General features: G+C 39.3%; 1 protein-coding gene and 1 long non-coding RNA gene across 4 annotated transcripts; both read left to right on the top strand.

The window, feature by feature from the left end:
* The first annotated feature begins 39,183 nt into the window (after positions 1-39,183).
* On the top strand, positions 39,184-106,837 carry LOC107823590 (UPF0481 protein At3g47200-like). Of its 3 annotated transcripts, none has more exons than XR_012706725.1 (7): positions 39,184-39,324; positions 39,406-39,470; positions 60,911-61,002; positions 101,693-101,806; positions 102,739-104,176; positions 105,789-105,918; positions 106,389-106,837. XR_012706725.1 is itself a non-coding variant. In XM_075248263.1 (6 exons), the coding sequence occupies exons 3-6, from the start codon at positions 60,931-60,933 to the stop codon at positions 106,409-106,411; spliced, it is 1,647 nt and encodes a 548-aa protein (XP_075104364.1). In that variant the 5' UTR covers positions 39,184-39,324; positions 39,406-39,470; positions 60,911-60,930; the 3' UTR covers positions 106,412-106,837. The 3 variants fall into 3 exon arrangements, 1 of the variants encoding a protein (XP_075104364.1); XR_012706726.1 differs by having other exon boundaries at positions 106,470-106,837; XM_075248263.1 differs by lacking the exon at positions 105,789-105,918.
* Positions 106,838-108,767: 1,930 nt separating this feature from the next.
* On the top strand, positions 108,768-114,739 carry LOC107823588 (uncharacterized). Its single transcript, XR_001656682.2, has 3 exons — positions 108,768-108,981; positions 109,129-111,564; positions 114,289-114,739. It is a non-coding gene; the product is annotated as an uncharacterized LOC107823588 (long non-coding RNA).
* Positions 114,740-129,560: the final 14,821 nt, after the last annotated feature.

Raw genomic sequence — 129,560 nt, forward strand, 5'->3', positions numbered from 1 at the left:
ATCAATCCAGCCTGAGCTAAGGTGCTGAACATGCTCAGAAACTGGGCTAGGGTCTCCTCGAGAGTTGGTGAAGCAATAGGTGCCTCAGGTGTCTACCCTCCAATTGGAGCTACTGGGGGCTCCTCTATAGCAGCTCGTGCGAGTGCTCTGGCTGCACCGCGTGGACATCCTCTGCCTCTACCCCTGTCCCAACCTCTCGCGGCTCTAGCAGGGAGCACGGGTGCCTGGTCATCAGATCTACATGTACGTGTCCTCACCATCTGTGAGAGAATAGGATAAAGAAGTTTTTGAATTTCAAAGTCAACAATTTCGCACGACAAGGAATCAAATAAGTATAATCTTTCCTAACAGTTCCATAGCCTTCCTAAGATAAATACAGACGTCTCTGTACCGTTCCACAAGACTCTACTAAACTTTCTTATGACTCACAAAACCTATGAACCTAGTGCTCTGATACCAACTTGTCACGACCCAATTATCCCTCCGTAAGATGTCGTGACAGCACCTAGTCTCTACGACTAGGTAAGCCTAACAAATATTCGAAAATAACAAAAATGGAAACAAAACTTAACAACTAATTGTAACAAATAACTAAATAACTGATAACAATGTTGTTTGGCATTTACAACAACAAACACTCTAATAATATACAGTATTCCCAAAACCAAGAATAACATAAGTCACAAGCTACATGAGGAAACTAGTATCTCTATACACCAGAGTCTAATAAAAATAATAAGGAAGGTAAATGACATATGAGGGAATAGAGGAGGACTCTGAGGCCTTCGAACGCGGCAGATATACCTTGATGTCTCCGTACAGCAGCAAACACTCTCAGCTAGTAGTGAGGCGCTGATAAGAAGTACCTTGATCTGCACACAAAATATGTGCATAAGAGTAGCATGAGTACATTACAACGGCACCCAATAAGTGCCAAGCCTAACCTTGGTAGAGTAGTGGTGCAGCCAGAGCAGTCGCAAGAGCTGCTACAGAGGAGCCACCAGTAGCTCCAATCAGAGCACAGACACCTGAGATGCATGTTACTATACCAGCTCTCCAGGGGACTCTAGCCTAGTTTCTGAGCATGTTCAGCACCTTGGCTTGGGTAGGATTGATACCTTTTGGTCCTACCACATCTCAGGACGGGGGAGGAGCACAAACTCCTGTCACCGATACCCCAAAGCAGCGAGTTCATGTAGATCAGGATCTAAAGATCATACAGATATAGCCGGTAGCTTCAGTTCAACCCAAGGTTAGGGCAGCAGTTTCTGAGGTGGAGCATCTCAGTCTTGAGAGGTACAAGCAGTACCACCCTCCTACCTTCAGTGGATTGGCATTACAGGATGTCCAGGGTTTTCTTGAGGAGTTTCATCGTATCCTCCATACTATGGGGGTAGCGGAGTCGAGTGAGGTTTCTTTTACTACATTGCAGCTTAGAGGAGCAGCCTATACGTGGTGGAGTGCTTATGAATTGGGTAGTCCGGTTGAGGTAGCTTCACTTACATGGACTCAATTCTTGAATATGTTCTTGAGGGAGTATGTTCCCAAGAGTCTCATAGATGTATGGCGCGCCAAGTTTGAGCAATTACGCCAAAGTGCCATGAGCATGTCAGAGTATGCGGTTCACTTTAGTAATTTGTCTAGGCATGCTCCAGCCTTGGTTGCTACAGTTCGGGAGAGGGTCTGTCGGTTTATCGAAGGGCTCCACCCCAGTATCAGGCTTAGCTTGGCACGGGAGTTAGAGATGGATATTTAATACCAGCAGGTAGTGAGTATTGCTAAGAGATTAGAGGGTATGCTTTCTTCGGAGAAAGAGGAGAGAGAGGCCAAGATATCTCGAGAGTTTGGCACTAATAGTGGTACTTGTGCCCCAGCGACAGCTCGTCATGGTAGGGTCTATGTGAGTCTCCCTGTTCATTCAGCACTTCTAGCCCTTAGTGGTATTCTGGCCCTTTCTAGGCCCCAAGAACCTTATTATGCGCCGCCAGTATCTAGTGCACCTCCTGCATGGAATGCTTTCAGCAGTCAGTCCAGCAGACCTGGCCCGATCCAGCTACAGCAGCCACACCCTCAGAGAGCTTGTTTTGAGTGTTGTGACACTCTCCATATAGTAAGGAATTGCCCCAGACTTAGTAGGGGTGCACCTCCACAGATTTTTCAGGCACCGCGTGCTCCACCATTCCTCAGGCTATGGTTAGAGCAGCAGCTACCACTCCACCTACTCAGCCAGCTCGAGGTGGAGGTTGGGGAGGTAGAGGTCGCCCTAGAGGGGGAGGTCAGGCTAGATATTATGCTCTTCCTGCTCATACAGAGGCAGTTTCTTCATACTCTGTCATTACAGGTATTGTTCTAGTCTGTCATAGATATGCGTTAGATATATTTGATCCAGGCGCCACTTATTCCTATGTGTCATCTTATTTTTCTTCATATTTTGGCATATCCCGTGATTCTATCAGTTCTCTTATTTATGTGTCTAAACCTGTTGGAGATTCTATTATTGTTGACCATGTGTATCGTTCGTGTTTGGTTGTTCTTAGTGGTTTTGAGACTAGAGTTGATTTATTATTGCTCAGTATGGTAGACTTTGATATTATTTTGGACATGGATTGGTTGTCGCCCCATTATGCTATTCTTAATTGTCACGTTAAGACCGTGACACTGGCTGTGATAGGATTACCATGGTTAGAGTGGAGAGGTACCTTAAATTATACTTCCAGCAAAGTTATTTCAATTCTTAAAGGTCATCGAATGGTTGAGAATGGGTGTAACGTGTATCTAAGTTATGTGAGAAATGTCAGTATTGACAACCCTACAGTTGAGTCAGTTCCAGTAGTGAGGAATTTTTCCGGTGTATTTCCAGCGGATCTTCCGGGCATACGGATCGACTTTGGTAATGATTTGTTGTCGGGCACTCAGCCCATATCTATTCCTCCATATCATATGGCTCCTCCTGAGTTGAAGGAGTTGAAGGAATAGTTACATGAATTGCTTGATAAGGGATTCATTCTGTCCAGTGTGTTACCTTGGGGTGCTCCAGTCTTGTTTGTGAAGAAGCAGGATGGTTCTATGCGTATGTGCATTGATTATCGCTAGTTGAACAAAGTTATAATGAAGAATAGGTATCCTTTGCCTCGTATTGATGACCTATTTGATCAGTTACAGGGTGCCAGAGTGTTTTCCAAGATTGACTTACATTCAGGCTATCATCAGTTGAAGATTTGGGAGCCAGATATCCCGAAGACTGGTTTCAGGACTCGGTATGGTCACTACGAGTTCCTTGTGATGTCTTTTGGGCTAACCAATGCCCCAGTGACATTTATGCATTAGATGCACAATGTATTCTATCCTTATCTTGACTCATCCGTTATTGTTTTTATTGACGATATTTTGGTGTACTCCTGGAGTCGGGAGGAGCATGAGCAGCACCCGAGGATTGTACTTCAGACCTTGAGAGAAAAGAAGTTATATGCAAAATTCTCAAAGTGTGAGTTCTGGTTAGATTCAGTGGCATTTTTGGGTGACGTAATGTCGAGTGAGGGGATCAAGGTGGATCCAAAGAAGGTGGAAGCAGTGCAGAGTTGGCCCAGACTGTCCTTAGCTATGGAGATCCAGAGTTTCCTTGATTTGGTAGGGTATTACCCTCGATTTGTAAAAGGTTTCTCTTCTATTGTAGCACCTATGACCAGGTTGACCCAGAAGGGTGCTCTGTTCATATGGACAGAGGAGTGTGAGGAGAGCTTTCAAAGCTCAAGATAGCTTTGACTATGGCCCAGTATTGGTATTGCCTATAGGTCCAAGGTTTTATACTGTATATTGTGATGCATCACAGGTTGGTCTCGGTACGGTGTTGATGCAGGACCATAAGGTGATTGCCTACGCATCCAGACAGCTGAAGGTGCATGAAAAGAATTATCTTGTCCACGACCTTGAGTTAGCAGCTATTTTTCATGCCTTAAGATTTGGCGGCACTATTTGTACGGTGTCCCTTATGAGATCTACAGCGGTCACCAGAGTTTGCAGCATCTATTCAAGTAGAAGGATCTTAACTTGCATCAGCGGAGGTGGTTAGAGCTTCTTAAGGATTATAATATCACTATTCTATGCCATCTTGGGAAGGCCCATGTGGTGGCTGATGCCTTGAGTCACAGGGCGGAGAGTTTGGGGAGCTTAGCATATTTACCAGCTACAGAGAGTCCATTAGCATTGGATGTTCAGGCCTTGGACAACCACTTTGTTATATTGGATATTTCTGAGCTGAGTCGAGTTTCGGCTTGTGTGGACTCCCAGTCTTCTCTTTATGATCGTCTCAGGGAGCGTTAGTATGATGACCCATATCTGCTTGTCCTTAGGGATACGGTTTAGCACAGTGATGTTAAGGAGGTCACTATTGGAGATGATGGTGCATTGAGAATGCAGGGCAGGCTATGCGTGCCCAATGTAGATGGTTTGCGTGACTTGATTCTCCAGGAGGCACACAGTTCGCGGTACTCCATTCATTTGGGTGCCGCGAAGATATATCGGGACTTGAGAAAACACTATTGGTGGAGACGGATGAAGAAGGACATAGTGGAATATGTAGCTCGGTGTCTAAATTGTCAGCAGGTGAAATATGAGTATCAGCGACCAGGTGGGTTGCTTCAGAAGTTAGAGATTCCAGAGTGCAAATGAGAGCGGTTCACTATGGATTTTTTTGTTGGCCTTCCCCGAACTCAGCGAAAGTTTGATGTAGTTTGGGTTATTGTGGATAGGTTGACCAAGTCAGCTCATTTCATTCCTGCGATGACTACCAATTCTTTCGAGTAGCTGGCTCGAATTTATATCAACGAGATTGTCAGACTTCATGGTGTGCCGGTATCTATTATCTCTGATCGGGGTACGCAGTTTACATCACGGTTCTGGAGAGCCGTACAGCATGAGTTAGGTACTCGGGTTTAGTTAAGTACAACATTTCACCATCAAACGAACGGACAGTCTGAGCACACTATTTAGATACTAGAGGATATGCTCTGTGCATGTGTGATGGAGTTTGGACGTTCTTAGGATAAGTTCTTGCCACTTGAAGATTTTGCCTACAATAACAGTTATCAGTCTAGCATTCAGATAGCACCGTATGAGGCTCTATATGGTAGGTGGTGTCGGTCTCCAGTGGGTTGGTTCGTTCTGGGTGAGGCTAGGTTATTGGGTACAGACTTGGTTCAGGATGCTTTGGAGAAGGTAGAGGTGATTCGGGATCGACTTCGCACAGTCCAGTCCAGACATAAGAGTTATGTGGATCGGAAGGTTTGCGATGTTGCATTCATGGTTGGAGAGAGGGTCATGCTCCGAGTGTCAGCCATTAAGGGTGTTATGAGGTTTGCAAAGAAGGGCAAGTTGAGCCCAAGGTTTATTGGCCCATTTGAGGTGTTGCGATGTGTCAGGGAGGTTGCTTATAAGCTTGCTTTGCCTCCCAGCCTAGTAGGAGTCCATCTGGTATTTCACGTTTCTATTCTCCGAAAGTATCACGACGATTTGTCTCAGGTGTTGGATTTCACCTCAGTCCAGTTGGACAAGGATCTCTCTTATGTTAAGGAGCCTGTGGCTATTTTGGACAGACATGTTTGAAAGTTGAGGTCAAAGAACATTGCTTCAGTGAAGGTTCAGTGGAGGGGTCAGCCGGTCGAGGAGGCAACTTGGGAGACCGAGCAAGATATGCATAGTCATTATCCTCCTATTTTCACCACTTCAGGTATGTCTCTATGCTCGTTCGAGGACGAACGATTATTTTAAGAGGGGAAGGATGTAACGACCTGGCTGGTCATTTTGGGAGTAATAGACACGATCCTCTATTTACTGCTTTTCCCGTATCTTTTTCTGCTTATGTGACTTACCGGGAGGTTTTGTTTGTGGTTATGGATAATTTGGGATACTTAGTCCCTAAAATGGAAGCTTAAGTTTTAGGATTTTGACCGTAATTGGAACTGTGTGAAACCGACACCATAATGGAGTTTCGTCAGTTGCGTTAGCTCCATTGGGTGATTTTTGACTGAGGAGCATGTCTGGATTGTGTTTTTGAGGTTTATAGATGAATTAGGCTTACAATGGAGAAAGTTGAATTTTTGGGAAGTTTGACTGGAAGTGGACCTTTTGATATCTAGACCGATTCCAATTCTGGAAGTTGGAGTAGGTTCGTAATGTCAATTATGACTTGTGTGCAAATTTTGAGGTCAATCGGACGTGATTTGATAAGTTTTGGCATCAGTTGTAGAAGTTTGAAGTTTTAAGTTTCAAGTTTCAAGTTCATTAAGTTTGATTTGGAGAGTAGCTCGTGTTTTTGTTGTTGTTGGATATGATTTTAGGGATCTACTAAGTTCGTATGATGTTTTAGAACTTGTTGGTATGTTTGGTTGAGGTACCTGGGGACCTCGAGTTGATTTCGGGTGGTTAACGGATCATTTGGAAATGTGTTGGATTGGTTGAAGTTGGTGCACCTGGTATAATCGCACATACGCACTTTGGGTCGCAGGTGCGGCACCGCAGATGTGGCCATCGAGCCACAAAAGCGCTTATGGGACTGCCCAGCTGGACCGCAGAAGCGGCCAGAGTCTCGCAGAAGCAGACTCGCATGAGTGGTGAAAGGAACGCAGAAGCGGGCGCGCAGATGCGTCCACCTCATCACAGAAGAGGACCCAACCCTCTTAAGTCAATAATACGCCTGCGATGAAATTTCTGCAGGTGCGACTAAAGGTTAGTAGGTGAGAGATCGTTGGGAAGAAAAGGCTAAGTTCGGGGGTTTTATCCCATTTTTCACTTCCGGACTTTGACAGCTCGGATTTGGGCGATAATTTGGGGGATTTTCACAGGAAGCTTTTGGGTAATGATTCTTAACTCATTTATGGTTATATTCCACTAATCTATAGTTGATTTTATCATTTAATTAAGGAATTTGGTTGAGAAATTTGAGGAAAAGTTGGAAAGTTCTTCAACTAAGTTTTTGAGTTTTGATTCGGATTTTGATATCGAATGTGGATAATTTTGATACAAGTGAACTCGTGGGTGAATGGGTGTTCATAATTTATGACTTTTACCTTATTTCAAGACGTGGGTCTGGGTAAATGTTTTTTGACGATTTTCTAATTTCTTTCTTAGGCTTTGATTTCATTAACTAGAGTAGTTTCTTATAGCTATATTTAAGGCATGTAATTGCTATTGGCTAGATTTGGGGCATTCGGAGTCGGAAAATCATAAAAAAGGCATTCTTACTGATTGATTGAACTTGGTTCGAAGTAATTGGCTTGCCTAACCTTGTGTGGGGGAAATACCCTTAGGATTTGGTATTGTTGTGATATTTCTGTGATATGTGAGCATCGTGTACGCGAGGTGACGAGTTCGTACACGGGCTAATTGTTGGAAAATCCGGCTTTCACTGAGTAATAACATGTTTCATCTCAATTGAGTTATACTAGCATGTGTAGTTAACATGTTAGCCTAATATCGCATGTCTACATGTCTTAAATGCTTATTTGAGTTCTGTGCAGCATGCTTAGTTGATTTCCTATTTTTTTCCCTTTATCTGTGTCAGTCTTAATTATGAGGCGGTACCTCGGGAGATCCCCATGCATATTTACTTTTGAGTCTACGAGGAGATACCTCGAAAGATCTTCCTACACATTTACTTTTGAGACTACGAGGCGGTACCTCGGGAGATCTCCTTGCATATTTACTTTTGGGACAACAAGACAATATCTCGGGAGATCCCCTGCTGTTTTATCCATGTGTGTTGTACTGTTAAGTTGTTGTGGTTTCCTCTTTGTTAAATTCCATTCTTTTGTTACATTGCAATATTTCTATGCCTTAATTATTTTATATATACCAGTAGGGACCTGACCTGACCTCGTCACTACTCGACCAAGGTTAAGCTTGGCACTTACTAGGTACCGTTGTGGTATACTCATGCTACTCTTCTGCACATGTTTTATGTGCAGATCCAGGTACTTCTTATCAGCCTTGTAATCAGTGAGCAGCGAGATATTTTGGAGACTTCAAGGTATATCTATCACGTCCACAGACCTCGGAGTCCCCCTCAATTCCCTCATATGTCGTTTACCTTCCGTACTTCTTTTCTTAGACTCTGGTGTATAGAGATACTAGTCTCCTTTTGTAGCTTGTGACTTATGATGATTCGGGTTTTGGGAATACAATGTATACTCGAGTGTTGGTTATTGTACATGTCGAACGACATTTTTATAAGTTATTTAATTATCTGTTGCAGGTAGCTGTTGAAGTTTTGCTTTCATTTTCTTTATTCAGCAAATGTTAGGCTTACCTAGTCATAGAGACTAGGTACTGTCACGACATATTACGGAGGGAGAATTCGGTCGTGACAAAAAGCACGAAGGGTAGTGTCGTACCATTTTTATATTTCAGCTACCTATTTTTGTTGTTGATGAATTATTTGGTTTTTACATGACACTTCTCCTATTGGAATTATTACATCTTTCCCCTTCGCATGTTCCCTCCCAAATTTGTAAATTGTTAATTACTGTATTCATTATTGCTTCGTATATGTATATACTTGTACAGGTTGTTCACGTATGTGTCTTGTCATAGCCTCGTCACTACTTCGTCGATGTTAGTATCAACACTTACAGAGTATATGGGATCGGTTGTACTCATATTATACTCTGCACTTCTTGTGCAGATTTTGGAGTTGGTCCTAGCGGCGTAGACTTGCTCAGATACAGCTTCCCAGAGGAGACTTAAGGTACAACTACACAGCGTCCGTAGTTTTAAAGTCCTCTTCTATATTATCTTAGTTGTTTATTCTCTTTGAGACAGCTTTACTTTCATTCAGACCTTTATTTGTATTATTCTAGTAGCTCGTGCACTTGTGACACCAAATTCGGGGATGTATTTAGATTATTCGGTTGTTATGATTTTCTGCACTTTATATCAATAATTGACATCCGTTTAATTTGAATTATGTAAAAATGGTTAAGATTATTCTAACGTTGTCTTATCTAGCAAGTGAAATGTTAGGCCCCATCACGGTCCCGAATGTGAGAATTGCGGGTCGTGACATCAAATATGGAATTATAAATCATGGAAGAATCCAATGATTTTGCCTAATTCAAAGAATGCATAAATGAAGCAATGGCTACAAGGAAGATTGAGGAACAATCTTCGAAAATCTCTTCGGTTATGAAAAAGCCTAATCACAAGAAAGAATATAAATAGCAGCGTTAAGAAACAAGAACGTACGCAGCCTTCTATACAATTGTCTACCAAACTACAAGTTCTTTATTCTACTCTTAACAATATTGTAATTCACTTTTAGTAGATTTACTGTGTACACAAGAGATTAAAGAGAGACAAAAAATATTGGAGAGAAAGTGTGTCCTTAGAGATTGTGTCATTATTTGTTTTTATGGTGAGAGAGTGAAAACCAAAGAGTCGTTATTGGTGAGCGAGTGAAAAATAACCTTTTGCATTGTTGGTGAGCGTGTTAAAACCAGCCCTTGTTCGTTATTGGTGAGCGAGTGAAAACCAACATTGTAAACCTTGGTGTTGAACGCTGAAAATCACACAAGTTGTACTCAACTCATATTACAAAGAGCTAAAGAGATAATCTTCTTGCAACCCAAGGGAACTGGAGTATGATACCACATTGGTTCCGAACCAGTATAAAATTTCTAGTGTCACTTACCTTACTATTTTCATATTTTATTATAAGCAATTGTTGTTTAATGAGATTAGTATTTGATTGAATCGAAGTACTAACAGTATTGTGCAGGTTGTCTCTGTATTAGTCGACTAAGTCTGAGGAATCGTCGACTGAAATTTAAAAAGGCTACAATTCACCCCCCCTCTCTTGAACTTTCAAATGTCACTGAAGGGGCATTCCTACTACAAGATCAGCCCCAAGTACTTTGGCTCATTCCCAATTCTCAAGAGAGTTGGTCATGTTGCTTATCAATTGCAGCTACCTACCTCTACAAAAATTCACTCTATATTTCATGTTTCTCAACTCAAGAAACACATTGGTGATGCTCCAGTAGTGTCAGACTTTCCAGTTACTTTGTCTTCTCATGGACATGTTATCTTGGAACCAGAGGAGATTTTGGAGACCAGGAAGATCATGAAACACAACATGCAGATCACCTAGTTGTTAATCAAGTAGTTTAATTGTCCCAATGAGGATAGTACTTGGTTAGATGCTCATTCTTTTAAACATCAGTTTCCTTCTTTTGTCCTTGAGGACAGGGACTTTTGAGCGATCTTGTTATGTACCAATATGATAGGGGGATACAATAGTCAATTGTATAGGGATAGTAAGGGCAGTTCAGCCATTACACCCTAAAGTTAATTATACTGTTGGGATCCGTTAGAGAAGTTATTAGTCGGTTAGTAACTGAGGATTAGTGGAAGATTAAAAGGGGAATCAATTGTAAAGGAGAATATAGTTTTTGATTGATAATAAACTCTTCTCTCTTCAAATTTTATACTCTAATTTTCATAGCTATAGCATCGTTCAGGAACTATCCTTCTCATTTTAGTTCTTAGTGTGAGCACCTAATTTTTGACCATTTTTAAATTTTTATCACTTTCTACTATGTAAGTAGTTTTAAGGGTTTAATCTATAATTTTTAGCTTTTTCACCTTTTTTGTATGGTAACAAATTTAAAAATATTTTTTTTAAAAAGGTCAATTATTACTATTATTTTTATTTTTATTTTTATCTTTATTTTAAAATAAAATAAAAACCAAAAAATATATATTTTTACAATTTTCTAATGGGGATAAAAAAATAGGAAAAATGGGAAGTATGGAATAAAAAAATAAAAGTAAAAGAAGGTGGAAATTGTTTAAAAAAAGTAAAAGAAAGTGAAAAATTAAAAAAATAAAAGTAAAGGAATGTGAAAATTTTAAAAAATGAAAAGTAAAATAAATTTGAAATTAAAAAATAAAAGTAAAGGTAGGTGAAATTTGTTTTAAAAAAAAATTAAAAGAAAGTGAAACTTTAAAAAAAAAAGGTAAAATAAGTAGAAAATAAAAACAATAAAAGTAAAAAAAGGTGGGAATATAATTATAATAAAAGTAAAAAAGGTGGAAAATTAAAAAATAAAAGTAAATGAAAGTGGAGAATTTATTGTTTTTAAAAAGAAGGAAAATGATAAGTGGAAATTATTTAATTAAATAATAATTAAATAATAAACAAAATTTGAAAAGAAAACTGAAATTTTTTCTATAAATAGAAGAGAAAAATGTGAGAAGAGAAGGAGAAGAAAGGAGAGAAAAGGGATGAGGGAATTAACAGAAATTATTTTTCTTCTACGCTAAGGGAATTTCTACTCGTGTCATTCTTTCTTCCTATTTCTTTCAAAAACTCCAGCAATTCTCACTCTGTTTAAGACCTAAAAACACCTCAAAACAGGAGCAAAATCACCCCAAAAACCAAATCCAAAAGCTTCAAACTCAATTTAAAGATAGCCCCAAATACTAGCCCGAAGAGGTCGAAGTCGAGTTCGGTTCGATAGGGTTTCCGTTTGTCGCCTCTAGGTGTGGTTCGTTTGCACATTGAATCTGAAGGTTTTTTGCTCCATATGTATTGAAGAAGATCTTCATCTATAAATGGTTCATTCTTTTCTTAACCACTGTTGCCGTTAATTTTCTTTGACCATGTTTTCTTTCGATTTGTATATCTTATTTTGGTTGTCTACTTCCAGTGATTCATTGTTCTGGGTTTTTGTTTATTTGATTTGAGTGAGTATCGGCCGATGATTAATTAATCAGTCCATTTTGGCTCATGAAATTTGGAAAGTTGACCGAATAAATATGTTAGTGTAGATGATTTCAATATATTTTGTTAAATTAATGTCTAATTTGATGAGTTTGGCGTTGAGCTTTAGTAAAGTGCAAGTTTAATTATTAATGGGTTGTTATTGTTGTTTGAGAATTAGATGTGGATAATACGATTGAACTTTGACTAGCCCAACATGATGAAATCCACAAGTTGACCCATTCTTCTTTGACCACCATTAGTAGATATTGCCAAAAGTTTAATTACATCATTTCTCCCATAAAATTCCCTATTCATAAATTCATGGCACCCACAATAATCCCGAATTTTAGGAAGATAAACAACTCATGGACATCGTTTTTCGCTTTAGGAGTGATTAATAAATTATTGTGATTATGGGTATAGTTCTCATGTCATAGTCATGATACGTAACACCAAACTCGAGTTCATTTTCGCGTAACTCGACCATAACTTCAAATAATAATTAAAATAAATATGTTGTGAATCACGGATGTGTTTCACGCGGCGTGATTTGCAATGTGTACCGAAATGACAAGCGTACGATATCGTAACTTGATTAATTATTTAAGTAAAAGCGGTTAGAAGGTAAAAATGCACATAAGTCTTAAAACATGTAATAAATCAGATAATTAAGCCAAGTATTAATTGTTAAGCGATCGTGCTAAAACCACGAAACTTGGGAGTGCATCACACATTCTCCCAGGTTAACAGAATTTCTTACCCGGTCTTCTGTGTTCGCGGACCATAAATAGAGCCAATTTCCTCGATTTGGGATTTTAAAATATACCGGTGACTTAGGACACCATAATAATTATTCTAAGTGGCGACTCTAATTAAATAAATAATTTCATTTCGAATAATGTCACTTCCGAAACAAGAGGTGTGACACTTAGGGCTATAGTATTTTGCTAAATTGATTTAGCACATACCAATTTGATATCAGAGCCACCTTACCTTGTCCGGAAACCATGTCGGACACGACAAGAAATGGGGAACTCCCTCGAGAGGTGGAAGAAATTGGGGAACAAGTTCGAATCTTAGGCGAGCGGCATGATAACGCACATACCAAAGCTCTCCCTACCAAGGATTTTTCCATATGTCTTCACGTGCTTTGTTATCATTAAACCGTAGTTGATTAATGCACATTATCAGCAACAACAACAAATCTAGTGTAGTTCTAAGTGGGGTGTGGGGAGAATATTGTGTATGCTGATTTTATCCCTATCTTGTGGAGGTAGAGAGACTCTTTTGGATAGACACTCAAAGTAACTTTTCAAAGATTTCAATATGTACGTAGGGCCAACAAATTTATGCTGACTTTATGTTGAACACACCAACATAAAGTCAGAATTTCCTTAGAGATTTCAATATGTGCGTAGGATACGAACTCCATCAGCATTTCACTATCCCTTTGTTTTACTTTGAAAAGGTTTGATTTCCTCGTTGCCATCTTTATGGCACCGGCGTGTGCCCTTACAAACGAATTCGCTAACATGGCAAATGAATCGATAGAATTTGGTGGCAGTTTATGATACCAAATCATCGCCCCATTCGAGAGGGTCTCTCCGAATTGTTTCAACAACACATACTCGATTTCATCGTCTTCCAAATCATTACCCTTGATGGCACATGTATAAGAGGTATTGTGTTCGTTAAGATCGAACGTACCGTTATATTTGGGGATTTTGGACATATAGAATTTTTTGGGGATTGGTTTTGGGGATGCGCTCGAAGGAAAAGGCTTTTGTACGAATTTCTTGGAATCCAACCCTTTTATCATGAGAGGAGCTCCTGGGATTTGATCGACCCTAGAATTATATGTTTCTACTTTATTATCGTTGGCTTCGATTCTGTTTGTGAGCTCCTCATGTATTTTAGTAATTTCTGGGGTAGTCCCTGACTCTTTCTCGTTTGACCTCACTACGTCTGGCTCTGTTCTGTGGGCAATTTCTCGAGGTGGACTGGACTCTGGTCTGCTTGGTAGCTGGGTTTGGCTCTGCAACTGAGCTATCGCTACCTGCTGGGCTTGCAACATTTCAAAAATCATATGCAAGTTAACTCCATTTTCCTCCATGTTATGGGAGTCTCGAGCTGCAGATCGAGTACTGCCATGAATGCTATTTTCATGCTCGGAACGTTGGTTTGCCTCAAAGGCCACATGTGAGTTGACATCTAGCGGTACTTCATCTTGAGCTTCAGGTACTTCGACTCGAGCTTCAATGACATCGATAAGCTGCCTTCCGACCCTGGGCATCAAGTTATTGGTTTCGTCTTGAAGACCGGATTCATTGTCGGTGGGTAAACCCATTAATTGAGGATTTGCCATTGCTAGTTCGAGTCAGAGACACTCCCAAAAGACGAGCGTAAATTGGTATGTGTTGCAAATTTGTATCAAATAAACATTATTATCCTTAGACCCACGGTGGGCGCCAAATTGTTTACCCAAAACATTGGATTGAGTTAAATTTATGTATGGTTCTAAGGATACGTTATATAACTTGGTACAAATCGTTTAGTGAAATAGAAATATATATATTCTTGACAAATTGAATGAGATATAAGGCAGAGAAAAAAGAAGTATTGACGAACAAGGCAAAGTAATTGAGCTCAAAGGTATTAATCTCTCTAAAGTTGTCTTTGTTACAATGTGTGTCTACCCCATATGCTTACAAGGATTTCCCTCTTTATAGTAGAGGGATCGTACTTTATCTATAATAAAAAAATATATAGTGAAGAACCCATGATGATTTTTTTTCCTCGATTACCGCCAAGATTCTCTCCCTTAGTGCGGTTGTAACGGCTCTTGTCTATGAGCTCGATACTGGCTTGAGCTTGGTATTAGATCGAGCCCTCGACCTCGGTTCGAGCTCGATTCTGACTAGGAGTCTCGATATTCGGGGTGAGTGTTGGTCGGTCTATGCATCTTCGATAATCTTCTCTTTGCCTTGTAGTTCAATTTGGATATAAGCTCGATAATGATACTGAGCTTGTCATTGAACGGTCTTAGAGCTCGAAGCTTGACGCCCTTACTTCGGACCTCGACCTGTTGTCACGCAAATACCCTTTGATCGAAGTATTATTATCTCAACCGGTCCGTACGACTGACTTAATCGGTTTCGACCGTACACAGATAGTCCCCTCATTTCTCGGAAAGGATGTAACGAGAAACGATATAATTTTCCACCGGTACGGTTAGACGTACACTGACGTATGTATCGAGTTCGATCGTGACGTATGTGATAGTGGTCCCATCGGTTCCATTTACTGAGGTATTTAATGCCTATCAGGCGATGGTCAGCCATTACCGAGACTGAACCGCCACCGCTTAACCTATAAGTATCCTTTTTTTCTACCATTAATCACCTTTACATTCTCTGATCAAAAGTTTTCTAAGAAACTTCCCATATTTTCTAAATTTGTTTGTGTGAAATTTTCCTTCTGTGTTTTTCACTAAAAAAAAATCTTCCTTTGAAATATCATACCCTCTTTATTCCTTTCTTCTAAGTTCAAGAAAAATGGTGAAAACATCAAAGACCGTTCCTCAAAAAGGAGAGGCCTCTTCTTCGCAGCCTGTCACCGATAAAACACCGGCGGAACCACGACCAGATGAGTGTGTTCCCAAAACATACCTTCTCACCTCTGATTTCAAGCTCGACAAAGGCACGCTGGTTCCCGGTCGATGCGAACCGGTATCGAGATATTTATGCTAGATAACCAAAAAGCAACTTGAACAGTTGAAGGGAGATTGTAACTAGGGCAATAAGGAAGTGGTGATCCCGACCTTCGACAAAGATATTACCACCCATGTGGAAGGGTTCTTAAGTATGTATACCTACCCGTTTACATTAGGACCTTTCGACCATGTTATCATCGACTTTTGTCGGCAATACCAAATAACTCTAGGCCAGATTCATCCTTCCATTTGGCGGATCATTATTCTGATCCGTTTCTTTACAAACATGATCGAGGGGATTCCTTTCACCCTCGATCATCTTATTAGACTGTATAGTCCCCGCCTCTTTCGATGCGGATTGATAAAACTACAACACCGGGCTACCAAGGTATTGTTCTCGAGTATAGACGAGGATAAGGATCGAGGTTGGATGGGCAGGTTTGTTCGAGTGAAGACGTCGGACCTGATCCCTTCCGAAAAGATATCATTCCCCGAAGAATGGAATATGAATCTTGAGTGTACTTTACTGTTTTATTCCATATTGCGTTGTTTCTTTGTTTGTTTTCTTGCCGATAACATTTTTGTGATGCAACGGTTCCTTGGATGCCTGGTTCCATTCCTGGCCTTAAGAGCTGGGTACTGGCTCTAGCTTCGAACTCCCCTTACGCCGAGCGTTCGTGGCGTGATCTGCCAAAGGGCCGATGGGAGGCGAATAATCATGGCAAGCATATCTCTCATGTTTTAGGAGTTCGAACGAAACATTCTCCTTATACTTAACCAATTTTCTCGTATATAGGACTGCGCAGAGACGCAGTTTTATAGCCCCTGCTCGGCGAGGAAGAGACCTCGGTCCCAATTTCCAAACTGCTGAAGTGAAATAAGAGGAAAAGGTCCTTTACTTCCGAGAATCCAAAACCGAAGGCAATGTCTACTCGTAAGTCGAAGAAGAATACCATCCCTTTGACTTCAATGTCAGTTTAGTGCCTAAGAGATGAAGATGAGGAGTTCGTGTTGATGGCCCGAACAAAGAAACCCACCGATGCTCCATAGGCAGGTGGATCGATGGTGGTTTATACAGCTCCGGCTCAAACCAAGGGTATATCAGAGAAGGATTCGGGCAGAGTTCCTGATTCGTTGCAGATCAAGGATGTTTCCAATCGAAGCCAACAGATTGGGAATATATCTGAAGGGGTTGTTCCCAAATCTCTTCGAACCGAAGGGAACGCCCCAAGTGACTCACTTGGGGCAGCAGTAATCGAAGACTCGCCCATATTTCCTACTTTTTCTGAATGGGTGATTTGGGAAGCCCAAGCTTTTGGGGGCTCAAACTACATAGGCCTCATGAGGAGGATGATCCCTTATGTGGTCGTTTTACCAGCGTTGAGGATGTTGCCGGTAGCAGTGAGGCATCAGATTTTTTCCATGGAGTGCAGCAAGCTTTGAATCAGGTAAACCTTAATTTATTTTGTTAGTATTATCTCTCATGTTTATTTTCTTTTTTCACTTCGTTTCTTCTCCCCTCGTCGGTTGCGGCAACTTATCGAAAAGCATGTTCTCGATCCCGAGCCGAGCTGCATCGATATGAGGTCGATCTCCAACGGGTTACAGAGGAGAGGAATGTCCATAAAGTCCTCTTAGGGCAAAAAGGGGAGGAAATCAAGGATCTCCGAGCTGAGTTGACTAAAGCTCACCAAGATCAGACCGATCTGTCTGAGTAGGTAATGATACTATTAAAAGCCTATGGGCTTGATACTGGAATGATGGCTAATCTTTCAGTCTCACAGCTGCAGCAGAAGCTTGAGTTGATCGGAAAACTCCGCGAGGAGGTTGATGAGATAAAAGTGGAGTCCTTAAAATTGAAAGAAAGCATGGACCGCCTTGTTGTAGAGAGAGAGACTGATCGAGCCCAGTTGTCATCGATTGAAAGTCAACTTCAGAGCCTGAAGGAGAAAAGCTTGGCTCAAGCAAGGGAAAAGGAGGAGCTCGAGGCTCGGTTGTCCTCTGAACTTGCCAAGACAGAAAAAATAAAGGCTGATGCAGACGCAATGGTGGTTGTTTACCGGGCTGATGCCGAAGCTGCTCAGTTCCATGCGAGAGAGGTTACCGATACCTCTCAAACTTGAGCACGTTGGATCGTCGAATTTGCCAAATGCCAAACTTGGAGGGAAACCCTCGAGGAGATCCATGCTCGGGGCTTCGATCTTTCTAAAGAGATAACAAAGGCAAGAGAGCTTGAAGATGAAGCTGGGGCCTTGGCCTCCAATGATGATGACGATAATAATGAAAACGATGATGACGATGACGGGAGCAAAAGCGGGTCTCGGAGTGGGGAGGAGCCCGATGTAGAAAAAACTGCTCTCGTAGATGATTAGGTTCCTTCGTAAGGCCCTAATCGGTCATTTTGTAAATATCATTGTGTATATAAAGTCTCTTTCTATTTCCCAGCTTGTCTTTGTTCACATTCTTCTGCTTAGTGAGGATTTTGTTTACTTGTGTTTTATGAAAATGTTCATCCCTTAGGCTTCAGGCAATTTTCTTGAACTCGAGGTAGCATAACCCTTAGGCTTAATAGTCGAGTGAGGGATTGCTCGAACTCAAAGTATTTGTAGCCCGTAGGCTTTTTATGGTCGAGTGATTTGTTCGAACTTGAAATAAGATATCCCTTAGGCTTAATAATTGAGTGAGTGATTTCTTCGAACTCGAACTCAAAGTATCGTTGCCCGTAGGCTTTTTATGATCGAGTGAGTGATTACTCGAACTCGAAGTAAGATAGCCCTTAGGCTTAATAATTGAGTGAGTGATTGCTTCGAAATCGAACACAAAGTATCGTAGCCCGTAGGCCTTTTGTGACCGAGTCATTTACTCGAACTCGAAGTAAGATAGCCCTTAGGCTAAATAATTGAGTGAGTGATTACTTCGAACTCGAACTCAAAGTATCGTAGCCCGTAGGCTTTTTATAGTCGAGTGATTTGTTCGAACTCGAAGTAAGATAGCCCTTAGGCTTAATAATTGAGTGAGTGACTGCTTCGAACTTGAACTCAAAGTATCGTAGCTCGTAGGCTTTTTATGATCGAGTGAGTAATTTCTCAAACTCGAAGTAAGATAGCCCTTAGGCTTAATAATTAAGTGAGTGATTGCTTCGAACTCGAACTCAATCGTAGCACGTAGTCCTTTTGTGACCGAGTGATTTGCTCGAACTCGAAGTAAGATATCCCTTAGGCTTAATAATTGAATGGGCGATTTCTTCAAACTCAAACTCAAAGTATTTGTAGCCCGTAGGCGTTTTTGATCGCTCGTATCAAAATTCTTTTGATGGTGGTTGGCCTTTAAGCTTGTTTGAATCATGAAGTAGGAAGATATCTGAAAAAGAAGAAGTTTTCCTTTATAAGTCAATATACATGTGTTTGTATCTTGTGCCAGGGTTCGAGCAAAACTACGTGGGCATGGTTCGTTTTGAACCATTTGGCCCTTACACTTTTCTCTATCGAGACCCTGTCCGACATGAATTTGATATGAAACAATTTTCTTATGAAAAACTTGATTTATTTGATGGTAGCCCCCCAGTATTTGAGGTTCATTATGAAGGAGCCTCAGATACTATTGAATTGCCCTCAGGTAGAACATAGTTGTTGCCTCATTAAAAACTTTGCCAGAAAGTCCATTTGCGATAAAATTCGAATTAAGAGAAAAAGAGTACAATGCGTGCTTTAAAACCAGTGGTCTTGATGTCTTTTGTCGAATTCCGGTAATGAGTTAGTGTCGAATATATATATATATAGACGCTAGAGAGGAGAAAATCATACCTTAACAATAATATCGTTTGAGAAGCGATATGTTCCAATTGTTTGGTAATGGTTTTCCCAGCCATTGTTCCAAGTTTATAAGACCCTTTTCCCGACTATATCGAGGACTTGATAGGGTCCTTCCCAATTTGGGCCGAGCTTCCCTTCATTAGGATTTCGAGTGTTAATGGTGACCTTCCTTAGGACTAGGTCCCCGACCTTGAAATGGCGAAGGTTGGTTCTTCTATTATAGTGTAGATGATTTCAATATATTTTGTTAAATTAATGTCTAATTTGATGAGTTTGGCGTTGAGCTTTAGTAAAGTGCAAGTTTAATTATTAATGGGTTGTTATTGTTGTTTGAGAATTAGATGTGGATAATACGATTGAACTTTGACTAGCCCAACATGATGAAATCCACAAGTTGACCCATTCTTCTTTGACCACCATTAGTAGATATTGCCAAAAGTTTAATTACATCATTTCTCCCATAAAATTCCCTATTCATAAATTCATGGCACCCACAATAATCCCGAATTTTAGGAAGATAAACAACTCATGGACATCATTTTTCGCTTTAGGAGTGATTAATAAATTATTGTGACTATGGGTATAGTTCTCATGTCATAGTCATGATACGTAACACCAAACTCGAGTTCATTTTCGCGTAACTCGACCATAACTTCAAATAATAATTAAAATAAATATGTTGTGAATCACGGATGTGTTTCACGCGGCGTGATTTGCAATGTGTACCGAAATGACAAGCGTACGATATCGTAACTTGATTAATTATTTAAGTAAAAGCGGTTAGAAGGTAAAAATGCACATAAGTCTTAAAACATGTAATAAATCAGATAATTAAGCCAAGTATTAATTGTTAAGCGATCGTGCTAAAACCACGAAACTTGGGAGTGCATCACACATTCTCCCAGGTTAACAGAATTTCTTACCCGGTCTTCTGTGTTCGCGGACCATAAATAGAGCCAATTTCCTCGATTTGGGATTTTAAAATATACCGGTGACTTAGGACACCATAATAATTATTCTAAGTGGCGACTCTAATTAAATAAATAATTTCATTTCGAATAATGTCACTTCCGAAACAAGAGGTGTGACACTTAGGGCTATAGTATTTTGCTAAATTGATTTAGCACATACCAATTTGATATCAGAGCCACCTTACCTTGTCCGGAAACCATGTCGGACACGACAAGAAATGGGGAACTCCCTCGAGAGGTGGAAGAAATTGGGGAACAAGTTCGAATCTTAGGCGAGCGGCATGATAACGCACATACCAAAGCTCTCCCTACCAAGGATTTTTCCATATGTCTTCACGTGCTTTGTTATCATTAAACCGTAGTTGATTAATGCACATTATCAGCAACAACAACAAATCTAGTGTAGTTCTAAGTGGGGTGTGGGGAGAATATTGTGTATGCTGATTTTATCCCTATCTTGTGGAGGTAGAGAGACTCTTTTGGATAGACACTCAAAGTAACTTTTCAAAGATTTCAATATGTACGTAGGGCCAACAAATTTATGCTGACTTTATGTTGAACACACCAACATAAAGTCAGAATTTCCTTAGAGATTTCAATATGTGCGTAGGATACGAACTCCATCAGCATTTCACTATCCCTTTGTTTTACTTTGAAAAGGTTTGATTTCCTCGTTGCCATCTTTATGGCACCGGCGTGTGCCCTTACAAACGAATTCGCTAACATGGCAAATGAATCGATAGAATTTGGTGGCAGTTTATGATACCAAATCATCGCCCCATTCGAGAGGGTCTCTCCGAATTGTTTCAACAACACATACTCGATTTCATCGTCTTCCAAATCATTACCCTTGATGGCACATGTATAAGAGGTATTGTGTTCGTTAAGATCGAACGTACCGTTATATTTGGGGATTTTGGGCATATAGAATTTTTTGGGGATTGGTTTTGGGGATGCGCTCGAAGGAAAAGGCTTTTGTACGAATTTCTTGGAATCCAACCCTTTTATCATGAGAGGAGCTCCTGGGATTTGATCGACCCTAGAATTATATGTTTCTACTTTATTATCGTTGGCTTCGATTCTGTTTGTGAGCTCCTCATGTATTTTAGTAATTTCTGGGGTAGTCCCTGACTCTTTCTCGTTTGACCTCACTACGTCTGGCTCTGTTCTGTGGGCAATTTCTCGAGGTGGACTGGACTCTGGTCTGCTTGGTAGCTGGGTTTGGCTCTGCAACTGAGCTATCGCTACCTGCTGGGCTTGCAACATTTCAAAAATCATATGCAAGTTAACTCCATTTTCCTCCATGTTATGGGAGTCTCGAGCTGCAGATCGAGTACTGCCATGAATGCTATTTTCATGCTCGGAACGTTGGTTTGCCTCAAAGGCCACATGTGAGTTGACATCTAGCGGTACTTCATCTTGAGCTTCAGGTACTTCGACTCGAGCTTCAATGACATCGATAAGCTGCCTTCCGACCCTGGGCATCAAGTTATTGGTTTCGTCTTGAAGACCGGATTCATTGTCGGTGGGTAAACCCATTAATTGAGGATTTGCCATTGCTAGTTCGAGTCAGAGACACTCCCAAAAGACGAGCGTAAATTGGTATGTGTTGCAAATTTGTATCAAATAAACATTGTTATCCTTAGACCCACGGTGGGCGCCAAATTGTTTACCCAAAACATTGGATTGAGTTAAATTTATGTATGGTTCTAAGGATACGTTATATAACTTGGTACAAATCGTTTAGTGAAATAGAAATATATATATTCTTGACAAATTGAATGAGATATAAGGCAGAGAAAAAAGAAGTATTGACGAACAAGGCAAAGTAATTGAGCTCAAAGGTATTAATCTCTCTAAAGTTGTCTTTGTTACAATGTGTGTCTACCCCATATGCTTACAAGGATTTCCCTCTTTATAGTAGAGGGATCGTACTTTATCTATAATAAAAAAATATATAGTGAAGAACCCATGATGATTTTTTTTCCTCGATTACCGCCAAGATTCTCTCCCTTAGTGCGGTTGTAACGGCTCTTGTCTATGAGCTCGATACTGGCTTGAGCTTGGTATTAGATCGAGCCCTCGACCTCGGTTCGAGCTCGATTCTGACTAGGAGTCTCGATATTCGGGGTGAGTGTTGGTCGGTCTATGCATCTTCGATAATCTTCTCTTTGCCTTGTAGTTCAATTTGGATATAAGCTCGATAATGATACTGAGCTTGTCATTGAACGGTCTTAGAGCTCGAAGCTTGACGCCCTTACTTCGGACCTCGACCTGTTGTCACGCAAATACCCTTTGATCGAAGTATTATTATCTCAACCGGTCCGTACGACTGACTTAATCGGTTTCGACCGTACACAGATAGTCCCCTCATTTCTCGGAAAGGATGTAACGAGAAACGATATAATTTTCCACCGGTACGGTTAGACGTACACTGACGTATGTATCGAGTTCGATCGTGACGTATGTGATAGTGGTCCCATCGGTTCCATTTACTGAGGTATTTAATGCCTATCAGGCGATGGTCAGCCATTACCGAGACTGAACCGCCACCGCTTAACCTATAAGTATCCTTTTTTTCTACCATTAATCACCTTTACATTCTCTGATCAAAAGTTTTCTAAGAAACTTCCCATATTTTCTAAATTTGTTTGTGTGAAATTTTCCTTCTGTGTTTTTCACTAAAAAAAAATCTTCCTTTGAAATATCATACCCTCTTTATTCCTTTCTTCTAAGTTCAAGAAAAATGGTGAAAACATCAAAGACCGTTCCTCAAAAAGGAGAGGCCTCTTCTTCGCAGCCTGTCACCGATAAAACACCGGCGGAACCACGACCAGATGAGTGTGTTCCCAAAACATACCTTCTCACCTCTGATTTCAAGCTCGACAAAGGCACGCTGGTTCCCGGTCGATGCGAACCGGTATCGAGATATTTATGCTAGATAACCAAAAAGCAACTTGAACAGTTGAAGGGAGATTGTAACTAGGGCAATAAGGAAGTGGTGATCCCGACCTTCGACAAAGATATTACCACCCATGTGGAAGGGTTCTTAAGTATGTATACCTACCCGTTTACATTAGGACCTTTCGACCATGTTATCATCGACTTTTGTCGGCAATACCAAATAACTCTAGGCCAGATTCATCCTTCCATTTGGCGGATCATTATTCTGATCCGTTTCTTTACAAACATGATCGAGGGGATTCCTTTCACCCTCGATCATCTTATTAGACTGTATAGTCCCCGCCTCTTTCGATGCGGATTGATAAAACTACAACACCGGGCTACCAAGGTATTGTTCTCGAGTATAGACGAGGATAAGGATCGAGGTTGGATGGGCAGGTTTGTTCGAGTGAAGACGTCGGACCTGATCCCTTCCGAAAAGATATCATTCCCCGAAGAATGGAATATGAATCTTGAGTGTACTTTACTGTTTTATTCCATATTGCGTTGTTTCTTTGTTTGTTTTCTTGCCGATAACATTTTTGTGATGCAACGGTTCCTTGGATGCCTGGTTCCATTCCTGGCCTTAAGAGCTGGGTACTGGCTCTAGCTTCGAACTCCCCTTACGCCGAGCGTTCGTGGCGTGATCTGCCAAAGGGCCGATGGGAGGCGAATAATCATGGCAAGCATATCTCTCATGTTTTAGGAGTTCGAACGAAACATTCTCCTTATACTTAACCAATTTTCTCGTATATAGGACTGCGCAGAGACGCAGTTTTATAGCCCCTGCTCGGCGAGGAAGAGACCTCGGTCCCAATTTCCAAACTGCTGAAGTGAAATAAGAGGAAAAGGTCCTTTACTTCCGAGAATCCAAAACCGAAGGCAATGTCTACTCGTAAGTCGAAGAAGAATACCATCCCTTTGACTTCAATGTCAGTTTAGTGCCTAAGAGATGAAGATGAGGAGTTCGTGTTGATGGCCCGAACAAAGAAACCCACCGATGCTCCATAGGCAGGTGGATCGATGGTGGTTTATACAGCTCCGGCTCAAACCAAGGGTATATCAGAGAAGGATTCGGGCAGAGTTCCTGATTCGTTGCAGATCAAGGATGTTTCCAATCGAAGCCAACAGATTGGGAATATATCTGAAGGGGTTGTTCCCAAATCTCTTCGAACCGAAGGGAACGCCCCAAGTGACTCACTTGGGGCAGCAGTAATCGAAGACTCGCCCATATTTCCTACTTTTTCTGAATGGGTGATTTGGGAAGCCCAAGCTTTTGGGGGCTCAAACTACATAGGCCTCATGAGGAGGATGATCCCTTATGTGGTCGTTTTACCAGCGTTGAGGATGTTGCCGGTAGCAGTGAGGCATCAGATTTTTTCCATGGAGTGCAGCAAGCTTTGAATCAGGTAAACCTTAATTTATTTTGTTAGTATTATCTCTCATGTTTATTTTCTTTTTTCACTTCGTTTCTTCTCCCCTCGTCGGTTGCGGCAACTTATCGAAAAGCATGTTCTCGATCCCGAGCCGAGCTGCATCGATATGAGGTCGATCTCCAACGGGTTACAGAGGAGAGGAATGTCCATAAAGTCCTCTTAGGGCAAAAAGGGGAGGAAATCAAGGATCTCCGAGCTGAGTTGACTAAAGCTCACCAAGATCAGACCGATCTGTCTGAGTAGGTAATGATACTATTAAAAGCCTATGGGCTTGATACTGGAATGATGGCTAATCTTTCAGTCTCACAGCTGCAGCAGAAGCTTGAGTTGATCGGAAAACTCCGCGAGGAGGTTGATGAGATAAAAGTGGAGTCCTTAAAATTGAAAGAAAGCATGGACCGCCTTGTTGTAGAGAGAGAGACTGATCGAGCCCAGTTGTCATCGATTGAAAGTCAACTTCAGAGCCTGAAGGAGAAAAGCTTGGCTCAAGCAAGGGAAAAGGAGGAGCTCGAGGCTCGGTTGTCCTCTGAACTTGCCAAGACAGAAAAAATAAAGGCTGATGCAGACGCAATGGTGGTTGTTTACCGGGCTGATGCCGAAGCTGCTCAGTTCCATGCGAGAGAGGTTACCGATACCTCTCAAACTTGAGCACGTTGGATCGTCGAATTTGCCAAATGCCAAACTTGGAGGGAAACCCTCGAGGAGATCCATGCTCGGGGCTTCGATCTTTCTAAAGAGATAACAAAGGCAAGAGAGCTTGAAGATGAAGCTGGGGCCTTGGCCTCCAATGATGATGACGATAATAATGAAAACGATGATGACGATGACGGGAGCAAAAGCGGGTCTCGGAGTGGGGAGGAGCCCGATGTAGAAAAAACTGCTCTCGTAGATGATTAGGTTCCTTCGTAAGGCCCTAATCGGTCATTTTGTAAATATCATTGTGTATATAAAGTCTCTTTCTATTTCCCAGCTTGTCTTTGTTCACATTCTTCTGCTTAGTGAGGATTTTGTTTACTTGTGTTTTATGAAAATGTTCATCCCTTAGGCTTCAGGCAATTTTCTTGAACTCGAGGTAGCATAACCCTTAGGCTTAATAGTCGAGTGAGGGATTGCTCGAACTCAAAGTATTTGTAGCCCGTAGGCTTTTTATGGTCGAGTGATTTGTTCGAACTTGAAATAAGATATCCCTTAGGCTTAATAATTGAGTGAGTGATTTCTTCGAACTCGAACTCAAAGTATCGTTGCCCGTAGGCTTTTTATGATCGAGTGAGTGATTACTCGAACTCGAAGTAAGATAGCCCTTAGGCTTAATAATTGAGTGAGTGATTGCTTCGAAATCGAACACAAAGTATCGTAGCCCGTAGGCCTTTTGTGACCGAGTCATTTACTCGAACTCGAAGTAAGATAGCCCTTAGGCTAAATAATTGAGTGAGTGATTACTTCGAACTCGAACTCAAAGTATCGTAGCCCGTAGGCTTTTTATAGTCGAGTGATTTGTTCGAACTCGAAGTAAGATAGCCCTTAGGCTTAATAATTGAGTGAGTGACTGCTTCGAACTTGAACTCAAAGTATCGTAGCTCGTAGGCTTTTTATGATCGAGTGAGTAATTTCTCAAACTCGAAGTAAGATAGCCCTTAGGCTTAATAATTAAGTGAGTGATTGCTTCGAACTCGAACTCAATCGTAGCACGTAGTCCTTTTGTGACCGAGTGATTTGCTCGAACTCGAAGTAAGATATCCCTTAGGCTTAATAATTGAATGGGCGATTTCTTCAAACTCAAACTCAAAGTATTTGTAGCCCGTAGGCGTTTTTGATCGCTCGTATCAAAATTCTTTTGATGGTGGTTGGCCTTTAAGCTTGTTTGAATCATGAAGTAGGAAGATATCTGAAAAAGAAGAAGTTTTCCTTTATAAGTCAATATACATGTGTTTGTATCTTGTGCCAGGGTTCGAGCAAAACTACGTGGGCATGGTTCGTTTTGAACCATTTGGCCCTTACACTTTTCTCTATCGAGACCCTGTCCGACATGAATTTGATATGAAACAATTTTCTTATGAAAAACTTGATTTATTTGATGGTAGCCCCCCAGTATTTGAGGTTCATTATGAAGGAGCCTCAGATACTATTGAATTGCCCTCAGGTAGAACATAGTTGTTGCCTCATTAAAAACTTTGCCAGAAAGTCCATTTGCGATAAAAGTCGAATTAAGAGAAAAAGAGTACAATGCGTGCTTTAAAACCAGTGGTCTTGATGTCTTTTGTCGAATTCCGGTAATGAGTTAGTGTCGAATATATATATATATAGACGCTAGAGAGGAGAAAATCATACCTTAACAATAATATCGTTTGAGAAGCGATATGTTCCAATTGTTTGGTAATGGTTTTCCCAGCCATTGTTCCAAGTTTATAAGACCCTTTTCCCGACTATATCGAGGACTTGATAGGGTCCTTCCCAATTTGGGCCGAGCTTCCCTTCATTAGGATTTCGAGTGTTAATGGTGACCTTCCTTAGGACTAGGTCCCCGACCTTGAAATGGCGAAGGTTGGTTCTTCTATTATAGTATCTTTTGATTCGTTGATTTTGTGCAGCCATTCGAACTAGTGCCGCTTCTCGTTTTTCATCTAATAATTCGAGGCTAGTATTCATAGCCTCATAGTTCGACTCTTCCAATGTATGTCGGAACCTTGCGCTCGATTCTCCAACTTCAACTGGAATTAAAGCTTCGGAGCCATACACTAAGGAAAAAGGAATCGCTCCCGTACTGGATTTAGATGTTGTCCGATATGCCCAAAGGACTTCGGGCAAAATTTCTCTCCACTTTCCTTTAGCTTCGTTCAATCTTTTCTTCATGTTTTGGATGATAGTCTTGTTCGTTAATTCGGCATGTCCATTCCCACTAGGATGATATGGTGTTGACAGTATCCTTTTTATTTTATGGTCTTTGAGGAATTTTTTCACTTTACCACCGATAAATTGCTTACCATTGCCGCATGTTATTTTTGCTGGTATCCCAAATCGACCATGATATGACCCCAGATGAAATCTATAACCTCTTTCTCTCTCACATTCTCAAACGCCTGTGCTTCAACCCATTTAGAGAAATAGTCAGTCGTAAATAAAATTAATTTAGCTTTAGCTGGGGCCGATGGTAGAGGGTCGACGATATCCATTCCCCATTTTATGAATGGTCATGGGGAAATGACTTAATGAAGCTGCTCTCCGGGTTGATGGATCAGTGGTGCAAACCTTTGATATTTATCACATTTTCGAACAAACTCCTTAGTGTACTTCTCCATGCTATCCCAGTAGTATCCTGCTCTGATGATTTTGCGAATTAGTGGTTTGACGTCGGTAGTGGTTTCCACAAGTGCCCTCGTGGACCTCTCGTAAAAAATAATCGGTGACACCTGGCCCCAAGCATACTGCTAGTGGTCCATCGAACGTACTTCTGTATAATGTTCCATCTTCAACCAACGTGAATCGAGCAGCCTTGGTTCGTAGAACCCTCGATTCTTTAGGGTTCGATGTGAGTTTTCCGTTCGTTAAGTACTCAATATACTTATTCCTCCAATCCCAAGTTAAGCTCGTGGAATTCATCTCGGCATGTCCCTCCTTGATTATAGATCTTGAGAGTTGAACGACAGTCCCCAAATCAATCTTATCTTCCTCGACCGATGATCCTAGATTTGCGAGTGTGTCGACCTCACTGTTCTGCTCTCGAGGCACATCACTACTAGAAATTCGGTAAAAACCGACCAACGTTGGTCGGCAATGGCCAAAAACCGACCAAAACGCGACCATTTACGTGTGGACGGTATTTTTGTGGTCGGAAAGGAATACCGATCAAAGTTGGTCGGAAATTACCGACCAACTTTAGTTGGTCAATTAAATTCAAAAAAAAATATTGCAAAAAAAACCGACCAAAGTTGGTCGGTTTTTTCCGACCAAAGTTGGTCGGTATTTTAATTATGTAAAAAAAAATTCACCATCTGGGAATCGAACCGGGGTCTATACTGTGGCAGGATACTATTCTACCACTAGACCATTTGTATATTTTATTTTAAGACTGTCTTTTATTTGATTTATACTCTTTAATTATATTTTCGCACGAAAATAACCGACCAAAGTTGGTCGGTTTTATTAAAAAGTAAAATTACCGACCAAAGTTGGTCGGTTTTTTTAAATGACCCGCCGAATTAACCGACCAATTTTGGTCGGTTTTTTTAATATTAATTTTTATTTATATTTAATTGAAAAACAGACCAAAGTTGGTCGGTTTCTTGAAATATAAATTTCGCGGGACTCAAAAATAGTTTCCCGCATTTTTGCGCCAAAGAAAACCGACCAAAGTTGGTCGGTTTCGTAAAAAAAAAAATTGAGGATATTGAAAATTTGACCAAAGTTGGTCGGTCGACCTTGGTCGATTTTTGCCGACAAAGTTGGTCGGTCGACCTTGGTCGGTTTTTGCCGAATTTCTAGTAGTGCATGTTGTAGGGTCTATTCTTTGAAACGGTGCAGAGTTACCTGTAATTTGTCCAAATATCTTTGCATCCTATCTTCGCGAACCTCGAAAGTTTTGTTTACTTGGTTCACCATTAGTAAAGAGTCACATTTGGCTTCAATGACTTCTACTCCCAAGCTTTTAGCTAGCTCGAGACCTGCAATCATGGCCTCGTACTCGGCCTCATTGTTAGCTAATCTAGTAGTTTTGATGGATTGCCTAATAATTCCACCTGTGGGAGGTTTCAATATGATGCCAAGCCCGGACCCCTTCACATTTGAAGCACCATCTGTGTAGAGGGTCCAAACCTCCGACGACGTACCCAATTTTAAGAAGAGTTCTTTTTCAACTCCGGGTACGAGAGTTGGCATGAAATCGACCACGAAGTCCGCTAAGATATGGGACTTGATGGCCTTACGGGGTTGATATTCGATATCGTACCCGCTGAGTTCGACGGCTTATTTGGCCAATTGGCCCGATAGTTTGGGTTTGTGCAAAATATTACGAAGTGGGTAAGTGGTTAAAACGCATATGGGGTGACTTTGAAAGCAGGGTCTTAACTTTCTAGAGGCACTTATTAATGCGAGTGCCAATTTCTCTAAGTGTGGGTATCTAGTCTCTGCTTCTCCTAAGGTCCGACTTACATAATAAACATGAAATTGCGTACATTGCTCTTCTCGAACTAGGACGCCATTTACCGCGATTTCAGACACCGCCAAGTATATGTAAAGCTTCTCCTCTGTCTTCAGAGTGTGAAGCAGTAGTGAGCTCGATAGGTACCGCTTCAATTATTCTAGTGTCTGTTGGCATTCCACGGTCCAAGCGAAATCGTTCTTCTTCATGAGTAGAGAGAAGAACTTGTGGCTTCGATCTGATGATCTTGAAATGAATCGGCCTAAGGAAACTATCCGTTCGGTCAGCCTTTGCACTGCTTTCACATTGTCCCGACAGTGATGTCTTCGATGGCCTTGATTTTGTCGGGGTTGATATCGATCCCCCGATTCGATACCATGAAGCCAAGGAACTTTCCCGACCCAACCCCGAAAGCACATTTCTCGGGTTCAGCTTCATGTTGTATTTCCTTAAAATTTTGAACTTTTCCTGCAAATGAGTCAAATGGTCCTCTCCGCACAGGGACTTAACTAGCATGTGATCAATGTAAACTTCCATCGACTTACCTATCTGTTCATCGAACATTTTATTCACTAGGCGTTGGTAAGTAGCTCCTGCATTTTTTAGCCCGAATTGCATTACATTATAACAATAGGTTCCATACTTAGTGATAAATAAAAAACTTTATTGGTCCTCCGAGTTCATTCGAATTTGATTGTACCCGGAATAGGTGTCGAGAAAAGTAAGGATCTTATGGCCGGCTGTGGCATCGATCATGCAATCGATGCTAGGCAGTGGAAAAGAATCTTTGGAGCATGCTTTGTTTAGATCTTTATAATCTACACACATTCTAAGTTTGTTCCCCTTTTTAGGGACTACAACTACATTGGCTAATCATTCAGGATATTTCACTTCCCGAATTGACCCTCTTTTGAGACATTTAGTTACCTCATCCTTTACAAATACGTGCTTTACCTCAGACTGAGGTCTTCTTTTTTGCTTCACCGGTTTGAACCTATGGTCCAAGCTCAGCTGGTGCGTTGTTATCGACGGTGGGATCCCTGCCATGTCTAAATGGGATCAAGCAAAACAATCTATGTTATCAATAAGGAATTGAATAAGTTTTTTCCTGAGTTCCGGGGTCAATCCCATTCCCAGGTATACCTTACTCTTAGGTAGATATTCGATTAATATAACTTGCTCGAGTTCTTCGATCATCGATTTGGTCGCGGCAGAGTCGTCGGGGACGATAAAAGTTTGAGGCGTCAGAAAATTTTCCTCGTCATCTTTTATTTCTCGCTTCACCGATTCGGCCGAGACCGGTGGCTGTAATTGTTATTTGTCCTCTCGTCTATCTTTTATGATCGACCTTTCCGAGGCCGATAACATTAGTATCGGTGTTACATCATCGACCAAAAATATTTACTTCGCAGCATGCTGCTCCCTGTATATTATTTTCACGTCGTCCGATGTAGGGAATTTCATTACTTGGTGGAGAGTCGAAGGCACTGCCCTTATATTGTGGATCCATGGCCTTCCGAGTAGGACGTTGTACATCATGTCGCCTGTGATTATGTGGAACTTGATATTTTGGATGGTTCCAGCCACATTCACGTGTAGAATAATTTCCCCTTTAGTCATTTCACTGGCCATATTGAAGTCGTTTAAGACCCGAGCTGCGGGCACAACTTGATTCTGCAAACCGAGCTTCTCCACCACCCAAGATCGGATTATATTCGCAGAGCTACCTAGATCCACTAAAACACACTTAACTTGAACCTTATTTAATAGGATAGAAATTACCAGAGCGTCGTTGTGAGGCTGAGAAATGCCTTCTGTTTCTTCAATTTCAAATAATAAAGTGCCATCGGGTACATAACCTCGAGTTCGTTTTTCCCCTTTGGCTGATACCTTGCCGCGTTTGAGTACTGGTCCATGTGGAGTGTCGACCCCACCGATGATCATATGAATGATATGTTGAGGTTCCTCTTGTTTATCGTTACTGAGGAATTCTCAAAGGTGTCCCTTATTGAATAGAAGGGCTACCTCTTCTCTTAATTGTATGCAATCCTCGGTGATATAGCCATGCGTACCATGATACTTGCACATCGAATTCGAGTTCCTTTGGGAAGGGTCGGTTTTCATGGGCCTGGGTCACCTAGTATCTTTGATTCTTTCGATCGCCGATACAATACCCGATGCATCGACGCTGAAATTGTACTCTGATAGCCAAGGTGCCTCTACAGGATCGGCATATTTATCAAAGCCACTCTTGCTCATAAGCCCTCGAAAATTTTGTCCTCGATCACTCCTTCGATTGTTCCGGGCGATATTGTGTGTCGCACCATTGTTCGTTCGATCTTCAACGTATGGTTGATATCAGTCTCTGTTCGACCTCTGTTCTCTGTCGATGTCCCTCTGGTTTTTAATAGCTGATCTATTCTGATGCATGGATCCAAAAGGAGCTCCTAATTGCTCGTCTTCGACCCTTATTTTTAACTGGTATCGATTGTGCACATCTGCCCAAGTTATTGCCGGGTACTCGATCAAATATTTCTTCAGCCAACGTGACGCTATTGAACTTTGCCCGTTCAACCCTTGAGTGAAAGCTTGGACGGCCCAGTCGTCTGTGACCGGTGGCAATTCCATACGTTTCATTTAAAATCGGGACACGAACTCCCTCAGCATTTCATTATCCCTTTGTTTTACTTTGAAAAGGTCTGATTTCCTCATTGTAACCTTTATGGCACCGGCGTGTGCCCTTATAAACGAATCCGCTAATATAGCAAATGAATCAATGGAATTTGGTGGCAGGTTATGATACCAAATCATCGCCCCATTCGAGAGGGTCTCTCCGAATTGTTTCAACAACACGGACTCGATTTCATCATCTTCCAAATTGTTACCCTTGATGGCACACATATAAGAGGTAACGTGTTCGTTAGGATCGGTCGTACTGTTATGTTTGGGGATTTCGGGCATACGGAAGTTTTTGGGATTGGTTTTGGGGATGCACTCGAAGGAAAAGGCTTTTGACCTCACTGGGGGTAGTCCCTGACTCTTGCTCGTTTGACCTCACTATGGCTGGCTCCATTCGGTGGGCAATTTCTTGAGGTGGACTGGGCTCCGGTCTGCTTGGTAGATGGGTTTGGATCTCCAACTGAGCTATCGCTACCTGCTGGGCTTGCAACATTTCAAAAAACATACGCAAGCTGACTCCGTTTTCCTCCATGTTATGGGAGTCTCGGGCGGCTGATCGAGTAAATCCATGAATTCTATTTTCATGCTCGGAACGTTGGTTTGCCTCAAAGGCCACATGTGAGTTGACATCTAGCGGTACTTCATCTTGAGCTTCAGGTACTTCGACTCGAGCTTCAATGACATCGATAAGCGGCCTTCCAGCCCTGGGCATCAAGTTATTATTTCGTTTTGAAGGCCGGCTTCGTTGTCGGTGGGTAAAGCCATTAATTGAGTGTTTGCCATTGCTAGTTCGAGTTAGAGACACTCTCAAAATACGAGCGTAAATTGGTGTGTGTTGCAGATTTGTATCAAACAAACATTGTTATCCTTAGCCCCATGGTGGGCGCAAAACTATTTACCCAAAAAATTGGATAGAGTTAAATTTATGTATGGTTCTAAGGGTGGGCGCCAAATTGTTTACCCAAAACATTGGATTGAGTTAAATTTATGTATGGTTCTAAGGATACGTTATATAACTTGGTACAAATCGTTTAGTGAAATAGAAATATATATATTCTTGACAAATTGAATGAGATATAAGGCAGAGAAAAAAGAAGTATTGACGAACAAGGCAAAGTAATTGAGCTCAAAGGTATTAATCTCTCTAAAGTTGTCTTTGTTACAATGTGTGTCTACCCCATATGCTTACAAGGATTTCCCTCTTTATAGTAGAGGGATCGTACTTTATCTATAATAAAAAATATATAGTGAAGAACCCATGATGAATTGTCTTTTCTTTGATTTCCGTCAAGATTCTCTCCCTTAGTGCGGTTGCGGCGGCTCTTGTCTGTGAGCTCGATACTGGCTCGAGCTTGGTATTGGATTGAGCCCTCGGCCTCGGTTCGAGCTCGATTCTGACTTGGAGTCTTGATATTCAGGGTGAGTGTTTGTCGGTCTATGCATCTTCGATAGTCTTCGCTTTGCCTCGTAGTTCGATTTGGATATAAGCTCGATAATGATACCAAGCTTGTCATTGATCGGTCTTAGAGCTCGAAGCTTGACGCCCTTACTTCGGAGTATTATCATCTCGACCAGTCCATATGACTGACTTAATCAGTTTCGACCGTACACAACTATAAAAGTTGAGTTTTTCTTGGAACCTATTATTATATTATATTATAATATATGTCCTCTATAACAACACTTCGCTATAGCAGCCAAAATATTTCGGAACAAACAAATTAAAGTTATTATAGAAAGGTTTCACTATACTCCTATTCAAGGATGTCGAGAGGCAAAACTCAAACTTATCTTCTACAACTAATTGCAAGTACTTCTGTGATGGTTTCTTCACGTTCTCACTTACTTGCTTTGTCACTAGAGAAGGCAATTTTCACATAAGAAACAAAGAGCGAAGACATGCAATATGAGGCAAAGTCAAAATTTGAAATTTATGGGTTTGGGAAGCTAGTACGTTTAGATTACTGGGTTATAAATTAATAATTTGTACATATTCAATTGATTTCTTAAGACTAATATAGGATTTGAATTAAAGTTATTAGGTTTGGACAAACCCATAACTTGTATTCTAGCTCTGTCCCTCCCTACAATTGGACATGTTGTTGTTGATAAGTAACATTGAGAAGCCTAACAATATGCCACTCGGATATATTATAGTGTTACGGGAACATAATGCACTTTGGAGGTCCTTTTCTTTGGTTTGGGGGGGGGGGTAAGCTAGCTTTCTGTGCATAATGTATAAATTCTAGCCTATTTTGTTTTCGGAAAGGGCCAAAAATGTCCCTAACCTATTGAAACTGTCTCAAAATCGTCCTCTGTTAATCTTTAGGACCAGAAATACCCTCTACGTATTTTTATGCTCGTCTTTCCATGAGATTCAACAGACCAGTCATGGTCAAATTTACTCTTTAAATTTTCACGTGGCACGTTATAAGTGTGCCACGTGTATTAAACAGTAAACAAAATTAAAATCCATCTTTAAAAAGATACCGAACCAACCCGCTACCCATAATACATATAACCAACCTTAAAACGAGCTGTAATTCATACTATTAAACACAACCCCCCCCCCCCCCCCCCCCCCCGCCAAACCAAATTACTTCTTCCTTATTTATGCTTCTTTAATAGTGTAAATTTTCTTCTTCTTCTTTCTTCCAATTTTATTTATTACAATCTTTCGTTATCTTTGTATAAAAATTTATTCTTTTCAGATAGAATGTCCAAGAATTTTGTTTCCTCTCAAAACACAACCCAATCGAGTAGATGTAATTGCGGATAGGTTACGAACCAATTTACGGTCAAAAATTCTATTAATTTATGCATTAAGTAATATTTTTGCCGAGAAACTTGTAAGTTTGTATTTTAATGTTTCAGATGATTTAGCTGAAATTTTATTTTGATAAGGTTGCGTCTTGTGGCTATTGGAAATGGTGCGACGAAGAATTTTCACCCCATGTGGCATTGGGGATCAATAATTTGAGAGTTTCATTGGATGTTGTTCGCCATGAAAGAAATAATTTGAAGAAAACGGTGACTGAAATGTGGTGAAAATGTATATATTGGGGAAGAAAGTGTAGAGAATGAAGATTTTCTGCTATTTTCGTGGTGTATATTTATTGGTTTTGTAGCTACTAACGTGATGTAATGGTGATTAATAGCTATGTAATATCCAGATTTAAAGCTATGTAAAACTGCAGATTTAAAGTAATAATTTTTATATAATACTGCAGATTTGAAGCTAAGTACTCCATGCGTTTTAATTTATGTGAACCTATTTCTTTTTTAGTCCGCACCAAAAAGAATGATCAATTTTCTTATTTGTAAATAATTTACCTTTATGCAATGATTTATAGTTACACAAAATATATATGACTAATTTTACACCACAAGTTCAAAAGTCTTTTTTCTTTTCTTAAATTCCGTGAGCCCAATCAAATGAGTTCACGTAAATTGAAACGGAAGAAGTAGTTAGTATGTTAATGGATGTATCTTAAAATACAAGAGGACTATATCCATTTGTTTTTTACCAAGTTGTTTTGGTATGGAATAGACATTTTTGTGCAATGTAAAACTACAAAATAGTTGTGCAACTATTCTCAACTATCTCAAACTATAAATATATTTTTGTTTAGAATCAGTTAAACCACTAGCATAATTGATTCATCACAAAAATAACAAAAGATAATCAGTTTATATGTCTATTGATATTACATAACATCATGCAAAATAATTGAACTTCTAATTGTCCTAAAGCATAGCCCTTTTAGCTGTCAGTTTGGCCCTGTAACTAATAATTGTTTCACCTCACTAAACCCTAGCTCTTCCTTATATTCTTGACGGGTGAAAATCATCCTCCAACTCAAACACATCCTCCACTATTGAGCAATTATCATTTTCATCTTTCTACCTCATCCTCCGGCGATTGACCGATAATTTTGAAATTGTTGACCGATCATTAAAAGGGTTAATATATAATTTCAGTTATATTCTCAATTAATAAACACCCCAATTAATCTTATACATTAATTTACCCTATTTTTGTGAATTAGAGCTCGAATCTAGCCAAAACAAATTTCAATATACTCAATACAAGTTATAGGAATCAATTGAGGATTTGGAGGTCGAATTGATGTCACAATAAAAATCCGAAAAGTCAACTCAAAAGTCAACGTGGGGCCCGCATCTCAAAATTTACAAAAGTTACGAAATCTGAACCCTCATTCAATGAGAAATCCAACCATACCAATTTTACCAAATTTCGACATCAACCTGACCTCCAAATCCTCAATTCAAGGTCTAGAAATTTTCTACCACTTTCAACTCAATTCACTTATTTAAGTATAAAAACAATAATAGATTCGGGTAATTTAACAAAATTGAGTTAGGAATTCTTATCCCAATATTTTTCTTGAAAATCTCCCGAAAATTACCTCTCCCCGAGCTCTAAATCGCAAAAATAGGATAAATTGATGTATAAGATTAATTAGGGTATTTATTAATTGAGAATATAACTGAAATTGCATATTAACCCTTTTAATGATATGTCAATAATTCTAAAGTTGCCGGTCAATCGTCGAAAGATAGATAGGCGGATGAAAATGATAATTGACCAATAGTGGAGAATGTGTTTGATTTTCAAGGGCAGTCGGAAGACTAAAATAATTTTCACCCTCTTCTTGACAGATATTAATATATGACAGTAAGTCTGCATAACACTTTTTCTACATGTGTATTAGTTTTTTAATATAGACCAATTGAAGTTCTCGGAGCCAAATACCCCCATAATAAAAAATCAAGTCCACGTTTTCTTGCATTCTTCGGAGCACATGCAAGCCCAAAAAGAAAGTAAATACGGACCACATATACTCCTCCTTAAACTTATTTGATTGGACACGAAATTTAAAAAAATAGAGAAGATTTTTGAACTTGTGATTTAAAATGAGTCACATAAATTTTGTGTGGCTTTAAGTTATTGTATAAAGGTAAATTGTTTTCAAATAAGAAAAGATATTATTCTTTTTTATATTGACTAAAAATGAAATATGTTCATATAAATTGAAATGTAGGGAGTACTAAATACTCCTACCTAATAAAAAAGCAAAACAAAGAAAACGACAAAGCCTCGAAAATAATTGAGGGAAATATCATTGCCTTTTCTCATTCTCTATCATCGGAGACCATTGACGCAAACAAGGAAAGTAACCATTGACTTGGAGCCAACGGATTTCTCATTATCTTCTCTCATTGGCCAACACATATCAGATATTTTTGATTATCTGTATTACTATAGTATAATATTTGATCTGATTCCTCTTATAAATTTGCAGAAACAGTCATACCAAAAAGGTCATTAAAAGCCTATAGTTTAGAAGGACAAGGTTGTAGATACCCCAATCCAATAGTTAAATAACCCTAAATTTCTGACAAGACAATCGACAAGGGATCACAAGTGAACAAAAATGAGTAAATAACGCCATTAAAAGCTTCAACCAACATAAATAAAGTAAAAAAAATGCATTAGAAGGACAAGGTTTTAATTTTGTTTACTGTTTAATACACATTGCACATTTATAACGTGCTCCTGAAAATTTAAAGTGTAAATTTGACCATGGCTGGTCTGTTAAATCTCATGGTCATACTTGAGCCTTAAAACAACGTTGTGATATTTTCGGTCCCAAAAATTAAGAGAGGATATGTTTGAGTCATTTTCAATAACTTAGGGGTATTTTTGGCCATTTTTCCTTTTATTTATTTTTGAGCTAATAGGAATTTTTAGTTGGATGATTTTTAAGTGATAAAATTAGAATAGTGATTTTTGTGTGATGATAAATGGATCTTGGACCTAACTCAACCCCAAAAATTAGCTCAAGAGGTGAAAATTGCTCAATTCCATATAAGGAGACCACCCATTCCCTTCATTGTCGACGTGGGACTCAACACCCCCTCTCACACAAAGGACTAGACATCTGGAGCGTCGACAATTATGGGGGCCCAACATCGGAAAATCGGGATGTGTCCTGCTCTGATACCATGATAAATGGATCTTGGGTCTAACTCAACCTCAAAAACTAGCTCAATAGGTGAGGATTGCAAGTCCATATAACGAGACCACCTAACCCCTTCATTGTCGATGTGGGACTCAACATGTGATAAACCTTTACTCGGATGATAACAAAATGAATTTTTCCCCACTTTTTTTGTATACTATGAGTGTAACTTCTTGTACTATTTCTGCTATTAATATTTTTCTTTTCTTTAGTATTTTCATCTTAGGTTTTTTTTTCTTTTATATTTTTTTAAATTTCTTATGAAAACGTTTTTCTTGAGCAAAGGTTCTATCAGAAACATCTCTATCTCACACAAGGTAGGAATAAGACTGCGTATATCATATCCTTCCTAGAGTCGATTTGTAGGATCACGTTGTGTATGTAATGGTGTGTGTGTGTATATATATATAACATACATTCGGTATGTTATATATAAAAATTATACAAATTTTATACACTTTTTTGATTACCAAATATAAATAATTTCTGACGTGAGTTAAAAATGATAACACCCCGTAATAATATGTAATTATGTTATAAGTAATATGATACTAGGAAAGGATTAGAGAGCGTTATACTTTCAATGCGACACTCTTTTGCGAATTCAAATTTTGTGAGTTCCAATGCGGATATTAAATACTCCTACCTAATAAAAAGCAAAACAAAGAAAACGACAAAGAAAATTTCTCAATTATTAAATACTCCTACCTAATAAGTGCTCACTCTCTATCAGCTTCTTTCATTGGACAACACAAATCGAAAATAATTGAGATATTTCTCATTATCTTCTCTCATTGGCCAACAATATTTTGTGTTGAAAGGCCAAAACAAGGTCACATATATATCTGATATTTTCAATTATCTGTATTATATAATATGAATATTTGATTTGACTCCTCTTATAAATTTGCAGGCCAGCTCTCATCATTCAGGAGAAGCAAGAGAACCAACGAAAGAATAATCAGCTAAACCAAAAAGGTTTTTTTCTTTTTCTTTTTTTTGCAATTTTCTCATTATATGCTAAACATAGATAGATATATTGTTTGGTCAAATTTTCTAAAGGCCAAAAGCAATTATTTATTAATTTAAAAAAAACATTTACTTTAGAGAATGAAAGCGTTTGGCCAAGTTTATGGCGAATAAATAAGTATTTTTAAGTAGCAACAAATTGTTTATAGTTTTGAAGCAGAAGCGAAAATAGCTTCTCCAAAATAAGTGTTTTTGATTTATTTTGTGAACAAGATTACCCATATGAAAAATTTAACATTACTAAATTAATTAGTAGTAGTAACTTCCTTTTTCATAATTTCGGGCTGCATGCCCTTTTCCTTTTCATAATTTGACGATTAAAATTATTTTTTGAAAATATTGGCCAAATACATACTACTAATGAAAGTATTTCTAAAACAATTTATCCAAATACAAGCTACTACTCTCAAATCACTTTTTTGACAAGCAATTTTGAATAAAAATATTTTTCAAAATAAGTCGATTGGCTTAGCCAAACAAGCCACTGATGGATATATTTCGTCTAATAATTTTATTTTGGATTCGAGACTCTTATTCATCGTTCGATTTGAGACTTCATGATTTTTTATATTTTATAGAACAATTAAGGGGCCGTTTGTCCATAAGAAAATTTTTATTTTTTCGATTTTTTTTTTGTACTTTTTTCAGAATTAATTAGTGTTTGGCCATAAAAATTTCACATTTCATTTGAAGTTATTTCGGAATTTTTCGAAAATTTAAAAAATTCCAAAATTATTTTTTAAAATTTTCACTTCAAATCACTCACAAAATTTCAAAAACAACTCCAAATTGTATTCATGTCCAAACACAATTCTAATTTTCAAATACTATTTTGAAAAATAATTTTACTTTTTTCCGAAATTTTACAATTCTTATGTCCAAATGCCCACATAGTTCTTTCAATCCAAAAATTAAAATTTCTAACATGTTATGGCTAGACATGTTTTTTTTAGCAAATTCACTGGGCAATGTGCCTAAGGCTAGTTTTTGTATATAACTAAAATAAAAGACACAATGTCAAAAAGTCTTACAGTGTATACGAAATAAATTTTTGCAAAAAACACATAATCCCTATTATCACAGTTGAGAGTAAAATCCAGAAGTGATAGTACAAAATGTAATCTAATGAAGAGAAAATAAGATATAAAATTGGCCATTATACTCCATGTCATTTGACGCCCATCTTAACTGTCCGATCTTTGCACAATTGGTTGACATAATTTTGCAAATTTAGTCACACTTGTTGTTTTATGTCCTTGTCCTTGTTTCCCATATTTCCATGAATTGCTCGCCCTTTAAGTTGTAATTGTATGATCCACAGCTCCATTCTTGTTCCAAATGACCTTATGATGTGCTTCCTTAACTAATTGACAACCTGTATCCCTATGGCAAGACACGTAGGACGAGAGTTGATGGTTTTTTTTTCCTTTTTCTTTTGGGCTTTCCAAATCGAATTCTGCAATGAATTGGATTTAACAATAATAGCCATCTATGACTAGATATTAAAAGAATTTGATACCAGACCATTTTAACCCGATTTGTCATATGTAGGAATTGGGGCTTTTGCATCTATACACAGTTTTTGGGTCACCATAGAACCTAAACGTACTTTGCAAAAAAATTATAAACCTACCCGCTTTACGATTAACTTCAGATTTATCGGGTCTGAAGTTACAAAAAAGATTAGTGTAAAGTGCAATGCACTTAAGGCCAATTAAGTTTAAAGTATAAATATTACACTTAAGATGCACTTAAGGCCAAATAAGTCTGAAGTACAATAAATATTTTCATGCACTCAAGGTAAGAGAGGTCTGAAGTGAAAAAATTACACTTCAAATGTACTTAAACCCAAATAGGTCTGAGGTGCAACCAATGATTTTATGCACTTAAGGCCAAATAGGTATGAAGTGCAACCAGTGGTTTTATGTACTTAAGGCCAAACACTATTAGAAATCCGGGAAAAACCATCCACAAAAACTGACCAAAGTAGGTCGGTAATGGCCAATAACCGTCCAAAATGCGACCATTAACGTGCGATCGGTATTTTGAAGGTCGGAAGAGCATACCGACCAAAGTTTGTCGGAAATTACCGACCAACATTGGTGGGTATGCTTTACACGACCATCTGACAATTTAATTGACTTGTCGACCAACATTGGTCGGAATGTTATTTTAATAATTTAATTTTATTGACCAAACTTGGTCGGTGTTTAAAATTTATTAATTTTGCTTACCCACCGAAATGAAAAATATTTTTTTAATAAATAATTCAAATTTAAAAATACTGACCAACGTTGGTCGGTAAACTGGACAGGGCAGACAACTTATCGACCAACTTTGGGCGGTAATGTTGAATTTCTGGAAATTCAATATACATTAACTGACCAACATTAGTCGATAATTTATAATTTAATTTATTTTTATTAGTTACCGACCAAGATTGATCGGTTTTCTGGGATTATGTTTGGTAGAAAATGCATGTTTTGGTAGCTACACTACCTGCCAAATAAAAACAGCATATCAATACCCCCAATTCACATCTAATAACCACCAATTCACCACATACAACCCCTAATTCACCACAAATCCAATCAAACATCCAACAACAACAACAACAACCAAACATCCAATTAATACTTTAAAACTAAAAAATTAAAGTTCAATTAGACATCACAATCCAAAACCAAGAAAAAACTAAGTAATTACAACAAGTTCAAAATTGTTCAATCTAATTCAAAACTAGTTCTATTAGTCTAGTTCAAAGTATATCAAAGTATTGGTCAAGGGGTGTTTTCTACAACATCATCACCATCTGATGAACTTTCATCTATATGACGGTATAAAGAATGGTCTTGTGGAGGATGGGAAGAACCATCACGGAGAGGACGGGAGGAACGATCATGTGGAGGTCGAGCTTCAGACTCACGAGACCGGGGCAACAAAATAGCTCCAGTAGAAAGGAGAGTTCTGATCTGAGCCTGCCTACCAAGGAATTGAGCATCTCTAAGCCTTTCTCTTTCCTTGGCCGCTTCTAGCTCGGATGTAAGCTTTGTCGCTGTCTCCCGCATAGCCGAGAAGCTCTCCCTATTAAGTTCCTTGCCCTGTGAGGAAGTCCCTATTCCTTGCATTCCACACTTATAGCGATGGAAGTTTTTCGCAGGAAGCCCATATACCTTCCCTCTTTTTGGACCGCCAACAACCTCCAACAATATTCTTTAAGTATCCTCGCCCGAAGGTTGGATTGGTTCGCCCGATTCACCAGTTGGCTGACTACGAATGAATTCCTCCACGTCACTTTGGTAGCGACCCTATATTATTTTAAATTAAATTAGTATTTAAAAATTCTTATAAAAGTAAATTATAACACTTAAAGAAAATTAAAAGCTTACATATGCAGTCTCTGACCGGTCCTCGACCCACCTATCTCCATCCCCCTCTTTCTTCTTCTTTAAAATATGTGTCTCCTTGAATTGCTCATCATGGCTCATTCGGCGCCCATACTTCTTTTCTTGAAAACAAATTAATTTAGTTACTAAATAGAATTGATATACTTAGAAAAGTAAAATACTTTAAGCAATTACCAATCTTCTTCTTATTGTCCCAATGCTGATAGCACCCCAAGTGTGCAAGGAGCCTCCCTTCTCGGATGAGCGAGTTTTCTTTCCCTTTTTGCTCCTCTGTAAGAAATCCTCGGTCTGCCATTGCCTTAACAAATCATCCCATAAATGTTGCATATACCAGTTAGGCCTCTTGTTCTTCTTTCTACCATCCAAGAAATGATCTGACAATCTCTTGTGGGCTTTATGATGAAAATTTGCAGCCACTTCATCACTATAGCAGTCTTTCCATACACACTTGCTTTGAATTTCAAAAGTTAAATATTATATGGAAACATCATAAATATAAATTATTAAACTGCTTATAAGAACATTTATACCATGAACTGATTGAAAATTTTCTCCTTCAGCGAGTATGGAAAATTAGTCCAAGTCACATAAGGGCCATCATAAATATTTTTGATTGCATTGGTGATTATCTTCATAGTATGCTTATCCGACATGAACTTGCAATTTAACAATAAAAATACATGAATATATTAGTAAAAATATTATAAAACAATAAACGCAAAAATAACAAATAACTCTTTACCCGTCACCCTCAAGGACTATGATGATCATGCCATAGCGATCATAATGCACTACCTCTGGATCATCATTATCAACATGTGTATCAGAGGCATGTGTAGGCGGTTTAGGGGGCTCAGACCTACGGTCTCACAGGAGAAGTCCTGAAATAGATGGAGTCAATGATGAAGATAACTGCGATCCATGTGACTGCGACATAGCTAGATGCGATCCATGTGGCTGTGATACTGATGGTTGTGACTCGAGTGACTGTGATATGGATGGATGCGATCCATGTGGCTGTGATATATAGGGATGCGATCCACATAGTTGTGATGTAGATGATTGCGATCCACGTGGCTGTAATGCAGATGGTTGCGATCCACGTGGCTGTGAAGCAGTTGGGCTGTATGTCGGACGTATAGTCCTATGGCCCTGTGATGGAAGACCTGGTGTCTGGATGAAGGTGTAGGCCTCGTGATGCTGTGGCAGCTCAGCATAGCCATGTGGTGGAAGATAAGACATAGGCATCTCTGAAGAGGGTGGAAAAGATGGAGTATTATTATCCCCAAATTCTACCCTCCTCTTTTCATTCCTAGCCTTTTCTCAACCAAGAGAACTAGTAGGGTAATTGTTACCTTGACCCTTCCCTGCCATCTGCAGAATATAATATATATTTATATTGAAATATATAAAAAACTAGTTATAAAATGAGAGTGCTTTTAAAAAACCAACTTTTTAATCCTCGTCGACATATTGTTCCTCGTTCGAGAATTCCTCGTCCTCACTTGTTTGAATTTTATCAGTTGATTCTTCGTCCTCATTTTCTATAACTGTTACATAATTTATATGAACTTCTTCCAATATGCGTTTAGGATGTTCCAAATTATTTTCTAACTTATCGTCCACTATTTGGTGAATACTGAAAATATCATTTTAATATGCAACATCTAACACATTCTCGACTTTCACCCTACCTACAGACTTAGTTTTGATTACAAACCACCAAACGGACTTATTCCGCCACAATGGATAAGGAGCATAATACACTTGCCTAACATTATGTGCAATTATGAAAGGATCCTAGTGATTATACTCCATCTTATGATTAACCTCAATTATGTTGTATTGGTGGTGTACTCTTGTACCTCTTGTTGGATTTGGGTCAAACCACTTGCATCTAAAGAGTATCAATTTCTTATTTGGCCAACCTGTATATTCTAGTTGTAAAAGTTCAATTCATATCCTAAAAGTTTAACTCATACCCTAAACAATTCAATTAATACACTAAACAATTTAATTAACCTCACACAACATAAGCTCTATCCGAAAAGTTCAACACTTACCCCTGAAAATTCAATTTATACCCTAAAAGTTCAATTCACAAGAACAAATTCTAAAAAAACAATTCAATTCAAAGTTAAACTTCAATTCCTAACAAAACTACTCAGGTCAATACAAACTGAAACATTGAATTTACACCCTAGATAATCAATTTAATTCAATTCAATTTTAACATGACCTAAACCCTAGATTTCAATAAAACTCAAATTTAAACAATCAATTTTAACAATAATTAACTAATTCATAACGAAATAACAAAATATTAAAATTATACAAACAATGTAAGTTCAAATCGAAACCTGAAATTTTTAGGAGGTGGAAGGGGAGCGGCAGTGGCGGCAGTGGAGGTCGTAGCAACTGGAAGCGACGACGGGCAGTGGCGACATGGGGTGGGGAATGGGAATTGTGTGAGGAAAATAGAGAAGGAGGGGAGAAAGGGTGTTGTGTGTGTGAGGGAGAAGAGAGTGGTGAGTTAGAAATTTTTGAGAAGAGAGTAAAAGAAATAAGGGGGAAATCCCGTATTTGGGATCTGGAATTAGAATCACCGACCAACGTTGGTCGGTAAAGTTGGTCGGTACACTAAGTGACCGGGCGTTGACTGTGTTTGACCATTAACCGACCAACTTTGGTTTGTTATTTAAAAAAAAACAAAAATATTTTTTTTTTTGTTTTTATTTCTTAAAATATTATAAACTATAAAAAATAACTATAAGCATTTATTTTATTCACATATATATTTACTATAAATAATTATAAAGTATAAGCATAATCTTTATAAACAATTATATTAACTAATTACTTTTAATAAACTATAAGCATAATCTTTAATTTGTGATCCATATATACATGTCAAAGATGTTTAGTATTAATTCTTCTATATTTCATTCATTCTTCACTAATAATCCATGACATAGATTCATCGATATAGGTCGAGACGTTTTATTTTTAATATTCATCGATATAGGTCGAAACGTTTTGTTTTTAATATTCATCAATGCATCTAAGTAAATTATAAGTCGATGAATTAATTTAAAAATAGATATATTTGATGATGATTAATTATATATACTAATTAAATTATTGCTTCTTCACGAGTCTATCCCCAAAAGAACCCTATATATATATATATATATATATATATATATATATACATACACACATACACACACTTCGTTGTACTACTTTAACTATATATAGCTTGTTATAGTATATGTTAGTGTATTTATTATTTGTATTACAAAATAAAGTGTTAACGGATTACATTTATATTATATAGATAGTAAATATTAATGTGATTCAAAATGTCACGACCCAAAAACGACTGTCGTGATGGCTCCTATCGTGGAACTAGGCAAGCCACAACTCAACAACTTTAACATAGTAAAACACTCTTTTAGAAATAACAGTGGAACAATTTATATTAAAGAAAAGCCATTTTAAAATAGAATTTAACCAAAATACGGTACAATCCATCCCAAAATAAGGGTGTCACTAAGTACATGAGCGTCTAAAACCTCAATACAGTCCACAACAATATCTAGAGAATAAAACGGAAAGTGCATATAGAATAAGGAAGGGAAATCAAGGCCCGCGAATGCCTTGCAACTACCTCGATAGTCCTCTAACTCTGATGCCACAATTAGCAGCCGCTGTCGTGACCAGGAACGCCTGGATCTGAACACAAGGTGAATGCACTACCGTGAGTACATCCAACTCAGTAAGTAATAAGTCTAAACTTTGGACTGAAAAGTAGTGACGAACTCAGGTGGTACATATAAAATGGAAATAACTATGCAGAAACGTAGGCATGCTCTCAAATCACATAGGCAACTCGAACAATAAAGTAAAGCAGATACGAACAGTGTAATGAATATAACTCTGTTATCTGTACATGCCAATGCTCATACTGTAATTGATGCACCATGCTGACATCCTCAAGTGCTCACACTCTCAATATCTCAACCACTTGGTATTGTATATGGCCCACACGGCCCAGGGAAGATCCATCCCAAAACATATACAACACTAACCATAGGTCACCCAGTACCGAGGAAAGGCCAACCCAACCCTGTGGAGAAGATCCATCTCCAGGCATCAAGTACTTCGGAGAAGATCCATATCCAGGGAAGATCCATCCCTCAATAATATCGACCGCGCTCACTAGGGGTGTGTTACAGACTCCGGAGGGACTCCTACAACCCAAGCGCTATCATAAAAATTAGTATAACCGATGCGGCGTGCAGCCTGATCCCATAACTTTCACTCATAATTAGGCTCTTAGCCTCACTCAATCATCAATCTCCCCAGTATCACTCTCGGGCTCACAATATCATGAAAACTAATCGGAAATAATGATATGATATATCAATAATTAACAGCTGAGACTGAGATATGATATGAAATACATGAACATGACTGAGTACATAATATCAAAGAAATCAGTGAGATGACAGCAAGAAACGACCACTAGGGTCCCAACAATAACGACATAAAGCCTAAACATGATAACATGATTGACAGCTAAATTTCTTTATCATAAGATGAAAACACAGATATCAATAAAATAGAGTCACTATACAGTGCCATGGAATCAACCAGGCCACAATTCTCATGGTGCACGCTCACACGCCCATCACTTGGTATGCGCATCACCTCAATACCAATCGTAAAGCACATAGTTCGGGGTTTCGAACCCTCAGAGCCAAGTTTGAAAGCGTTACTTACCTCAACTGCGCAAAATCCTACTCTGAAATGCCTTTGCCGCTCGAATCAGTCTTCAAATGCCCCGAATCTAGCCACAAGCAGTACGAGATAATTAGTATAGGCTAAAGGGATCAATTCTACAAGAAAACTACTAAATTATAGCCCAAAATCCGAAATCGACTCAACCCGGCCCTCGAGCCCACGCATTGAAATCCGACAAAAGTCACAAAACCCGAAATTCCATTCACTCATGAGTCTAACCATACCAAATTTATCAAAATCCGACACCATTTGGTCATCCAAATCCCCAAAATCCACTCTCCAATTCTCAAGCCCTAAACCCCCAAATTTCACTTCAAAATCTCACTAATTAGGTGGGGAAATCAGTGAGGAAACAAGTTTTATGATCCAAAACGAGTACAGGAAGCTTACCTCAATAATCACCTCAAAAGGATTCTCCAAAATCGCACAAGTCCGTGTCCAAAATGTTGAAATAAGACTAAAATCACGAACCCTTGCTTTTAAACCTTCTGCCCAAACTTTTCGCACTTGCGGCCATTTATCCGCTCTTGCGGGGCCACTTTTGAGGAAACATTCCCACTCCTACGGAAGTCATTTATCCTCTACCTCCACTTCTGCGATCAAAGGACCGCATATGCGCCTATCGCAGGTGAGGGTAACCCATCGCACCTGCGGCTCGATCTCGCTCCTGCGCCCACTTGCCCGCTTCTGCGGCCATCGCATATGCGGGAAAATCTTGGCACATGTGACCTCTGCTCAACTCATCTTTTGCCGCTTCTGCGGGCTTGCACCTGCGGTGCCCACCCCACAAGTGCAGTCACACCAGTAGCAGCAACACTTCAGCTGCTTTATCAACTCAAAATCAAGTCTGTTAACCACCCGAAATCAACCCGAGGCCCCCGGGACATCAACCAAACATACCAACTAGTCATATAACCCAATGCGAACTTAGTCGAAGCTTCAAATTCCTAAAACAACATCAAAATACATATTACACCTGGATTCATGCCTAAAGAACTTCTAAACTTCCAAATTCTACAAACGATGTCGAACCATACCAAACCACGTCCGATTGACCTCAAAATTTGAACACAAGTCATCTTCAACATTACGGAGCTACCCAAACTTCCGGAATCAGAATCCGACCCCGATATCAAAAGGTCAACCCCCAGTCAAAATTTCCAAAATTTCGACTTTCGCTATTTCAAGCCTAAATTAGCTACAAACCTCAAATTCACAGTCTGGACATGCTCCTAAGTTCAAAATCACCCAATGGAGCTAATGAAACCGAGGAAACTCCATTCCGGAGTCGTCTTCACACAATTCTAACTACGATTAAAACTCCTAAGACTTAAGCTTCCATTTTAGGGACTAAGTGTCCCAAAACACTCCGAAACCAAAAACAAGACCTCCCGGCAAGTCACATAAGTAGAAATAGATACGGGGAAAGCAGTAAATAGGGGATCGGGGCTAATACACTCAAAACGACCAACCGAATTGTTACACAAAAGTTTGACCATGTTTGACCTATGAACTGACCGAAGTTGGTCGGTTATTTTCCAGAAATTACATCAACCGACCAAAGTTGGTCGGTAAAATCTTTCCCTGCAATAACCGACCGACTTTGGACGGTAAATTTAACTATAAATTTTATAAAATATTTTAAATAATAATATAATTATTAAAATTTAAAAATATGGGTCCAACAATCAAAAAGGTGCTTTGACTAAGCAAGTCTGACCACTGCGGTCAAATGTTTGACCAATATACCGACCCATTTCCATTCATTTTGGACGGTTTTATGGTCATTTTTATTGACCGACTAACATTGGTCGGTATCGTTTGGTCGTTTTTTTCCGGATTTCTAGTAGTGAAAAACTTGCACTTCAAACTTAAGGCCAAATAGGTCAGAAGTGCAACCAATAGTTTCATACACTTAAAGATCAATAAGTGTGAAATGAAAAAATCTTCCTCCGTAAGATGTCATGACAGCACCTAACCTCTAAGACTAGGTAAGCCTAATAGTTACAGAATAACTGAAATAATAAGAGAAATAACGGCTAAACATTAACAACAACAAATAATATATATATATATATATATATATATATATATATATATATATATATATATATATATATATATATATATATATATAAGATGGAAAACTGTTACTCGACATGTACAAGTAAAACCAATATCTACGAGTAGAAACAACTCCCAAAGATCCGGTAGTTACAAGTCACAAGCTCTAAGAAATTGTTCTAACTGTCTCTATACTTCAATAACTAGGAAAAATAAAGGAGAAACGGCATAAAAGGATAAAGAGTACTCCGAGGTCTGCGGACGCTGGAAGATATACCTTGAAGTCTCTGTAGCAGCAACAAACACTCTCAACTAATAGCGGGGCTGGTAGGAGGTGCCTAGGTCTACACACAAAATATGTACAGAAGAGTAGCATGAGTACACCACAACGGTACCTAGTAAGTGCTAAACCTAACCTGGGTAGAGTAGTGACGAGGTCAGGTCAAGGACCTACTGGAATATAATAATTTAAGGCAGAAGGTATAGCAGTTATAATGAAAGGCTGAAAATATAAAAAGAAGAAATCACAGAAAGGTAACAACACAGCACATAGGGATAAACAACATGGGGCGCTCCCGAGATACTGTATCGTAGTCCCAAAAGTAAATATACAACGGGAATCTCCCGAGGTACCGTCTCATAGTTCCAAAAGTAAATATGCAGTGAGGATATCCCGAGGTACCTCCTCGTAGTCCCAAAAGTAAATATGCAATGGGGATTTCCCGAGGTACCGCCTCGTAGTCCCAAAAGTAAATATGTAGCGGGGATCTCCCGATGTACCGCCTCATACTAACAAAAGTAAATATGTAGCGGGGATCTCTCGAGGTACCTTCTCGTAGTCCCAAAAGTAAACACACAGCTCGAAATCGATGGAAATAACAACTAACAGAAAAGAAATCCTGCAATTTAAGACTAAGTACAAATCAAGGAAAAATAGGAATCCAACTAAGCATGTTGCACAGATAAGCATTTAAGACAAATAGACATACGGTATTAGGCTAAACATGATAACTACACTTCCTCGGGATAACTCATTTAAGATATAAGAGGTTACTATTCAGTAAAAATCAGATTTTTCAACAATTAGCCAGTGTACGCACTCATCACCTCGCGTACACGACACTCATATATCACATAAGTGTCACAATAGTACCAAATCCTAAGGAAAATTTACACCCACAAAGTTCGGCAAGCCACTTACCTCGAACCAAGTTCACTCAGTCAATAAGAATGCCTTTTCCTCGACTTTCCGACTCCGAATGGACCAAATCTAGCCAAAAGTAATTACATACCATAAATATAACTATAAGAAACTAATATAATTAATGAAATCAAGACTTTAAAAAACAAAAAAAAAGAAATTTGCCCTAAAAGGTCGATATGGGCCCACGTCCCGGAATCGGATAAAAGTCACAAAATACGAACACCCATTCAACCACGAGTCCATATGTAATGACCCGACCGGTCATTTTGAACTCTAGCGCGTTGTTTTGCGGTTTGAGGCCTTGAGTAGTTTCACTTCAGGTATTATGACTTGTACGTGTATAATTTTGGGAAATCCAGAGTTGATTTAGAAACAAAATTCTCATTTCGGAAGCTTTAAGTTGGAAGAATTTACTAAGGTGTTATTTTGAGTAAACGACCTCGGAATCAGGATTTGAAGGTTCCTACAGGTTCGTATGATGATTTTGGACTTGGGCGCATGTCCAGATCAGGTTTTGGATGATCCATGAGTGTTTCAACGCCTATTGTGGAAAGTTGGCATTTTGGAAGGATTTCATAAATTTGGGTTGAAATGCATTTCAATGTTATCGATATTCGATTGGGATTCTGAGTCTGGGAATAGCTCCGTATGATGATTCCGGTCTTAGGAGCATGTCCAGAAGTGGATTTGGAGGTCCGTAGGTCATTTTGGGGTCATTTGGGCGAAAGTTGGAAATTTGGATAATTTTAAGAAGTTTGACCGGGAGTGAAATTTTTGATATTCAAATCGGATTCCAATTCCGGAAGTTGGAGTAGGTCTGTAATGTCAAATGTGACTTGTGTGCAAAATTTGAGGTTAATCGGACGTGATTTGATAGGTTTCGGCATCAAATATAGAAGTTTGAAGTTCTAAAGTTTATTAAGCTTGAATTGGGGCGCAATTCATGATTTTGATGTTGTTTGATGTGATTTGAAGCCCCGAACAAGTCCGTGTTATGTTATTGGACTGGTTGGTGTGATTGGATAGGGTCCCGGGAGCCTCGGGTGAGTTTCAGATGCTTAATAGATCGATTTTTGGACTAAGGAAAATGCTAAGGCAGCTGGTATCTGGTTTAACTGCACCTGCGAGGTTTTGGCCGCAGGTGCGGAGCCGCAAAAGCGGCCAGGAGGGTCCGTAGGTCTTGGAGCACAGAAGCGGAGTGGAGAGCAGGAGCAAGGCGCATTTGCGCACCTGCGATGTCGCAGGAGCGGGACATTGTCCGCAGGTGTGAAGGGACGGCCTCCAGTATTTTCCGCAGAAGCGGTCTTGGTTCCACATAAGCGTCCCTTGGCTTCGCAGGTGCGAAAGTCACCTGGGCAGAATGTATAAGTTTGCCAAATTGAGTTTTGGCTCATTTCACCTCTTTTCTCTCGTTGGAGTTGGCCTTGGGTGCGATTCTGAAGTGCCATTTTGTCATCCTTCATGAGGCAAGTAATTTACACATATTGTGAGTTAAATACATGGTTTATATATGGATTTAAAAATAAAAATTAGTAGAAATTTGGGATTTGGAAGAAAAACCTAGAAATTGTTATTTTTGGATTTTGACCACGAAATTGGAAATAGAATTTGAAATAAATTATATATTTGAGTTCGTGGTGTTATGGGTAAAGTTTATGATCAAAAAGTTTTGGAATCCGGGCACGTGGGCCCGAGGGTGGTTTTTATCGACTTTTTGAGCGGAGTTGGAAATTGTCGTAAATTGAATTATTATGAGTATTAGAGTATATATTTATGGATTTGCACCTTTATTGACTAGTTTTGGAGTGATGGACATTGATTTGAGTTGTTGGAAAGGCTTTGAAGTCGGTTATGGAATTTCGGAGCGAGGTAAGTCTCCTTTCTAACCTTGCAAGAGGGAATTAACTCCATAGGTGAACCAAATCATTATGTGTTTCTACTTGTGGGGGCTACGTACGCACGAGGTGACGAGAGTCCGTGCATAGGTACTATTATGCTTATGTCCGAGTAGTCTAGGACCCATATCATATTGTACTTACGGTGTTTGTGCCCTACTTGTTAATTTAATTATTTAAAACATTTAGAAACCCGATAAAGGAATTGTAAAAAGGTTAAACTTCATTTACTTGACCGTTAAATGAGAATTTGAAATTTCTTAGAATATTTTTCCCTTGATAAATCTTGAATTGGTTATTTAATGTGTTTCCTCTTTTGTGGAGCGGGCCGAACGTCTCGGTAGCAGATAGATGCATCTATGGTTGCCGTTCGACACTCGGCAGTACACAGTTTAAATATTTATGTTGGATCGGTCCGTACGACCTCAGCATGATTTGCGCATGATATCTTTGGAATTAATAATAATTGATATTGCTTTAATTGGCCCCGAGATACAAAAATGTTAAATGACAAAAATAAATTTGGAAAGTTCCTATTAACAAAAGAATTGTTTACTTACTTCATGTTATTGAGTTTACATATGTTCTACACAATCCACGCTTAATTATAATACCAGTATTTTATTGTTAGCCCTTAGTAAGTGTCGGAATCGACCCCTCGTCACTACTTCTTCGAGATTAGGCGGGATACTTTGTCACGACCCAAACTAACCCTGTCGTGATGGCGCCTATCGTGGAACTAGGAAAGCTGACTCATTTCCATAACAAACCGATATTTTTATTTCAAAGAAAAATTCAAGGCTATTTAACATAAAAACCTTCGTAAAGGAGTTCAAATCAAAACACAAGTGCGGAAAAGAAAAGCCCGACATCGGGGTGTCACCAGTCATGAGCATCTACTATAATTTTTCTGACAATATCGAAACTAACATAGTTTGGAAAATAGCTAAATACAACAAAAGGAAGATAAGAGGGAGAAGAGCAGGGTTGCGATCGCCAAGCAGCTACCTTGCTATCCCCGAGAAAATCTGCAACCGGAATAGTCAACAGCCGCTACCTTGTCCAGCTACACCTGGATCTGCACACAAGATGCAGGGAGTAACGTGAGTATGCCAACTCAGTAAGTAACAACAATAAATAAACATTGAGTAGTAGTGACGAGCAATAAAGCATATAAAATTTAATTTCTTGAAATCTCACTAAAATACCACATGCTTTTAAAATCAGGGATTGAATCAAAACATCTCTTTTAAATCCAATTCCAGTAAAATCATTTAAATATATTTTTCAGCAGTTTTCAAGCAGAGACTTAATGCAAAGGTGAGCAAAAATGATGAAATCATAAACAGCCCCTCGGGAAAAACATCACTCATATGCATCCCCTCGGGCAAACCTCACATTCACTCGTATACAACCCCTCGGACATACCTAACAATCACTCGTGAACAACCCCTCGGGCATACCTCACCATCACGCATGCCTCCCATTCACTCAGCAATCGGCACTCGTACTCAGTAGGTACCTGCGCTTACTGGGGGGAGGGGGGGTATGTACAGACTCCGCAGGGCTCCTTCAGCCCAAGCGCTATATCAAGCCAAATCATGGCATAAATCACTCAGGCCATCGGCCTATATCAAATATGCTACGGCATGCAACCCGATCCCACAAATATCCTCAAAAATCAGGACCTTGGCCTCACTCAATCATAAACCTCTCAAGCCACTCGAGCTCGCAGTAAAAATAGGGTACTTAGCCCAAAACAACATTTATATGCATCAAAACAGAGTAATAAAACTGAGCTATGCAATAAGCAGGTATAACCATGGCTGAGTATAGATTTTCAATCGAAAGTAGTGAGAGGATAGTAAGAAAAAGGCCCCTAAGGGTCCAAACAGCACTGGCACAAGGCCCAAATATGGCATTCCACCCGGTTTACGGAAACTCATTTCTAAAACTCAGAAGTATCATATAGTTTCAACAAAATATGCAACTTTACAGTTGCTACGGGACGAACCAAGTCACAATCCCCAATGGTGCACGCCCACATGCCCGTCACCTAGCATGTACGTCACCTCAAAATAGTAGAAGGATGAGAAATCTGGGGTTTCATACCCTCAGGACAAGATTAACAATTGTTACTTACCTCAAACCGGTCAAATCTCTACCCCGCAATGCTCTTGCCTCTTGACTCGGCCTCCAAATGCTCAGAATCTATTCACAATCAGTGCAACACCATCAATTTATGCTAAAGGAATGAATTCCACAAGAAAACTACCAATTTAGACAAAAAATGCAAAACTAACTCAAACCCGGCCCCCGGGCCCACGTCTCGAAATCGGACAAAATTTACAAAACTAGAAAGCACATTCACTCACGAGTGTAACCATACCAAATTCATCAAAATCCGACCTCATTTGGTCCCTCAAATCCTTAAATCAAACTCTCCTAAATCCCAAGCCCTAACCCCTAACCCTTCCTTTTCACCCCTAATTTCCACTAATTATATGTTTAAACAGCGAAAAATCACCATATATACGAGTATTAGGGCTCAAGCAACTTACATCACTGATATCTCCTTGAATCCCTCTTCAAAATCACTCCCAAAAACTTCAAAATCGACTGAAAATGGTGAGAAATGGACCCAAAATCCGCGAAGTCTCCTTTTTATATTTTCTTCCAAAGCCTTTCGCACTTGCGGAACAATTCTTGCTCCTGCTCCACCGCACCTGCGAAAAATGCATCGCAGGTTCGAAACTCACTTAGGATCCCAGGTTCCGCATCAGCGGACGAACCTCGCACCTGCGCACTCACACTCCCTTTCTGCGGAGACTGGCCAACTCCGCCCTTTCGCATATGTGCCCCAGGTCTCGCACCTGCGGGCTCGCAAATGCGACCTCCAACTCACACCTCCGCATCCTACCTAGCCCAGCAATGCCCGCACCTGCGAACTCCCCACCTGCACCAGCTACCTCGCACATGCGGTTCTCCTCTCCGCAGGTGCGGAAATATTAGTAGCAGCAGCTTCAACTGCATTTTCCAATTTCAAACAATCTGTTAACACCCGGAATCACCCTGAGGCCCTCGGGACCTCAACCAAAAATACCAACAAGTTATATATCAACATACAAACTTAGTCGAACCTTCGAATCACTCAAAATAATATCAAATCACCAAATTACCCTCGGATTCAAGCCTAAGAACTTCTAAACTTCCAAATTCGACAACCGATGCCGAATGACCTCAAATTTTACACACACATCATAAATGACACCACAAACCTACTCCAACTTCTGAAAATCCATTCCGACTCCGATATCCAATTTTCCACTGCCGACCGAAATCGCCAAATTTCCAACTTTCGCCAATTCAAGCCTAATTCCACTACGTACCTCCAAATCACATTCCGGACGCACTCTGAAGTCCAAAATCACCTAACGGAGCTAACAGAACCATAAAAATTCAAATACGAGATCGTTTACACATAGGTCAACATCCGATTGACCTTTCCAACTTACACTTCTAATTAGGAGACTAAGTGTCTCAATCCACTCCGAAATCACTCTAGACCCGAACCAACTAACCCGGTATAACATAATACACTAGGTACACGTTGATTTGCGTACTTATACTACACTTGCTACACATTTTTGTGGAGGCACATATATGTCTAGTGACCTTGTGGGCGCAGAGGTGCGGTTATGGCAGGGACTTAGGCGAGCTGCATTCTATACTACGATACGCAACTAGCAGAGTCTCCTTCAGAGTATTTATATTTCTCTTGTCCAAATTTGTATTCCAGAAATATGTTGTATTTTATTTTACATTCCTAGTTGAGGCTCGTGCACTTGTGCAACGGGTTTTGGGGGTGATTATGGGTTATCCTGTATTAAAATTGTTAAAAATATTATTATTTACTCTATAAATTCCATCATTTAATATTTAATTGAAGGAAATATGATTTCAAAAATATTAAAATGAGAACCAAATTAAGTATTTATTTTTGGCTTTTTTGATAGCGGTGTCCGGCGCCATCACGACCTTTAATGGATTTTGGGTCGTGACACCACCCATACAAAAATTACTCAAATCCGATACCAAAATCTCAATCAAAATCCCAAAATTCAGTTGACGAACTTTTCAACTTTTTCCCCAAATTTCTCAACCCAAAACCTTAATTAAATGATGAAATTAATGGTAGATTAATGGAATATAACCAAAAGCTTGTCAAGAATCATTACCCAATTGCTTCCTCTGAAAAACCCTAGAATTTTATCCTCAATCTGAGCTCTCTAGGTCCCAAAATAAAAATAGGATAAAAACCCTCGATTTTGAAATTTAAAGTCTGCCCAGGTAATTCCTTCTTCGTGAACGCGGAATGAAGCACAAAATTCTCCGCTGCTAGATTTCTCCTTCGCGAACGCAACACCTCATATGCGAACATGGAGAACAATTTCCTTCACCTTCACGACCGCGTGGCCAACTTCGTGAATGCGAAGAACAAACTCCGCTAGCCACCAAGATACCCTAAGCGAATGCGAGACCTTTCTCGCGAACGCGATGAAGGAAACCATCAACAAAATATTAGTGTTTTTGCAATTCCAACAAGTCCAATTCTAGTTAGTTAACCACCCAGAATCCACCTGAGGCCCCCGGGACCTCAAGCAAACACACCAACAAGTCCTAAAACATCATACGAACTTAGTTGAGATTTCAAATCACCTCAAATTCAAGCTTAATAAACTTTGAAACTTCAAACTTCTTCAACCGATGCCGAAACCAATGAAATCACGTCTGATTGACCTCAAATTTTGCACACATGTCACATTTGACATTACAGACCTACTCTAACTTTCGGAATTGGAATTCGAACCCAGTATCAAAAAGTCTACTCCTGGTCAACTTCCAAAAAATTTAACTTTTGCCATTTCAAGCTTAATTCAACTACAGACCTCCAAATCACAATCCGGACATGCTCCTAAGTCCAAAATCACCCAACGGAGCTAACACAACCGATAAAACTCCATTCCGGAGTCGTCTTCATGCAATTCCAACGTGCAAATAATCTCAAAACGACCGTCCGGATCGTTATAAAAGTCTTTGACCTTACGTGCAAATTGCCCAAAAATAAAAATTTGTTCTTCGAATTTTAACAATCAAATACATGATTTAACATCTAAATCAACTCCAAATGAGAAAAATAAAATGCCACAACAGCTCACCACTGCAAAACATCATAAATTACCTTAAAATATATTCACAAAATACCATATAAAATCACTGTAGAAGAAAAAGAAGAAGAAGAAGAAGAAGAAGAAGAAGAAGAAGAAGAAGAAGAAAGAGGAGAAAAAGGCCTGAAGTTGTTTAAACTTTGAGTACTACTAAAAACATTTTTAAAAATTGGTATAGATAAAATGTGGGGGAGCAAATAAGACGTCTCGTGCAATTTTTACGTAGGAACTACAGGTCAACAAAGTTAAGTAAGAGGAATGGCACACTCTATTGAGATTACCCTAATAAATCACAGAACTCCACTGCTTCATCAAACGACAGAACATGGGGTCTCTCTCTCCCTCCAACACTCTCTCTCTTTCTCACTTTCTCTCCCTCCCTAACTCTCTCTCTCTAACTTTATCTCCCTCTCTCTCCCTCAACACGTACAAGCAATGCCTTTTCATTTTACTTTATATTTGTGAAGGGGAAACTTGAAGCAATTGTAAAGTTGTCTCTATATAATATATCACGGGTTCGAGCTGTGGAAGAAACCACTAAGACTAGCATTAGGGTAGGCTGTCTACATCGTACTCCTTAGGGTGTGACCATGTTTTGCACCTGCATGAGCACAGAATAATTTGTGCACGGGGCTATCCTTTTTGTTTTTGTCTGTATCAACATGAAACAAAGGTAGGAAGTGTTTAGGAATTTGATTTTTTATTTTTGATTTGGTTTATAGATATTGCAAACAGACATAATATGTTTGGTTTGATAAATGAAAAAACTTAACCAAACCGACCTATGTACATCCTCTTCTGTCTTATTGTTATCATGAAGTTTTGCTTATACTTTCGTTTCAAGCAATTTGATAGCATGTTTGGCCAAGCTGCAAAAATCAGCTTATTTTAATACGTGATTTTCTCAAAAGTACTTTTGGTGAGAAGCAGTTGGTGTTTGGCTAATTAATTTGAAAAGAACTTCTGAGCAGCCATTAGTGTTTGCCCAAACTTTTAAAAACTGCTTTTAAGTGTATTTTTCTCAAAATTACTTTTCAAAAAAATACTTTTAGAGAGAAATTACTTTTTCTGCTTCTTCAAAACTGCTTCTACTTCTCCTCAAAAGTATTTTTTCTTCCAAAAGCATGACCAAACACTTCAACTTTGAAAAAAAAATACTTTTAAAAAAATAAGTGCTTCTAGGGTTAAATAAGCTTGGCCAAACAGGCTACCAACCTCAAACTTTTGTAATTTAGCTTGAAACTCCTATTACAAAAAATTATGACGCTTTTTCACTAATTACAGATAGAAGAAGGGAGGAATGTGGACAATTAATCGAGACAAATCAAATTCTTGATGAAATATATTTAGATTTGTACCATTCATCTACCAAATCCTATAACATATTTAGAGTAAGTGTGGGGCTAACTAAATCGAATCCAGATGCTTATAAGCCAATATTTGTTCTATTGGTCCTTACCATAAGAATTCACAACTACGCTCGATGGAGAATTATATATTGTGATATGTAGAGTGGTTTCTCAGGAGTGAAAACTTGCATTTGTGAATTGGAGAAATTGAAAGATGAGGCACTAAAGTGTTATGATGATATAGAGGATATTTATAGTGACAACAATACTGGTCAAGTCCACGCTATCATCATAAATTCGTGAGCCAATCAAAAACGACATAACAAACAATAGTGATTGTTCCTTATTTTTTGACGTTTTAGAGCCATAAAACAGGAATTCAGGATGATTTTCAATTTTTTGTGTGCTAAATCAACACCATCAACATGAATTCGAGCGACGAGCTCCGAATCGCCTAAAATTTTGTGGCCAATAGAAAAAAATATTATTATCCCCTACGGTTGCATAGATGGTCTTTGTTATTACTAGAAAACCAACTTACTTTCTTTGTCCTCGCTAAGCTTCACGATATGACTATGGCCAATTGGTGAAGGTTACCTTTAATTCTTCTTTCTTGAAGATAAGTCCTGCATCCTTTCTTGATACTGTAAGTGATGCCAAAAACATCAAACATTTACTTCAACTAGTACACATGTCATGTCACCCTTTGGAGAAGAAAACTAGCCTTACTCATGAGAATCCTAGTTTGGAAATGGAACATTTTAGGAAAAGCTTATATTGGAATCCTTTAAAAATGGTTAGGTTGAAAAATATGCCAAATGATAAGGACCACCAAACATGGGATGCTAACATGCCAAATGCAACAGAGCTTCGCTTCGCGAAGCTGGAGTTATATTTTCAAAAGTTGGAAAAAGTTATAGAAGATTGGAGGAAGATCACAACCTTGGAGATAAAACAAGTTTATTTGACATTAAATTTGAGAATGGGGTGATGACAATTCCTTGTTTTGAAGCCTTTGACTGTACGAAGACCATCCTGAGAAATTAAATCTTATAGCATATGAGCAACAATCATTTGATGTATATCCTAGATATTTCAGTGATTTTTTTATTTTTATGGATTATCTTATCGACTCAGACAAAATTGGGAAAGGGGTTGCGATTTCATATGACTTCTAGTACAAAAAGAAGAATACATGATGTTAGTTCAACTGCAATTACGTACGTTAAAATCCCAAGATAACTAGAATCAGCTATATAAATCGTCACTATTTATTATGACATTTCAATCCTTTGTGTTTCCATTTCTTAAAATGTATTGTATTTTCTTTTTTTATTTTCTGGCAAAAGAGTTGAAGTTAATACAACTGCAGTTTTAATCACTTTGGGTTGATACAATAAAGTCTTAACCCATCTCCCTGTCTCTCTCTGTTGTAGGAATTGCAATTTCAAGAAGAATGGCACATCATATTGAGATTACCCAAATGGATCATCAAATTCCACTTCTTGATCAAACTTCTGTAAATGAGGTCGCTCTCTCACACACTCAAAAAAATAAAAATAAATGAAGTCATATATTGTGTCCTTCACTTTATGCTATCCTTTAAAAGTAAGTAATATAACCCAAAAATAAATTCATCTTTATTACTTTTGGGTAACGATATCAACTGTTTTTCTTTTCTTTTAGTTTTTGACTTCGATATAACTTAATCTAAGTGAAAAGTTAAGAAAATAAAAAACTAAAATTTTATATGCGTGTAGACTTCTGGAACTCACCCACGCACTGTTTCTTTATTTAAGCATTACTAATTATTAGAATAAGTAAAAAAGAAAAAGAGTAGTAAAAGATGTTTATAAATTTAATTAAACAAAAGAGAATATTAGTAATAGTCAAGCTATAATTATTTATATTAATGATAAATGGGTTAAAAATATAGAAAAATCAAAGTGAGAGAGGTAATCGAAATATCGTAAAATACAGGGGAGGTTAGTGTAATAAAGCAAAATGTGAGGAGAAATCTGTCACGACCCAAATCTCACCTATCGTGATGGCGCCTATCGCAATATTAGGAAAGCCGACAACCACAATAAACCACGCCAATCTTTAAGTTTGAAAACATAACAAATAAGTTTAAGAGAAAAATATCATAAATACCGACACACAAAATAGTGAAATCTCGGTACAACATTTTCCAAAATCCGGGTGTCACTGAGTACATGAGCATCTATATAATAATATGGTCTGACACACTGTCTAGGAAGATAGAACAATATAATGAAAACTATAAGATAAAGGAGGAGAATCAAGGTCTGCGGTACCCAAAGCAGCTACCTCGAGAATCTCCGAACTGATAAAGCTCCAAAATAAGTAACCGATATGTCCGGAAGTACCTGGATCTGCACCCGAAATGCAGAGTGTAGTATGAGTACAACCAACTCAATAAGTAACAAGTCTAATCTTTGGGCTAAAAGTAGTGAGTAGCTCAACAGGTACAATCCAAATATAGAAATAACAGTATAGAAATGTAGACATGCTTTCAAGTTCAATAATTAATGCTCAAACAGGAAAAATAGACCAAGTCTCAATAATATGAGGAATATGATATCTATATATCTACATGCCAATGTACATGTCATGACCCAAAATCCAACTAGTCGTGATGACACCTAACTTAACCCGCTAGGTAAGCCAATTAACAATTATCTAATTCCAATGAAGTTTATAAAGACAAATAAGTAAAAGCAATTATCTGAATCTCATACACTTCCCAAGGACTGGTAGTACAAATCATGAACTTCTAAAATTAGAATTTACAAAGCTAGTATGAAATAATTACATCATCTGTTCGAAATGTACATAAATAAATTTCTATAATATTAAGGCTACCATGAACAAGAGGCAGCTATAACCGGAACGCAGGTACATCTTCAAATCCAGCTCCCGTCGATCACAGCATTGTCAGCAGCCAACATCTGCATGCAAGGTGCAGAAGTGTAGTATGAGTACAACTAAATCCATGTATTCAATAAGTAACAAACATAATCTTAGGTTGAAAGTAGTGACGAGCTGGAACATAGGTCGGAGTTCAACACCAATGGCCAACAACAGTTTATAACAACATAATGAAAGTAATAAAAGAAGTAACTCTAAAATAAAATGTTCAGCTCGTTCACAATTCCAGAAAATAGGTATGCTTTTCAAGTATATATGTGAAAACCAAATCTTTTACCGAAATTGCCAAAAATGTGAGTAAGTTTGAAAACTATAATTTTTCCCAAAAGCTTTCAACAGGAAAATGTTTTATTTTCAAATGGCATGAGGAAAATACACCTCTATACCTAGATGTTAATATGTGTCACGACCCAAATCCTAACCTGTTGTGATGGCGCCTATCGTGGTACTAGGCAAGCCGACATTTCCATAATATTCCAAAAACTTAACAGAAAATGATTCAAAGTAGTTTTGAATAACAAAAAGTTTTCATAACGGGGTAAAAACCCAAAACACAAATGCGAAAAAACTCCCAAATCATGGTGTTACTGAGCCCATGAGTATCTATACATCACCAGTCTAGAAAAGAAATGTATATGAAAGTCTAGAACTATATACAATAAAAGAACAGATAAATAAGGAGAAACAAGGACTGCGAATGCCGGACAACTACCTCGAAGTCTCCAACGATCAATTGTGCGATATATCAATACCCACCGTGTCCAGAAACACCTGGATTTGCACATGAAGTACATGGTGTAGAGTGAGTACAACCAACTCTGTAAGTAACAACACTAAATAAAGAATTGAAGAATGTGGCTAGCTACACAGTTATAATTCATTTTCAGTAGTCTCAACAAGGAAAAGTAGGCATGCTTTCACATCCGACAATTTAGGTTAAATCAGTTTATACATGCCAAGTTCAAGTAAATATCGGATATAATATCTCTCAGAAGTTTCACAACAGTGATATATGGCAGCTATGTGTAACAACAATGATATCAAATTCAGCCTCTCAGAGCAACAGTCACTCAGTTCTCCCATTCACTCCAACCACACAATCATCCATTCCTCACAGTCACTCAATCAATCCTCACAGTCACTCATTTTTCTCAATCGCTTGGCACTCGACACTCGTACTTAGTAGGTACCTGCGCTCACTGGGGGTGTGTACAGACTCCAGAGGGGCTCCTTCAGCCCAAGCGCTATATTAAGCCAATCATAGCATAAATTGATAAAACATGTTACGATGTGTAGCCCGATCCCATAAATATCCTCACAATCAGGCCTTCGGCCTCACTCAGTCATCAATCTCTCCGGTCTCTCGAGCTCTCATAAATCATGAAAATCATCCCAAACTGCAATGATATGATGTATCAACAAGGATATAATAGAGACAGAGATATTATATGCGAGTAAAAACTGAGACTGAGTACAAATAACATTTAGCAGGTAATTTAACATGTAACCCGACCTCTGTGGGTCCCAACAATACCGACGCATAGCTTAAACATGATTTCTAACATGATTTACAGTCAAATTGCTATAAAAAATGGAGAGCATATAGCTAACAACAAATCATTCAACTTTACAGTTTCACGCAATGCACCAAGTCACAATTCCTTCGGTGCACGCCCACACGCCTATCACCTAGCATGTGCGTCACCTCCAAACCAATTACATTACACATAATTCGGGGTTTCCCAGATTTAGAAGTGTTATTTACCTCAATCCGAGAAAAAACTCTACTCCAATACGCCTTTGCCTCGCAAATCAGCCTCCAAATGTCCCGAATCTAGACTCAAGCAACACAATACAATCAATATGGGCTAAAGGAATCAATTCCACACAAAAATACGAAATTATGAATCAAAATCCAAAATCTGCTTCAAGTCGGCCCCCGGGCCCATGTCTCGAAATCCAACAAAAGTCACAAAACCCAAAATCCCATTCAACTACTAGTCTAACCATATAAAATTCATCAACATTTGACACCAATTCGACACTTAAATCCCTAAAATCAACTCTCCAAATCCCTAGCCTCAAATCCCCAATTTACACCTCAAAAACACACCAACTAGATGGGGAAATCAATGTGAAAATATAGTTATTGAAGAAATTTAACCACAAGTGACTACCTCAAGAATCCCTTCGAATTCGCTCTCAGAAATCGCCCAATTCTGAGTTCAAAATGTTAAAATGAAGCCAAAATCGCAAACCCTAGCATTTATATGTTTTGGCTAGTCAAACCGCATCTGCGGTCCAACAATCCGCTTCTGTGGTCCCTCTTTTGCGGTGAAAACAAGGCTTCTGCGGAAGTCAGTTAATTCCCCATCTACTGCACCTGCACATACATATTCACTTCTGCACAACACGTCCGCATCTGCGGCCTCGCAGGTGCGGAAAGAACCTCGCACCTGCGAACTCTGCCATTGCCTTCCTGGACCGCTTCTGCGGCTACCTTCCCGTTTCTGCGGGCTCACACCTGTGGTGCCCACTCTGCAGGTGCGATTACACCAGTAGTCCTCAAACTTCAGCAGCTCTCCAACTTCAAACCTTGATCCGTTAAACACCCGAAATCAACTCGAGGCCCCCGGAACCTCAACCAAACATACCAACAACTCTTAAAACATCATACGAACTTAGTTGAACCCTTAAACCACCTCAAACAACCTCAAAAACACGAACACACCTAAATTCAAGCCTAATGAACTTTGAATTTTTTAAATTCTACAAACGACGCCGAAACCTATCAAATCACGTCTGATTGACCTCAAATTTTGCATACAAGTCACAAATGACCCCACGAACCTACTCCAACACCCGAAATCTCAATCCGACCCCGATATCAGAAATTCCACTCCTGGTCAAACTTCCCAAAAACTCAACTTTCGCCATTTCAAGCCTAATTCCACTACGGACCTCCAAATCATAATCCGGACACGCTCTTAAGTCCAAAATCACCCAACGGACCTAACGACACCATCAAAATTCAATTCCAGGGTCCTTTTCACATAAGTCAATATCCGGTCAACGTTTCAACTCAAGATTTCAATTATGAGACTAAGTGTCGCAATTCATTCTGAAATCCTTCCGGACCCGAACTAACTAACCCGGTAAGTGTCACGACCCAAACTAACCCTGTCGTGATGGTGCCTATCGTGGAACTAGGCAAGCCGACTCATTTTCCAAAACAAACCGATATTTTTATTTCAAAGATAATCTCAAGGCTATTTAACATAAAAACCTTCGTAAATGAGTTCAAATCAAAACAAAACTGTGGAAAAGAAAAGCCCGACATCGGGGTGTCACTAGTCATGAGCATCTACTATAATTTGTCTGACAATATCGAGAATAACATAGTCTAGAAAATAGGTAAATACAACTAAAGGAAAATAAGAAGGAGAAGAGTAGGGCTGCGATTGCCAAGCAGCTACCTTACTATCCCCGATAAAATATGCAACCGGGATAGTCAACAACAGCTACCGTGTCCAACTACACCTGGATCTACACACGAGGTGCAGGGAGTAATGTGAGTACGCCAACTCAGTAAGTAACAACAGTAAATAAAGACTGAGCAGTAGTGACGAGCAACAAGGCATATAAAGTTCGTATCATGAAATCTCGGTAAAAATACAACATGCTTAAAAGCAAATCAGCGTTTGAATCAAATAATCTCTTTTAAAACCCAATTCCAGTAAACATCATTTAAAGATATTTTTCAATAGTTTCAAACAGAGGCTCAATGCAAAGGTGAGAAAAAATGATGAAATCATGAACAACCCCACGGGCAAAACATCACTCACATACAGCTCCTCGGGCAAACCTCACAATCACTCATGCCTCTCGGGCATACCTCACAATCACTCATGCCACTCGGGCATACCTCACAATCACTCATGCCTCCCAGTCATTCAGCACTCGGCACTCACACTCAATAGGTACTTGCGCTCACTGGGGGTGTGTACAAACTCCGAAGGGGCTCCTTCAGCCCAAGCGCTATATCAAGCCAAATCATGGAATAAAGCACTCAGGCCTTTGGCCTATATCAAACATGCTACGGCGTGCAACCCAATCCCATAAATATCCTCACAAATCTGGCCCTCGACCTCATTCAGTCATAAACCTATCAAGCCACTCGGGCTCTCAGTAAAAACTGGGTACTCAGCCCAAAACAACATTTATACGCATCAAAACAGAGTAACAAAACTAAGTTATGCAGTAAACACGTATAACCATGACTGAGTATACATTTTCAATCGAATATAGTGAGACGATGGTAAGAAAAAGCCCCGTAAGGGTCCAGACAGCACTGGCACAAGGCCCAAAACATGACATTCAGCCCAATTTACAGAAACTCTTTCTAAAACATATAAGCATCATATAGTTTCAACAAAATATGCAAGTTTACAATTGCCATGAGACGGACGAAGTCACAATCCCCAACAGTGCACTCCCACACGCCCGTCACCTAGCATGTGCGTCACCTAAAAATAGTAAATGATAGGGAATCTGGGGTTTCATACCCTCAGGACAAATCCCTGATCCGCGATGCTCTTGCCCCTCGATTCGGCCTCCAAATGCTCTGAATCTATTCACAATCAGTACAATACCATCAATATATGCTAATGGAATGAATTCCACAAGAAAAACTATCAAATTAGACCAAAACCTGAAATTGGCTCAAACTCGGCCCTTGGGCCCACATCTCGAAATCCAAGAATATTTAGAAAACTAGAAAGATCATCTAATCACGAGTCTAACTATACAAAATTCATCAAAATCCGACATTGTTTGGTCCTTCAAATCCTTAAATTACTCTCCAAAATTTCCAAGCCCTAACCCCTCATTTCACCTCAAATATCCTACTAATTAATGATGAACAAAGCCATAGATTCACGAAATTTATACCATTATGGGTTAGAATCACTTACCCCAACGTTGCCCCTTGAAAACCTTCGAAACATCGCCCCTCTCCCGAGTTCCTCAAGCACAAAATTGAAAATGAAAGACAAAACCACGAGCTCGAGGTTTTCTGCCCAACACTATCGCACCTGCGGCCTCTTTTTCCGCTTCTGCGATGCCGCACCTGCGGATATTTCCACCGCAAGTGCGGAACTCACTAAAGAACCCAGATTCCGCATCTGTGGCCCAAATCGCGCGCCCGCGCTTGCGCACCTGCGGGTAACACTTTGCATCTGCGAAGCCATCCCAAAATCCTCCTCTCCGCATCTTCGCCCCATGCCTCGCACCTGTGGGCTCGCAGATGCGACCTCACTTACGCACCAGCAGATCCAGCCTACCTCGACATTGACCACACCTGCAAACTCCCACGTGCACCAGCGACCTCGATATCAAACTTTCCACCACCGACCAAAAATCTCCAAATTTTCAACTTTCGCCAATTCAAGCATAATTCTACTACGGACTTCCAAATCACATTCCGGACGCACTGCTAAGTCCAAAATCACCTAACAAAGTTAATAGAACCATATGAATTCAAATCCGAGATCCTTTACACATAGGTCAACATTTAGTTGACTTTTTCCAACTTAAGCTTCTACTTTAGAGACTAAGTGTCTCATTCCACTCCAAAACTACTCCGGACCCGAACCAACTAACCCGGTATATTATAATATAGCTTAAAAGCATAAATGAAGAAGAAATGGGGGAAACGGGGCAATAACTCTCAAAATAACCGATTGGGTCATTATATCCTCCCCATCTTAAACAACCGTTCGTCCTCGAACGGGTCTAGAAACATACCTGGAGTCTCGAATAAGAGTGGATATCTGCTCCGCATCTCTCGCTTGGTCTCCCAGGTGGACTCCTACACAGGCTGCCCTCTCCACTGCACCTTCACCGAAGCTATGTCCTTTGACCTCAACCTTCGAACCCGCCGATCCAAAATAGCCACCGGCTTCACATCATAAGTCATATCACCCTCCAACTGCACCGTGCTGAAATCCAAAACGTGAGACAGATCTCCAATATACTTCCGGAGCTTGGAAACATGAAATACTGGGTGCACACACGACAAGCTGGGTGGCAAGGCAAGCTTATAAGCCACCTTCCCTATCCTCTGAAGCACCTCAAAAGGCCTAATGAACCGGGGGCTCAACTTGCCCCTCTTCCCAAACCTCATAATACCCTTCATTGGTGATACCTTCAGCAAACCTTCTCCTTAACCATGAAACATCACTAACCTTCCTGTCTGCATAGCTCTTCTGCCTAGATTGCGCTATGCGAAGCCGCTCCTGAATCAATTTCACTTTATCTAATGCATCCTGGACCAAGTCTGTACCCAAGAGCCTAGCCTCACCCGGCTCAAACCATCCAACCGGAGATCTACATCTCCTCCCATATAAAGCCTCGTACGGAGCCATCTGAATACTCGACGGATAACTATTGTTATATGCAAACTCCGCGAGTGGCAGAAACTGGTCCCATGAACCCCCAAAGTCAATGACACAAGCGAGCAACATGTCCTCCAATATCTAAATAGTGCGCTCAGACTGCCCATCCGTCTAAGGGTGAAAAGTTATGCTCAACTCAACCTGAGTACCCAACTCTCGTTGCATGACCCTCCAAAACTGCAATGTAAACTGAGTGCCCCTATCTAAAATGATGGAAATTGGGACACCATGCAGGCGAACAATCTGTCAGATGTAAATCTCAGCCAACCGCTCTGAAGTGTAGGTAGTACCAACTGGAATGAAGTGCGCGGACTTGGTCAGCTGATCCACAATAACCCAAATAACATCGAACTTCCTCGAGTCCGTGGGAGCCTAATGACAAAGTCCATGGTGATCCGCTCCCACTTCCAGTCCGGAATGTCTAATCTCTGAAGCAAGCCACCCAGTCTCTGATGCTCATACTTAACCTGCTGACAGTTGAGACACCGAGCTACAAACCCAACTATATCCTTCTTCATCCGCCTCCCTAAATAGTGTTGTCTCAAATCCTGGTACATCTTTGCGGCACCTGGATGGATGGAATACCGCGAGCTATGGGCCTCCTTAAGAATCAACTCCCGAAGCCCATCTACATTAGGCACACATATCCGGCTCTGTATCCTCAACAAACTGTCACTGCCAATAGCCACATCTCTAGCATTACCTCGTCGGACCCTGTCCTGAAGAACAAGCAAGTAAGGGTTATCATACTGACGCTCCCTAATACGGTCATAAAGAGAAGACATGGATACCACACAATCCAATACCCGACTAGGCTCCGAAATATCCAATCTCACAAGTTGGCCCACTACGGCCTAAACATCCAATGCCAAAGGTCTCTTTGCTGCTGGAAGATATGCTAAACTTCCCAAACTCTCTGCCCGGTGACTCAAAGCATCGGCCACCACATTGGCCTTCCTCGGATGGTATAGAATAGTGATATCATAGTCCTTAAGAAGATCCAACCATCTTCGCTGATACAAATTAAGATCCTTCTGCTTAAACAGATGCTGCAGACTCCGGTGATCAGTATAGATCACACAATAGACCCCACACAAATAATGACGCCAAATCTTTAAGGTGTGAACAATGGTTGCTAACTCAAGAACATGGACAAGATAGTTCTTCTCATGGGTTTTCAACTAGCGTGAGGCATAGGCAATCACCCTACCCTCCTACATCAAAACACAACCAATGCCTATCCTCGAAGCATCACAATACATGGTGTAAGAACCTAAAGCTGATGGCAGAACTAACACTGGAGCTGTGGTCAAAGCAGTCTTAAGCTTCTGAAAGCTCTCCTCACACTCATCCGACCACCTGAATGGAGCACCCTTTGGGGTCAATTTGGTCAAGGGCGAAGCGATAGATGAAAATCCCTCCATAAAGCGACGGTAATAACCCGCCAAACCAAGAAAGCTCCTAATCTCCATGGCTGAGGATGGTCTAGGCCAACTCTGCACAACCTCTATCTTCTTCGGTTCCACTTGAATACCCTCACTGGACACCACGTGCCCCAAGAATGCTACTGAACCAAGCCAAAACTCACACTTGGAGAACTTTGCATAAAGATTCTCTTCCCTCAATATCTGTAATACAATCCTCAAATGCTGGGCGTGCTCCTCCGTGCTACGAGAGTACACAGGATGTCATCAATGAATACAATAACGAATGAGTCCAAATAGGGCTGGAATACACTGTTCATCAAATGCATGAGCGCTGCTGGGGAATTGGTTAGCCCAAAAGACATCACTAAGAACTCATAATGGCCATATCTGGTCCTGAAAGCTGTCTTGAGAATATCCGAATCCCGAATCTTCAGTTGGTGATAACCGGACCTCAAATCAATCTTAGAGAACACCCTCGCTCCCTGAAGCTGGTCAAATAAATCATCAATACGAGGCAAAAGATACTTGTTCTTGACTGTGACCTTGTTCAACTGCCTGTAATCAATACACATTCTCATGGAACCATCTTTATTCTTCACAAATAGAATCAGTGCACCCCAAGGTGACACACTAGGCCGAATAAACCCCTAATTAAGGAGTTCCTGAAGTTATTCTTTCAATTCCTTCAACTCCGTCGGTGCCATACGATACAGTGGAATAGAAATGGGCTGAGTGTCCGGCACCAAGTCAATACCAAAATCAATATCCCTGTCAGGCGGCATGCCCGACAGGTCTGCAGGAAACACATCCGAAAAATCATATACCACCGGAACAGAATCAATAGCAGGAGTCTTTGCACTAACATCCCTCACAAACGCCAAATAAGATAGACAACCCTTCTCAACCTTACACTGAGCCTTCAAATATGAAATCACCCTACCAGGTATATAATCTATAGAACCGATCTACTCAACCCTCGAAAATACCGGCATCACCAACGTCACAGTCTTAGCATGATAATCTAGAACAACATGACATGGAGATAACCAATGCATACCCAATATCATATCAAAGTCAACCATACTGAGTATCAAAAGGTCCACTTGGGTCTCCAGACCCCCAATAGTCACCACACATGACTGATATACGTAGTCTACAACAATAGTATTGCCTGCAGGAGTGGATACATGAACAGATGAAACTAAAGACTCACGGGGCATATCTATAAAATGAGGAAAATACGAGGAAACATATGAATAGGTGGAACCAGGGTCAAATAATACAGAGGCATCTCTGTGATAAACTGAGACACTACCTGTAATCACAGCATCTAACGCAATAGCATCTGGTCTGGATGAGAGGGCATAGAAACGGTACTGACCACCCCCTTATCTTCCTCCCCCTCTAGGGCGACCCATAGCTGACTGACCTCCACTCCGAGCTGACTGGGTGGGTGGTGAAGTAACTGGTGCTGAAGTCGAAGGAAGACTCCTCTGCTGAGATAGACCTCCATGTCGACGAGGACACTGCCTCCACATATGCCCAAACTCCCCACACTCAAAACAACTACCTGGTGCTGGTGGCGGGAACTGAATGGAACCCCTAGCACCGGGATAACTGGTAGAAGAACCTGGCATGGAGGAGCCCTGAACTGGTGGAGCACGGGATGAACTCTAGGCTGGAAGGGTACCGAGTGATAAGTGGCCCTAATGAGAACTGTGAGAACCATGGCCAGATGATGCACCACAGTGAAATGGCTGAGCTGACTGATCCTGTCTGAAATGACGACCTCTACCGTGCTGAAACTGACCCCCAAAAGGAGCACCGCTAAATCCACCCTGACCACGAGGCCTCTTGGCCTCCCTCTCAACCCTCTCCTGACCGCAAACCATCTCAATCTGCCGAGCAATGTCGACAACCTCATCAAAGGTAGCACCAGACACCCTCTCTCTGATCATAAGCAACAGTAGGTGAAAAGTGAGACCATCAATAAACCTCATGATCCTCTCCCTGTCCGTGGGAACCAACTAGATAGCATGTCGGGCCAACTCTGTGAATCGCATCTCATACTACGTCACAGACATATCACTCTAGCGAATCCGCTCAAACTGTCTGCGCATCTCCTCTCTACGGGACCGAGGCACGAACGTCTCCAAAAAGACCACGGAGAACTGCTGCCAAGTAAGGGGTGCTGCGCCAACAGGCCTACGCCTCTCTTAAGTCTCCCACCATCTGAGTGCCGCACCAGAAAACTGAAAAGTAGTTAAAAATACCCCACAAGTCTCCAAAATACCAGCAGTACGGAGTATCTTCTCACACCTATCCAAGAAGTCCCGAGCATCCTCTCTCTCTCTCTGTGCCACTGAAAGGTGGCGGCTGGAGTCTCCCAAACCTCTCCAACCTACGCTGATCATCCTCAGGCATAGCAGGAACCACATAATCCTGTGCAGCTGCAACCGGCTGGGCTGGTGGTGCCCTCGGTGTCTGGAGTCCCTGATTAACCTGCTCGGGTCTGAGTGCATGTGCCTCCCCAGGCCTGAGAAGTAGCTGCGGCCATCGAGATAGAGAACGCATGAGCAAGGCCGGTACACGCTGTCGGAATCTGAGCTAGGGCCTCCTGAAGGCCTGGAATCACAATAGGCATAGGTGGTGCCTGAGCTGGTGCATCAACAACTGGAACCTGGTCCTGATTTGGGATAACTGGTGGATCAGCATATACTGCCCCAGCTACTGTACGGGTTGCACCTCTACCTCTACCAAGGCCTCTACTGCCGCCCTGGCTGGTGGTACTGGTGGCTAGCCCTCCTAACCGGTAGTACGAGACCTCACCATCTGTGAGAGAATGAAACAACAGATGTTTAGTTACTATAATCAACAAATTCGCACGACAAGAATTCAAGAATGTAGAGTTTCCTAAGGGTTCTGCAGCCTCTCAAAGATAGGTACAGACATCTCCGTACCGATCTGCAAGACTCTACTAAACCCGCTTATGACTCGTGGGACCTATGTAACCTAGGCTCTGATACCAACTTGCCACGACCCAAACTAACCCTATCGTGATGGCGCCTATCGTGGAACTAGGCAAGTTGACTCATTTTCCAAAACAAACCGATATTTTTATTTCAAAGATAATCTCAAGACTATTTAACATAAAAACCTTCGTAAAGGAGTTCAAATAAAAACAAAAGTGCGGAAAGAAAATACCCGACATCGGGGTGTCAATAGTCATGAGCATCTACTACAATTTGTATGACAATATTGAGACTAACATAGTCTAGAAAATAGCTAAATACAACTAAAGAAAGATAAGAAGGAGAAGAGCGGGGCTGCGATCACCAGGAAGCTACCTTACTATCCCCGAGAAAATCTGTAACCGATATAGTCAACAACCGCTACCGTGTCCAGCTACACCTAAATCTTCACACAAGGTGCAGGGAGTTACGTGAGTATGCCAACTCAGTAAGTAACAACAGTAAATAAAGACTGAGCAGTAGTGACGAGCAACAAGGCATAAAAAGTTCGTATCATGAAATTTTGGTAAAAATACAAAATGTTAAAAACAGATCAGTGTTTGAATCAAATCATCTCTTTTAAAACCCAATTCCAGTAAAACACATTTAAAGATAGTTTTCAAAAGTTTCAAATAGAGGCTCAATGAAAAGGTGAGCAAAAATGATGAAATCATAAACAGCTCCTTGGGAAAAACATCACACATATACAGCCCCTCGGGAAAACCTCACAATCACTCATGCCTCTTGGGCATACCTTACAATCACTCATCCCACTCAGGCATACCTCACAATCACTCATGCCTCCCAGTCACTCAGCACTCGGCACTCGGCACTCGCACTCAATAGGTACTTGCGCTCACTGGGGGTATGTACAGACTCCGAAGGGGCTCCTTTAGCCCAAGCGCTATATCAAGCCAAATCATGGCATAAAGCACTCAGGCCCTCGGCCTATATCAAACATGCTGCAATGTGTAGCCGATCCCATAAATATCCTCACAAATCAGACCCTCGGCCTCATTCAGTCATAAACCTATCAAGCCACTCGGGCTCTCAGTAAAAACTTGGTACTCAACCCAAAACATGGCATTCAACCTAATTTACAGAAACTCTTTCTAAAATATATAAGTATCATATTAGTTCAACAAAATATGCAACTTTACAGATACCACGGGACGGACCAAGTCACAATCCCCAACAGTGCACGCCCACACGCCCATCACCTAGCATGTGCGTCACCTCAAAATAGTAAATGATACAAAATTCGAGGTTTCATACCCTCAGGGCAAGATTTAAAATCGTTACTTACCTAAAACCGATCAAATCCCTAATTCGCGATGCTCTTGCCCCTCGATTCGGCCTCCAAATGCTCTGAATCTATTCACAATCAGTACAATACCATCAATATATACTAATGGAATGAATTCCATAAGCAAAACTATTAAATTAGCCCAAAACCCGGCCCCCGGGCCCACATCTCGAAATCCAACAAAATTTACAAAACTAGAAATCGAATCCACTCACGAGTCTAACCATACCAAATTCATCAAAATCCGACATCGTTTGGTCCTTCAAATCCTTAAATTACTCTCCAAAATTTCCAAGCCCTAACCCCTCATTTCACCTCAAATATCCTACTAATTAATGATGAACAAAGCCATAGATTCATGAAATTTATACCATTATGGGTTAGAATCACTTACCCCAACGTTTCCTCTTGAAAACCTTCGAAACATCGCCCCTCTCCCGAGTTCCTCAAGCCCAAAATTGAAAATGAAAGACAAAACCACGAGCTCGAGGTTTTCTGCCCAGCACTATCGCACTTGCGGCCTCTTTTTCCGCTTCTGCGATGCTGCACCTACGGATATTTCCACCGCAGGTGCGGAACTCACTAAAGAACCCAGATTCCGCATCTGTGGCCCAAATCGCGCGTCCGCGCTTGTGCACCTGCGTGTAACACTTCGCATCTGCGAAGCCATCCCAAAATCCTCCTCTCCGCATCTGTGCCCCAGGCCTCGCACCTGCGGGCTCGCAGATGCGACCTCACTTACGCACCTGCGGACCCAGGCTACCTATACAATGTCCACACCTGCAAACTCCCACGCACACCAGTGACCTTGATATCAAATTTTCCACTGCCGACCAAAAATCGTTAAATTTCTAACTTTCGCCAATTCAAGTCTAATTCTACTACAGACCTCCAAATCACATTCCGGACACACTCTTAAGTCCAAAATAACCTAACGGAGCTAGCAGAACCATATGAATTCAAATTCGAGATCGTTTACACATAGGTCAACATCAAGTTGACTTTTTCCAACTTAAGTTTCTACTTTAGAGACTAAGTGTCCCATTCCACTCCGAAACTATTCCGGCCCCGAACCAACTAACTCGGTATATCATAATATAGCTTAAAAGCATAAAGGAAGCAGAAATGGAGGAAACGGGGCTATAACTCTCAAAACAACCGGCCGAGTCATTACAGTAAGTCGTATAACAACTGTAAAGCACATAAGGAGCAAAAAATGGGGCAACGGAGCTACAACTGAAAAGGTAACGAAGCACCAGGTCGTTAAAATATGTGTTAGAAGTCATGAATGACGTGATACCGTACAACATGAGGAAAATGCATCTCTATGCATGTATTTCATATGTGCATGTAAATGCAATGTATATCAGAGATGAACTCATGTACTCACACTCTCAGAGTACTCAATCTCACTGTCTCACACATCCCACTCACCATGCTCAACACTCAGCACTGTACAATACCTGCTGCGGCGTGCAGCGCAATCCACATATAGCCATAAGGCTCGTTATGGCGTGCAACCCGATCCATATGTATATAGCCATAAGGCTCGTTGCGGCGTGCAACCCGATCCATATGCATATATAGCATAAGGATCGTTGCGGCGTGTAACCCGATCCATATATATATATATATATATATATATATATATATATATATATATATATATATATATATATATATATATAATGCTTCTCTTTGAGGGTGTGTGCAGTCTCCGGAGGGGCTCTTTCAGCCCAAGCTCTATAATTCGCACGGACAACTCACGTGCTATAATATAAATATTAGGATCTGCATGGACAGATCACGTGTTATAGTATCAATATCCTCACAATCAGGCCCTCGGCCCCACTCAGTCATCAATCTCTCCAGTCTCTCGGGCTCATAAGGCCCTGAAACTAGCCCAAAATAATGATATGATGTGTCAATAAATAGCAACAACGACTAGGATATGATATTAAATGAATGAACATGACTGAGTATGAAATTGCAATTTAAACAAATAATTCAACAACAGAAATGACCTCAGTGTGTCCCAACAGAATAAGCATGAAGCCTAGATATGGTTTCTAATATGGATCACACCTCAATAACTCTAGTATGTAGAGATTTCATGGTTACAGATAAGATCATGTAACTATACAATACCACAGGAATAACAGAGTCACAATTTACACGGTGCACGCCCACACGCCTGTCACCTAGCATGTGCGTCACCTCAACACCAAACACATAACATGTAATTCCGGGTTTCATAGCCTCAGCACCAAGTTTACAAGTGTCACTTACCTTGAACAAGCAAAATCCAATACCCAGCAAGCCAAACGATGCTCCAAAAATGCCATCCCGCGCGTACCGACCTCTGAACGGCTCAAAACTAGCCAAAAGCAACTCAAATATATCAAATAATGCAAAAGGAAACAAACTCAATCGATAAAGGTCAAATCTTTAATCAAAATCCCAATATCGACCAAAAATTCAAACCGGGGTGCGTGTCTCGGAACCCGACAAAACTCACAAAATCCGACAATCCATTCAATTACGAGTCCAACCATACTAGTTTAACTCAAATCCAAATCCCAATCAATGTTCAAAACTCAAAAATTCACTTTATAAAATTTTAGACAAAACCCCCAAACTTCACTTTGAAATCATCAATCAAATGCCAAAAACGAAGATGGATTCATGAAATATAACGAAAATCGAGTATAGAACACTTATCCTAATCCATATGGTGAAAATCGCTTCCAAACATTATCCAAATCCGAGCTCCCCAACTCAACTTATGACCAAATGAACAAACCTTCGATATTAAGTATATTTGCCCAGTTATTCTGCCTCGTTTTGCATGCCAAACAATCTCGAAACTTGATTTTTGATGCCTCCAACAGATTCCTTGTGAATTGTAAGTCAAGCTAGGATTTTTAATCACTCCATTTTACCTTATAATGAAGGAGATATGTTGGTTTTAATATTTAAAAATTATGCAGATTTATAAATACGAAGTCAGTGGCAATTGCGTAATGAATCTAAAATAAAATCTGACAACCCAATTCTTAGTAAAATGACCATAAATTCCTCATATGATGTCCAAATTCGACGATTCTTTTTGCTATGGCTCCGTAACTATGATACGGATCTAATGCGTCAATAAAAACACAAATAAGAGGTCATTTGGTAAATGTGTTCCCATTTATGTTTGAAGAAACGACGTCGAAACATAAAACAAATGAGCGCAATACAAGCCAAACCTATCTGAAACTCAACTGAGCCCCTCGTTACCCTGTACGAACATACAAACAAGTCCCATAACTTAACACGGACTTACTCGAGGCCTCAAATCATGCATAACAACATCAAAATGATGAAATGCACCTCAAATCAAACTTAATGAACTTTTGAACTTTCGACTTCCAAACACTCGCGCCAAAACATATCAAATCAACTCAAAATGAACTCAAATTTTGCACCCAAGTCCTAATACATCATAAGGAGCTACTTGTGCCCCCAAACTACCGAGTGAAGTATAAATGCTCAAAATGACCATTCAGGTCGTTACAATACATATCGTATGTGATGCCTCGTGTACTCATACTCTCAGAGTACTCAACCTCGCGTACATATCACAATACAATGAAGGCTTCGCGTACTCATACTCTCAGAGTAATCAGCCTGACTATCTCAATTCTCACTCATCACACTCAATCACTCAGCACTGTATGGGGAAGATCTAGTCCAGGGCAGATCCAACCCAAATGTAAATAAATCCTCACACTCAGTCACTCAGTATTGTATAGGGTAAATCCAGCCTGAACATAAATAGTAATTGCGCTCACTGTGGGTGTGCAGACTCCGGAGGGGAAGATCTAGCCCAAGCGCTATAATAAGACAAATTCTGGCAGTAATCAATAAAATATGTTGCAGCGTGCAACCCGATCCCATAAATATCACTGACAAGCAGGCCCTCGGCCTCATTCAATCATCAATCTCTCCAGCCTCTCGGGCTCACAATGTCATAAAATTAAACCCAAAATAATGATATGATGAATCAATAATTAGCAACAGAGATTGAGATATGATATTAAATGAATGAATAGGACTGAGTATGAAATTACAATTTAAACATATAACTCAACAGTAAAAATAACCTCAGTAGGTCCCAATAATACCAGCATATGCCTAAGCATGATTTCTAACATGAGTCACAACTCGGGTTTGCTAATATATGGAAAAATAACAAGCTATTTGGTTACATAGCTCTACGAAATCGATTGAATCAAAATTTCTACGGTGCATGCCTACACACCCGTCACCTAGCATGTGTGTCACCTCCAAACCAATCATATAACACATATAATCAAGGATTCATACCCTCAAAACCAAGTTTAGAAGTGTTGCTTACCTCAAGTCATGCAAATCCCTACTCCAATATGTCATTGCCTCACGAATTGGCCTTCAAACACCTCGAATCTAGCAACAAATAGTTCGATACAATCAACACAAGCTATAGGAATCAATTCCAAATGATAAAGAACGAATCTTTAATCAAAACCCCGAAGTCAACCAACTTGAAACTTACAGGAACATCATGGAATTCAATTCCAAGAGAGAAGTTTAGCCAACATACATAGAATTCGCCCCTTAGTGATACTACAATGATTTACTACACTAAAAAACTTCAATCTACAACATCAACATCCAATGGGATGAACATTAGTAACAATTCCATAGTTTAGGCCATTTATACACATTATCAAACATTTAGTATGCATAAATCTCTACATCTCTTAACCATAGAATTAGTTCATCCAACTACCACTATTTATCAATAATTTATACCACCATCATTCTCAAATAATTCACACTCCCAACATCGTATGCGTGACTAACCATTCACACTCAACCAACAAAATTCCACCAAATAACCACCCCTCAAGCTCTACAAAGGCTATGAACTTAAATTGGGAACATATTGCTTCCAATCATTATTCCATAAGTTTCAATACTTAATCCATACTCACATACTCATAATAAATCCATGCACATATGTTTAGTGGTGAAGAATTACCTCTTGGAAGAAATCTTGCAAAACCCTCCTTTGAGTTCTTGAAGAAATTTCTTGAAAATCTAAGTATTTTATGTGTAGAGTTCATCAATAGTAGTGTAGAAATGATGGGATTTCACACCAAAATAATGGGGATTGCTTACCTTGAAGAAGAGAGGAGTTGGTTGTCTTGAGAAAGTGGAGAAGAGCTCCAAAATCTGTCCAAGTGAAATGGGGGAAATGAACCCCCAAAGTGAGTACTTAAAAAGGCTTCAGGTGGGGGTAATGTGCCAGGTCCAGCGCCAAATTCCTATACTTCACTGGTTTTTTCAAAGTTGCTGAGAGGGATGACGTGCCACAATCCGCGCGTTGCACGGACCCTAGTACTCTCCCAGTTGTTTTCTTTTCCATTTCTTGTTTCTCCACTTACCCTCATTTGATACCTTGCTATGATATAGACCCGAATTGACTTCAAATTTTTCACACAAGTTATAAATGATAGTACAACCCTATTCCAACTTCTAGAACCAAGACCCGGCCCCTATATCAATAAAGTCAATTCCCGGTCAAACTTTTCACAATCTTTTATTTTTTCAACTTTCGCCAATTCATGCCAAAACGACCTACATAACTCCAAATCAACATCCGGACACGCTCCTAAGACCAAAATCACCATACAGAGCTATTGGAATCATCAAAAATCTATTCTGAAGTCATTTATATATAAGTCAACATCCGGTTAACTTAAGCTTCCAACCTTGGGACTAAGTGTCCCAATATATTCCGAAACCTGCTCGGAATCAAACCAACTACCCCGACCAGTCATATAACAATAATTGAGCATAGAAAAATTAGTAAATGGGGGAACGGGTCTAAAATACTCAAAATAATCGGTCGGGTCGCTACAAATTATCTCAAATAATTTCAATTTTTATTTTGGACTATTTCAGTCTTGATTGGAAAAAGATGAGCCTTAGCGTAACTGGTAAAGTTGCTGTCATGTGATTAGGTCACTAGTTTGAGCTGTGAAAATGTCTCTTGTGGAAATTGAGGGTAAGGCAGCATACGATAGATCATTGTGTTCCGGTCCTTCCTCGGACCCCGCACATAGCGAGAGCTTAGTGCAACAAAATCGAAAAAAGAGGAGAAAATCTTTCTTCAGATTTTTATTCTGATAATTATTTATTGACAATTTATGTGGAGAAAAGAAACACAATATAAGGAAATGATATGACTCATTCCCATTAAATACAGATATAAAAAGGGAGGAAAGAGGATCATTTAATTGAGACAAGGCAAACAAATGGTCAAGATCGGTCAGGACTGAAAACAAACAAACATGCAAATGAAATCCTTGATGAAATATTTGCGGATTTCAATGATTCATCCAGCAAATGTTGTACCATATTCAAATTAAGTGTGGGGTTGAGTGAATCAAAACTGGTTGCTTACAAGCCAAGTGTGATTTCCATTAGTCCTTACCATGGAAAAGTATAAACTACGTTACCTACAACAGTTCCTTCGCATGAAAGAGGGGATTGATGTGGAAAGTTGCATTAGGGAATTGGAGGATGAAGCATTAAAGTGTTATGATGATATAGAACCTTGAAAGTGATATTGTTGCCACATTTTCAAAAATATTGTTACTTGATGGTTGTTTACTAGTTGAATGTATTCGAGAGCATTGTGGAATGTGTCCAGAAGGAGAAAGTTGGATTATCCCTGGAAATTGCATATGTAATCAAGAACTTCGAGATATGTAATTAGTAGAAAACCAACTTCCTGTATTTGTCCTCATCAAGTCGTGACATGACAAAGAGAGTTGATCGAATACCATTCATAAAAATGGTGAAGAAGATTTTTTTACATTTATTACCGAAGATGACCCTGTATCCTATCGGGAGAGTGAAGGTAATACCGCATAAATCAAACATTTACTTCAAGTTGTGCACATGTCATGTCACCCTTCAGAGATTAAGCCAATATATAAGGACTACCTAACGGGGCATAAGGTCATGCCCAATGCAACAGAGCTTTTCGAAGCTGGAGTTAGCTTCGTAAAAGTCAGATATATTTATGATTACTTGAAGAGAGAAAACTTTGGAGATAACACAAGTTTATTTGATATCAAATTTGAGAATGGGTTAATGAAAATACCTAGTTTTAAAGTCCTTGATAGTACATAGACTCTCCTGCAGAATATGATAGCGTTTGAGCAACAGTCGTCTCATGTACATACTAGATATTTCATTGATTTTGTAATTTTTATGGATTATCTTATCGACTCAGAGAAAGATGTGAATTTTTCATGCCAAAAAGGAATTATCGGGAATACGATAAGGGAGGACAAAGAAATAGCTACCTTTTTTTAACAAGACCGGGAAAGGTGTCATCGTTTCTTCTCAGAACTTCAATTATAAAGAAGAATGCAGAAAATTTGTTCAATATTGTGAAAAAACATGGAACCCAATGAAGGCTAGTTTGAGGTGCAATGTTGGAAAACTAATTCAAAGTTGTAGTAGAAAACTTTAATTGTTTAAGATTTAGTTTATTTAATTCATGTCTCAATAGAATTTGTAGTCAGAATTAATATAAGAATGAGCTTTCTTATTTCTAGTTAAAATAGGTTTTGTACTATAAATAAAGGTATTACTAGCTTATTGTAATGCGTGGAGATTTGTGACAATTGTAGAGAGCTTTCTTAGATTTAATAATAACATATTTTACTTCATATAGGTATCAAAGTTTTTACGATCTTGGGAGAGAATCAAGTAGCTTCTGTTGCCGGTGGGCGATACTAGCCAATATGTGTCGCCCGTTTGGCCAAATATTATATTGACAAACACCTGACCAATGATTATATTGGCAAAAGACGAGTCTATTATACATGCATGTAAAACAATCATGCTGAGAAGGATTTAGCAAAGAGATTGCAAGATTAAAGAGGTGCAAGCAAATATGGCACAAGCGAAATAGACTCTTCTAAGAAATTAGAGAAATGACCAAGTGCATCAACGAGAGTTGAAGACAGGTGCTTCAACAAAATCGAGAATTGGTAAAAAAGTGCATCTACGTGAGTTAAAAACGGGTACTTCAATAAAATTGATTGTTGGTGACAAAGTGCATCAACGATAGTTGAAGACAAGTACTTCAACAAAATTGGTTGTTGATGGCAAAGTACTTCAATGAGGGATGAAGACATGTACTTTAGAAAAAGTAGAAGTTGGAGAGAAGTGTTTCAACACACAACATACAACCTTTAATTATGGGGGAATGTTGGAAAAGTAATTCAAAATTGTAGAAAACCTTAATTGTTTGAGATTTGGTTTATTTAATTCATGTCTCAATAGGATTTGTAGTCGGAATTAATATAAGAATAGGCTTTCCTATTTCTAGTTAAAATAGGTTTCGTACTATTATAAATAAGGATATTACTAGCTTATTTTAATGCGTGGAGATTTGTGAGAATTATAGATAGCTTTTAGAGAGTTATAATAAAATATTTTTCTTCACGCAATTATTTTAATAGTTCGTGGGTAGGAGCTTCAATTGTGGGAACTATCATACTCCTGATACTCACAACTATGCAGACTGTTCTACCTTTCAGAGGTGGTGTTTAAAAGTCATTGTTCTAATTATACACAATGATTGTTTGATTTTGTTAATCTGGCTTTCCTTACTATTATTTGTGTATCCAATCCAAATTTAAAATTTCTACATATACTACGAGGAATTTTCAAAATCCTCAGGTGAAAAAATTAAATGGAGGTTGAATGAATAATGGAATTTAACCTAACAAAATTTTCAAGTTGGAAGTAATCTACAAGAAAGGACTTTTTTTACATCTAGTCAAGGTCTCAAGCAAGGGAATGCACTCTTCCCATCTCTTTTTGTTTAAGGGGCAGAGGTGCTTTTCAAACTCCGCAAATTGAAGGACATTGACAACTTCATACGTACCCTTTAGCATGAATACGACCTACATCACAATTAGTCATTTGGTTTATGCAGACAAGATAGTGATTTTCACCTGAGGCAATAATAACTCCGATCCATCAAACTTATGATGGAGTAAGTGAGTAGATATCAAAGTGTATTTGGAAAATGGCAAAAAATAGGACACCATAAGGGGTGGTTTTATCTTTTAATTTGGCTTTTGGGGCAGGTCACCTAACAAATAGTAGGCGAAACATAAAGGTTAAAAGTTAAAAGTTTTTCCCATGGTCAAGTAACCTGCACCAAAGAAAAAGAGTAAATTTTACCCCTGGTCATTCAAGTTAAATTTTACCCCTGGTCAAGTAACGATTCTTGTCTGCGAGCTCGAACTGGATCGAGCTTGGTATTGGATCGAGCCGCCGGTCTTGGTTCGCGCTCGATTCTACATTGGGGTATCTATATTCAGGGTGAGTGTTGGTCGGTCTAGGCATCTTTGATAATCTACGCCTTGCCTCGTAGTTCGATTTAAATATAAGCTCGATAATGATACCGAGCTTGTCATTGATCGGTCTTATAGCTCGAAGCTCGACGTCCCTACTTTGAACTTCGATCAAGCTTGTCATGCAGATACCCTTTGATCGAAACATCATCGTTTTGACCAGTCCATATGACTGAGTCAATCGATTTTGACCGTACATAGATAGTCCCGTCGTTTTTCGAAAAAGGATATGGCGAGAAATGATATGATTTTCCAACAGCTCGATCAGATATATGCTAACGTTTATATCGATCCCGACCATGACGTATGTGATAGCTGTCCCATCGGCTCGATTTTATCGAGGCATTTAATATATGTCAGACGGTGTCGGCCACCGCTGATATTGAACCGTCATTGCTTCAGTCTATAAATAGCCTTTCCATATAACCTTTACCACTTTTGCGCCTTCTCTCTTCCAAATTCTCTTATTTTTCCTCTCTATTTCGTTACTTCAGAGCCGTCCACACCATAGTTTTGGTACCATTAATTTTTCACTTTCCTTTGCATTCTTTCTTCTCATATCAATGGCGAAAACTTTGAAAACCATACCTCAGAAGGAGAAAGCTTCTTCTTCACGACCGTCCGGTGATAAGGCGCCTGTGGAGCCATCCATTTACGACTATGTTCCTGTCCAGTGCACTCTGAAGACCGATTTTAAGGCAGAGAATCCTTCATCCGTTCCGGGTCAATGCGAGCACGTGTTGATGTATATGTGATCTATAATGGAGGATCACCTCGAGGCCGTCAGAAAAGACTGTAACTGGGGTTCCGAGGTTGTGTTGCAAATTCCATCCCCCGATGAGAGTGTCATCACTCATGTGGAGGGGTTTTTAAGTGTTTATACTTATCCCTTCACATTGGGACCCGTCGAACCGGTGATTATTGATTTTTGCAAAAGGTATCAGGTCACCCTCGGTCAAATTCATCCCTCTTTATGGCGTATAGTGATCTTACTTTGCTTCTTCTCTATCAAAGCCGGTGGGCTGGATTTTTCTCTGAACCACCTCATACGATTGTACCGGCCTCAGATATTTTGAGAACTAATCAGACTTCATTGTCGGGCATCAAAGGCTTTGATGTCGAGTATCGATGAAGACAAGGATCGGGGTTGGATGAGTCGTTATATTCAAGGGAGGGCCCGTAATCTTATTCCGGAAGAGAAGATGTCGTTCCCCGAAGAATAGAATTTTGACCGTAAGTGATTCTTGTTTGCTTTTCGTGTCCTTTCCCGATTTTTTCTGATGTCTTTCCCTGATATTCAGCTGCCCCTTGGATGCCACAAGTGGTACCTGACCTCGAGGATTGGGTTCGGAGGTTAGCTTCGACTTCCTCTTAAGCCGAACGCGCTTGGCATGATTTGGCTAAAGGTAGATGGGAGGCCAAGGACCATGGTAAGGTTTTGCTTCTTGTTTCCTTCGAAGTATTATTTGTGTTCTATTTGTTACTAATTTTCTTTCATGCAAGCGTAACCAGGGATGCCGCTTTGAGATCTTCGAGCGGTGAAGAAGGAGACAAGTCCTCGGTCCCGCAACCGGGGAAATATAAGAAGTGAAGAGCTTTCTCTCGGTCAGAGGACCCCAAGCCCAAAACTCGGAGGGTGAGGAGAAAATCAATTGCCCTTTTGATGGACTCGGTCCAACGACTGAGAGAAGAAGAAGAAGAAGAAGAAGAAGAAGAAGAAAAAGATAACTCCTCGGCTTTGGTAATCCGATCTGCGGAGGCTATCGAGGTTGCTAGAGCTCCCGAGCTTATGGAGGTTGTGCCTGCTAGGGTCGGTTCTGAAGTCTCGAGTCTTGATCGGAGCACTCCGAGTGATTTTCTCGGGGCTATGACAATGGGTCATTCGCCTTCTCTTCTAACTTTTTCCGAGGAGGCGTTAAAAGAAGCTCGAGAATTGAAGACTCCCGATATCGACAGAGGCTCTGGTGTAGGGGACCCTTTTAGGGATTGATTTACTGGAGTCGATGATGCTTTCGATATCGGTGACGCTTCTCTTTTATTAGAGGAGGCTCAACATTTCATTACTCGGGTAATGATTCTTCTACACTTGGTTTCTTTGTTATTTTCCCTACTTGACTCGTGTTTCTTACTGTGTAGCCCATTAGTAGGTTTCGAGTCTATCTTAGCTAGTGTGAGGCCAAGCTCCAAAAGGTCTCAGGTGAAAGAGATGCCCTGCGACTTCTTTGCAGCCAAAAGGACGAGGCTATAAAGGATCTCCAAGCGGATTTGGCTAAGGTCCGTGAAGAAGAGGCCAAACTTGATAAGCAGGTGAGCCTCGTTCTATTAAAGTATGGGTCTGACCCAACTGTGGAAGTTAACCCTTTGTTGTCTCAGCTGCAGCAAAAGATTGAAAAGATCGGGTTACTTCGAGAAGAAGTTGATCAAATCCAAGCTGAATGCAATCGGTGGAAGGAGACAATCGACCGCCTGGCTGCGGGAAAAGAAACCATCTTGACAAAATTATTATCGGCTGGTGTTCAACTTTGAAGCGTCAAGCAAAAGGGGTCGACTCAAGCTAAGAAGATCTATGAGCTTGAAACACGACTTGCTGAGGCTAAGGCGGAGGTTGAGCCATCGAAAGTCTTGGCGGATAAGTCCATTGCTGTGTATCGGGCTGATGCTGAGGCTGCTCAGATGGAGGCCCGGGAGGTGGCGGATTATACCGATGCTCGAGCTCATTGGGTTGCCGAGCTTGCTAAGTATAGGTCTCGGAGGGAGACCCTCGAGAAGATACACGCTCAAGGTTTCGACCTTACTAAAGAGATAAAAAGGCAAAAGAGCTCAAAGCGAAAGCTGAAGCCTTAGCTTCTGATGATGATGATGATGATGGTAGCAAAAGCAGATCCAAGGATGGGGAAGAGCTCGACAGTAGAGTGAATGCCCCAGTGGGTGACCAGGAAGCTTAGTTTTTAACTCTTTACATTTGTAATCAATCACGTAGGCAATCTTGTATATATATATATATAACAAGGTTGACTTGTTTTTGTTTTGTGAAGACTTTTAATCAAATGTTGACCTCGTAGTCTCTCTGATCGATTGATTGTTTTTTCAGATTTGAAGTGATGTAGACCTTATGCTTGCTAGTTGAGTCAATGATTCAAACTTTGAAGAAATATAACCCGTAGGTGTAATGGTTGAGTTAGTGTTTGCTCAAACTCAGAGTAAAAGTAGCATATAGGCTTATTAGCCGTCTAGTGAATGTTTTGAACTCGAGATAATGTAGCCTGTAGGCGTAATAGTCGAGTGAGTATTTGCTCGAACTCGAAATAAAAGTAGCCCGTAGGCTTAATAGTCGAGTGAATGTTTCGAGCTCGAAATAATGTTGCCTGTAGGCATAATGATCGAGTGAGTGCTTGCTCGAACTCAGAATAAAAGTAGCCCGTAGGCTTAATAGTCGAGTGAATGTTTCGAACTCGAAATAATGTAGCCCGTAGGCGTAATGGTCGAGTGAGTTCTTACTCGAACTCAGAATAAATCTACTCCTCTGCATTCGAGAGAAAACCTTGCATTGACACAAACCAGGCAAACTGAAAATTAAAACTTGAAAACAAATATCTAATAAAAGCTTAACTTAGTCACGTAGCTAATTTCTAAGTCCCCGGCAACGGCGCCAAAAACTTGTTGCGACCAAACACACTCACGCAAGTATACGCGGTCGTCAAGTAATAAAGTGACTAAAAGTCGGATGTCGAACCCACGAGGACTTATGATTAGCTATTAACTAAATTAGACTATCCTAATTATCTAAACAAGAATTAAATCTAAAAATATTTTATTCCAACTAATTAAATAAGAAAAATATAAATAATAAACTTTGAACAGAGAAAGAGCAGATTTTTATGATATCAATGTAATGAAAACGATCTAGGGTTATGGGCTATCTAACAATCCTATTGTATTCTTCAATTGAATTTACCGACTAATTTATCTAGCTTATTGGTTGACAGGGTTAATATTGCTCATAAGAATCTGTCAAGTTCTTACTCGCCTATTCAAGCTAACCTAACGCCTATATGTCTATGGAGTTAGAATCAACAAGAACGCATTTATAATTCCTGTAAATCAACCAAGCAAGGCAATTAGGTATATGTCTATCCTAACTACGAATCCGTTCCCCGATGCCCGAGTTCAAGAACTTGCCCTACTCAATCCTATATGCAATATAGAATTCCCACTTTCGAGTTCAATTCTAGATTCGTAGATAGTATTCAATTGGTGATCAAGCAATTAAATAATTAAGTGCAAGATTGAATAAATAAACTAATATGATAAATCAAGAAGTCAAAATCAATATCCGAATAACAATAGTCATGAAAGAACCACAACCCTAGAACGTGAAGTTTAGCTCCACATAGACATGGTAGCCAAACAACAAATCATATAAAGAAACATAAAAATTACTAAGTTTAGTAGGAGAAAGATGAAACTTGATGAATTCCGGCCTCCACAGCTTTTTCGTGGCTTTTTCCCTCTTCCCAATATGTTCGATAACCTAAAGGAGGCGTTTTTGGCTTATATATTGTGTACAAAAGTCGTGGGCCAAAGCTCTCCTATTCCTAGTCCAAATCGGCTTCAGGGATTGATGCTAAGGTGGATGCGACGCATCCACCTTATCCTCCATTTCAATTTTTCTTCTGCGAAGGTGGATGCGACGCATTCAGCTTCACTTCTACTTCCCAGTTTCGCACGCGATGGCGGACGCTATGGCCCAACTTCACTGCTAAGGTTGCATGCAGGATGATGTTTTCCTAGGTTGGATGCGACGCATCCAACCCTTCTTCCTCTGGCTAAACCACCTTTTCTTCATATTTTGCACTCCGAACACCTTAAATCGTCACACATAACTTAATTAGTCATCAAACCAATAATTACACCATGTTGGGTGTTCTAAAGATTGAATAACATCAAAAAGTGGTTAAAACATGGGCAAAGTAACATCAACACATATCGAAATATGCCAAACATCACTACCCCACACTTAAACCTTTGTTCGTCCTCGAACAAACCATCCTATAGTAGACGAAACAAAATTGAGCTCTTATCATTCAAAGCACATTGCACCTCTGACCGTGGTTATTTGCAACCATTAGGCTCTAGGCTATGCATCACATACCCTTCGCTTTACTTAAGCCATTCTTTTAAAAATATTCGAACAAAGACAACATGCTCACAACAATCCTAACCTCAAAAACCGACTCAATGTCACTATGCACTCATGGCTTGAACACCCAACATCATAGAGAAGTCTAATAACGTTACCTATCCCTCGTGAAACCATGTGCCCTCACAACAAGAACAAAAGAGCGAGTAGAATCAATCCACACATTCGAATATCATGCTCACAAAGAAAATCGCTCACTCTCACAAAAGAAGTCACATGCATGTAGTTGGTACCATATGCCTGCCCTTAATGTAAATCTCTACTAATGTAAGCTCGCTCGATCTAAAATCAATTAGGACTTTTTCATGGTTGTAATGTGGGCTAAGGGAAAGGTAGGATATATTTTAGGAATAGTGACTCACCCTCCTAAGTACTTTAATACATCACAAAATTACTTTAAGCGCAAATTCTTCAACGCCACTTCAATTTCACAAATAATATCACCCCAACAATATTTTCTCTTTCTTTAAGCACTACTTTAATTCATACCCACTAGCAAGAACAAGACAACAATTTATTCCTCTATATTTTTCTTTCTTCTTTTTTTTTTTCTTCTTTTTTTTTTTTCAATTTCCGCTAGTGGTGTATTATTTTACAAAATAAGTGTACCCTTCTTTCTTTCATTGGTTCCACTCAAAAGTCACCCCACACTTAGTCCCTTCTTACTTCTTTTAGCGCTCATCTAACAATTAAAGTGCTTTAAGAGGTAAAAGGATCAAAACAATGTCAATTAAGAATAAAAAGGGTATAGGCTTGTAATGTGGGTACCAAATAAAAGGTCTACAGGCTCAAAAGGGTTAACTAGGGATAGATTCTATTTGTGATAAGCAATAAGCTCAAAAAGATCAAAGAAAGCCTAAAATCATTTTTCAAACCGAGCATCACCTAAAATTTCGCTTCAACTCACATACCGGGCAAGTTCTAGACACAAGTACAATACATGGACAACACACAAAAACTCACCACACATGGCACATGACTCATTAAGGACGGTTACATTCCGACTCTCAAGTAATGCAAGTATTCACGGAGCCACGAGATATTAAGCATTAAGCGCAAAGTGAACACAAGTCAAGAAAATGAGAAATAGGCGCCACAAAACATGCTATCCATTTTAACAAGGCATCATCAATAATTTCAAATCATACAGAAGATACTACACATGCGAAAGTATAAATATGTTACTATCAAACAAGTCAAGGGCGCCTAGGTTCATCATTCTTGCTCCTTTTATTCCCTAAATTCCTAATCTACTCGGAAAGAAAAAAACTACCCGGTTCAAACTACATCCCATGGAAAAGAACCGAGGCACAAAGAAAAATCACATGGGATTATTACTACCTAAAGAAAGCTAAAAGACATATTTTTGGATTTTTGTTTAGACTTTAATCCCTCAAGAAAACTATCTAGGAGATCAATCGTCGGGAAAAGTCCAATTTTTCTAATTTTTCATTTTTTTTTTAATTTTTTTTTTTTTTTTCACAAAAGCTACTACACTTAAGAATGAGTACTACAACTAAGCTAAAATAGCACAGAAACTTATCCAAACGATCTCCTCACCCCACACTTAAAATTTTGCAATGTCCTCAATGCACATTATAAATAATAAGAGGGTAAACGAGACTCCCTGGTAGGCCAAAGGCCGAAGCAATAGCGGCTCACGAGGTACTCAGACTTCCCCCAGGCATCGTCCTTTGTGTGGGCACCCCACACTTAGTCCTCACCATCTAGCTCGCTTTTGCACTCTTCTAATGGCTTTGCTTCCTATGCTCATAATCCTACAAAACAAAAATAAATACTACAAAATAATAAAAATAAAATAAAATAAAAAGTAAACAAAAATAAAAGAAAGCAGTAACGCTGGGTTGCCTCCCAACAAGCGCCTGATTTAACGTAGCGGCACGACGTGAACCACTTTTTGCCTCCACCTCGAACTTATGAATTGAGCCCCTAACATGGCATCCAGTTTGCGGCTATGCTCCAGTGGTGGGGCTACAAAGATAACCAGGCCAAGTAATAAATTTTTCACTCTACACTTCTCGGCCTTTAGATGAGGAATGTATTTTTTGCTTTTTGGCATGACAAATTCAAAAATATAGGCATCATGTTCCTCTTCCATTGACTCTTCCAAAGGCTTAGATGACTCGATTTCCATGTCATCATCCAAATACAATGTCGAAAAATGTTTAGAATGAGGACCAACACGCCCCAACTTTAGAATTGTATTACTATTTATATCCTCATATATGCACACATTAGAGTCTTCAAATATAACATTATCTGCTACCTCGCATGGCTCTAGTGTACTTTTCTCAACATGGGCATCATCAACAGAAATATGCTCGAATGATTGGCTCTCCACTTTTAGCTCCTCAATTTGGCGTATAAGCTCCTTTTCAGCTTCTGACAACTCATTACTATTTTGTTGGGCGATAGACGCAACAACCTTTGCATTTAATTTATCTTGCAAGTCGTGAATAGTAGTGACAAATTTATAGATCCCTTGTCCCAGTTTAGATCTTCCCTCTATAAAGTGTCTCATCCCATCAGTAAGTTCCTCATGTTGAGCTTCATATATTTCTAACTTTTCAGCCTGTTCTGCCAGCCAAGTTTGGCTCAAAATCTCCTCTTTTTCAAAAATTTTCTCTTGCTGGTACTCGCTCTCTTCATTCAATTCTTCCATATTGGCCTTCATTCTTGTGATTGCTGCCCTCATTCTTTTCATATCTTTTTTGAGTTCATCCTGTTGCTCTGCTACTTGCCTCAGAATATCCCTAATATATGCATCAGGCTCCATATCCTGCACTTCATTGCCCCTATCAAACTCAAAAATATCATTAGAAATATCATAATAAGGGCTCAGAGAAGGATGAACAAAATTAGGACAACCATCCCAATGGCCATCTTGACCACCACACATATTACAAATATTCCACTCAAAGGATTGAGATTGTGCGCACAACTCGCTCCTGGGAACATTCTGACAATTTTTCCACCAGTGGGGTCCTCCACAATATGGACAAGGATCATCAAAATAAGAATAACCATCATTCGAACAATTTTTATTCCAAGATGCCATGCTAAAATAAATAAAAAATACTAACTAAAATAAAATTAAAAAAAAACATGAATAGATAAAAAAAATGTCTAATCTAGAAAAATAGCAAATTTCTAAGTCCCCGGCAACGGCGGCAAAAACTTGTTGCGACCAAACACACTCACGCAAGTATACGCGGTCGTCAAGTAATAAAGTGACTAAAAGTCGGATGTCGAACCCACGAGGACTTATGATTAGCTATTAACTAAATTAGACTATCCTAATTATCTAAACAAGAATTAAATCTAAAAATATTTTATTCCAACTAATTAAATAAGAAAAATATAAATAATAAACTTTGAACAGAGAAAGAGCAGATTTTTATGATATCAATGTAATGAAAACGATCTAGGGTTATGGGCTATCTAACAATCCTATTGTATTCTTCAATTGAATTTACCGACTAATTTATCTAGCTTATTGGTTGACAGGGTTAATATTGCTCATAAAAATCTGTCAAGTTCTTACTCGCCTATTCAAGCTAACCTAACGCCTATATGTCTATGGAGTTAGAATCAACAAGAACGCATTTATAATTCCTGTAAATCAACCAAGCAAGGCAATTAGGTATATGTCTATCCTAACTACGAATCCGTTCCCCGATGCCCGAGTTCAAGAACTTGCCCTACTCAATCCTATATGCAATATAGAATTCCCACTTTCGAGTTCAATTCTAGATTCGTAGATAGTATTCAATTGGTGATCAAGCAATTAAATAATTAAGTGCAAGATTGAATAAATAAACTAATATGATAAATCAAGAAGTCAAAATCAATATCCGAATAACAATAGTCATGAAAGAACCACAACCCTAGAACGTGAAGTTTAGCTCCACATAGACATGGTAGCCAAACAACAAATCATATAAAGAAACATAAAAATTACTAAGTTTGGTAGGAGAAAGATGAAACTTGATGAATTCCGGCCTCCACAGCTTTTTCGTGGCTTTTTCCCTCTTCCCAATATGTTCGATAACCTAAAGGAGGCGTTTTTGGCTTATATATTGTGTACAAAAGTCGTGGGCCAAAGCTCTCCTATTCCTAGTCCAAATCGGCTTCAGGGATTGATGCTAAGGTGGATGCGACGCATCCACCTTGTCCTCCATTTCAATTTTTCTTCTGCGAAGGTGGATGCGACGCATCCAGCTTCACTTCTACTTCCCAGTTTCGCACGCGATGGCGAACGCTATGACCCAACTTCACTGCTAAGGTTGCATGCAGGATGATGTTTTCCTAGGTTGGATGCGACGCATCCAACCCTTCTTCCTCTGGCTAAACCACATTTTCTTCATATTTTGCACTCCGAACACCTTAAATCGTCACACATAACTTAATTAGTCACCAAACCAATAATTACACCATGTTGGGTGTTTTAAAGATTGAATAACATCAAAAAGTGGTTAAAACATGGGCAAAGTAACATCAACACATATCGAAATATGCCAAACATCATGAGTGCTTGCTCGAACTCGAAATGAGAGTAGCCCGTAGGCTTAATAGTCAAGTGAATGTTTCGAACTTAAAATAATGTGGCCCGTAGGCGTAATGGTCGAGTGAGTTCTTGCTCGAACTCGAAATGAAAGTAGCATGTATGCTTAATGGTTGAGTTTTTGGTAACTCTGATTGCACAATAAATCTCAAGTCATTATACATGTGTTCATGTTTTGCGCCTGGGTTTGGGCCAGTCTACATGAGCATGGTTCGTTTTGACCATTTGACTCTAACAATTTTTCCTATTGGAGCCCTGTCATTATGAAGTGACTTTCTTGCATCTGACTTCGATGTATTTAAGGTCCTAATGGGGGGGGGGGCTCCCCCCGGTATTTGAGGTCAATCAAATGAGGGCCTCAGATATTGTTTAATGTGCAGCATGATCAATAGTTGCCTCATTAAAAACCTTGCCGAAAAACCCATTTGGGATAAAACCGGTCTAAGGAAAAAAGAGTGCAACACGTGGTTCCAAGCGGAAGGTCCATCTTAGCTCTTGTTCAGACTTATGCAGGGGTCAGTTAAATGAATATGGAAAGGTCATACCTTAGCAGTAGTACCGTTTTAGATGTGATACATTCCAATTGTTTGATAGTTATTTGCCGTTTACAATGCCAAGCCTATACGATCCCTTTCCGACGTTCTCGAGCACCTGATATGGTCCTTCCAAATTTGGTCCTAGTTTTCCTTCGTTCGGATTCTGGGTATTGACGGTGACTTTTCTTAACACTAAGTCCCCGGGCTTGAAATGCCGGAGCTTGGTTCTTCGATTATGATATCTTTCGATTCGTTGCTTTTGAGCAGCCAATTGGACGAGAGCAGCTTCTCGTCCTTCGTCCGATAATTCAAGGTTGGTATTCATAGCCTCGTTATTTGATTCTTCCGTCATGAATCGAAATCTGGGACTAGGTTCACCGATTTCGACTGGTATCAATGCTTCGGAACCATATACTAAGGAGAATGTGGTTGCCCCCGTACTGGATTTTGACGTAATCCGGTATGCCCAAAGGACTTCGGGCAGGATTTCTCTCCATTTTCCTTTAGCGTCGTTCAACCTCTTCTTCAGGTTTTGAAGAATAGTTTTGTTCGTTGATTCGGCCTGTCCGTTCCTACTGGGGTGGTATGGTGTTGATAGTATCCTTCTTATTTTGTGATCTTCGAAGAATTTTGTTACTTTGCTGCCAACAAATTGCTTCCCATTGTCACATACTATTTTGGCGGGTATCCCGAACCGGCATATGATATGATCCCAAATAAAATCTATAACTTCTTTCTCTCTAATTTTCTCGAACGCCTGCACTTCACCCCATTTAGAAAAATAGTCAGTCATAAATAAATTATATTTGGCTTTACCTAGGGTCGATGGCAGAGGGCCGACGATGTCCATTCCCTATTTCATGAACGACCATGGGGATAGGATTGAGTGAAGTTGCTCTCCAGGTTGTTGGATCATTGGCGCAAACCTTTGACATTTGTCACATTTACAAACAAATTCTTTCGCATCTTTGCCCATATTGATCCAATAATACCCTGTTCTGATTACTTTTCGAACTAATGTGTCGGCACCGGAGTGATTCTCACAAGTGCCCTCGTGTATTTCCCGTAGGATGTAATTGGTATCTCCCGGACCCAAGCATACTGCCAACGGTCCATCGAATGTCCTTCGATATAGTGTTTTGTCTGCAGCCAACGTAAATCAAGCAGCTTTAGTCCGTAGGGTCCTGGAATCTTTATGGTCTGATGGGAGCTTTCCGTTCTTTAAGTATTCGATATACTTGTTTCTCCAATCCCAGGTTAAGCTAGTAAAATTTATCTCGGCGTGACCATCTTCGATTATCGATCTTGAAAGTTGAACGACAGTCCCCGAGCTTAATTCATCTACCTCGACCGACGATCCCAAATTTGCAAGCGCACCGGCCTCATTATTCCGTTCTCATGGAACATGCCGTATAGTCCATTGTTTGAAATGGTGCAAAGTGACAAGCAGTTTGTCTAAATACCTTTGCATTCTACCTTCTCGGACTTTGAAGGTTTTGTTTACTTGACTTACCACCAGCAAAGAGTCACAATTAGCCTCAATGACTTCTGCTCCCAAGTTTCTAGCTAGCTCGAGATCTGCAATCATGGCTTCATACTCATCCTCGTTGTTAGTTAGCCTGATAGTTTTAATAGATTGCCTAATAATGTTACCCGTGGGTGATTTCAAAACTATGCCTAGCCCGGACCCCTTCACTTTTGAAGCCCCGTCCGTAAAAAGGATCCATACCTCCGACGATATACCCCATTTCAATAGGAGTTCTTTTTCGACTTCGGGTACGAGGGTTGGTGTGAAGTCGGCCATGAAGTCTGCTAAATTTTGAGACTTGATGGCCGTACGGGGTTGATATTCGATATCGTATCCACTGAGTTCGACGTCCCATTTGGCCAATCGGCCTGATAGTTAGGGCATATGCAAAATATTATGAAGTGGGTAGGTGGTTAATACGCTTATGGGGTGACATTGAAAGTACGGTCTTAACTTTCTAGAGGTGCTTATCAGCGCAAGTGCCAATTTTTCTAAGTGCGGATACCTAGTTTTCGCTTCTCCTAAGGTCCGACTTATGTAATAAACGGTAAATTGCGTACCTTGCTCTTCTCGAACTAGGACACTGCTTACGGCAACTTCCGATACCGCCAAGTACAAGTAAAGTTTTTTGACTATTTTTGGAGTGTGAAGTAGTGGTGGGATCGATAGATATCGTTTCAATTCCTGTAATGCTTGTTGGCATCCTAGTGTCCAAGAGAAATCGTTCTTCTGTTTTAGTAGAGAGAAAAATTTGTGACTTCGATCTGATGATCTCGAAATGAATCGGCCTAAGGCTGCAATCCTTCATGTTAACCTTTGTACAGCTTTCACGCTATCCATGATGGTGATGTCTTCGATGGCCTTGATTTTGTCGGGGTTAATCTGAATTCCCCGATTTGACACCATGAAGCCGAGGAACTTGCCCGAACCGACCTCGAAAGCACATTTTTTGGGGCTGAGCTTCATGTTGTATCTCCTCAAAATCTCGAACGTTTCCTGCAAATGGGCCAAATGGTCCTCTGTGCGCAGGGACTTAACTAGCATGTCATCAATATAGACTTCCATTGATTTACCTATTGGTTCTTCGAACACTTTATTTATTAGGCGTTGATAAGTATCCCCTGTGTTTTTTAGCCCGAAGGGCATTACATTATAACAATATATTCCATATTTGGTGACAAATGAAATCTTTTCCTGGTCCTCCGGGTTCATCTGAATTTAATTATACCCGGAATAGGCATCGAGAAAGGTGAGGATCTCGTGGCCAGTCGTGGCATCGATCATGCGATCGATGTTGGGCAACGAAAAGGAATCTTTGGGGCATGCTTTGTTCAAATCTTTATAGTCCACACACATTCTAAGTTTGTTCCCCTTTTTAGGCACTACAACCACATTGGCTAACCATTCAGGGTATTTCACCTCCGAATGGACCCTATCTTGAGAAGTTTGGTTACCTCTTCCTTTATGAATGCGTGCTTTACCTCCGACTGGGGTCTTCTTTTTTGCTTCACCGGTCTGAACCGAGGGTCCAAACTTAGCCGATGTGTCGTTATGTCCGGTGGGATCCCTGTTATATCTAAATGGGACCAGGCAAAATAATCAATGTTATCGATAAGAAATCGAATAAGTTTTTTCTTGAGTTCGGGGCTCAAACCTGTTCCCAGGTATACCTTTCGTTCGGGCCAATGTTCGATTAGTATGATTTGCTCCAGTTCCTCAATTGTTGACTTGGTGGCATAGGAATCATCGGGGGTCACGAAGGATCGAGGGATCCATTGATCGTCATCTTCTTCGATGTACTGGCTACCTAGCTGGGTCGAAGCCGATGTCTGTGATTGCTATTTGGTGTTTTGTTCTCCTTCTGAACCCGATCCTTTTATCGGCGAAGGCGAAGATATTGATTTTGCTTCTTCGATGGCGAACATTTCCTTCGCGGTCGATTGTTCTCCGTACACTACTTTGACACCTCTCGATGTTGGGAATTTGAGGACCTAGTGTAGGGTCGAAGGTACAGCTCTCATGTTGTAGATCCATGGCCTTCCGAGAAGGGCGTTATATCTCATATCGCCTTCGATCACGTGAAACTTTGTTTCCTGGATGGTTCCGGCCACGTTTATTGGTAGGATTATCTCGCCTTTGGTGGTTTCACATGCCATATTGAATCCTTTTAGAGCCATAGTTGCGGGTACGACCTGGTCCTGCAGGCCGAGCTATTCTACGACCCTCGATCTGATGATATTGGCTGAGCTACCTCGATCAATTAACACACGCTTAATTTTAGTTTTATTCATGAGTACGGATATTACCAGTGCATCGTTATGAGGTTGGATGACTCCCTCTTCATCTTCATCCTTGAAAGACAAAGTCCCTATAGGTGTGTAATCATGAGTTCGAGATCGTTTTTCCCTCACAATCGACGTTTTAGTGCGTTTAAGCACCAGTCCCTGAGGGGTATCGACGCCGTCGATGATCATGTGAATGATGTGCTGCGGTTCTTGTAGCTTGTTTTGCTTTCCAAAATCCTTGTTCTTAAAGTGATTCTTCGCCCTATCACTCAGAAATTCCCGAAGGTGCCTTTGTTAAATAAGCGGGCCACTTCCTCTCTTAATTGCCTGCAATCTTCCGTTCTGTGGCCATGGGTTCCATGATATTCGCACATTTGATTGGGATTCTTTTGGGCAGGATCGGTCTGCATGGGTCGAGGCTATCTGGTGTCTTTGATGCATCCGATAGCCGACACGATGGCGGATGCATCAATGCTGAAGTTATACTCTGATAATCGAGGAACTTCTATATGATCGGCATATTTATCAAAGCCTCTCTTGCTCATAAGTCCGCAAGAATTTTGCCCTCGATCTATCCTCTGATTGTTCCGAACTGTATTGCGTGCTGAACCGTTATTCATCCGATCTGTGGCGTACGGTTGATATCGGTCTATGGTCGACCTTTGTTCTCTATCGATCTCCCTTTGGTTCTTAGTGGTTGTCCTGCTCTGATGCACGGGTCCGTACGAAGCTCCCAATTGATCGTCCTCGACCCTGATTTTTGATTGATACCGGTTGTGTATATCTGCCCAAGTTATTGCTGGATACTCGATCAAATTTTGTTTCAGCTGACGTGATACTATCGAACTTAGCTCGTTCAACCCTTGGGTGAAAGCTTGTACAGCACAATCGTCTGTGACCAGTGGCAATTCCATGCGTTCCATCTGAAATCGGGATACGAATTCCCTTAGTATTTCGTTACCCCTTTGTTTTACTTTCAAGAGGTATGATTTCCTTGTTTCAACCTTTATGGAACCAGCATGTGCCTTTACGAACGAATCTGCTAACATGGAAAAAGAATCGATGGAATTTGGTGGCAAATTGTGATACCAGATCATCGCTCCCTTCGAGAGGGTCTCCCCGAACTTTTTCAACAACACGGATTCGATCTCATCTTCCTCAAAATCGTTGCCTTTGATGGAACATGTGTAAGAGTTGACATATTCGTTAGGATCGGTCGTACCGTTATATTTTGGAATTTCGGGCATGCAGAATATTTTGGGAATTGGTTTTGGGGCCGCACAAGGGAAAAGGCTTTTGTATGAATTTTTTCGAATCAGGCCCTTTTATCATTGGCAGAGCCCCCGCAATTTGATCGACCCTGGCATTATATGTTTCCACTTTCTTGTTCTTGGCTTCGACTCGTTTTTTGAGTTCCTCGAGCAATCTAGTAATTTCGGGAGTGGTCCCTGATTCTTGCTCGTTTGATTTCACTATGGCGGGCTCCGTTCTGGGGGTGACTTCTCGATGCGGATTAGAGTCCGGCCTTCTTTGTATAGGAGTTTGGTTCTGTAACTGAGCTATCGCTGCTTGTTGGGCTTGTAGCATTTTGAAGATCATACGCAAGCTGACCCCGATTTCCCCCGTGTTGTGGGTATCTTGGGTTTCGGGTCGAGCACCGCCTTGAATGCTTCTTTCCGGTTCGGAATGCTGATTCGCCTCCAGAGCTATTTGTGAATTGACATCAAATGGTACTTCGGCTCGAATTTCGGGTACTTCGATTCGAGCCTCGTTGCCATCGTCAGGTAGCCTTCCGGTCCCTAGTGCCAAGTTGTTGGTTTCATCTTGAAGGCGGGCTTCGAGGTCAATAAGTAAAGCCATTGCTGACTTGAAGTTGTAGGCTAGAGTGTACTGTAGATTTATATCAAACAATCACTGTTATTCTTAGTCCCACGGTGGGCGCCAAACTATTTGTCCGAAAAATTAGATAACGTTAAATTTAAGTATGGTTCTAAGGATACGTAATATTCTTTGATACAAAAGATAACAATACATGTATTTTGGCTATGAGGATATGAATGATGAACAGAGAAATTGAATAAGGTGAAACAAAATAAGCACAAAGAAATCTCAGTGTAAATCAGAAAAAGATCTATTTATTGCAGTTTATCTTGTGTCCATAGCTTACAAGGATCCTCCCTTTTATAATAGAGGGTCATTGCTTTATCTATAATAAAATAATAAAATAATACACATAGTGGAGGACCCATGATGATTTGTCTTTTCCTCGGTTCTCGTCAAGATTCTCTCTCTTGGTGCGGTTGTAACGGCTCATGTCTGCGAGCTCGATACTGGATCGAGCTCGGTATTGGATCGAGCCGCCGGTCTTGGTTCGAGCTCGATTCTGTATTGGGGTATCGATATTCAGTGTGAGTGTTGGTCGGTCTAGGTATCTTCGATAATCTACGCCTTGCCTCGTAGTTCGATTTAAATATAAGCTCGATAATGATACCGAGCTTGTCATTGATCGGTCTTATAGCTCGAAGCTCGACGTCCCTACTTCGGACTTCGATCGAGCTTGTCGTGCAGATACTCTTTGATCGAAACATCATCGTCTCGACCAGTCCGTATGACTAAGTCAATCGATTTTGACCGTACACACCTTTCAAAGCCATATGTAAACTTATCGGGAGAAAGTCAACAACGAGAAAAGTTTTTCATGAGTTAGGTGATTTTATTATATCTAACTTTTGGTGCAGATAATTATTCAATACATATGTTGATGAGATACAACAGAGATATCTAGTGAATTAATCAATTTGTACTCCAACTGATCTAAACAATTTAATTCCCTATGTCTTTGTAAGATTTTTTTTGGTTAATTAGATTGGATCTAGACATCAACTTGAAGTGTCTTTAGGTTTTCACATTTCTGCCAAGTTTCATTCTTTGGGGTTTTGACTTAATCCCCTATGACTTAACCCCCTATGATTTTGGGATAATCAGCCAAATTAAAGTGGTAACTCTCTGCATTTCCCGTTCTATATGATTAACACAAGAAACTAATTACATTCTTAAGTAATTAAAGCCATTACGATTTTAAATACTCCATTTTATACAGTCTACACTTTGTTGATATGTATGGTTTTTTTGTAAGCTTCGAGAAAATTAATAAACATATAAGGATGTTATATCATGGAGTTTTTATATTTATTTATCACTCTATATGTAACATACTACTAAAGGAATACTTACTCCCTTATACTTCCATTTTCTTAAGGAGTACTCTCCCTTTTTCACAATAAGAATATAAGCATATTAATTAAAATGTAAGCACAAATTATAAGACATGAATATCATGGCTTATATGTTCTCATTTGATATTAAAAGTGTACTTTCCTGATCTTTTTAAATCTTTCAATCTATGAATTAAAATTATTAACCATCTCTATCTCTCTTTTTATTATTGGACTTACAGTCTCAAGAAAGCTATCTAAAATTAGGGATGGCAAACAATACTGAGATTGTTCCACTAGATCATCGAATTGCACTATCTGATCAAAATCCTCTAAGAGAAGCTAAGAAAGATGAGGTATATCTCTTTCTATACATATATTTGTCACTCACAAAACAAATACTGCTTAAATTGATGACAAAAGATTAGTTTCATGTGCATAAAATAATTACTGTGATTATTTTATTCTTTATTATGTCGGGATAAATGATAAACTTTAAAAAGTAAGAAAAGATATGACAGGTTTTTGTTCGGCGGGCATCTTTTTCTTTCAGTGTCTTTTTATCAATTAGGAGTAACTATTTATTTAATTAAAGTAACTTTTTAATCTTTCTACTACTTTAAGAAGTACATTATTGATGTGACCAAAATAGTTACGAATAGATTAAAAAAAAAAAAAAGTACCTCTGTCCAAAAAAGCAAGATACTTTAAATTCTTTAACTTTGACCATGAATTCGGATATAGAATCTTTAAATTTTTATAAGTAAATTTATATAATTCAAACTACATAACAAGCAGCGGCAAAATTAGAAATTTTTCCAAATGTATTCAAATTTGAAAGAGGTGAAAAAAATTCTCGACCAAGAGTGTTTAATATGTATTATATAGCCTTAAAACGTAATACTCTATCTGTACATATAATGCAATTTTTCGACGAAGTGGTCAACTAACCACCGTTGTTACCATGTACCTTGTGACCATGTGGCTTCGCCACTGCTAACAAGTACTATAAGTTACTAGAATTAACAATTCAAAATATAAAGATATATGAAAAAGTATTAGTTAAAGAACAACTCATTTCCGATTCTTTTGATAAATTGACTAACTATTTTCTCTATTCACTGCTTAATATTTAGCGAGTACTTAAGTTATTTAAAAAAAAATTGGAAAAAATTTCACTCTTTATCGGAAACGAAAAAGAACATTTTTGTTTTGTATGGTCGTCATTTAGTAGTAGCTATTTATGTGAAAAAGGAGAAAAAATATGACTTTTTCCCACTTATTGCAGATAGAAGAAGTGAGGAAAGTGGCCCATTTAATCGAGAAAAAGGAAACAAGTGGTCAAGATCAATTGGCATTACAAACTAAAAAATCTGCAAATCAAATCTTTGAGGAAAAGGTCAAGGACATGGACAATTCGTCTATCAAATCCACTACCATATTCAAAGTAAATGTTTGCTTACGTGAATCAAATTCAAAGGCTTATACTCCAAAGACTATCTCTATTGGTCCTTACCATAACAAAAGACCACAACTTGGCTCAATGGAAAAATACAAATGGCTGTACCTACAACGGTTTCTCAAACGAAAAACAGAGATTGATGTGAAAAGTTACATTAATGAAATGGAGAAACTAAAAGATAAAGCACTAAAGTGTTACGATGATAACCTTGACAGTGACATTGTTGTCAAATTTTCACAAATGTTGTTGCTTGATGGTTGTTTTGTGGTTGAGTTTATTCGAGAGCGTTGTGTTGTTGAGCCAGAAGAATCCAACCAAATTATCAACTTGGAATGGATGATAAATCAAGTATGTCTAGACATGGTGTTACTAGAAAACCAACTGCCTTTCTTTGTTCTCACCATGCTACATGACATGACAAAGAATCCTACAGAACGAAGCTTCTTGAATATGGTGAGAACGACATTACTTGATATTTTCCCAAAAGTGACATTTATGCCACCATCAGAAATCGACGATTTGAATGCAGAAAACATCGACCACTTACTAGATGCAGTACACATGTTTTGTCGCCCATCACATGATCAGAAAACTAGAGAAACCAAGAATGCTAGCAGCAGGGGAAAGGAATGTTGCAAAATAAGTTTCTGTGGGAACATTTTGCAATTAACCAGGTCAAAAGAAATACCCGATGTCCTTGATTTATGGGATTGCTATCATATTCCAAGTGCAACGGAGCTTTATAATGCTGGAGTTAGCTTCTCAAAAATAGGAAGCGTGGCGGAAGATGTGAACGATAAAACAACTTTATTCGATATCAACTTCGAAAAGGGGTTAATGAAAATCCCATGTTTCACAATCGAGGATACTATGGAAACCTTCATGCGAAATTTAATAGCTTATGAGCAACATTCTTCTGGTGCATATCCTTATTTTTCGAATTATGCTCATATAATGACTCAACTTATTGGCTCACATAGAGATGTGAATCTCCTTCGCCAAAATAAAATCATCCTTAAAGATCTAAGAGATGACAAAGAAGTGGCCAGCATCTTCAAGAAACTTTCAAGTGGAGTGATAGTCACTGACTTCTATTACAGAGAAGAATGCAGCAAATTGATCCAACATTGTGAAAAGCCATGGAGTCAAATGATGGCAAGTTTGAGGCACAATTATTTTCAGAGTCCTTGGGCTGGAGCTTCAACTGTGGCAGCCATCACACTTCTCATACTCACAGTTATACAGACAATTCTAGCTTTCAAAGGTGAGGTTAAGTAGTCATTGTTGTTAATTATTATATACCAATGTTGATTGAATGTCTCTCCAGTCTACTGCATCCTAATGTTTTCTGCATCCTAATGTTTTCTGTTGCCGGATCAAATAAGAAGAATCTAATGTCATATTTTGACTTACTTTCCAATGAAGTAATTTTTATTTTCAAAATATAAATATTATGTTGTATTTGTACTTTTATTTCCTAGTACTTTAGCCGACTTTAGAAGAAAATGCAAATCTAATGCTACAAATGAACTTAAGAAACATTGTGTTAGCTAAATATGATGATTTCTTTTGGATTAAAAATCCTTGCATTACAACAAATTTAAGGGTGTTTGGTATAAAGGAAAACATGGAAAATATTTTCCTAGAAAATGTTTTTTCTGGAAAATGAATAGTTTTATCACTTATTTTTTCATATTTGATTGGTGGGTAAAAATTTTTTTTCGGAAAATATTTTCCTTCGTACTACACACCCCCTAAGAGTATGTATGTTTCGCACATGCAACGCACAACTTCACAACTCACGTTTCCCTTGCCATGTACCTATGCTTTACTCTATGATAATAATATATTACAACAACATTTCCAGTATTACCCGTGGGTCTAGTCTATGATAATATATTCAAAGTGTAAAATTCTTCTTTAATTTATGAACGTTTTAGCTGGCTATAGCTGCAGTGGAAGCTTAAAAAAAACAATTATGCTCTTATGAGGAATAATAAATTACTAAAACCTTAAGTGGTAGATCTAGGATTTTGAGAAATCGGACTTAATCTTAAAAGTAGGTAACTTTAGTCGTAAAATAATAGTTGCCAAGTGAGTTCAAATAAAATATTTATACAAAATTTACGCAGCTTTAATCCTAATTTATACATATACACAACATTATTTTTTGATGAAGCGGGTTCAGTTGAACTCGCTTTCCACTAGGGGTGTTCGTTGGTCGGTACGATACGGTATGGTATTTAGACATTTCGGTTCGGTATATTCAGTACTCGGTTTCGTAAAATGCTATACCAATACCGTACCAAACTAAATTCGGCATGGTTCGATTTTTCTCCTTTCGGTTTCAGTTTATTCGGTTCGATAAGTTCGGTTTATTCGGTTTGAATACTAACTAGTGCATAGAGTCATAGACGATAATATTCTTAATTAAAATACTCAAAAGTACAAAACTAAAAACGTTTGTTGACAAACGTTTTGTCCAAAACCATCATATACCAACCTAGAGCGAGAAAACTTAGAGAAATGTCTTGTTACTTGCTTAGAGTTAATTGATGAACTTAGAGAATAAAAGAAAGTAAAATTTAGATTTCTTATACTTATGTTATAATTAATAAAATGTGTATTGTGTAATATAATATATAATTCGATACGGTATCGGCATTTCGATAATTTATTTTAAAATACCAAATACCATACCTAATACCAATTTTTTTAAAAAAATATAAATCAAATACCCTATCGAATACAAAAATATCAAATACCGAATACCAAAATTTTCGATTTCGATATGGTAATTCGATATTTATCAAATTATGCACTACCCTACTTGCCCCACGTGCGTCCGCCAGTGAGACCTTTGATTGTCTTTTCAGAAAACCAAAAGAAAAGAAAACAAGACTTTTGATTGTGTTGGTAGCGGCATTCCTTTGATTATATATAATCTCTCATCCAATTCAGACAAGCAAGAGAAACAAGGAAAGAAGAATCAGCCAAATTAAAGTGGTAACTCTCTGCATTTCCCTTTCTATATGCTTAACATCCTTAATTAAGTTGTTACTTCAAGTTACTGTATGTATGTATGTATGCATGCAATGCAATGCACCTCGGGCATACGTTTCATATATGTATGTGTTCATGCAAAATATCATCCTTATTACGATGAAATGTTTACATAAAAGTCTTTCAATATGTATATTGTTGTATTTCATTCAAGTGCTGTGCCATTACGATTTTAGATACTCCATTTTATACCGTCTGAAATCCGATTCTGAAAATTTTTATAGCTCTGTTATGTCATTTATGACTTGTGTGCAAAATTTGAGGTCAATCGGACTTGATTTGATAGGTTTCGGCATCGAATGTAGAAGTTGGAAATTCTTAAGTTTCATTAATCTTGAATTGGGGTGTGATTTGTGATTTTAGCATTATTTGATGTGATTTGAAGTTTCAACTAAGTCCGTATGATATTTTAGGACTTATTGATGTATTTGGTTGAGGTCCCGAGGGCCTCGGGTGAGTTCCAGATTGTTAACGGATTGAATTTGAATTTGGAGGAGGAGCTGAGGCAGCTGGGCATCTGGTGAGATCGCACCTGAGCGAAAAAGGGCCCGAACTCGCGGAAGCAAGGCATGAGTCGTAGAAGCGAAAATGCATGGGCTGGCCAGGCACCGCGGGTGCGAGAGTTTTGCCGCGGGTGCGATTACACTATATAATATTTATTCGTCGTTTGGCCAAATACTTTCATTCTCTAAAGTAAGTACTTTTTTAAATTTAAAAAAAAATTATTGTTGGCCTTTCAAAAAATTTGACTAAACAATCTATGTGTCATGTCATTCAACTTGAAGTAGCAAAGAATATATTTTATTTATATGTTTGGCATAGAACGAGAAAATTGCAAGAAAATAAGACTTTTTTGGTTTGGTTGTTTCTTCTTTAGTTGGTTCTCTTGCTTCTCCTAAATGATAAGAGCTGGCTTGCAAATTTATTAGAGAAACTAAATCAAATATTCATATTATATAATACAGATAATTGAAAATATCTGATATGCGACCTTGTTTTGGCCTTTCAACACAAAATATTGTTGGCCTATAATGAGAGAAGATAATGGTTGACTCAAGTCAATGGTTATATATTTTCCTCGTTTTCTTTGTTTTGCTGTTTTATTAGGTAGGAGTATTTAATATCCACATTGGAACGACAAAATCTGAATTCGCAAAAAAGTCATCGAAAGTACAGCGCTCCCTAATCCATTCCTAGTATCATGTCACTTATAATATAACTACATATTACTATCGGATATTATTATTTTTAGTCCGCATCAGAAACTATTTATATTTGGTAACCCAAAAAATATATAAAATTTGTATAATTTTTGTATATAACATACAGAATGTATATATATAAAAAAAATATATTTTTTCGGCTATTAGTTTGAGAGCGGCTATACAATGTCATTTTATTATTACTTACTACTATTCATAACAACCTGAAAATAAGGCAAGCTATTACAACAAGTTACACCGAACAACAATAACTATTACATACCCAGTGTGATCTCACAAGTCTGCTGTAGGAAGAGTAGGGTGTACGCAACCTTCTCCCTACCTTCTGTGAGGTAGAGATGTTGTTTTTGATAGACGCTCCCCTCAAGAAAAACGTTTTCATAATAAATTTTAAAAAATTACAAAAGTAAAAAACCTAATATGAAAATACTGAATAAAAGAAAAATATTGATAACAAAAATATATACTATTCTAATTTTGTCATCTGAGTAAAGATTTGTCACACAAAAATCACTATTCTAATTTTGTCACTTAAAAATCATCCAACTAAAAATTCCTATTAACTCAAAAATAAAACGAAAAAGGGTAAAAAATGCCCTAATCTATTGAAAATGACTCAAAAATACAATCTGCTAATCTTTGGGACCAGAAATACCCTCAACGTTATTTTTAAGCTCAAGTAAAGCTAGCAAATGGGCCGGTCCCGGGCCTAAACAGGCTAAGTGGGCCGGTCCCAAATTAAACGGGCCAAACGGTCCCGGGCCAAATGGTCTATTTGTAGGGGCCGGCTCGGGACCGGAACCGTTTAGTCCCGGTCTAAACGGTCCCGACCAGCAGGCTAAGTGGGCTAAGTGGGCCCAACGAATTTTTAAAAAAAAAAAATTAAATAGATATTAGAGACAAAAGGATGTTAAAAAAAATATCTAAGGCAATGCTTTATAAATTTTATTATAGAATTGTGACCTAAATTTTATTTAACATCCTAAATTTTAATATTCAATATTTAATATCGAATATATATAGTATATAAGATGTATATATAGTATATATATATATATATATAGAAGCTATATTCGATAACACACATACACTCTTTCTAGTAGTAACATGAAAGGACCAAAGTATGGTACTTTTTAGCTGGTATAAATATGGGATGATGGAAGATCAAGTTTTAGCTCAATTCAGATTACAGTTTTAACTAATTTCTCATATATAATATGGCTAATGGGGTCACCAACTGCCAAATTCTCTACTGTGATTTTAAGCGATATTATATTTAGCTATGCTACTGGTGTAGCTAGCTGATAGAGAGGATAATATATCTAAGAGTGGAAAATTAGTTGAAACGGTAATCTGAGTTGAGCTAAAACTTGATCTTCCATTATCCCATATTTATACCAGCTAAAAAGTGCCATACTTTAGTCCTTTCATATTACTACTAATAAAGATGTGGACCTGCTAATAAATATATATATATATATATATATATATATATATATATATATATATACACACACTAAATATATAGTATATAAGATATATAAGATGTACATATATATGATAGTTTATATTTCTTTTCTGTTATATAGAAGAGGAATGTGGTCGACCAGGGGCAAAATTGACATTTCAATCTCAATTATCATTTTGCTCAGTCATATACTTTTAACGTGCTCATTCTAGGTTAATTTCAAGTTTCAACACACCAAGTCTAGAAGCATCACTCTTTCAAAATTAATTTTGCTCTATTCATCTTGTATCTCTCTGTTATGATTTTAATTTTCTGGTATGATTCTCTCTCAATTCTTGGTCAAACCTTTTTTCTTTTTTCTCTCTGAAATCTTCTTTTCGTTCTTTTATTTTTTGAGATCTCTTAATAGTTACCAATTTCATGGAGGAATGTTCTTGCCTGCTGTTGTTTTTGTGGAGACAGAACAAACTATCAACACCTCTGCTAATTGTTTAATGATGGAGTGGGTTTCTATTTAACTATTTGAACTTATAGTTAGCACTGCTGCATATATTTATGACTTACAGGTAAGTTCCCTATCTGGGAATTTTTCCTTTTCTCTTCGAATTTCACAGGTTATATTTGCACCGCTATGTGCAATAGAAGTTTTTGATGTTTATTCTAGAGTTACTTGTGCATTTAGCTTTTTTCTTAACTGATTCTACTTACGCATGTTTTATTTTGAATATCTGGTGCCAACTTTCTCTCAAAGATGTTCTTGAGAGGTCACAACATTTTAGAAATCTGAGCGGTCTACAATGAGGTATTGTTCTTGAGATTTTTCCTTTTTATCCTTCGTCCCCCATTGCCGCCGGCCTCAATGGAAAAAATAGAAGGAATTTATTAAAGTCAACAGTAGTATTTCTTGAGCCTTTGGCTCTTTTTTAAACTGATTTTGCATATGCTTATGCTCATTGACTATTTTCTGTCAATTTGTTAGCCATTGGTACTAAAGGAACTCAATGGAAATAGAAAAAGGCTCTGTGAACTAAACTCTCAAACGTCAGTAATGCATTTATGTTCTATCAATTATTCTGATTGTTTTTTATGGTAATGTCTTCTTTGTTCTCCTGAGCAGAGATTGGCATTTTTGACTATGTCGTTTTTTGGCATATTATGGTCGATAAATTTAACGCACTACATAATAATATGAATTTAAAATGGATATTTATTTTTGCTCAATTATGTCAAACTTTAATTAATCCTCTTTTTTAATGGAAAAATAAAGTTATACTCTTTGAATTGATTTTTTGCTGTGGATGGAGGAATTAATTACTTAAATGGTCAGCTAAGTCATGGAAATAATGTAGCAAAGTCACATTTGTATTTAGGAGAGATTTATTTTTCATATTGTGCTTGTTCACTAAAAAGCACGGCAATAGCATGGTTGTGAACTTCTGATCCTTATATATGTCAATAAATAACTGATCACACTGATTATGACAAGATGGTCGAAGAAGCTAAGATGTACTACACCAAAGTTTCATGAAGTCCTCCTTGAAAATGATTTTGTTGGATCATAACAAGAAATCTAACATATCATTGCATATATGCTATATATCATTATATCTCAAAGGCCAAAGCTGAGATTACAATGATGAGATTATTTATTGAATTTTTGGTATCAAACAAAACTAACAAGTACTTATTTTTAGCTTGAAATTCAGAAGCGCTAAACTTCACGAGCACACAGGATAAACAGAATAAGGTCCTAGAGAATTCTAGGAGTTATCAAAGATTGATTAGCAAAATTGTTTATAGCCATAGGGTACAATTATGATGTTGGGTATTAGATTATTACATAGTAAATGATAATTGACATGAGGTTGTTCCCCTATGTTCAGTTAAGTTGAAGTAGATGTGATGATATAATTCATCTCTGTAAAAGAAAAAAAGTTAAGTTGAAGTGATGTAGTAGTGCAAAAGATATATTTATTTTTTCCATCTTTCTCCTGTAGCTTTTTTCCAAAGAGCTAAAATACATGGCCTGTCAAAAGATGAAAGCTCTCTTTCTTGAGAAGTTGCAAAGAAAGATGGAATGAGACCACCAACACTAGACATTTTTTCATCTCAACTCATGCTTATTAGTCGTTGATGTTGGTTTAAACTAGCTACTCTTGGAAGAGGTTATGTTATGCTAATTGTTATACTCCATCGTCTTACACAGTTGATATTTTATAATAAATCGATTTAAGTGAAAATTGAGCTTTTGTTAGTTCTTTGGTTGCCTTCAATATGATCCTTATGTGTTCAATAATATGCTATAAAAAGGGGATACATAAAGATCAAATAGTTTCCTACCAAGCAATGTTTCAATTATATGTCTACTTGAAAGTAGTTTTAAATATGCAAACTTGTGCATAGCAGATTCTTATACCTTTCTACTGCTCTTAAAGAAATCAAAGACGATGCTTCACATATTACGATGATACTGACCTTCCGTTACTAACGTCACATCCTTTAGAATGTTTAAGTATTCTTGCTATTAACAACTTTAGATTTTTGTAATTATTATTATTATTATTATTATTTTCTGTATTAGGTAGACGAATTATGGATTAGCTTCACAAGCTATTAGTGATTCCAAGAGATAATCTCAGCTATCATAAATATGTCAAACCCAAAAATTATATTCCTTCTTCTTGTGATCCTTAACCACCCAAAGCTGCAAAGATATTTTCAATTCATACTTTCATTTTTATATTTCTTCTTTCAAGATATTAAAGTACATTCTTTTTTTTCCGATTTATTCTTAAAAGTTCTTATTGCTTTCAGTGTGGTGGCAGCGAGAAGAGAGCAGGAAGGGTACGTACAACTTCAAATTTAGAGAAAGAAGTGCCAAAAGCACCAGATCCACAGGTGAGACGTCTCTTTTTCCAATTAAAGAGATTTATCTGTTTAACTTCCCTTTTACTTATATACGTTATGGGATTTTAATTTAATTTGTTTGTCTGTTCGGTGTATATATTGTTCTACCGGAAGATCTAAAAAATATTGCAATGAGTCATTATTATTATTATTATTATTATTATTATTGTTATTATTATTATTATTATTATTATTATTATTATTATTATTATTATTATTATTATTATTATTATTATTATGACAGAGACTCTTCTACATGATTGCATTCACTTGCATCATTTAGATCTTCACATTCAATCTGTCTAGCAATTTGAGATCAGTGGGGATAGATATGCTTCCTGAATGGTTCAAACACCCACCTTGATACACTATGAAACATCCATAGATGAAACACCAATTGTAAGCAATGACAAACAACATGGACATTAAAAGGCATTTTATGTTCGAGTTTATGGTGCTGGCCCAAAATATTATGATATCTTATTCATGAGTAATTTCACAATGAAAAGGTTACATTACTTTATATGTGATAAATGTTGAATATAGTGATTGTTGAATAGAGTGATCCCTGCATGCAGCCAATAAAGTCTGATTTTAATTGTTGTTTGACTTCAAAATAAGAGTCCAGTAGTGAGTCACTTTGATTATGTTATTGGCTAATGTACATGGTGATTGCACATTAAGATTCTTTTGATAAATTATTACTTCACATTATCATTCTTGAAGATCAAAGCCAAATGAACTCACCACTTTAATTGACTTACCTTATTACAATGTCTCTAACTTAGATTCTTATAATGGAGTTGAAAAGTTTGTTCTATGGCACAAGATTTGTCATAAAAATTTGAAGAGGTGTTGCACTAATGTAATTTTGTATTTTCTCTGTGTTATTTAGTTATTAATTTTTCCAATGGAATCCAGTTTATTGGATATATTTTGGAACATATCAGTATCATGATTGAGGCTCTAATTTGTATTTTCACCTTCTCTTTTATATTAACGTTTGTGATGCTTCTCAGCTTGTAAGTTAAATTTTAATGAAGGCTTATAGGATTTAGCTGGATTTAGCTTCTATCGCTCGAAAATTTCAAGATTTTAATGATAATACACTGTTGATATACAAGACTTTGCATGAATACACAATGATTGGTACAAATGTTAAACGAGATTGGCTTGTAATGAAAATGAAAGATTTTCGACTTGAACGCTAACCGATTCAAAAGACCAATTCCTCCAAGCTTTGCACTTTTTCAAACAGTGTGGAAATATTAAGTGCACTTTGACTTTCTGTCATTGTCCACTGTATGTGGACATTCATTTTTTGTCTGGGTTAGATATGATTTGTTATTGTTTACTGTTTCAGATTGATTTCCTAAGCTTTAAATATATGTGTTGTATCTTGGATACTTGATTTCTGCGATTGCAAAATAAAACATTTCGTTCTTTGTTTCCTTAACCCTGGACTTCTTTTGTTTTTGCATCTTAAATGTTTGGGAGGTTTGATTTACATGGCAGGTATATTTTTTTTTCTCTGTGTCTTTATGGTTGAGACTTATAAATTTACATTACCTTGCAAATAAAGAGAAAGAAGTCTGCTACCTGAAAATGTGAAAGGTTGGGGCCGTCTAGTGTGTGTGTATATATATATAAGCTATATATATTATACACTTAGTAACAATAAAGTAAGCAATATTAGCAATTATAGAAGAAAATTAGAGAGAGATTGTGATAGATTGATAATTTTGTAAGAAAAATGAAAGAATGAGGGGTATTTATAGTTGAAAATAGGGAAAAAGTATAATTATAAAAAGTTTGGGGTTAAATAGCTATTTTATAAATAGCCAACGATTATTTTTGACAGCCCAACGGCTATATTTTAAATAAATATTTTTTTTAAGTTGACCGTTTGGCCCGCTAAGGGACCGGTCCTGGTCCCTGGCGGGCCAAATGGTCACGGGCCTGACGGGCCCAAAGCATAGGACCGGCCCACGAGACTGGTCCAGGCCCACTAAATCCTGTCCTAACAGTCCTTGCCCGCGATCTCGAGCCGGTCCCGGGCCTGGACCGGCTCACTTGTCAGCTTTAAGCTCAAGTACGCTCATGAGATTTAATAGACCAATCATGGTCAAATTTACACTTTAAATTTCCACGTGGCACGTTATAAGCGTGTCATGTGTATTAAACATTAAACAAAATTAAAATTTATCTTTATAAAGTTATCTGAACCGACCCGCTACCTATAATACATATAACCCATCTAACTAAAAATAAGTGACTATTCTTCAGCAAAACATTCCACTCTTCTTTCATGGCTTAACCAGATTCTTGTGTGTGAAGTCGATTGTTGGAGTAAATCTGCATAGGAGTAAATCTGCATAGGAATTTCAAGGATTCTCTTGAAGATTCATATCCAAAGTCAAAGATGAGTTTTTTTTAACTATTTTGTATGATTTGTTTCCGCGTTTGGAATTTTCGGGTATCTACAACATTGTCCTTCTAATGCATGTTTTTACTTATTTATGTTGGTTGAAGTTTTTAATGGCGTTATTTACTCATTTTTGTTCACTTGTGGTCCCTTGTCGATTTGTCTTGTTGAAAATTTAGGGTTATTAAACTATTGGGTGGGGTATCTACAACCTTGTCCTTCTAATTTTATGTTTCTGATGTGGTCCATATTTACTTTCTTTTTTGGCTTTGCATGTGCTGGCTCGGAAGAATGCAAGAAAACGTGGACTTAGATTTTTAATTATGGGGGTATTTGGGTCCGAGAACCTCAATTGGTCTATATTAAAAAATTAATACACGTGGAAAAGGTGTGATGCTGACCTACTGTCATATAGTGATATCTGTCAAGAATACGAGGAAGAGCTCGGGTTTAGTGAGGTGAAGCAGTTGTTAGTTACGGGGCTAAACTGAAAGCTAAAAGAGCCATGCTCCAGGACAATTACAAGTTAAACAGAGGCGGATTCAGGATTTTTACGGGATGAGTGCACTATTAAGAAGAGGTGGATCCAGAATATAAATTTTACGGGTTCAACCTTTAGTTCTTATGATTCCGTACCTATTGTACTTTTGGAATTATAAGTTCAATTTTTTTTAAATAGTAATTTTCTTACATCTATATCTATTTTTCATCTTGAAAATATTACGATCAATTGAATCCATTGATTATATGCTACATCATAAACTGCTACTAGTTTTAATGTACACATTTTGTTTAATCATATAGGATTTTACAGAGACAAAAGAAGAATAGGAATTTCAATGTGTGAAAATTTTGAAAGAATAAATCAAACAAAAAAAGAAATAAAAAGAAAAAGTACTTAATTAATACGCAAAAAATAACACCATACACGCCCATGGGCGTCTACTTTTAGAAAAAAAGAAAAAAAAATAACGCCTGGGTGAGGTGTATCAAAAACACACCGAGGCGATGGTGTGGGGCGAACGTCTCAAGAGGCGTACGCCCAATAATTCGGGGCATATGCCTGGTCGTTCGGGGCGTACGCTTGGGCGTTTGGGGCGTACGCCGGGGCGTTTGGGGCGTACGCCCGGGCGTTTGAGGCGAGTTTGTTTAGTGAGGCGTAAGCCCCAAAGATTATTTCAAATTAAAACAAAATTTGTTGAATAAGTCCTTCGTATAATACCCAAATTTTCAAAATGCAGCTTGGTAATTACTCAAAAGTTTTAAAAAGGAACTGAAATGTATTAAATTTAAAAGTCAAGACCTTTTTTATTGATTGAAGCCTCATCTTTCCCAATTCTTTATCTTGTCTGCTAGTCTGCTAATATCTCCCAAAAGCAACGAATATTCAATTTATTTTTTACAAATACAAAGAGAACTCCATTCTTATCACGACCCAATTTCCCCTCCGTGTGACGTCGTGACGGCACCTAGTCTCTCCAACTAGGTAAGCCTAATACTTTGCGGAATAATGAAATAAAAATATAAATTTAACCAACTATTCAACAATACACAACAATCCCCAAAACTTGGAATATCGTGAATCACAAACTACAAAAGGAAAAGTCTAGTGTCTCTATACATCGAAATCTAACAAGGAAAATACAGAAAATAATGGACATGAGAAAAAGTAGAAGAGGACTCCGAGGTCTGCGGACGTGACAGATATACCTTGAAGTCACCAAAATTGTCCCGGCTCACTGATAGTGCGGCTGATAAGGTGCACCTAGATCTGCATACGAAAAACATGTGCAGAGAGTAGCATGAGTACACCACAATGGTACCCAGCAAGTGCCAAGCCTAACCTCAGTCGAGTAGTGACGAGGTCAGGTCAAGGCCCTACCGGAGTAAATATAATAAATTAAACAGTAAAAGATATAAGTAAAATTTACGGTAACACAATTAAAGAAATTCTCGAAAATTTAACAATTAAAGGAGCCCTCGGCTCAGAACGAAGTAAACACAATGGGGAATCTCCCGGGATGTCATCCCGTAGTTCCGAATGAATATGCAATACAGGGGGATCTCCCGGAATACGTCCGTAGTCCCGAAGTAAATATGCCGTGCTGGGGGATCTCCCGAAATACGTCCGTAGTCCCAAAGTAAATATGCAGTGCTGGGGGATCTACCGGAATACGTCCGTAGTCCCACAGTAAATATGCAATACAAGATAAAAATGACAGGTATGGCCTCGAATTATATAATTTGCACGAATCACAGATAAGGAAAATAGGGATTTAACTAAGCATGGCTCACAGAATGTCAATTAGGCAGTTAAAACACGTAAGCATGGTTTTTTAGTCTAAACGAAACAATTAAACATATTAGTGCAAATTCAATAAGAGAAATCATTTATGATTTAAAAAGGATAAACGGGATTTTTGCAATAACCGCCCGTGTACGTACTCGTCACCTCACGTACACGGTGCCCACACACCAAATAATATCGAAATATCCTAAGGGAAAAGTCCCCAACACAAGGTTAGGCAAGCCACTTACCTCGAATCAAGCTCAATCAATCGGTCACAATGCCTTTCCCACGAATATCCGGCTCTGAATGGCCCAAATCTAGCCAAAATCAAGTACATATCATAATAACACCATAATAGACTCATCTAATTAATGAAATCAACATTTTAACAAAAATTTCGAAATTAACTCAAAAATGCACGTGGGATCCATGTCTCAGAATCAGGTAAAAGTCACAAAATACGAACACCCATTCATTCACAAGTTTACTCATACCAAAATTGCTCAAATCCGATACCAAAATCTCGATCAAAACTCCAAAATTCGGCCTAAGAATTTTTCTCAATTTTTCACCCCAAATTCGAAATTTAACGATGAATCCAAACATAGATTAGTGAAATATAACCATAAAGAACTTAAGAATCGTTACCCAATCGATATCTCTGAAAATCCCTCAATCCCTCGTCCAAAATTCGAGCTCCCAACTTAAGTTTTTGATAAAAATGGCATAACCTCCGTTTTTGGAACTTTAATACTGTCCAAACGCGTCCTTCTTCGTGAACACGGCCACACCCTCGCGTTCGGGAAGTACAATTTACTTCGGCCCAAAAATCCTCCATCGCGAATGCGATGCACATGTCGCAAATGCGAAGACCACTCAGCTTGACCCTTCGCGAACGCGGGATCTCCATCGCGAACGCGAAGCACGAAATCTCGCTTGCCTCCAGTTCTTCTTCCCAAACGCGTAGCTTCGAGGTTCCACACCTTCGCGAGAGCGAGAGTGACATCGAGGACGCGAAGAGTAATTCAGCTGCCCTTCCCAGATACCTTATGCGAACGCGAGGACTCCCTCGTGAACGCGATGAAGAAAATGCCTGCAACAGAACACCAGAAATCTGGTATCTTCCAAAGTCCAAAAGTGATCCGTTAAGCATCCGAAACTCACCCGAGGCCCCCAGGACCTCAACCAAACATACCAACAAGTCCTAAAACACCATACGAACTTAGTCAAGCTCTCAAATCACATCAAAAAAATGCTAAAATCACGAATCACCTTCCAATTCAAACTTAAAGAACTTAAAACTTCAAAATTCTACAACTGATGCCGAAACCTATCAAACCACGTCCGATTGACCCCAAATTTTACACGCAAGTCATATTTGATATTACAGACCTATTCCAACTTCCGGAATCGTATTGTGACCCCGATATCAAAATTTCCACTACTGGCCCAAAACTCTAAAAATTCGACTTTCGCCATTTCAAGCCTAAATGAGCTACGGACCTCCAAAACACAATCCGGACACGCCCCTAAACCCAAAATCACCTAATGGAGCTAACGGAACCGACAAAATTCTATTCCAGAGTCGTCTTCACATAGTTATAATAACGGTCCAAATCCTAAGGCTTAAGCTCTCATTTAGGGACTAAGTGTCCCAAAACACTCCGAAACTCAAAACCAATCATCCCGGCAAGTCACAATGCCAGAAATAGATATGAGAAAAGTAGTTAATAGGGGATCGGGGCTATTACTCTCAAAACGACCGGTCAGGTCGTTACATCCTCCCCCTCTTAAAACAATCATTCGTCCTCGAACGAGTATAAAGACATACATGAAACTGTGAAAAGATGAGGGTACTGGCTGTGCATATCTTGCTCGATCTCCTAAGTCGCCTCCCCGACCGGCTGACCTCTCCACTGGACCTTTACTGAAGCAATATTCTTTGACTTGAGCTTTCTGACCTGCCTGTCCAAAATGACTACTAGCTCCTCAATATAAGACAGATCCTTGTCCAACTGGACTGAGCTGAAATTCAATACATGAGTCGGATCACCGTGATACTTCCGGAGCATAGACACGTGGAATACAGGGTGAACTCCTGCTAGGCTGGGAGGCAAGGCAACCTCATAAGAAACCTCCCCAACTCGCCGCAATATCTCAAAATGACCAATGAACCTCGGGCTCAGCTTGCCCTTCTTCCCGAACCTCATGACACCCTACATAGGTGATACCCGAAGCAAGACCCGCTCACCAACCATGAATGCCAAGTCACGAACCTTTCGGTCCGCATAACTCTTCTGCCTGGACTGGGCTGTGCGAAGTCTCTCCTGAATCACCTTCACCTTATCCAGGGCATCCTGGACCAAATATGTACCCAACAATCGGGCCTCGCCCGACTCAAACCATCCCACTGGAGACCGGCACCGCCTACCATACAAAGCCTCATACGGTGCCATCTAAATGCTGGACTGGTAACTGTTGTTGTAAGTGAACTCTGCAAGTGGCAAGTATTGGTCCCATGACCCTCCGAACTCCATCACACAGGCACGGAGCATATCCTCAAGAATCTGAATCGTGCGCTTGGACTGCCCGTCTGTCTGAGGGTGAAAGGTTATGCTCAACTCCACCCTAGTACCCAACTCCTGTTGTACAACTCTCCAAAACCATGATGTGAACTGTGTACCTCTGTCTGAAATGATGGATACTGGAATACCATGAAGGCGGACAATCTCTCTAATATAAATCTCAGCCAACCTCTTAGAAGAATAAATGGTCAATACTGGAATAAAATGAGCTGACTTTGTCAGCCGATCCACGATCACCCAAATAGCATCGAACTTTCTCAAAGTCCGTGGAAGTCCAACTATGAAGTCCATGGTGATCCACTCCCACTTCCACTCTGGGATCTCTAACCTCTGAAGTAATCCACCCGGCCTCTGGTGCTCATATTTGACTTGCTGACAGTTGAGACACTTGGCCACAAACCCAAATATATCCTTCTTCATCCTCCTCCACCAATAGTGTTGTCTCAAATCTTGGTACATTTTTGCGGCACCGAGATAAATGGAGTACCGCGAGGTGTGGGCCTCCTCGAGAATCAACTCCCTAAGCCCATCTACATTGGGCACACAGATCCGGCCCTACATCCTCACCACACCATCATCACCAATAGTCACATCTCTGGCATCACCTCGCTGAACCCTGTCCTGAAGAACTAGAAGATGAGGATCATCATACTGGTGATCCCTGATACGGTCATAAAGAGAAGACCAAGAAACCACACAAGCTAATACCCGGTTAGGCTCTGAAATATCCAATCTCACGAACTGACTGGCTAAGGCCTGAACATCCAAGGCTAAGAGCCTCTCAGCTGCCGGAAGATATGCCAAACTCCCCAAACTCTCTGCCCGACGACTTAAGGCGTCGGCCACTACATTGGCCTTCCCCGGGTGGTATAATATAGTGATATCATAGTCTTTAAGTAACTCCAACCATCTCCGCTGACGCAAATTAAGATCCTTCCGCCTGAACAAGTGTTGCAAACTCCGGTGATCAGTGTATATCTCACAGGGAACACCGTACAAATAATGACGCCAGATCTTTAGGGCGTGAACACTAACTGCTAACTCGAGATCATGAATCGGATAATTCTTCTCATGCACCTTCAACTATCTAGATGCGTAGGCAATCACCCTACCGTCCTGCATCAATACCGCTCCAAGGCCAATCCTCGAGGCATCACAGTATACAGTGTAGGAACCCGAACCTGTAGGCAATACTAATACTAGGGATGTAGTCAAAGCTATCTTGAGCTTCTGAAAGCTCTCCTCACACTCCTCGGTCCACCTGAACGGAGCACCTTTATGGGTCAATCTGGTCATAGGTGCCGCAATAGATGAAAATCCCTTTACAAATCGACGGTAATACCTCGCCAAACCAAGAAATCTCCGGATCTCCGTAGCTGAGGACGGCCTGGGCCAACTCTTCACTGCTTCAATCTTCTTCGGATCCACCCGGATCCCCTCACTCGATACTATATGACCCAAGAATGCCAGTGAGTTTAACCAAAACTCACACTTTGAAAATTTTGCATACAACTTCTTTTCTCTCAAGGTCTGAAGTGCAATCCTCAAGTGCTGCTCATGATCTTCCCGAAATCGGGAATATACCAGGATGTCGTCAATAAACATAATGACGAAGGAATCAAGATAAGGCCGGAACACACTGTGCATCAAATGCATAAAGGCTGCTGGGGCATTGGTCAGCCCAAATGACATGACAAGAAACTCATAGTGACCATATCTGGTCCTGAGAGCAGTCTACGGGATGTCCGGCTCCCGAATCTTCAACTGATGATAGGCAGAACACACGACAATCTTGGAAAACACCCTGGCACCCTGTAACTGATCAAATAAATCATCAATGCGAGGAAAAGGATACTTGTTCTTCACTGTAACCCTGTTCAACTGCCGATAATCAATACACATACGCATAGAACCATCCTCCTTCACAAATAAGACCGGACCACCCCAAGGTGATACACTGGGCCTGATGAAACCCTTATCAAGCAACTCCTGCAACTGCTCCTTTAACTCCTTCAACTCAGGAGGAGCCAGACGGTAGGGAGGAATAGAAATGGGCTGAGTGCCCGGCAATAAATCAATGCCAAAATCAATATCTCTATCGAACGAAATACCCGAAAGATCAGCTGGAAACACATCAGGGAAGTCCCTCACTACTGGAACTGACTCGACTGTAGAGGTATCAATACTGACATCTCTCACTTAGGCCAAATACGCATCACACCCCTTCTTAACCATTCGCTGAGCCTTAAGAAATGAAATGACCCTGCGGGGAGTATACTCTAAGGTACCTCTCCACTCTAATCTCGGCAAGTCTGGCATAGCCAGCATCACGGTCTTAGCGTGACAATCAAGAATAGCATAATGGGACGACAACCAGTCCATGCCCAAGATAACATCGAAATCTACCATACTCAGTAATAACAAATCGGCTCTGGTCTCAAAACTACTAAGAGCAATCAAACACGACCAATATACGCGGTCCACAATGAGAGAATCTCCCACGGGAGTAGATACATAAACAGGGGAACTCAAAGAATCTCGAGATATCCCCAAATGTGGAGCAAAATAAGAAGACACATATGAATACGTAGAGCCCGTGTCAAATAATACTGATGCATCCCTATGACAGACAAGGACGATACCTGTGATGAATGAATCTGAAGCAACGGCCTCTGAACGGGCTGGAAGGGCATAGTACCTGGCATGGCCTCCCCCTCTAGGGCGACCTCAACCTCTCTGACCTCCACCTCGAGATGGCTGAGGAGGTGGGGTGGCAGTTGGTGCTGGAAGAATGGCCGGAGGACCCGGTGGAGCATGTGGAGGCTGATAAGTCTGTGAAGGTGTACCTCTCCCGGCTCTGGTGTAATCTCTAACCATGTGACGAGTGTCACCACACTCAAAACAACCTCTCAGAGGACGCGGCGGCTGAGATTGACTCGGACCTGCCTGATGGACTGGCCGGTAATAGTATATCGAGTAGGAGGCATACTGGATACTGGCAGTGCATAATAGGGCTCCTGAGGTCTAGGAGAAGCTGGAATACCGCTGGCTGTTGGAAGAGCTGAATGAATAGGGCAACTCACAAAACCCCTACCATAGCGTGCTGCTGGTGCACGAGCTCCTGAATAATGACCAGTCTCTCGAGACCTTTTGGTCTCTCTCTCTCCTCTCTGTCCTGGGCAAGCATGCCCTCCAATCTCCTGGCGATACTCACAACCTGCTGATAAGAAATATACATCTCCAACTCCCTGGCCATACTAATCCTGATACTGGGGTAGAGTCCCTCAATAAATCGTCGAACCCTCTCTCGAACTGTGGCAACCAAGGCCGGTGCATGTCGGGTCAAATCACTGAAACGGACTGCATACTCTAACACAGTCATAGCACCCTAGCGCAGCTGTTTAAACTCTGCACGCCAAGCATCCCTGAGGCTCTAGGGAACATACTCACGCAAGAACATCTCTGAAAACTGAGTCCAAGTGAGTGAGGATGCCTCGTCCGGACTACTCAGCTCATAGGCACGACACTACTGATATGCCGCTCCCCTCAGCTGGAAAGCGGTGAAAGAAACCCCACTCGTCTCCACAATGCCCATAGTGCGGAGAATACGATGACACTCCTCAAGAAAACCCAGAGCATCATCCGAAGCTAGTCCACTGAAAGTAGGTGGGTGGTACTTCTTGTACCTCTCAAGTTTGAGCTGTTCTGCCTTAGAAGCTGCTGCTCTAACCTCAGGCTGAGCTGGAGCTACCGGTTGCATTGGTACAACCTCCGAAACCTGGTCGACCTGAACCCGCTACTCTGGAGTACCAGCAATGGGAGTCTGTGCTCCTCCCCCGGCTTGAGATGTGGCAGGAGCAAGTGGAATCAATCCAGCCTGAGCTAAGGTGTTGAACATGCTCAGAAACTGGGCTAGAGTCTCCTGGAGGGCTGGTGCAGCAACAGGTATCTCAGGTGTCTATCCTCCGGCTTGAGCTACTGGGGGCTCTTCTGTAGCAGCTCGTGCGGGTGCTCTGGCTGCACCACATTGATGTCCTCGGCCTCTACCCCGGCCCAGGCATCTCGTGGCTCTAACAGGGGGCGCGGGTGCCTGGTCATCAGATCCGCTTGTACGTGTCCTCACCATCTGTGAGAGAATAGAATACAGAAGTTTAGAATCTTTGAAGTCAACAATTTTAGCACGACAAGGAATCAAAATAGTGAAATTTTCCTAATAGTTCCATAGCCTCCCGAAGATAAGTACAGACGTTTTCGTACCGATCCGCGAGACTCTAATAAATCGGTTTGTGACTCACGATACCTACGAACCTATAGCTCTGATACCAACTTGTCATGACCCAATTTCCCCTCCGTGTGACGTCGTGACGACACCTAGTCTCTACAACTAGGTAAGCCTAACACTTTACGGAATAATGAAATAAAAATATAAACTTAACCAACTATTCAAAAATACACAACAATCCCCAAAACCCGGAACATCGTGAATCACAAACTACAGAAGGAAAATCTAGTGTTCTATACATCAGAATCTAACAAGGAAGATACAGAAAATAATGGACATGAGAAAGAGTAGAAGGGGACTCCGAGGTCTGCGGACGCGGTAGATATACCTTGAAGTCTCCAAAGTTGTCCCAGCTCACTAATAGTGCGGCTGATAAGGTGCACCTAGATCTGCACACGAAAAACATGTGCAGAGAGTAGCATGAGTACACCACAATGCTACCTAGTAAGTGCCAAGCCTAACCTCAGTCGAGTAGTGATGAGGTCAGGTCAAGGCCCTATCGGAGTAAATATAATAAATTAAATAGTAAAAGATATAAGTAAAATTTACAATAACACAATTAAAGAAATTCTTGAAAATTTAACAATTAAAGGAGCCCTCGGCTCAGAACGAAGTAACCACAATGGGGAATCTCCCGGGATTCTGTCCCGTAGTTCCGAATGAATATACAGTACAAGGGGATCTCCCGGAATACGTTCGTAGTCCCAAAGTAAATATGCAGTGCTGGGGGATCTCTCGGAATACATCGGTAGTCCCAAAGTAAATATGCAGTGCTGGGAGATCTCCCGGAATACGTCCGTAGTCCCAAAGTAAATATGCAATGCAAGATAAAAATGACAGGTATGGTCTCGAATTATACAGTTTACACTAATCACAAATAAGGAAAATAGGGATTTAACTAAGCATGGCGCACAGAATGTCAATTAGGCAGTTAAAATACGTAAGCATGGTTTTCTAGTCTAAACTAAACAATTAAACACATTAGTGCAAATTCAATAAGAGAAACCATTTATGATTTAAAAAGGATAAACGGGATTTTTGCAATAACCGCCTGTGTACGTACTCGTCACCTTACGTACACGGTGCCCACACACCAAATAATATCGAAATATCCTCAGGAAAAAGTCTCCAACACAAGGTTAAGCAAGCCACTTACCTCGAACCAAGCTCAATCAATCAGTCACAATGCCTTTCCCGCGAATATCCGGCTCTAAATGGCCCAAAGCTAGCCAAAAGCAATTACATATCATAATACAACCATAATAGACTCATCTAATTAATGAAATCAACATTTTAACATAAATTCTGAAATTAACTCAAAAATCGCCCGTGGGGCCCACGTCTCGAAATCGGGTAAAAGTCGCAAAATACGAACACCCATTCACTCACGAGTTTACTCATACCAAAATTGCTCAAATCCGATACCAAAATCTCGATCAAAACCCCAAAATTCGGCCTAAGAAATTTTCTCAATTTTTCACCCCAAATCCGAAATTTAACGATGAATTCAAACATAGATTAGTGGAATATAACCATAAAGGAGTTAAGAATCGTTACCCAATCGATATCTCTGAAAATCCCTCAATCCTTCGTCCAAAATCCAAGCTCCCAACTTAAGTTTTTGATAAAAATGGCATAACCTCCGTTTTTAGAACTTTAATACTGCCCAGACGCGTCCTTCTTCGCGAACGCGGCCACACCCTCGTGTTTGCGAAGTACAATTTACTTCGGCCCAAAAATCCTCCATCGCGAACGCGATGCACATGTCGTGAAGAATCTAACTAGATTTAATCAATGATTCAACTAGCCTCTTTCAATTACTTAGAAGAATCTATGAACTCAACCAATAATATAATGCAAAGATATCACAAGTTATGCCTCTTTCGATTACAAGAATAAGTGAATATAGATGCAATAATTAAATCTTCCAAAAATGATTCAAATACATAAAAATAGAGTTATAATCCACAAACAATCATCAATACGCCAAATCCATCAAAACCCAAAAGGATCTACTCCATAGACATGGAGAAGTTCTTCACAAATGTAACTAAAGTATAGGAAAACATAAATTCAATCCAAACTCGGATCTTGAGTGAGGAAGGAATGATGAAATTCTTGTGCTTGCGTTCTTCCAACTCCTCCTTAGGTCGAAAATGTGTCAAAAGTCCCGAAAATGGTGTATTCCCGTGTATTTAAGCCATCCCCCAATAATCTTCGGGCGAAATTATCATTTTTAGCGGAATTAGGAAGTCACTCTAATATTTTTGGGCTACCGCACCGCATGCCGCCCCGCCCCATGCGGCGCACATGTAGGAAATTTCAGAACGTGCCAAATTATGATTTCTGGACACAGTGCAAATTGTGGCCAGAAATGAGTTTTTCAAAATTTTGACATCTAGACTTGGTTTTCGACCCCCGAACGTGATCCCCTCTTAATTGCTTGGGCTTCTACTTAGACTTCAAAGCTCCAAATAGCTCGAATTAGCTCCACAACATCTACATAACTTGGAATCACTCCTACAAGGCATAAAACACACAATAAATGCAAAAACACTACCAATTAAAGCTCAACACCAGTAAAGTGCAGTGAATTAGAGTGTAATAAGAGACTAAAATACGGGATTATAGTCTACCATCTACACCTCACACTTAAACCATTGCTTGTCCTCGAGCAATCAAACTACACTTCATATAGGCACGACCTTTTTAAACAACTCTCCTAACTCATCACTCCAAGATTAATCAAACAGAATAAGCACAATACCGTAACATCCTCGCCTCAAGAGTTGACTCAACAGCACCACGCATTTTTCAAAACATGCTCACTTACTCTAACACAAAGGTCAATGACATTACCTTTCCTTCATGAATCAAGTGTTCTCACACAATAATAGAGAGTAGTTCCAGACACAATAAAGTTTAAGAACAGTTAGGAACTCAAGATAGGAAGAATTCGCTCACTCTAAGAAACAACATTCATGTGCCACAAAAGATGTACCATAAGCTTGCCCGTAATGTACTACTCTACTAATTGAGCTCATTCAGTCAAGGATCAAGTAGGACTTTATTTGGTTGTAATGTAAGCTGCGGGATGAGTAGGATATATTTGATATAAACGTGACTACACCTCCCAAAGCACTTTAATACATACAATTTAATCATTTAAAACTCCATATAAGTCAAACCATAACTCCACCTTCACGTCAATATATGTTAACTCCCTACTTCTTTACGCACAATTACATCAAGAAATACTACTATCAAGGAATCTTTTTTCGCAACTATCCAACTATTTTTTTCATTTCCTTTTTCAATTCAAGTGACTCTTATTTTTTATTTCAAAACAGTACACCTTTCTCCTTATTTCAATAGTTCCACTCAAAAGCCAAACCAACACCCCCACACTTTAACTTTTACAAAGTTTATAACAATTTCAAGTGCTCGTGAGAGGTAAGAGGGTTCAAATATATGGTCAATTCAAACAATTAGGTAAGGCTTGTAATATGGTTGCCAAAGAAATAGGATTACAGTCTCAAAGGGGTCAACTAGGATACATAACAATTAGGTGGATAACAACATATAACTGGCTTAATAAAAAAATATCTATATCACTTCCAAGACTGAATAAAACTACTATTCGCTTTACAAACACACGGGGCAAGTTCTAGACATCAAATGCAATGCACAGAATACATGAAACCTCACATACACATGGCACATAACTCACCCAGAATCGGACTCATCGATACACTCTAGTCAAAGTAGTTAAGCAAAGTTAAGATCATACAATTTAAGGTACTTATACAAGAGTAAAAAACTGAGCATAAGCGTCACAACTAAAGCACTTACTATTCTCAAGGCATAATAAAGTCAAGAGATATTGCTTTCATTTAAAATCACAGCACAAGATCTCCTACTCCTAAAAAAAATAAAACTAACTACACCCGGTTCAAGCAAGACCCTTGAAAAAGAACCGCGATACAAAGAAAAATCAAGGGAGAATTATTATACTACCTAAAGAAAATAATATTTTGTTTTCTTCCACTTTAAAATTTTCAATCAAAATAAACGAAAACACACACAAGAAACAAAAACAAACAGTTATTTACATATTTACATCCCCACACCACACTTTAAATTGTGGCATATCCTCATGACACACAAATAAAAAGCAAGAGGTAAAGAAAACTCCCCTAGACCTTTTCCGTTTCCGAGAACATGTGAATTTCACCCCTAATTCTGAATTAATGTTTCGTTTTCGCTCCTCGGGATTCTTTATGGAGCTCATCAGGCCAAAGTCCTTTAAGGATATTTGTAAGACCCGCTCTTTTCTTTCTTTCTTGGCCTCATTTTGAGCGGTGGATTGTTCTTGTAGGATTATCCTCAACTTGTTTCTGCATTCATTCACAAGATCAATCCCTACATATTCTTGTAAATCCCCAAAAATAAAATCCACATGATCAAGTTTAGAATAAGATTATGAAGAAGAAAGGTCATGCGAGTATTTCTATGGTATGTCCAAGACCATTTGTTCCTCATTCTCTTTTACTAAAATATTTAAATGTGGATAGGTGGATGTGGGGATTTGAGCTCTTCTTTTATTGATGTACAATCAACTAAACCCTCATCTTCAATCATCTCAGTCGAAAAAGAGTCCTTTTGCAGAGCGGAAAACTCTCTTTGTAGATTTTCATCATCTCGGGTAGGTTCATTCTCACAGGGAATCTCCTCCATATATTCACTATCACAATGCAATGACCTTTCTGAAAGTGTACTTATTAGTTGATTCCCTTGCATTGTTTAGGTTGTTAGTGGCTTCATCATCGTGTGTAAATCTCTCTTCCACCTTATTAATGAACTTATACATAAGCTCTTCTAAACTAACATTCTCCGCTTGAGGTGGTTGTCTCACTTCGCTTGCATTCCAGTCATAATAAGGGTATTCATCCCAACCAGAGTCAGAATTGTGCCCATATGAATCCGCATACCTGTACGGACTAGAGACAAAATGAGAGTGCTCAAAAGATGAACCATAGGAAGAATACCTACCTTCTTGACAATCAACCCATAGATGATTTTTACCGCATTTAAAATACATAGCACGCTGATAATATTTAGCTGCTAACTCTTCAACCGTTTTCTCAGGCTGGTTGTACTCCATCTTCACATCTTTTAGAGTTCAATATCAACAATATGCTTTTCAAGATTTCTTCAACAGAAGAATCTTGAAGAGAAGATCACCAAACAAAACTAAAAATTAAAGAAAAAAATTAGAAACTAACTCCTAAATTAATACTACAAACTATTTCAAACACTATTGATTTCCAATCCCCGACAATGGCGTCAAAATTTGACGATCACAAAACACACACTTAAATTGTGCTCGCTAGTCAAAGATAGTATAGTATAATATCGTGTCTACAGGGATTAGATTTAAATAGTATTCTCGTAGTTTCTAGCTTGATTGCTATCTAGGAGGATTAACAGTTGAGATTTATATGATTAATAATAAAATTAACTAAGAATCTAAAATCTACAGCTATTAACTAGTGACTATCGAAATAAGAAATAAGCAATTAAGGTTATCAGTGGAAGAGGATAAGGTTTTGACAGAATAAGTGCAAGATAATTGTTCGGGATCTAACTCTAGATAATTCACTTCCAATGTTCAAGTGAGTTTCTCGAATTTACTCTATTATTAGTTCAAACGTTCAGCAAAAACTTCTCTCTCGATTAAGTCTTAACCTCACGAGATGAACCAACTTAAGCACTGTGAAGATATGCAAGAATGCGTAGTGGATCGGTCTTTAGGAAAACCTCTTTCGATTATTCTCCTAACAAGATTTAATCAATGATTCAACTAGACTCTTTCGATTACTTAGAAGAATCTATGAACTCAACCAACAATATAATGTAAAGATATCACAAGTTATGCCTCTTTCGATTATAAGAACAAGTGAATATAGATGCAATAATTAAATATTCCAAAATAATTCAAATACATAAAAATATAGTTATAATCCACAAACAATCATTAATACACCAAATCCATCAAAACCCAAAAGGATCTACTCCATAGACATGGAGAAGTTCTTCACAAATGTAACTAAAGTATTGGGAATGTAACTAAAGTATTAGCAGAATTGGGAAGTCACTCTAACATTTTTGGGCTACCGCGTCGCATGCCGCGCTGCCCCATGCGGCGCACACGTAGAAAATTTCAGAACGTGCAAAAATATGATTTCTGAACACTTTTTGCACTAGCTCCCCGCGCCTTGCGGGGCGGTAGTGCAAATTGTGGCTAGAAATGAGTTTTTTAAAAAAATTTCATCCAAACTTGGTTTTCGAACCTCGAACGTGATCCCGGCTTAATTGCTTGGGCTTCTACTCAGACTTCAAAGC

The sequence above is a fragment of the Nicotiana tabacum genome, chromosome 24, assembly GCF_000715075.1.
Source record: "Nicotiana tabacum cultivar K326 chromosome 24, ASM71507v2, whole genome shotgun sequence".
NCBI classification, from domain to species: domain Eukaryota; kingdom Viridiplantae; phylum Streptophyta; class Magnoliopsida; order Solanales; family Solanaceae; genus Nicotiana; species Nicotiana tabacum.

Bases quoted from the DNA above. Each gene is read 5' to 3' on its own strand.
- LOC107823590 (XM_075248263.1), top strand. From the start codon at position 60,931: ATGGCACATCATATTGAGATTACCCAAATGGATCATCAAATTCCACTT. The intron at 61,003-101,692 runs GTCGCTCTCTCA...TTGGACTTACAG, and splicing joins ATCAAACTTCTGTAAATGAG to TCTCAAGAAAGCTATCTAAA. The intron at 101,807-102,738 runs GTATATCTCTTT...CACTTATTGCAG, and splicing joins GAGAAGCTAAGAAAGATGAG to ATAGAAGAAGTGAGGAAAGT.